Genomic DNA, 144179 nt, shown 5'->3' with positions numbered 1-144179 from the left:
TTGTAGCGCTGAGTATAGACCTTGTCAGTGGAATTGCGTTGCTAGGGAACAGCTTGGGTCCACGTTTATTTCCTGTCAGTTACTGATATTCACAAACACAGCAACGGGAAATAAACTTGAATCCATTTAGAATGTTTATGTTGTCAAGTGTGAAAAGTTCTTCCTGGAGAAAACCGGATCATGGATCATTTCACGGTCAAGAGAAAGTCAGGCTCTTAACTGCTCAATATTGTACAGGTCGGTCCTGTGTGATCCACGATTATTAAATTCCCTGAATCTCAACTCAACCTTGTTATTTGGGCACCTCGAGTAAACAAAGGTGTTGTCAGTCAGTTACTCTGAGCACTTGCTTGCATCTACCGGAATGTATTGATTGGCAAGGTTTGCATTTTTCCAACAGTCTGATTGGTTCCATCTTGCCAGACAAGAGCAATCACTCCCAGAGCTGAAACTGAAGCCATTTCAAACAGTAATTTGACCCATGTGTGGAGCAGACATAGGAACCCACTTGCACTCAAAAGCTCCCACCTTCGTTGTGCCTCACTTCCAACGGTGCTTTTTTCAGTAGTCTGTCTTTCTTTATGTTTGTTTGTAAGGTGCTGTATATAACTTGAATATATTATGCACATATCCTACCCAATGGGTAGAAAACCACAAAAAATGTTGTGAATAATGTAATATAATGTATAGACAATATAAGAATTTTAAGAAGGCAGCATCAACTTTGTAAATGCCTACAGTACATATGTGCTTTGTCTTTCTTTTCTTTTTCTTTTTTTTAATGATAAAACATGGTTTGCAAAGTATGCTTAGAAATATGGTTGCAAAACAAATACAAATTACTACGTATAATATTTTCCTATAAAGAACAGTCTGTCTTGATAAGGATGAAATAACCTCTGGATTAAGGAAGTGGTTATTATATTGATGACTTGTTTATTTTGTTTCTCATCTAAGAACAACTGCACAGTGCTTGTCATCACTTGGGTCATTGATCAGTTGCACCGACTATAATTTACCACAATCAACTTAGAGTTTCATCAAATGATGTTTCATACACATCATTTACAAAGGTCTTGACACAAGTTTAGATGGGGGGGGGTATTTTTCAAAAAGCTTCTCAGTTTAAACTCTTAACTTGATTTCTAAATCAGTGAACAAATGGTAATCAGAATAGTACTGGAAGAACCATTTATATGACTATTGCCAGTTCCTATTTTGGAAAGCTGAATCGATATTTGTGAGTCTTATATTTTATTTTCAACAATACTTATTTTGTATATCTGCCAAAATATATTGCTCATATTTCATCAATGGTAAAGTAATTGATTTGCAGTAAAATATTGGGCTTTGTTCATCATCGCTATAGATCTGGCTAGAGTTTTTGCAGTTTGATTGTGTCAGTCAACATTTCAACAATAGTGACAGAGGAACTTTTGATCATATGAGCGAATGTGAGTCACAGGCAATGTATTTCCAAGAGGTTGCTAAATAGGAAGTCTGAAGTATCAAAAGAAAGCGGTCATTCCTTTTTTCTGTCTTTTTTTCCCTCTTAAGATTGGGAAAAGTGCACCATCATCAAAAAAGCTAAGTGAGTGGAGCTGAATGATGAATAATGTTTAACAAACTTGTCATTTTAACTTTTCTCCTTTTAAAAAAATATTTTTTTTTGTTTTGTTTTATACATTACAATGTTATTTGTGGCACAGTATATTGGAACAAAGTCATGTTTAATCTGCAGTCATTTATTTACAGTATGTACTGAAAAATAACTCCACTGTACAATAACCGCAGAGCATGTTCATTCTTATCTATAGACTATGTACATAGCAACGCGCCATTTTTTTCAAAGCACCAAATAAGTGGCAGTTGTGTAGTTTTTATTTGGAGAGATCTCTATTGTAAACTGGCTGGAGCGCCACTGGCTCTTCTTGATATGCTTAATTTATTTTCTGTCGTGCGACGGACGGTCATGCGTCAAAAATAGCAGATCTGTGGGGTTCACAATGCCTCGCATCGCGAGGCATTGTGGACTTGTACATCTGCTATTTTTTGGAGCCTCTGTCGTATGGCGAAGTATAAATCAGGCTTTATTCTTTTTAGACATTCTTATGTTTCCTGCACTAGCTTGAAGAACTAACTTGGGCTCAGACTGAATACTTTTGTTTGTTTTGGTTTTTTCTTCAGCGTGCTCCTTCTTTCCACTTATCAGAAGTCTGTACTGAACTGCTGACAACAAAGTAGCCGTTTTTATTGTTCCAGATTTTAATAATAATAATAACAATGATAATGTCTCAACAATTTGGTATTCTCTGTCTTGACAGTTACCACAGGACTGCTTCCATTATGGATTTTTTTTTTTTTGTAACATTGGTTTGCTTTATTTACAAAAAAGAATCCTTCTGGTCCCGCTCACCCCACCCGCCCTGCGCCCCCTCTGTGTTGAGCTATATACTGTATGACTGTATATATATATACATATACAGAACATATATTGAAAATATATATGACTGTATACAAACAATACATATACAGTATATATATGGAAACACACAGAGGTAAAATTGTTCTGTATTTTTGCCTCTTTGTTTATTTAAGCAATTGTGATGTAATAGGTTTTAGGCCTAAGGTCTGTTATTGCAATACTTTTACAGAAAAGAAGAAAAAAAAATCAAAAAATGTTGCTCTAAGTGCTGTTGTAGTCAAAGATTTGATGCTTGTACTTATGCTGTAGTCAAACTGCAGCGTAATGAATAAAACTTTAAAAGTGATTACTTTGGTGTTTTGTTTTTATTGTGTTTTTAGTATTAGTTTGTGTCAATGTGATTTTGGTAATTATGAATATGTGGTGGATCACACTACTAGACCGTTATCAATGCAGCTAGAACCATGCATGTCATAGTTGGATGCAGATTATTGGTGAAATCAGCACTCTTAAGTGGTGGGACCAGAGGTCCGTACCCGGTCAAATGTGTCCGTGGCAAGACTTCGCCTTGTCCATGGCACATTTGTTTTTACACTCCATTATAATGTTATTATTTTGATCATAAGTCCCAATTACTGAATGTCAGTCTCCAGATTTGCTTCAGAATGTATGACGCTGATTTACTTTGACAGTCCACTACTCAGAGGCTCAGACATTTTATTTCCTTTATGGACCCCCATAACTCTGAGAATATACAACTGGTTTCATTTGTACACTCTCAGAGTTACAGACCTGTAATGGTCATTTGGGGCTATAGGTCTTTCTGTTTGGGTACTCATTTTGTATGCCCGTGGAAAAAATGACCACCAGAATGGTGATGACCCCTGGTAGGACATTAGAGCAGCAACATGCAAAAACACGTACATTTGTCTGTCGTGTCTGTAAATTTGCTATCAAGAGTTATAAACACACCACTGTTTTTACACATGGACAGAATAACTTTCAATTAAATTTTGTTTTTGTCAAAATGTTATCGAGTCCCTGGACCTTACAGAAGAAGACAAGACTCAACCAGCCCTAAAACGTCTTTTAAAGTTACTGTACATTTCAGCAGTAAAACTAGCTTGTTTATAGAAAGACCCATCTGGCAACCAATCATAATATTTGCAGTGGAATGAAACAAAGCTAATGTTCAAAGCACTTAGCCTCACTTACAAACATACAGGGAGGGGAAAACCTTGGCATATTCTGTGTCCTTTCTATGAACCCACTTATGAGGAAAGAAAAAAAAAACATTGGAAGAGAGGATCTGTGAGTTGGAACCCTTCCAATAATGTTTGCATTTTTCCTTCTCCCCCGCACTTCCTTCGACAAGAAGAGTAGTGAGAGTGCTGGAAAGGGTATCATGCATATGCCAGTCCTATTAAGCTAAGAGATGACAGAGAAGGAAAGAAAGAAGGAAGGAAGTGATGAGGTAGTTGTTTTAGAAAGAACTTAAAAGCCCAGTTTATGCTGCACCTAAGAGTTGACAGTGTCAGGCGCCAGAATGAACTGATCTGTTGCGAGCTTGTAGCGCACATAGAGAAGATGCACCCATTAGGCAAAGTAGGTAATGGCCGGTGTCCCAAAAGTCAGGGCCAGGGGCTCCTGTGAGAGTTTACAGCTTTTCATTCCAGTATAGAACCCTCAAAAATCGAATGCCCCAAGAGCGCTTATTTTATATTAACCAATAACCATCAATGACCCCCTCCCAGTCCAAACTACCATGGTTTATTCCATCTACCACATCAGACATGTGGACCTCTACAGGGGCTTGCAACAGCCAACAGGTCACAGACAAGGTCAGAGAGAGAAGGATGAGGTTGGCTGGGCACTGCGTCAGGCACCCAGAACTGGAAACTGACACTGCGAGCGAACCCAAGGCACAGCTAAGAGGGGAGGTGCTCAGGCGCACCAGCTACATAGACACACTGAGGCATGACAGTGGAGCTAACAACACTGTAATATATCTGGGAATTAATATTTTGTTTTCGGGCCGGGTAGGGCGTAAAATGTATGCTAATTAGTAAGGCCAGACAGGGCCTCGGGCCGGTCTCTGGCCGGTCCAGTTAGGGCCCAGTTAGGGCCAGGTCAGGCCTTCATTTTCGAGCCTGTTGAGAACGCTGAGCTCATTGTGATGTCAGAACAGGTCAGCTATATCCTGCTGAGCTGGTCAAGTCATCATTGTGATGTCAGAACAGGTCAGTGCAAATGAATTCTGTGTTGGCCATTCATTTTCAACATCATTGTGATGTCAGAAGAGCACAAGGTGGGACAGACAGCAGACATGAGCTGGAGGTTTTCATACTAAATAGCGACCTACAGTCACAAAAAAAGGACATTTCCGTGAGTGTTCGCAATTCCTCTGGCCAACAGCAGTAGTAGCCTGTATGAAAAAATAAAAATAAAATAAAAACAAACACATTTTTTTTAAAGTCATTACACTAGGTCTCATAGTCTCAAACATATCAAATGGCATTCAAGCATGTTAATGATGAATTCATTTATGATTATGAACCCCTAGGGCTCTGAATACCTGGCTCCTGCAGTGGGATTGTGGAATCAGTTGTTCACAAGGTTGGACAGCAGAGGTCACTGTAACTCATATTTTCCATTGGAGGACTACAAACCCATGAACAGCAATGCGACACAATGGAAAGTGTCATAACACAAAAGTGTATTGCACAGCATGAGTGTGACAACACAATTTACATATTTGTTTTTGCATTTCTGATGTGGATTCTACCCAGGGGAGCGTGATATGGAGAATGACATGCAACTAATGTATCCGACTGAAGAGCCATGAGATATTGGGAATGCTCAGCCATAAAGGGACCGGGGCACCCCATGATAAAGTAAATTCAATAGAAATATTCCAAGTATCCAGCACACCTAGAAATGGGACAGGACATCATTGTCCAATATTGACCAATGTTTTTTAAAAGGTATTTGTCTTTTGAATGAATGTACACAGTGGAAAGACTCATAGCTAAACAGGTCAGTGCCTCAATGTTTAATGGTGCAAACTGGAACTTATTTTATTGAATAAAAGGTTATTTTAATCAATCTGTATGTAGAATAGCCCATGTTCATTCATTATAACTGAAACTGATACATCTGCAGTAGGCCTAGGCCCTAGTTGGAGATGGTCTCCCTACTCTTCCATTGGGAAATCTGCTGGAATACTGCTTGAAGCTCATACTTTCCTCTTAGAAGAGCCATCTCCCACAAGGGATACCTGGGTTAAATTCTCAGGTAAAACGCTACATTTATGAATTGCAGCTTTAAAGAGTTTTTTTTAATCCAGCCATTAAATTGCCATAATTTTCACAAAGTTGAAATAACTCATTTACCCTACTTAAAAAGCAGAAACAGATGGTTCAACCGCTCCACCAGTTTTGCTTTCAAGAAAAATGTCTCTTTAGATTTATAACAGCTGTACTGCCCATTTTCGAAATACCAATATAGTTTAACCTGTGTACATACTTTCAACACCACTTGAATTTGTTGATGACCGTTTATTAGGGCATAATATATTATAATGTATAATATATATACAGTATATGTGCCCTATAAACGGTCATCAACAAATTCATAAGGTTGGACAGCAGGTCATTGCAACTCATATTTTCCATTAAAGGACTACAAACCCATTAACATCATAATTTATAATGATCATACATGCAAATCATAACTCCATGTAAAGTTGACATTTTGACAATTTTCACACCAGGTAGCTTTCACACAATCAACTGACGCTTTAGCACATCCCATTTTAATCCCAATTTTCAGTCAATGATCAGGAAGTACAGACAAAATAATGCAATATATTATATTTTGCTATCAGATTAAACACATTAGAAAACGTAATTTCTCATATAACAAGAACAGGGTGATAACAGCCTTCAGAAAGGCTTGGATGGACTACAACGTAGAGGGAACCATGATCTTCACCTTTTATTTTCCTTAACCATCTGAAGCATTAGCATTTGTCCAAGTCTCCAGGACTGCATTTTTACAAAGGCAATTCTTTTTAAGAGATTTTCATTTCAACACAGCAACTCAGACCATTCATTCCATCAATGTCAGCATAAGCAAATGATCTGAGAAATGTTTTCTCACTACTTTAAAGTGGCCATCGAGATGTTACCACATAAGAATTACAAACCACATCTTTTGTGCTTGTTAAGTCTTGGATAAATAGAAGCCTAAGGGCCCTATTATGATCCAGTTCTTATGCCTTATGCCTTAACTTCTTTACCTTTTTCTCACTATTTTCAAAAACATTTTTAAATACTTCAAATGCTGATCTACATCTGCACGTTGTGAACTTGCAGATCAGCTATTTGAAATATTTAAAAAACAAAAACAAAATAGTAAAAAAAGGCAAAGAAGTTAAGGCATAAGGCATAAGACCTGGATCATAATAGGGCCCTAAGTGTCTTATAGTCATGTACCTAGTAACCTGCTAATCAGTCTAGTCCACGGTGGATCATGGTAGGATATGGGCATCTGGGGATGTTATCCAAGGACATAACAGGCAATATGTAATAAGATGTGTATGGTGAAATTTTAGGACAATGATAGTGCAAATCCCCATTTTTTTTTAATTCTCAAGTGCCCACGCTTGCCCCCAACTGACTCCAAACATTGAGATATTGAGGTTGATTTACTATATTGAGAGCCAGTTGTGCCTGTAAACTAATCAGTTTTCTTATTTTTTCTTATTTCTAAATAATGATTTTCCATCAGAGACCTTTTCTTTGGTTTCCTGCAGTTTCTCTGACAACTTCTCTTTCGTTTCCTCCATTTTTTCAGACAATCGTTCTTTTGTTTCCTCTAAGAGTTCCTTGGTTTCGTCGATTTTTTCCGAAAACCTCTCTTTCGTCTCCTCCATTTTTTCGCTCAGTTTCTCCTTGTTCTCCTCCATCCGGACCTGGAAGTACTCTTTGACGGAAGGCGGTGTGACCATGTAGCCATGCCTCCTGAGATACTGCACTGCAAGTGATGTTCCACCCAGGGTAACTGTGTATCTGATTGGGGTGGTAATCTAAAGGAAAACAAAAGTCAAGTTAAAAAAAGACTGCTTATACCTTTGGTTGGACTTCCTGGATCCAACTCCTTAAATCAGTGGTTCTCAAAGTGGGTTCCAGGGGTTCCCAAGCAAAATGAGTTTAATGACTTTAACTCTATATACATTGGCTATAGTGAGCTTGTAGATCAGCTTTTTTTAAATAAATCATTTGAAACATTTGGAATATTCATCACTGTTGGGCAGAACCTCTAACTACATATTTTAACATTGTGTGTTCTTTCTTCAGTGAATGCCGTATCAAAAATAGCAGGTCTACAAGGTCGAAACATGGCGCGAAGTGGCGCATTATGAGCTTGTCGTTCTGCTAGTGTTGAATCCTGAAAAGTAACAGTTTTGGACATATGAGGTTTCCACCCGACAGAGATGGTATACGTTTTCTTTCCTGCCATTCAAGTAAATGAGCATCAATTATTGTGGAACACCAAAACCTTTGCATTCAGATATACAGATCAATCTAAAAACAATTGAATATTGTGTAAAAAAGCATTGCAGATGCCATAGCAGCGGCAGCCCAACTCATAACTGACTGAGGAAACTTCCCACTGGTCTTCAAGCAACTCTGACTTCAGAAGGTCTACTTTTCTATTATAAATCCTTGTTTTGAGTGGTCTCGTGTATTATTGTAATATTTTGAAATATGGACTTTTGATATTCATGTCAAGGAATGCCACCTATGTGTGGAATTCCTTAACTACCTCCCTTAATACATGTAGCTTGCTGGCATCCTTCAAAACTGCCCTGAAAACTCATCTTCCAGGAGGCCAGAGGAGGAGGTAGGTGAGCACTCCCTCCCTACCTTAGCCCCACCCCCTTGTTTTCTTTGCTTGCTATTTGTTATGTACATGAATTAAATACCCAGGACTTCCAACGTAAAAAAGACTGTAAAAGGTCTTACTTGGGATGTTCTTTTTAGGCAGGTTGTTTAACTGTACTTGTACTGTACTACATTTATATTGTATTGACTATACTTGTACTGTTCTCCATTTTTGTCTACCTGTAATAAAATAATCAATCAATCAATCAATGAGCTGTATGCCATAAGAATTCAACATTTTAACAAAAATGGTTTGGAATAATTCGATGAATGTGCAATGTATCTAGAATATATGAAAGTTTCAAGTAAATATACTTTTTACACAATATTACATTTTCTTTAAGATTGATCTGTATTTGTGAAATGCTGTAATAAAGACTATAAATGCTGTAATAAAGACTTATAATGTACCTTATACAAGGCGTAGGCAGTTATGAGATAGGTACTAGAAGAATTTCTCATAAGGTCAACTATTGAGTCCGGTAAACCTATCATCTCCAAGAATGGCACAACATTCACACCTCTGTGAAAAAAATAAACAGGCAAGAGTTTTAGACTATCATAAACAACAAAGTAGCCAAGTGACTTCAACGAGCAGTACAAAACATAATGAAAATATAATAATTATATAGTAAAAACAAACTGACAGCTGTTTAGAAGGTGACAGCTGTGAAGCCCTTGAAAACTGAAACCATTGTCTACTCTAAATTAATTCAATTACAAGGAACACAGGAATTGAATTATTTGACCAGTTGAGCCATTAACCTCAGACATGAAGAGAAAACTCACTTCATAGCAGCATAGTAGTACGTTCCCAGGAAGGCAGAGGATGTCACTAGATGTACAGGTATCATCACCTTTCCATATTGTTTAAACATTCTCTTAAATCTCTGGTAAAGACCAACGGACTTGTCCTGCAGGGGGTCCAACTCCAAAGAGTCTTCAGTTGTGGAGGAGGTAGCAGTCGTGGGGGAGACCTCTGTCCCAGATTGCTCCCCAGGCTTACTGCCTGCCTGGGCCTGAGGAGTGGAGCTGGGACGAGGCTCATCTGGTGGTTCCTGATGCTGTTTTGGGTGTTGGGCTGCCTTGCTGGTGGCAGAGGTTGATAACCAGCGATGAGCTGTGGAGGGGGACAGGCGTTTTATACAGCTACACACTGCCAAGGGAGGATCGGACACGCCAACCAGCAACAAGCGTGCCGCGGCCGCCTGCCGCAAAATCTTCTGGGATAGGACACGCTGCATCATTATCCTCGTAGTCGCCTCCAGCAGTCGCCTCTGTGGTGCTCACTGCTGTGACGTACACTCACAGGGTCCTAGGTTTGAGATGAATAGAAAACACACATTGTAAAACACAGATAAAGCCGGCTTTAGGGTACGGTCACACATCTGCGTTAGACACGTGCCAAACACATCCATTTCCCATGATGTCTAGCGGGTTGCGGGCAGTGACGGTTTACTGGTGTGTAGTTCATTTGACTTACATCGGGAGAGGTTGGCACACAAAAAAAAAAAAAATACGAGCAAAATCACTGCCAAGTGCCAACAATGGTGCTTCTTTCCTATGACACCCTGTCAAAGTTCACGAATGTTGAACTCAATGCTTCAGACTTGCTGAAAGTGCCATGATTGTTACACAGTATGACTTTAAGCCAACTGGCTGTGCATTGGAACTGAATACAGTATGCCTCATCTAGCCACAACTTGCAACTCTAGATTTGTTTTAAATATTTTGCACCAACCCTTGACAGCCCATGCATCCAAACAGAAAAGTACTATCTGATTGTATTCAACAACGTTAAACTCACCAACATTGCAGCTGTATGGAAAGCTTAAATTATCCTCTATCGGCAAAGTATTTGTTTAATAAAAATTCACCGTAGACCAGTGGTGTTCTACCGTGATACACAATATACAACATAGTGTGATTTTTTTTGCAGCCAAGTGTAGCCATTCAAAAACCGTCTGAGAAACCGTATCTGATACACATCTGATACACAAGAGAGGGGCTGGGGTAGTAATAATGTGGACTTCAGCCTAGTCTGAGGTGAAGATGTGTGGCTATTGTCTTTATTGTGATGGCAGCTGGTGAAGGAAATCATACTTAAATAGACTTGCCACACTTCATAGTATTCAAACCATTCAAATTCATTTGGTGACCACTGACCACGCGTGTGTGGAAGGGAGGGAATAATTAAATGCCATCCAAAAAAATTATAATCTAGAACACACCACTGCCGTAGACATACCGTTATGAGGGTTACACCCCGCCATTCCGAAACACCGCTATTCCGAACGTTGACTTCTAACCCTAACCCTACCCCTAACCCTACCCCTAACCCTAACCCTTACCCTAACCCTAACTAACCCTAACCCTACCCCTAACCCTACCCCTAACCCTAACCCTAACCCTAAACCTGCTTCGGAATAGCGGTGTTTCGGAATGGCGGACTGTTGCCCGTTATGAGCTACTTTCTGTCATTAGATTTCATGCAGGTGATTGTTGGGATTTGGAAAGGCTTGTTGGCAATCCCTCAACGGTCCTGCGTACCACCTGTTTCGAAACTGCACATAATGCAGGAGGCAGTGGGCGTTGCATTATTGAAAACTCAGAACATTTGCATGGAATTATGACCAAAAGTAGCTCATAACATGTCTAACATGTCTTTTTTTGTCAAATAAGTTTTATTGCCAACAGATTATCAACAATTGAATGGACATGATATCAGATTAACAATTTTCTGTTTCAGCATAATTAAAGGAAGAAAAAAGAAAGAGAGAGAGAAAAGAGCAGAAAACAAACAAGAAATTAAATACAAAACAAAATAACATATGACATAAAAACAACCCCTTCATACCCTCCCACCCGTACTGCTCAGTGACGTAACACATACTAGAGAATCAAAATGAATTGTTCCATGGACATACTAGAACCATGTATATGCATTAGAATAGAGAGTCAGTTTAAAATAACATCATCCTTCTACTCAGGTAACGGACAAGGGGCAGCCAGATCTTATCAAATTGTGCCTCTCTGTCTTTAAGTGAATATCGTATTCTCTCAAGATGAAGTGTACTAGTCATTTCATTAAGCCAGTGTTAAAATGCAGGTGCTTCCTCTTTTTTACAAGGAGTTAAAATCAGCTTCTTTGCTGTAATCAGACCATATGAAAGGAGATGTCGTTGTAAACTTGTGAAGTTGGAGATGGGGTCTGATGTGCCTAAGATAAATATTAATTAGTATTGGGTCAGGGTCAATTTGGGTGTCCAAAATATCAGAGAGCGCTTCCGGTGCATTGCATTTGTCAGTCTAAGGTGGATTTTAATGAAACAAACACTTTAGCAGATAGAAAGAGAATAATTCAAGGTCTCCGATAGCTGAAATGTTGGTGAGTTAGTAATTACATCTGATTAGGACTTTTCTGTTTTGATGTATGGCTGTCAATGGTTGGTGTTGAATGTTGCAAGTTGTGGCTATGCCTCATCCACTCAATGGCGCATTTTGAGATAATTTAGTTATTTCCTAGTTGATCTAATAATATTTACAACTTGACCCAGTATTTATCTTTATGACACCAGCCACTGTGTTAAGAGTTTAGTTGCCCTGGACAGATGTGTGGGTGCACTCTGGAATCCTGACGTCATAATAACTCACTTCCTCATTCTGCACATGATATCAGTACCCACGTACCTTTGATTATGGTTCAAGAAACATGGATACTCATACCGCACCTAAAAAAAGACAGAGGGGAAAAAAAGACTAAGTACAATATAAAGATGATTTAGGCTTAGGGAGTAAAATATCGTATTTACACCTAAACACAAAGTGGAACTGACGGTTAAGTAAAGGCTCACTGTGTTATCACAATGCTGCAACAACACAGTAAACAAGGGTGGCTTATGCAAAGGTTACAGTCAGATACAGAGTTTTCACGCCACGCTTGGCATCCTAGTTGACATTGGGCTGTACTGCCTAGAGGACAAGAAGCTAACAGCTAGTTTTTCTTCCAGTTTGGAAAGCGTCTCCATGGCTCAGCCAGTGACTGTGTTGTTCCACAGTAGCTGTCTGACAGGCGGACAAAGGCCTGGTTATGATCATGCCAACTTTGGCTTGCTGAACAACTCCTTGACGTTTAACATTAGCTGCTAACGAGCTAGCTAGCCTAGCTCCTAGAACAGACAGGGACACTGAGTTAGCAAAAAAAAAAAACATTTTAATATACTCTAAATCGGAGGATCCGAAACAAAAAATACATACGTTTCAAATTATGGACAAAACGGTGTCCTGAGAGCCATATAAGCATGCCCGCCGGAGTTGTCATTCAAGACGCAGCTCATTTGGTACTGTCTGGTCTGCTGCATCCAGTGAGCGGAACGCATGCATGGGGCTCGACATGTACGCCGACCGCGCAGTGCTCGACGGGACTTGTAGTAAAGGGGGAGTCATTGGGTCAAGTCGTGACCCTATGGTCGTGACGTACTCGATGGAGCCAAAACAACATTTCACAGTTTAGTGTTTTTTCACCCTTTTCTTTTTGAAGAGGTATACAGTTATATTCTGATTGTAGGGGAGTCTGGGGAGAACGTGGTATGAGCCAGTGGGTAAGTTGAACCCGAACCACCCCCTTTATCTTGAAAACTGTGTTGTCATGCATGTGACCTTAGAACACCTGGCGTTGAAACTGTGAAGTAGGCTTGAAAGTAGAAAACATTCATTTTTTACACAAAACATTTTTTTCTTTCTTTTTGGCCAGTCATTGCGGTCAAAGTAAGATTTCTACACGTCTACACTGTTAAAACCGAATAATTATATTCATCAAACAGCTCTCAGTATTACATACCATTATTGGTCTCCAAGGCCGACACAGAGGTACCGAGCTAGGTAACTTTAAAAATTACCTGGGGCAATTTAGAAACTTTCATTGTGGGCTCGCCTGAAAGGCGAGAACACTATGTTATCCTCATTATTTATCTTCTTTTTTTACAATATATAACTTATCCTGCTGTTCTTAATTCAATATTATTGAAAAGTGTAATATTATTACACTTTTCTGTTTCTGTAATCTCTGCATCATTGAAAATGAGAACTCTGCCCTCAATATATTTCTTAGAAAATAAATATTGAATGAATGAATGAATGAATGAATGTAACCCTGGGTAGGCCACCCAGTCTGGTGAAGACCTGTGCTCAGAGGAGCGCCGTTTTTCTAGTTTACTAAACCTCTATTCTTGGACTTGAAAGTTGAGGGTATGTCCCTATGTCTGTTTGCAGCGTGTGTGGGTATGTCCCTATATGTCTGTAGCGTCACAAGGGCATTTTACATGGCCCGCAGCTTCCTTCTTAAATGCATTATTTACTACCATACATGAAAGCTAGAAAGTCTGGTGAGGCGAGGTTACATGAAAGCTAAATAGCAGTTTTAGGTTTATATAAAGTTTTTTTTACTGATTAGGTGCTTGGTCTACCTACGTTGTATTTTTTTCTTTTCTAGATTGATATTTCTATGCATTTGATGTATTGATGTATTACATTGTAAAGTGTTATGACATGGCCAGTATAGTCATGTGAAATTCATACTGTCATATTGACATTTCTGAGTGTGTGTGAATTAGAAAGGCTTTTTTTGGGTAGAAGTTTTCACACCTGGTTATATTTGGCTACACTGACACTTGAATGAAATTCAATTTATTAGGCTGTATATTATACATATAATAGCAATGCAGTGAATGTATGTGATGAAAAGGCTGAATTGTTTTTGTTTTATTCACAACACAGATGAGTGACTTACAAGTTACAACTATTGATATTGCAATGCACCTGTGATTTTGATGGTCCAAAGGTACAGTATGACAGGAGATGCCAGAGATGCTGGCTGACATCACAGGCTGGGCCAAAGGCTGAATGATTGCAGCCTGCTATGATGGCTTATGATGAGGGTAGAGGTTTCAGGTTAGATAAGGATGGAGGTACAGGGTTGGGGATGGGGTTAGTACTTATAGTACTGTTCAAGAGATCTTTCAAAAAAGCTTTTGGTCATTTTATCGTCTAATCAGGCTTTTATGATAGTATTTAGATATTTGATGTAAATGTTATAAGGCCCTCCGGGCCCAGGGCCTCTCTCCATACACACCCATTGTAACTTCAAACTCCATTTTAACCATGATAGATTCATTAAAAACACCAACCATTATTATTTCTGGTGACTCATAATACCCTCCTAATAAGTGAGCAGGCCGCGTTTTTTCGTTTATTTTTAATAATTCATTTTTGTATTACATTTTTTCCATTTTCCCAAAGAATTATTAAAAATAAATGAAAAAATCAAACCTCGGTTCGAAGTGAAGCGGTGAATCTTAATATAGAATTGTCTGGAGAGCCGGTATGACAGCCGGTATAATAGGTTTTAAAAAAATATATAAAAAGTCCTGCTTGCTGGTCTCTTAGTTGTTTGTCAACTGCATCCCTCTATAATTATTTCAGTTTCTGTTATCTTTGTGTGGCCTACTACATTTTTCAACTTCTGCTAGATTTTCAATGTATTTACTCTTGTCTGCCTTAATGCTCCTTTTTGAAGCGGTGAAAACCGCTTCCTATGAGTGGCTTTGTGTGTATCACGCCCATATATGGTCATTTTAGTCCAGAATGAACAGGCTTTTTCAAAAACAGAATGTCCGTTTAATTACCATATATGGTGATCTCAGTCCAGAATGAACAGGGTTTTTCAAAAACACAATGTATGTCACCTCATGTCCATATATGGTCACTCCAGGCCAGAATGAACAGGTTTTTCCTGTCCCGTACGTGCAAAATATCAGTCCAGAATGAATAGGCTTTTTCAAAAAGCAAAATGTGTGTCCCATGTCCATATATGGTCATTTCAGTTCAGAATGAATAGGCTTTATCTGTCCTGTACGTCCAGAATATGTGTGCGGTGTCCCTCCCGGTCAGATGAATGGATACTTTGAGGATTGGTCAAGCTTCACATGATAATTTGGCCTTCAGGTTTTATCTGTCTTGTACATGCAATAGGTCTCACCTATTGCAGCAATGACAAATAGCCGCATAAGAGCAAAAGCAAAGGCACAATAAGAATATACAGATGCTAACAGAATGGTAAAAAGGAGCATTAAGGCAGACAAGAGTAAATACATTGAAAATCTAGCAGAAGTTGAAAAATGTAGTAGGCCACAAAGATAACAGAAACTGAAATAATTATAGAGGGATGCAGTTGACAAACAACTAAGAGACCAGCAAGCAGGACTTTTTATATCTTTTTTTAAAACCTATTATACCGGCTGTCATACCGGCTCTCCAGACAATTCTATACTAAGATTCACCGCTTCACTTCGAACCGAGGTTTGATTTTTACCATTCTGTTAGCATCTGTATATTCTTATTGTGCCTTTGCTTTTGCTCTTATGCGGCTATTTAGCATTGCTGCAATAGGTGAGTGAGACCTAATTGCATGTACAAGACAGATAAAACCTGAAGGCCAAATTATCATGTGAAGCTTGACCAATCCTCAAAGTATCCATTCATCTGACCGGGAGGGACACCGCACACATATTCTGGACGTACAGGACAGATAAAGCCTATTCATTCTGAACTGAAATTTTGCACGTACGGGACAGGAAAAACCTGTTCATTCTGGCCTGGAGTGACCATATATGGACATGAGGTGACATACATTGTGTTTTTGAAAAACCCTGTTCATTCTGGACTGAGATCACCATATATGGTAATTAAACGGACATTCTGTTTTTGAAAAAGCCTGTTCATTCTGGACTAAAATGACCATATATGGGTGTGATACACACAAAGCCACTCATAGGAAGCGGTTTTCACCGCTTCAAAAATGTATCAAAAACTAGACCAGGTCAACCTGGTTGTGCCAGACCCCCTGTCTGTCATCATCATTTATGACATCATGCCTTTTGTAGGCATGTCATCATCATGTCATCATCATATATACCCTTTATATAGAAAACCCGGACCGACATTTGCTTATGTAGGCCTACCCATTTCATGGGTCTGGCAAACACAGCCTGCTCACATAATATTATTGTTTTCTGGTGACTCATAATACTCTCCTAATATTATTAGGGGAGTATTATGAGTCACCAGAAAACAATAATGGGTGTTAAAATAGAGTTTGAAGTTACAATTGGTGTCTATGGGGAGCGGCCCTGGAGAAGGAGGGCCTGATAAGATTTACATTTCTAAATATTGAATCAAGCAACTTAAAAACTGTTCAGGGTGTTCATAAAAGCCTGATTAGACGATAAAATGACCAAAAGTTTTTTTGTAAGTATCCCTTTAACTTCTCAACCCATGTAGGGGTACTTCCATTCTGTGAGTGGGACGTGGGTCTGCTTGACTATCTGTGGCGATGTCCACCTCAAAATGTAGTGGGGACCTCCCGGTTTGTCATTGGTCCCTGAAGCTCTGGCACCACCAAATGGCTGCTGAGCGACAACAGAGCCAGTGGATTTGTCATTCACATAGTAGTTCCCTGCAGCATTTCTTAAGGCCTTGGCTGCCTCATCAATAACAGACTGGTCCTGAGAAAACACAGCCCCTGTCAAAGCATATGGGGAGGTGTTGTCTATCAGATGAAGCACTTCCTTGTAGTTTTTCTCAGGGTAAACGTAGACCGACAGAACAGGCCCAAAGATTTCCTCGCACATGATGGCGTCCTGTGGGTCTTTGGTCTCGATGATGGTGGGCTCCACAAAGTAGCCTTTTTTATCATCACAGTTTCCCCCAGCAATGACGGTCAAGTTAGGGGAGGACTTTGCCTGATCAAGCCATTTCTTTATACGTGCAAAAGACTTATCATCAATCACAGCTGAGAAGAAACTGCTGAAGTCTTCCACAGGATCTCCCACTTTGATCTGTTTGTGGATGGCCAGGAGCTGGTCTTTGATTTGGGGCCACTTGCTGTCAGGTACATACATCCTGGAGCAGGCCGAGCACTTCTGGCCGCCGTATTCAAATGCTGAGCGTATAGTTCCAGTCGCCACGCTCTGAATGTCCGCGGATGAGTGAACAAAGTGGAAGTTCTTCCCACCGCACTCTCCTGCTACACGAGGGAAGTTCTTATAGATGTCCAGGTTCTGAGCTACCTGTTTCCATAGACGTTTGAATGTTGAGACGCTGCCAGTGAAGTTGATGCCTGCCAAGTCCTCTGAGGAGGTGACCGTGTCTCCAAACACAGGTCCATCAGCAGGGACAAACTGGATGATGTTGGGGGGAAGGCCACACTCCCGCAGGACCTTGTAGACCGCATAGCTAGCTGACATAGCTGTGTCACTGGGCTTCCACAGTACTACATTACCCATGAGAGCGGGGGTGCCAGCCAGATTCCCGCCAATAGCTGTGAAGTTAAAAGGAGCAATGGCAGCTACAAAACCCTCCTGTCCACGATACAGAGCAGTGTTTGTGACCCCTGGAGTTGCTAATGGCTGCTGGCCTTCCAGCTCGATGGCGTGTTTGGCGTTGAACCTGAAGAAGTCAATCAGCTCTGCAGCAGCATCAATCTCTGCCTGTACCACTGTTTTACCCTGTCCAATCATGGTCTTGGCTATGATCTCAGCTCTCTTGGGTCCACTGATGACATCCGCAGCCTTGAAGAAAATCTGGGCTCTGTCCTGGACTGGCGTAAGGTCCCACTCTCTCCGTGCTGCCACCGAGGCCAAGATGGCTTTGTTGAGCAACTCCTTGTCAGCATAGCAGAACTTGGCAACCTTATGTGAGTGATTGAAAGGACATAGCTGGTATCTGATGTCTTTGGTCCACACATGTTCATCTCCAACCACACAGGGAATCTCCTCTGTTGTCCCTTTCAGGTCATCCAAGGCCTTCAGGAGCGCCGTTCTTTCTGGACTGCCCTCCTTGAATCCCAGGATTGGTTCATTCTTTACTTCAACAGTTGCATATGGAAAAGTCTTCAATCCTCTTCTCCAAGACTGGCACAGGAGCGGCCTCATTCGCAGCATGATTACACTGGAGAGACGTTCAGGTCAACGGGATGAGTAGAAGGGAAGTTCAGGTCAACGGGATGAGTAGAAGGGAAGACATAAGACATAGTTATGTCTTACGACATACAGTATACTCCATGGTGTCTATATTTGGACATTCTGGTGTAGGCATGACGTCACCTGTGAACATCAATATTTAGGCAATTGGGTGATCAATATGATGCAGATTTCCATATTTGGACACAGCGTTGAGGAAAGCAGGGGAAACATGATTTGGTCTTTTTTTCTTTTTACAACCAACAAGAATGCAGTGTGTTGTGTATGCACACATCTGTCTGTAATTCAATGTTATATGAGTTAAAAAAAAAAAAGGATCTCAATTGAAACAAGCCATAGGCTTTTTTGGGTGTATCCTTTAAGTTGACCTTGTAGTGAACTGTACTGTCATGAAACTGTAACCTTTCCTATGTAAACCCATAGTCTACAATCAATCAATCAATCAATCAATGAGCATAAACATACTGTAACTGTACACACAAAATACAGTCTTCACTGATCTGCGGCTACCTGCAGAGGGCAGACTAATTTCATTCATTGCAGTTCTGTTTTTGTACCACTACTACATTTACTTGTTCAAGTCAAAACCAATAAATGTATAGGCTACTTAGAAAGCAATAATGAGATGACACTTTTGTTTTCATTCATGGTAGGACTCCTAGGATTGAGGTCCTCTGTGAAATGTACATGGAAATGAAAAGGTGCGTGCGTGCGTGCGTGCGTGCGTGCGTGCGTGCACACACAAAGAGTACTTTGGTTAACCTACAATGTGACATAAATAACTGTGGAATAATTCCAAGTATAGCACCTCATGCTACAGCAACAGGATGAAGGGCATAATGAACCTGGGGCTCCGCTTTCAGAGCTCACCGGTGGAATCCGTGTATTTTTCTTTCCTTTTTGTTCTTTGTCTTTCTTCATGGAATGTTTGTTCTTTTTCTCTTCATTCTATTCCCATCCAGCCATTCCTCCTCTTCAATGACGACTCTATGTTCTATGCATTATTTTCCAATAACAAAAGTGTTCTCTAATGCAGTGTGTTTCCCAAACATTTGGTCGGCACCCATATTCGGGTCATGGCCCGTGGTTGCTGGAAAATATTTCAAGAAGATACCGGTATCTATAAAAAGTATTTCAGACATTTCACAAAAAACGAAACAAAAACATCCATACATTCTTTTTTAAAAGAAAAAAAATATCATAATTAGTGTAAATAGCAGATCTACTATAAAGCATGCATGGGATATATATATATATATATATATATATATATATATATATATATATATATATATATTTTTTTTTTAAATGGGTTTAAGGGTATTATTTCATAATAATAAGGACGTTTGGGAACCCCTGCTCTAATAATTTTTTGGGCAGACACAATGTTTTCGCCCTTGTCCATCAGCGTGTTCGCCCGCCCTTCTGTCTGTGAGCAGCTAATCTCCGTGCACAAAACACTTGTTTTGTTACAACTCTACATATTTTGTCCAAACCTCATGATAATCCGTATACATTTTGTAGTCATGTGATAAAGATTGCCAAACAGCACGGACTAATACAATGGCAAGCAGAGGAAAAAATAATATTCTGTATATCTACTGGATCAGGACAGGAGAACAGTATACTAATCATTGCTCATGCAGCCTTGTGACCAGCAGGATACAGTTTAGAAAAAACTTGGGCAAACTTTCTTGAGCAGTGTTAGTGATGGAAAAACACATTCTCTTCCTTCAATAATAACTGACAAGAGGCCCTGGTGGCTGGTGGCACTTAACCCCAATTGTTCCAGTGGAGTTTCATGCTTCATGAAAACAGAAGACTACAGTACTGTTGTGCCTCTCTAGTGACAACATATGTAATAATATGCACAATCCAATATGCCATGATGGCTGGACTTGGCAGTGGGCCAACAATAAAATGAGGGTAAAGGCTAAGTCTCAAAATGGATTAAAAAAACAAACAAAGAAATTATTGAATAATGTAACAATTCACCACAAAACATGTTTATCATACAATTACATATCCGCCTCTCCTCCCTTTTTGACTGTTGACAAACTCCACGAAAGGTTAGATGTATGTATAGATGTGCTATTCTCTTTACATAATAATAATAAAGTGAAGTAGGTACCGTAGCATTTACATCGACCTATCCATGGCAGGTTGACAGGTTCATCCTCAGCTGCCTTCCGACATAATCATCAAGGAACACAAATAGCCTCTGAAGAAAATGGGTTTATGAGATGAAATTACAACATGTATGATTTAAATTAACCTCATTTAATGAAATAATTACTAACTACCGGTAGTTCATCATTATTATGCTTAGAAGTCTCTCACACATACACCAAGGCAAAGTTTTCAAAATTACTTATTAACTAGAAGCAGTGCTCTTCCGAGCACAGGTCTCCACCAGGTCAGGTAGGTCCTGGTGCCGCAAAATGTGAAAAGGGTGCCATGCTGGTGGCGCAATGTGAAAAGAGTGGCATTTGTTCCTTGACCTAGTGGGAATGTGCGTGCAGAATTTCTCTGTAATCACAAGCTGCGTTCATAATTTAAGTGATTTTGTTCAAAATGGACCAATCCTGCAAACTTTGTCTGGAAGCCAATGTTAGCCAATTATGATGGAATATGAAATATCGGACAGATCTGTCTTGATCACATGACTATAGAGATACTGTGTAGTGATTTGCATGATTTTTTGATAAACTCTCAAGGAATAATAGGAAAAAAAATGTTTTTCATAAGTCGGCCTCCTGGTGGCGCTATAAAAGGCAGATATGAAAAAAGCAGGGCAAAGGTTTTTCCTTGGCCTCTAGGGAGTGCACATACAAAGTTGTACACTGATTAGTGGAGATATAATTAAAAACACGAATCGGCCTGTTATCACGCCACCATGAGGCTGATTTGAAAATATTAAGTGGCATTTAATCCTCTGCCTATTGGGATGGAATATGGAAAATCGGACAGATCCATGTCGATCACATGACTATTTTTTTTTCACGATTTGCGTGATTTTTGGACAAAATCTGTAGGAGTACTGGCAATAGTTAGTTTTGCAAAAAACGGCCTCCTGGTGGCGCTAGAACAGGCCCATGTGAAAAATGTGGGGCAGAGGTTCTGAATTGGTATCCAGGGAGTGTGTGTGCACAGTTTGGCAGTGACCGGGCCAACGGTGCCGGAGATTAGTTAGTAACGGACGGACGGACGGACGTACGCACGCACGGACGGACGGACGGACGGACGGACGGACGGACGGACGGACGGACGGAGGGGAAAACATACTCTCCCCCATGCCTTCGGCTGGTGGAGACAATAAGATAACCAATTGTATTAGCTAAATAAATATGCAAGGGATTGACCCTTGCATATCCGCTACTTGTCAGGGCCAAATCACCCTGTCAGGGTTTATTACATGGCTACATAATAAAGATATTATCCAATATTTCCGATATTTCCTGGGTGTACACACCGGTACATGTAGATATGAGCCAATGGCAGCAGTAACCTTGTGAGGTTCGGTGGAAGGTGTGCACCGCCAGGTTGTCTATGAATGATAATAGGCTAACAAAGAAAGTATAATTGGGAGAGACAGCAGAATGGACCCTGGATAGAGGACATGTGTGTTATGTTCTGTAAATATGGAGTGGAAGACGTGTTCCTCAGATTAGAACAATTTACAAGTTGATGTTGTGACTCTAAGACGCTTTGTGTGTGTGTGTGTGTGTGTGTGTGTGTGTGTGTGTGTGTGTGTGTGTGTGTGTGTGAGCCATACTCGCTCACCCAGTGTGTGAGCCATACTTGCTCACCCAGGCTGCCACTGGTATTGCAGTTGATGCTCAGGCTACATACAGACTCGGGCTACATACAGACAGACACGTACGCATACACACACAGCCACGTATAGGAGACGGTGTGACCACCACTCAAAAGGAAGAAAGGAATGTACTTTGTATATTGTAATCTTGTTTGAAAAGGTGTCATAGGGATGGGCATGAGGGATGGGCCACAAGGTGGCATGACACTTAAATAAAATAATTCATTCATTCATCAAGAAATAAAAAAATTAAAAGGATCCCTGGCTACAACAACAAATATGCCTTAATACATTATAATTGTCCTCTATAACTACAATGTAAATTTAAAAACACCTATATTTTATTTCTTCTAGAAATAGCTAATCTTTCACTCAATAGGGGAAATGCCTGTCACAAGTCATGTGTCATTTTTATGGCATGCATGTGCAAAAAAACAAAACACAAACACATTTGAAATATTGATTTGATGCTCATATTAACCATAGGAAGTATTACGTTTGTTTTTATTTGCACATGCATGCCATAAATTCCATAGGGATACATCTGATAAATAAGAAATTCACTCTAAATATAAATAAAAGAAATATAGAACCTTAACTAAAATATAAAAGAATATAAGATCCGAGAAGTTGATGAGGTAGAAGTTTCCAGCATAGAAGTCAGGGTACAGGAGAAGGTCCTCCAGCACTAAACCACCACCTCACGGCAGTGTCAGGCTAATACTGAGTCCTAACTTCAATTTACAATGACCTTAAATAGGCCTACAGTATTTCCAATGAGCAAATCACATGGCCTACAGACAGAGCTGTTCAAACAGGAGGCAAGACGTTGATCAAAGGACACAGGGAGACAACAATAGATAGAGAAGAGAAGTTTAGGCAAAGTCCTGATAGATCAAATATACCGTAGGTGTGGTCTCCTCAGGTCACAGCAGATTGCAATCAACAGCTCTGGCGTAGCGATACAAGTTAAGACAGCTGATGATTCACAGGAAACTTTGGTGCGTCGACGTGATAACTTTGAGTGTAGCCTTGAGCAGGATTTAACAGTGTGCTCTGAAGAGGCACAACAGAAACAGAGCCTGTGTACTCTGCGACGTTCACACTCCTCTGCATTCAAACGGCCCTGTACTTGACGTGGGATGGGAGCAGCGATGTCTCTTGAAAAAGCAGGCCGGTCACAATCAATGACGGCTGGGGTCCGAGTTCGTCCCGTTAATTGGCCTCTCAAAATGTTCTGAGAGGCGGACAGGCGGTTGCCTTATCCAGTTCTTGTCCTAACTGGAATATTTCTGCTTCAAGTAAAGCAATCCTTTGAAGCAGGCCTTGATAGGGCTGTCACGATATGACATTTTACATGACGATTGTCTCTCAAATAATTGGCGATTAACAATTTAATTGTGTTTTTGTCGTTGATAATTACATTTCTGTTTGGCTTTTAGGCTTTGAAGTTTTACATGGTAGATATGACACATAACCTAAATATACAAAGAAATTACTGACATATTTGACAACTTACTACTTAAAAAATAACTTTGATAGTGGAAATAGCCGATCTACAAGCTCACAACGCGTCGCGATGCGACGCGTTGTGAGCTTGTAGATCTGCTATTTCCACTATTTTGGACATTTTTCAACATTCACGATTATGACGATTATGACAAAATAATTGTGATAATGTCAAATAATCACGATTAGACGATTATGTAATAATTGTGACAGCCCTAGGCCTTGATTCTTTCCGGTTAAAATAACAAGAGCCATCCTGGCAGTTATTGTCATCCTCCAAAACTATAGCTGAAAAAACAACTACACTACATCACCTCATTGTCCATTCTCCTCTCTCTCTCAGCTGGTTCGTTGAAACGTCAATCGGCACACTACTCTGACAGCTTTATCCGATATATTGTATCCGGCTTGAAGGACCATTGATAAAAAAGAAATTCACTCTAAATATAAATAAAAGAAATATAGAACCTTAACTAAAATATAAAAGAATATAGGATCCGAGAAGTTGATGAGGTAGAAGTTTCCGGCATCACAGAACAAGTCCAGGATAGCATAAAATCAAGTATAGAGGATACAGGAGAAGGTCCTCCAGCACTGAACCACCACCTCACGGCAGTGTCAGGCTAATACCGAGTCCTAACTTCAATGTACAATGACCTTAAATAGGCCTACAGTATTTCCAATGAACAAATCACATGGCCTACAGACAGAGCTGTTCAAACAGGAGGCAAGACGTTGATCAATGGACACAGGGAGCAACAATAGATCAAGAGAAGTTTAGGCAAAGTCCTGATAGATCAAATATACTGTAGGTGTGGTCTCCTCAGGTCACAGCAGATTGCAATCAACATCCCTCAGACGGACATTGACACCTCAATTGGACATAGTGACAGCTGTTAGAGCTGTTAGGACAGTTCAGATTTTAGCAAACTATAGTTTTACAGTTGAGACATACTGTATAGCCTACTAATATAAAAAGAAAATACATACATGTTAAAACAAAAATATCCTATTTATCAACATCATCAACTTGCGACAGGCATTTCCCCTATTGAGTGAAAGATTAGCTATTTCTAGAGGAAATAAAATAATTAAGGTGTTTTTAATTTTACATTGTATTTATAGAGGACAATTATAATGTATTAAGGCATATTTGTCGTATTAGCCTGCAGGGATCCCTTTAACAACAAAACAAAGTATTCCCTTGCTTATGCTAATGAAGGTATTCCATTAATATGCATATTGTGTCCCAGCACGCCTCAGAAAACATCAGGAAGTGTTGATCAAATAGAATACATTTTCGGTTTCTCCTTTTTCTCGCTCAAATGTTTTCAAAAACATTCTTGAGAGCAATGTTTAGCTGCAAATAATTATATTGTGTGTTTGTTTACATGGATGCCATCGTGCTATGTTGGATACAGCATACAATCAAGCGGCACAGCAGGTGCTCTGCATCTTTGATTAGGCAGTTCCAGAAATAACATACCTCAGTGACCAATCAGAATCAAGCCGGATGTGAAATAAACATGAGTAATGTGTCTTATATAAGCCTGTGCAGTGTGCATGAAACCATTTAGTGTGCTAATCCATTGTGTTGTATATTGAATATAGTGCATGCATTAGGTATTAGTATAGGTAGCCTATATTCAGTTTGATGTTTTTACACTAGCTGCAGTGCAGGTTAAAGAAAGGCCTTCAGGCCCCCAGGAAGATTAGCGACCGCGGCAGTAGAAGCTAATGGGGATCCGAATAAAGAATAAAGGCAGCACATGTGTCGGTAACCACACACATGGCCATGATAACAACAATGAGGTTCTGCACTATGGGTGCAGGTTGATGCATGAAGCTGTACCAAACAATGCCATACAGATCCATTCGGACAACAAACGAGTGGCAGTGAAAGACAAACAAAGCAGACAGACAAAGGAAATGCATTAGCTGGAGTAGAAATGAGGAGCACAGACAATTAAGCTGGCAAACTGGTCATCATTGGAGAGTGCATGAAGCAGATATACAGATTAATGTGAATGTGTCTTTTCTATAATACCAGTAAGTCACCCTAAAGGGCGCACAGGACGGAATTCATTTATTTGCAAGTGTGATTCGAGTTACGGTTTGGTTGTTTAAGTTGAATAAAATATGGAAAAAATATAGCTATAGCCTTAATATTGATGACATCAGGGATCTCCATATATGGGCAGGTCAGCTATAGACATTGAGGCATTTTGTAGATTAATTCTGTCTTGGCCATATATGATGCGTCCATATTTGGGCATTGCCAAATATGGGTCAACAATGTGATGTCACAACAGGTAAACTATAGACATTGAAGTGTTAAGCTCCTTGTTCAGTGAGTCAACAATGTGATGATGTCACAACAGGTCAGCTAAAGACATTGAGGCGTCAAAGTTCTCCCGGGTTTTATGGTAAATTCTCCCTACAGTCGCAATAAAATGCTGGATAGCAATTACATAACAAACTAGAACTGCACTCTGTCGAGGTGCCAACTTGCGCCTCACCTAAAGGCAGGCCACACATTGCTTATTTGTGAACAAGCAGAGCGCGCCACGAGGTGTGCGCTGCTGGCCTCATTGGATGTTAATGAAGACATTACCAAGAACACTCTTACAGTATATACCAAACTATGCTGACGTCACCAGTGGCATCACCAGGAATGCTGGTCCCTCATTGGTTAATGATGAGACACTGACACTGACTTGCGTGCTCTGCTTTCACAAGTAATAATAGTCTGTGTTTAAAGGCTATTCTTTATGCTATGACCCTGTTGAGCTTTGGGAGGAGCAGCAGGCCCTGGAGTCAGCCAGACCAAACCAATATGCCCTGAATCAGTAGGCCTGACAACTAAAGCCTGTTTTCTCTGCCACGTGTCTCCTCATGCTTGTTGGATGAGTGTAAAAGTGAGTTATTGTATGATATTATATCAGCTTGCTAATGCCATTCATGTTTAGTCCAATGTATGGCTATTTTCAGATGTATTCTTTGTGTTGAACGTTATTCTAATTGTTCACGGGTGGTTAAAGGAGTAGTTCACTTCCAAAATGACTTTTTTTCTATTGATTACTCATGCAATGGAGACCTGAGTTCAATAATATATTTTTTGTATTTTTCGCATTCCTAAGACAAAAAAATTGATTATAGTAAATTTACCCCCATTGATTCCGGATGGGGACCAAAATGCATTTGGGTCCCCATCCAGAATCAATGGAGGAAGATTTATTGTAATGAAATTATTGTCTTAGGAATGCGAATAAAGCTAAAAAATATTATTGAACTCAAGTCTCCATTGCATGAGTACTCAATAGAAAAAAAGGCATTTTGGGGGTAAACTACTCCTTTAAGATGAGTGACTCTCTTATGCCATAAATCTTCTTACTATCCATCTGTTTGGTCACCAATATTCACCAACTGGTAGTGATGAACAAAACATTTTCTGGTGAGAGACAGAGAGAGAGAGAGTGTGAGAGAATGCTTGCCTCTCTGAATACATCCTCAGTACATTTCCTCTCCATTGGTTCTATGCACCGACAATTTTTCCCCCTCTCCTGTATCTCTGGGAATTAGGAGATGTAGATGCGGTGGAAATCGCTGGCTCCGAAGGCGCAGTTGCACATGGGGCACTTTCTCTGCCGAGTGTCGTAACGTGTCTTCAGACACTCGTAGCAAAACACATGGAAACACTTGGTGAGAACCGTGTCCTTGTCTCGCGTGTTGCAGCACGGACATTGCAGCTTAGCCTTGTACTGGTTGATCTCTTCCTGCAGGATCTCATCAGCGTCTTGGTAAAACTCCACCTTCTTCTGTTTCTCCAGCTTCCTTCTCAGCCTGGACAAAACCTCCTGTGCTCGCTTGAGGTTTCCACTCTCCCTTTCTCGGGCAGAGCGTTTCTCAGCTACAGAAACGTGGATCTCCTTGAGCTTGGTCTGGGTGTGTTCCAGTTGCACCTTTAGTTCCTCCACCAGCTGGGCAGCTTCCACCGCCTTTCTCTTGCTGGATTCCACTGCTTGAGTCCGGACCCCCAGCTCGTTTTCCAGAGCAGCCAGTGAGTTCTGGAGGATGACCTTTTTCTCCTCTAGCTTCTGTACAACCAGCTGCTGTGTGTCCATCTGGGTCTTGAAGGTTAAGACCTGCTTGCCTAGCTCCTCCTTCTGCTCTCTCAGCTGCTTGTAGAACTGGTTGGACTTATTAAGCTCGCTCATCAGCTGGAAGTTGGTGTTGTCTTTTTCCTTGAGCTGCAACATTAGACGCTTGTTCTGCTCGTGCATGTATTCAAATGCCTGGCCTGTCACATCCAGCTCGCTCATCAAGGCCTCCTGCTCCTTCTTGGTGGCAGTCAGTTTCTTTTGGAGGTGGACGATAGTCTCTTCTGCCACCCTGATCTTCCCCGGGGTGTCTTCATTGGCTAGCTTCTTGCTCTCCTTCCTCTCTCGCTCCTCCGCCTCTCGCACACTCATCCTCAGTTCATCCAGCTCATCTTTGGACTTACGTTCGGCTGCCATCAGGTGGACTTTGTCCCTCTTGCCTTTGGGGCCAGACTCGTACATGTCCAACAATAGCTTAATTTCCTTCTGGGATTCCTGGGCTTTCTTGAGTTCAGCTCTCATCATCTTCAACGTGTTGGAGTCCTTCCACTTCAGCTCCTCGCTGCGCTGCCTCTCTCTCTCACACTCACGCTCGTGCTCCCTCTTGGCATCCCGCTCTCTCTCATGGGCATGCTGCCTCTCCAGCTCCTTCCTCCTTTTCTCCTCATGTTCCAGCTCCTTGTTCACTTTCTTCTCATTAGTGCTATCACTGGTCATCTCCCCCAGGATAAGGACGGCGGCTGTGTCTCCACTCAGGCACCGCAGTTTGTTAATCTCCAACTGTGTCTCCAGCAGCTTCCTCTTGTAGTGATGCACATCACCCGTTAGGTGCAGGTTGTAGTTTTGAAGACTGCTGATGAGGTGTCTCTCCTCTCTGCTGGTGGGCCCTGCTTGTTCGTTAGCAGCTAGGTGCAGTTCAAACTCCATGTGCAGCATCACATACTCTTTGCACACCTGGGCCAGCATGTCCTCCAGCTGGACGACCTTAGTCCTTAGCTTCTTTTGAAAGGATAGCTCGTCACTCTTCATACGTTTGATCTGTTGGAGGTGGGAATTCTTGGCTGAGAGCAGCAGGGCCTGGGCCTTGTCCAGCTGTGTCTTCACCCCCACAGACTCGCTGAACAGCAGGGAGAACTGGAACTGGAGACACTTGAACTCTGTGGTCTCCTTCACCACCTCCTCAGGAATGTTTCGCAGGTCCATCTCCAGTTTCTCCCTCTCCCTCACAGCCTCTTGGAGCTCTAGGTGTAGCTTCTCTATCTCCGCCATGCGGCTGTTAGCCAACTTCTGGTTGTGCTCCAACTCAAAATTCAGACTCTGAAACGTCTGAATAGTGAGAGTGATCTTCTGGCCACCAGGTAGGCCTCCTGAGCTGCCAATACTGTTGGATGCAGTGTTCACCTGATCTAGGGCCTCAGTCAGATGTTGTTTGAGCTTTTGCTCCCTTTCGCTCAGCTTCTCTATGTCCCACTGTAGGTGCCCTACTGTCGCCTCCATCTCAGACACCCTGGTTTCTGAGCTGGTAACCTTATCCACCAGCTTGTTGTACTCCATAGACATTTTGTGGTGTCGCCCCTGCAGGAAGAAGGCGAGGTCCTGCAGCCGGCCATTTTCCTCCATCAGTGTGCGGTTCAGACAGACGATGTCAGATTGGCTGTCATCCTCACACACTGCAGCCTGAACATGGTGGCAGAGCTCATAAATGCAGCTGTGCAGCCTGTCGAAGGCACACACCAGGCAGGCGATGGCCTCTTTGCTGAACTGCATGAGGTCCTGCAGCTGCAGACTGAGCTCCTCCTCACTGCTGTGGTCCAGTGTGGCCAGGTAGGCCCTGACATTCTCACTTAGGGGAGGAAGTACCAAAGCATCGGTTGCGTGTTCCCACACCAGCTCTGTGGGTGCAGGCGTCTCCACCATGCCGCCAGGAGGACCAGGGGGCTGACACCCCTGAGGTTCCGGCTTGAGGCGCTGGCTCAGTACATGAACGCTCTCTTCCAACTGGGACCAGTAGCGGTTGACAATCAGCAGTATGGTGTCATCAGTGGTTTGTCTTTTCTCCAGCTTCTCAATCTTCCCTCGCAGCTCGTCCTCCATCACCTGACGCTGCCCCAAGTGCTCACACAGCTTCTTGTTCTTGAACGCAATCACCTTCATGTCCATTTCCTCTTTCCCTTTGCGAAAGGGTTCAATGAGGGTGGTTGTTGTCTTTTCCTTTTTGCCCTTCTTCTTCTCAGGTGGGCCAAAGGTACTGTCTCCTCCTGTGGGTCGCTTCCTCCTTCCAGCACCTGACATGTTTACTTCTTCACCAGTAGCAGCAAAGACCCTAAGTGCAGCATCTAGTTGCTACGGAGAAATTACTGTGACCTGGATTGTCTTTTATACTGAATAACTTTGACTGAGAACAGGCTTTATCCCAAAGCGCTTTTATATAAAATAAAATATAATAATATAATAATGATTAAACAGACTTAATGCCAGACTGCTTTTATGCAATAAATAATTATTAAATAAATCTACGTCTGATCTATTTGTCTCTTCATTGGAGTTAACTCGCTGTCAATCTATCGTTCATCACCATCATCTATTCTAAACACAACTCAGAGACTGCTGGCTGATATCACTATTAGCAAAGAGGTATATTGTCAATAGAGTGATTCACCTCTGTTACATAATTATGGTTAACCCATATTGCCAATCACAGTACTCGGAGGCCAGTCTGATGTCATGGACCTCCATATTTGGTCACGATTGACATGGAACTCCATATTTGGGCAGTTGCAAAATCAGGACATAGCTCACATCATAGTGATGACACAAGCGTTCTGGTAGCTTGTGCACTCATAGCCAAATATGGCCTACTTGTGTGCGCCAGCAGAGCACGCAAGTAGTGTGATGAGCTGTATGTGGGTATGTGACGACACTTGTTGGTTGGTGTGCGACGTCACAGACAACGCTGCTCCCTCATTGGCTAAAGGCCCTGCCTTTGTACTGTCAGCCACATACCCACTCACACAGGGGCGTCACAAGGGGGGGAAGTGGAACTGAGTTACTATAGGGCCCAAGGTGGAGGGGCCTTTATTATTTATACTTTAGCTAAATTTGTAACTAAAATTTTGCTTCTGGGGGGTCCCTGGAACTAAATATTTTGAGATGGGGGTCCGCGGCCAAATACATATCATTTTGGGGGTCCTTCACATGAAAAGGTTTGAGCACCACTGACATAGAAACAAAAAAACGTCATATTCAAAGACACAAATGTTCACAATTTTTCAAAAATATCAGATCTACAAGCTCGTAGCGCGGCACTCGGTGCGCTTGTAGATTATTTTTCAATAGTTATATTTTTCAATAGTTAAAGCATAAAATAATGCATAATAATGCGTTCCCAGTCTAAATGGGTTAAACCCCCTCCCCCTATGAAGAACATTAATGGGGGTCCCACAGTGAGTCCTTGTACCCAGGGCCCAGAATTTGGTGCGACGCCCCTCCACCCACATACCCACATACAGAAAGCACTCATCACCCTACTTGCACACTCTGCTGAAGAGATTCAGAGTGAGTGGTCCTATAAGAGGAAACCTGTAAACACAGATATTTGTGGATCATGACAACCAAATACTGAGGAATGGACAGATCCCCTCTATCAGCAAATCACCATCTATATCTATAACCAGACAGAAAGAAGAGACACAGATGAACCTAGATTGTACACTAATCAGAGGTTTACCAAGACTTTAACTCAATCAGGAGATGCATGTGCTGATTTACTCAGGAAGGAAAACAAACATCTCTAAACAGTGTCACAAGAGTTTCTGTCGTTTAAGTACTCTAAACAGATGCCAGTGTGTCTGTCCACACTGGAGAAGAACCTTCTACTGGACTGTGCCCAAATGAAATAAAATATGCACACCTCTAGATGTCCTTGTTGGTTATGACTTTTTTTTTTGTGATAATTTGCTCAGTCAGTGTACTGAACAGTAGCAACCACCTTTTAAGTTTTGCAAGTGATGCAAAACAACATGAATACTAGAAATGTTATATGTTATATATTTCCAACTGGGAATCTCATAATGATGACTTTATGAATGATTACAATCTTGTCTAAATATGGAGGGACGGTGGTGGAATCTGTGGAGATCTGTCACACTTCTGAAAATGTGAGGAATATTTATTCACAAATATGCAAACAAAATATTCTGTGATCACAAGTTCAGCCATATTTGTCCACCAGACAAAAAGCTGTTCGGATTTGAGCAATATTCAGCGATTGACTTTCTTGGCCTGCTGGCAGTGTCCACAATAGATTTGGCACTGATCGGTCTATGGTTTGCGAGATTAGATGTGGACAGACACAAACACAGAGAGAGGCAAAAATATAATCTTCCCCTTGCCTTTAGGCTTCGGCCGGAGCTTATACAGTATCTCTGCTACGTGGCCTATACGCCTGCTACAGTAAGCCTATACCCAGGGCTGTGCTGAGGAAGCTGTGGGAGGAAATTACATTTCATTTACATACAGTGCAACCTTTAGCATTTGCTCTATAGCGGCCCCTCAATATGTGATGTTGCGTAATGATATTGATGAAGCATTCTCATTTTGGTCTTACGCAATAACACTATATAAAGGTGGTGGCATTGACTATTTTTTTAGGCCCCATCACACTGGGCCCTTCACCACCCGGTCAGCCTTTTAATCAAAAACCTTTTCCTGGTATACAAAACAGCTCAATCAGGTATTTAAGTGAAAGGCCATGTCATACATTGATACATTAAAGGGAAAGCCAAGGGTGAGCGAGAAAATTGCTGCCAGAAGAATGAGACTAGCAGGACACTGCCAAAGACACCAGGAGCTTCCTGCCAGCAAACTGGTGCTGTGGGAACCAGCGCATGGGCACCAGTCACGAGGATGTCCCACAATAACATACGTGGATGTACTCAAGAAAGACGTAGGAGCACAAAGCACCAACGAGCTGGCCAGATGTATGGAGAACCGGGATGACTGGAAGGTTCGTCTGAGGACGACTAGTATAGTATACTAGGACCACTGTTGTTCTTAATATATACGTAAACGACATGTCATCTGCTTGTGACTGCAATCTGTTTCTGTTCGCGGATGACTCTGCTCTCCTAGTCTCAGGCAGAGACATATCGCAGGTTGAAAAGGCCCTTAACTGTGAACTTAACAAGATCTGCACCTGGCTCACAACAGACTCTCAATTCACCTAGGCAAAACTGAATGTATCCTCTTTGGATCTAGTCAGAAACTTAGCCTAGTTGAGAACTTCACAATTAAAGTAGGTGACACTGTGATAGAAAGAAAAAACTACATCTGCTACCTGGGTTGCATCCTGGAGGCTAACCTATCCAGTGAAAAAATGACCACCAAGGTAATCAATAAAGTCAACCAACGAATTCGCTTCTTGCAAAGGGTTGCCCCGCTGATCAATATTAAATCCCGAAAGACACTAGGAGGTGCTCTTATTGGGCCCCTCATTGATTACGGAGTCCTTGTCTGGTATCGCGACGCCCCAGCTGCCTTAAAGTTAAAGCTCCAAACAGCCCAAAACAAACTAATTAGGGTTGTGCTTGGTCTCCCTCCTCTGACCCACCTTACCGATCATCACCACGAAAGCGTGGGATGGCTCAAAGTAGCTGACAGAGTACAGCATCTTGCAATGGGCCTGGTGTACAAGATACACTACACCTCCAAGATTCCCATGTACCTGACAAACTACTTCTTAAAGGTCAAGGATGTTCACGATCACAACACCAGAGGCAGCTCCACTAATCATCATCAACGTAGATTTAACACTAAACAAGGCTCTAACTCGTTCTCCTGCTACACCATCAACATGTGGAACGCCCTTCCTCAAGCCCTAAAGGAGAGCAAATCCCTAGCCTCCTTCAAAATTGGTATGAAAAGTCACCTTCAGACAGCTGCTACCCGTGACTTGTAAATAGATTAAGCCCCCATGCTCCCCCCCTCCCCCTTTTTTTTCTTTTTTCTGCCTTTGTATTTGATGTTATGCTTTTGAAACTGATATTATCCTAGATAAAGTACTATGTTCTATCCGTCTGTCTTTCAATGTTATATGAGATACTTAAAGTGTGGTTCCTGTGGAAATAAGCCTCGGCTTTCTAGGATCTCCTTTTAGTTGACCTTGTACCAGTGATTTGTACTGTCATGAAACTGTACTTTTTTCTATTGCAAACTTCTAATAAATTCTTCAATCAATCAATCAAACGACCTAGAGAGAGAGAAAGGCCATGTTGTTGAAAAAAGTAAATCCTCTTCAAAGACAGCGTTATCATTTTTACTTCCCTGTATACAGTCCAACACAGACAACAGAAACCAGTGTTAAGATGAGACAATTATTGCTAATTTAAACGTAATTAACACTATTTTGAGTGTACAGTACAGTTCAAGAGTTAAAGGCCAAAAGGTGAGGCAAACATGTACAGGTTTACAATCTAGGTTCTTCCTTGGCCTACATAGCGTGCATACAAAGTTTAGGGCTGATCTGTCCGGTGGTCCGGTGAGCTGGACACACACACACACACACACACACACACACACACACACACACACACACACACACACACACACACACACACACACACACACACACACACACACACACACACACACACACACACTCTGTGTTTGTCTGTGTGTCCGGAACTAATCTCACAAGCCATTCCAGCAAGTTTCCACACGTTCCTCTGCACTTAATGCCAGAGTCTTGGCAGACTGAGAAATGCTTCTGCCGGAGATGTCACTGATGAGCTTCCAACCCTGGCCATGCCTCTGGTTATGGTTAATATGCCTCTTCAACCTGCCCAAGCCGCAGGCACCACACCAAACAAGTGAAACCACACAGCTATATTGAGATAAACTTGTGACACGAGTGTGACATTTTAGTATTTCATGCCTCGAGCCTCATGAGAACATTTTCTTCAACTGTCCATATTAATATTATGAACGCACCAGTACAGCCTACTTTGTGAATCTCCTTACATCTCAATGAATCTGCTTATGTCTCAATGCTTTTTTGTGCCCTGCAATTACATACTTCTGCTTGACTCTGGCACACTTCTAGGATGTGCACTACAGAACTGTAACAGATATGCCTCGATGCCTCTTAAAGGGTCATGAAACCCAAAATCACTTTTCTATAAAAATATATTAAATCAGCGATAAAGAACAATGGCTTGTTTTGATCAACGCTCCCCTCCTCCTACACATTGTAACTTCAAAGGCTTGTGGATTCAGAGCTTTACTATTCGTGCTAAGGGCCACAAACATGGACAATAGCCAATTTACATGCTAACAACTTGTTATTAACAACTTGTGAGCTTGTAGATGGGCTATTTTCTGTGCATGTGAACGTTGTGAACGCGTGTGCACGAACTGTCACCAACTACCCCCTCCAACTGTATATATGTTCCCCATTTTCAACTGTTTTTATATTTTGAGACTTGCTTTGGAAATGTAAACGTATGTTTTCTCATGCCAATAAAGCTCCTTTTAATTGAATTGAATTGTCACACACACACACACACGAAGTTGCGGAATCTTTATAATTTTTACACCTGCAACTGCTGGTTTTAATTTTTGATATCAGAATTAGCATTTTCACTGCGGTCAGCTTTTTGTGGCATAGTTTCAGAATATAATGATATGCACGCTCAACTCCACCCCTCCCCCCTCAACAACGGATAATCACGCCTACATTTTAGATTACTTTTCATATCTGAATTATGATAAAATAAATAAAGAGGCAGGGTGTCCTGACACTTTAAGTTGGAAGGATAACTGTTGTACGATTTACTTGTTGTTACTTGTTATATCGACAGACATTTATCTGTTTGAACCAGTAAATGATATGTGTTGATTCACTCTCATCTGTGTAAACACATACTGATACACTTGACACCATGGCCATTAACTGATTTTTCAGACACCTACACACACAACGTTACATAATGCATCTGTTGTTTTTTTACTCATTCTGTTCTGTTCCATTATCTGAAAGCATGTCCATACTCTCTCTACGACCACCGAACCTTTCGTCGGAAACTTCCGGTTCAACTACAAAATTACGTCACTCACAACTTCTGAAAAGCATTACCCCGAATTAGAGTTCCGAAAGCTGCACGTCGAAAAGTCGGAACTCTCAGATGAAATGTTGGGTGGTTGGAGACAGTATGGACAGCCCTTTATGGTCACGTCATGTGTCCAGTACTATTCCATTTCCATGGGATCTAGGTGCCATTAGGTTTTCCCTACAGATTTTAATGGAAAAGATAGCATTTACTCTAAGGTTAGGCTTTTGAACCTATAGCCTGATCCCTATATAATTTCCTTTAAACTAGAATAATGCATTCCTCTGAGTATAGGTCTGTGTCAGCTATGCTAGGTTGCCTACCCAGGATCCACAAACTTTTGAAGTTATAGCGAAATGGAATTGAATATGGAAATCACTTGACTCCAGAGATAATGGGGCTGTTAAGTCTGACATCATTTTGTAGGCAGAGGAGAACTTTTGGGGCCAAAAGGCCCCAGCGCCTGTGAATCTTTTTACTATTTTTACTATTTAGTAATTTTTCTTCTCTTTGTTGTTGAAAGGAAAGTGGTAGAATTATACTTTAGTCGTTATTTTTGTCTCGGATCTGTTGCAATAGCGAGGGACAGATATTGATAATAAATCCGCTTGGAGGTCTGAATACAAAATGATGTCACGGCTTAAAAGCCCCATGGGTACCGATTAGGGTGAGTTTTGGTATTTTGTAAGGGTAGTGGTGAAAACTGTGTTTAGAAGAATACTTGGTAGGAAAATGTAGTCTGGGACAAATGGATGAGGCCTATTTGGGATTTGCGTCACAATTCAAGTAGCCTACAGTAGCCTGCCCTAAACCTCTCCAAACACAGGCTGATTTGGTTTAGAGGGGCGGATTCGGTCTGCAGCTGGGGGCTGCTCGATTCTGGCTGAAAACAGACGGTGGATCCTATTCACTGATCGGTTCACCTATCTGTGTACCCGCCCCATGGCCCGTCCCCGCTTCCGATAGCACACATCTTAGAGTCCTGAAAAAAAGAAATTGTTAGTTATACGCCCAACCATGAGGCAGGCTGCTATATGAGGGCCGGCTGATATGAAACAATGGGATGTGTGTGCGACTGTGCGTGTAGTTAGAATCAGATGCTTGCGTTCATGATTTTTGCCATTTTGTGCAAAATTATCTCCTCCCGCAAATTATGAAAGCCATTGGAATCTGATAAATCATCTTGATCACGTGACCATAGAGATGATTATAATGATTTTTGGACATCAAGAGGGAGACTCTTTGGACCATATCGGACATAACTACCCTCTAAAGACTACTCTGTGAGAATTGTAACACGCCTGCGCTGTAATGAGTTCCCCGGCCCTTACGCCCCCCCAATTGTCATTGTATAATTTACACTCTGCTTAATATATTTATTGTTGATAGACTGTTTTCTTATTATACTTGTTATACTCATACTGTAGCATCCAAGACTGTAGGCCTGTATGGGTATAGGCTTTTTAGACTCTCTTTATAAAGACAGATGACCAGGAACTTCTCTCTTTGGAAAGCCAGCAGAGCTATTCCATTTATTTATTTATTTCCACACATGCGGCCAACTTGCCGGCAGAACAACAATATCGTCGCCACCTCACCAGTCTTCAGCTAACAGTCATCACTAATCAATCATTGAGCCTACATACGTCCCCCCTTACAAAAAGAAATGTTCCGATTTCCATGTATTCAATAATGTGTTAGGGGCGCCCGGTGGCCTACTGGTCTAAGCGCATACCATATAGGCATTGATGCCTGGCGGCGTCGCTGGTTCGATTCCCGATCCGGACGACCTTTGCCGCATATCTCTCCCCATCTCTCCCCCCATTTCCTCAGTCTACTGTACTATCCAATAAAGGCATAAAAGCCCCAAAACAAATCTTTAAAAAATAATAATAATAATAATGTGTTAAACCCAGCATTCTTTCATTTCACTTTTTTAAATAGTTTTCTCTTCTCCCTCAACACAAATACATCCTCCAGCAAGGGAACACAATACAACAGATGACGGTCATGACCAAAGGAAATAAAATAAAGAAAATACAAATATGCATGAAACCAAACCATATGGAACCAAGCGGTACTGTAAAATCCCACAACCCAACTCTGATGTAACCTGAATACACATACATTCAAAATTTCACATGGCACAAGCGAGAACTTTCATAAAGGTGCAAACATGGCACATCCCTGAGAACAGATTAATCAAAAACTAAACAAAAACTACAGAAAAACAGAAAATACAGTGGCATGTATTCATCACATCAGGCCATCCATCACATAATCCCCAAAACGTACAGGGGCTCACACAGGCCTCCCAACTCGAGAGAGCCTATAGGCGGGGCAGGCGTGTGCACAGGGGAAACGAGGGCACCGCCCCCCACTCTGGAATCACTCTGAGTCCACTCTTCAGCTCATTAATCAATCCCTGAGTCTACAATACTGTATATTCACTGTTGATAGACTGTACCATGGATAATTTGATAAAAGATGTATATTCATTCAGGCATTTATTCACTGGTGATATATCAGTCAGTCCCAATGCAGATAACTAGTATTATATATTTTATCTTGACCAGCAGTGATTGATAACAACCTCCCGATGACTGCCTGGAGCTCTGCAGCGACATACTGTATACATAATACATAATACATTTTACAACTCTCCCTGTAGTACAGTAGGCATCCATTTGCTCCTGGAGTGCATCATTACCTAGGGGTATTCAACAGACCATAATTATGTTTTACCAAACAGGATGTGGTTGTCATGGAAAGCACTCTGAACAGGTTTAGGAACAACCCTTAATACTCACTACTACTCACAGTAACGTTTTATATTCCAAACTAATTGCCAGATGAGGGAGAGTTCCCCCCCCCCCCCCCCCCACAGCCACCGCATGAATACACACACTCCTAATAGGATTAAAAGAAGAGGAAAACAAAGCCATGCACAATTAGCAATTGTACAGTATGTGTGCTTCATTCTCATAACCACTTAAAACCCAGCATCTGTATTGTGGGTAGAGATGCAGATCGGTAGATCGGATATCGGCTCGATATCAGCCACACAAAAAAACGTAGATCGGATCGCAGCTAAAATGACAGATCATAAATTTGTGCTTTTATTTTATTTTTATTTGATTGCACTTATTATTTATAAATCATATTTATAAGTATATCAAATATGTGCTATATCGGATCGGTAACTGTATCGGATCGGTATTGGTATGGAATCAATTTCGATGCTGCCATATCGGATCAAAAGTGAAAAATCAAGATTGCAGCGTCACTAATTGTGGGGAAAGCTTTCGCTGAAAATATCATATAGACAAGCTCACAATGCGACGCAACGTGTCGCATTTGTGTCGCATTGTGAGGACAGCAAAGGAAATAGATCCCTGAGAGACTCCTCTTAACCATATGGAGTTTAAATGGTTAAAAAATAAGTTCTGTCAAGTTGAACCATCCTGTTTTAATCAGTGAGGGAAAAGCAGTGTGTGCTCTTATGTTTTTCACTCACCAGCTGGATTTTCAGCTCAAAGTGAAATGTGTGCTCTTACTTTCTCGAAGAGAGGGCATAACAATCAGAGACTTTTACTTTGAACTTGAAGAGAGTTTTTCACTATAGAGATGGGAAAAAAAGAGCCGTTCAAAAGACTCATTTTGGTTACCAGTTACTTTGTAGATTTTGATTATTATAATTACAAATCACTTCAACCCTATATACTATACATTTCGGCCATTTGAAAATAGCCGATCTACAAGCTCACAATGCGTCGCGTTGTGACGTATTGTGAGCTTGTAGATCTGCTATTTTCAACAGATTTTTCTACATTTTATTCATTGGAAAACTTGTGAAATGGGACATTATGAGCATAATGAGTACTTTCTACTATTGGTACTTTAAGTACATTTTGATACCAATACTTTTGTACTTTTACCCAAGTACATTTTAATTCCGAACTTCTACGTGTGGCAGAGTATTTCCTTCCACATTACAGTATTGATACTTTTACTTAAGTAAAGCATTCCCCCCCCCCCCCCCCCCCCCCCTCAGAAAAAAAAGGAACGTCTCCCTATACTGCGAACCGGATCCCCAAAGACTCGATTCATTCGTGAACGTCCCGCCTCTATTTTTCACTCACCAGCTGGATTTTCAGCTCAAATGGAAATTTGAGCTGAACAGCTGAAAGCTCGGACGTTTACCACTGAGATGGAGGCACTGGAATTAGGTGTAAACAACCAGGTGTCACCTTTGATACCCACATCACCCACATCAGCATCGCCAGCTGATTCTTTTCACCTGGAAGGGGTATTTGACAGGCCTAGACAGTTTGCATTTTCCCCATGTTTGTGCCGAATATAAGGAGAACAAGGTCAGAGGAGCTTCTTCTGGTGTTGTGCCCATCAGCATCTCTCACTCTGACTCTAGAGAAGTATTTTCTAACAGTGCAGTGCCCATACCCATGTACCTGTCAAGCTATAGGTTACAAATGTAACCCCGGTTTTGTAATAATTTGAGCGAGATGTCTCGTTACAAGACTAGGCCCACTAGTTTCATAGGTACATGGGCACTGTTTCTGTTCCTCTGAGTATTTTAAAGACCTTTGTAAGTTGTTGTAGAGTACACTGTCTAACACCTTGAGCCACCCCAAGCCTAGCAAAGGGATCTGGGGTTAGAAAAACGAAGGCACTCGAGCAAACTCTGACAATTAAAACCTTTAATTACAGGGTGCAAGTTTCATCTGTAATTAAAAAGGCTTTAATTGTCAGAGTTTGCTCCAGTGCCTTCCTTCCTGAATTTAGCTCGAGGTGCCATGGAGGGGTCCGCTCATTGGTTCGAAAGTCCGTTGGTCCGACCAACCAGGTTATCATTCACCAGGTTAGCATTGACCAGCATCTGCAGGTTAGCATTTCACCAGGTTAGCATTCACCAGCGTCGGCAGGTTAGCATTTCACCAGGTTAGCGTTCACCAGCGTTAGTTTTACTGAGGTTAGGGTCGATTCATACTCCACTTTTAGAGCCTACGGCTAGGTTTAGGTGGTCGGCATACCAGCCCGTCGGCATATTGACGTGGACCCCTGATCCTGATAGATCAAAGATACTGTAGGTGTGGTCTCCTCAGGTCACAGCAGATTGCAATCAACATCCCTCAGACGACATTGACACCAATGGGACATAGTGACAGCTGTTACAGCTGTTGTGAAGACAGTTCAGATTGTAGCAAACTATAGTTTTACAGTTGAGACATACTGTATAGCCTACTAATATAAGAAATACAAACATGTTTAAACAAAAACATCCTATTTATCAAGCATGCTACCTTTTTTTACCTGGGGGGAGGTGGGGGGTAATACAGCTTAAATTCGTTCCCTATTGAAGACACATGGTTTTGAAGAGGCTGCCTGCCTCTTCAAAACCATGTGACTTCCAGGGAATTACTGTAATTGAAGCTGCTTTACCCAGGTAAAACAAAGGTAGCATGCTTTTTATGTGAGTCCAGCTAATGAGGGCTCCGGCTAGAGTCCTCCTTAGTGCATGCCTCAGTGCACTCCTGTTGATAAACGATCAGATCCTACAACAGATTCTTCCCCAAAGCCCCAAAGCCCTTTACAATGTACATTCACCAATCGATGTTGGAGTCAGCCACACAGGGCTTGTCAGGAGCAGTTAGGGGTTCAGCGTCTTGCTGAAGGACAGTGGACATAAAACAAGTAGGAGCCAGGGATCGAACCTTCCAGTTCTAAGTTGGCAGCTCTACCTCCTGAGACTGAGCCACTGCTGCCCTTTAGTCACATTTAGCTTTTATTAGAACATAGTAGAGGCAGATAATGAAGAATGACGCAGAAAGAAAACTAAATTGAACAAAGCTTGCATCCTTATGTTATCAAAAGATTAAATCCCTACAATGGCAGTTTGAAGTCAAGCCAAAAACAAACTGTGGCACTCTGTGGGGCCTTTGGCTAGGCATTGCACTGTAATGCCATCTCTGATTGCTTCCTCACATTAAAGTGCAGGAAGACAGGAACATAAGAACGTGCATGCACGCACAAACAAGATATTGACAGACAGTACTCTTGTTGTTTAAGAATAACAAAAGTCTAGCCTATGTCCCGGTCCCAACATGCTATTGTGATTGTAACTTTCTTTAGAAGTGTGAGCCAGCTGGCATGTGTTGAGGTTGAATACATTCAACCTCGAAACATCCTAGTGTAGTGTCTAGGATAGGATACATGTCTAGGATACAAGACTGGTGCCATGGCATTGGTCCGAAACCTCTTTTTTCCGACAGCCCATTAGTCTGAATCTGTTAAGAATACTATGCCTAACCCTAACCCTAACCCTAACCGTAACCGTAACCGTAACCGTAACCCTAACCCTAACCTCAGTAACCCTAACTAAATTCGGACTCATGAGATGTAGACTAATGAACCTTCGAACTTATGGGCTGTCCCCTACAAGACCAAGCACTCCTGTCCTCTGCAAGATCAAAAGATGATAAATTATTTTAGGAAGATACTTCACCCGTGCTTCGCACAAATGGTCTAAACTAATTACATTTTTCTCAAAGGATTTTTGTTCTTACATTGTGGATAATCTAGTGTTTTCAGTAACAATCCTAGTTTACAGAAGTTCTCAACACGATTTTAAGTAGAAAAACAAAACATAAAATAACCTCTCTATTATATATTTTAGAAAAACAAAGTGAGACATTTTATTTTGGTCATTTTACACTCACTTAATATTCAATAAACCAGTTGGCATAGGAGAGTGAGGAGGGAAGGAGAAGGTTGCTGACTCCATCACCCTGAGGCAAGTCGCGAGTAGCCCAGTAAACTGATAGTGGCGAGCCTCAAGGGAGTTGGCATCCTACCTCATTACTGAGCAGTGACTGACATGTTTTAGCTCACTCACTGGCTATGGATGAAAGAGGAGAGGAGTCAGTAAGCTGTTAAATCAGGTGTCTCAAAAGAAGCCTAACACATCAGGTAACAGATGTCAATGTCTCCAATCATGAATGATTGCCTGGCAGCGTTCCCATAACGTCTTATTATACAGTATGACAAGGGAGTAGCCTCAAACTGAAATATACGAATGTGACTTAAACCTGAAATCTTGGTACTTATTTCAATGAATAAAACATGTTTACGAATCCGGTAGATGGTAGGTTAATATAATTAGCATATATCCAGTAGTTATATAAAGGTGGCCTCCCTGCTATTACACTGAGAAACGAAGACACTGGTTTAGGGTAGGACGGCTATTGTTTGACAAGATGTGTAATAAACTGGACCTGGTTTGTCTCTGTTGGACACCTTTTTCTGTCTACAGTACACCGAAATTTCTTTGCAATGAAATTGCCAATCTACAAGCGCTGTGACACGTTGTGAGCTTGTCGATTGCTGTTTTTGGCTCCGAAATATGTATAAATCTTTTGCCCCTGAATATGCATACTGCATGCGGTGGTTAGTGGTTAAGCTCATATAAGCCCAATATCTCCCCTGGCCAAGCGGGGATTCCTTCTTGACTGAGTGGCAGGCCTAGATGTGGTCTTCAAAGCAAATACTCAAATCCTAGGTATTGCAATTACCTCTCCTTTGGGAGAGCACATAAAACATACGCGTTTGCAGGTTTAAAGGTCTTGGCACAATCTATTCTATTGTGTGTGTCACTCAAAACATGTTTGCACTGGGCAACTGCCCAGTGTAATTGTGTATTGTGTTCCAAGTTTACATCAACAAGGTGGACAGGAAGATTTAAAAAAAGTGTGCTGAAGGTGCTTCTTCTTAGAAGGTAGGGAACTGAATGATCAAAAAGAAAATGGAAACCAAGGCACTCTTCTTAAAAGTTAAAAAGCCTTTAATTCATTTTGGCTAAATTATATTTGATTTTTTTTATGGGATAACCAGACAACAAGGTGGAGACTGTTCTCTTGTGAAAGCAGACCAAGAATCATAGTAGTCTTGGACATAATGTATTCTATTGGATATTGGTTGAAAAGCCCCAATTGACATAAAAGAATGCAGGGAATGTATGTAACAACATGCTGAGCATTTGTGCAAACGACATAGGCTGCTTTCATCCAGCTGTGATGATGATGGCAGAACAGGTGCACTCGCTCGCTCGCTCTCTCTCTCTCTCTCTCTCTCTCTCTCTCTCTCTCTCTCTCTCTCTCTCTCTCTCTCTCTCTCTCACACACTCTACTTGTTGATGAGAGGTGTGGTTCTTACAGCCTAAATGCAGTCCATATACATACTGTAATAGTAAATCTTCCCTGGCTCCTACGCATTGCTCCTTCGAATTGCTCTCATTTCAAAGGAGCTTTAGCTCTCATTCACCACCCACTCACACGCACGCACGCACGCACGCACGCACGCGCACACACACACACACACACACACACACACACACACACACACACACACACACACACACACACACACACACACACACACACACACACACACACGCTCTCTCATTTCAATTAAAAAAACCCTAGCTCTCTCTTTCTCCCATTCTCCCTCCCTCCCTCTCTCTCTCTCTCTCTCTTTTTTTCTTTCTCTTCTCTTCTCTCTCTCCCTCTCTCCCTCTCTCTCTCTCTCTTTTTCCCTTTCTCCCTCTCTCTCTCTCTTTCTTCCTTTCTCCATTCTCCCTCCCCCCTTTCTCTCTCTCTCTCTCTCTCTCTCTCTCTCTCTCTCTCTCTCTGTGGAGGAGACGTCATATCTGCGTTTAGACTGACAGCAGCCAATAGGCTACTTGGCGGAAGGTCCTCCTGATTAAATCGACAAACAAAAACAGGCACACATTGCAAAAGACCAACGACCCACGTGAAAGGAAGGATCCCTGCTTGAGCCTTGACATGACAGGTAAGACATAACTGCTCATTTTAACATTATCTCATACGCTGTTCCCGTCGTTTTTTCTTCAAACTCAATACCGACTGTGTGCACTATTAGATAAGGCTATTGAAGATTAGACTACCGGTAACCGCCTAATAGACTAATATGCGACTTTGTGTGCATTTATGATTTTGTCATGTTTGTTTCAGTCACCCTCTGGCTCACTGCAATATGGCCAACGTGTTTATTATTCTTTTTTTAATGATATTAAAAATAAAGCCACCCATGTGAAAAAAATAAAAAAAATAATGGCTATATAGGCACAATATAATATAAGTATGATGATGATGATTAGGATGATTATTGTTATTATTTATTATTATTTAGTCACTAAATCTTGTGCCATTCACATTTATTGTTGCAACATGGTCCATGCAGCTGATTCAAACTCTGATCTGCCAACGCGCACCATGCACTGTCCATGGATCATAGACAGACCTGTACAGTAGCCTACAGTAGCAGGCTACAGTCACCAGGTTATGCTCTCTGCCTTATAGCATCGATAGGCTACTATACATCATGAAGTGCGTGTGAAAAATAGACCATGAATAGACTATCCGTTAACCGTGTACAGTGTAGGCAATTCTCAGCGTCCGTGCCTCACTCAGTAGCGTAGCCTATTTCACTGGTTCAGTGGTGGAAAAAGTAGGCTGGCAAGAAGTCCAGAATTCAAAATTTAGGCTACTTTAGTTAAAGTAGGAAAGTATTGGTATCAAAATATACCGTACTTAAAGTAGGTTACCAAAAGTAGGCATATCATATAGGCTATATATTTGAAAATAGAAGATCTACAAACAAGCTCCCAACACAACCCTGCATACCGTAAATTCTCTTATAGGAACCCGGGCTATTATTTGTCTCAAGAGTAGCGGGCACCAGGCTCTTGTTGGAAGCAGGACAGTATAAGAGACAAGGCTTTTATTCCTATTTCTCAAAAATATCAGAATGATTCAGATCAGATTTTTTTTATTAGATACCGTATTTTTGGAAAAAAAATATAAATATTATATATTATATATTAGGTTATTTATAAAGAAAAGCGTTTTTATTGGAAAATCATCATAGAAAGGCTCATACAGAGATAACATTCTGCTGTATTGTATTGCATTAACCAATTCATACTGAAAATCAGCTCCTCATAATGTGTATCAGAATAGAATACAGTCCACACAGCATACTGCTGGGGAATAAAAAACACTACATTTCCCATCAAGCTCAGCGGCTCGTTTCGTCATTCAGATGCGACTCTCCCTGGTAAACAGGAACCACAGGATACTAGCATGGATACTAGTATAGCCGCATTAGCTTCATTGAGCTTCATTTACTGTTTGGATTAAACTTCCACGCTAAAGATCTCATGTGCGGCCGATGTTCGCGAGGACTACGCACACGCACGCGCCCCGGTAAGTTGCCAAAGTCATCCGTCTTTGCCAAACGGAACGTGAAATGAGCGGCGTCCAAATATCGCTGCGCAGTTTGTAGACAGTGTACGGTAAATCACCGTAACAGCTGGCTTGGGATGTGAGTGACAGTCAGACAGAGTGGAGAAAGGTACTCCTGAATGATACGTAACGTAAAAAAAAGAGGAAAAAGGAGGCTCTTATTGGAGCGTCGGCTCTTAATTACTTAATTCAATTGCGCACCCGGAAATTAAAGCAGGTCCGGTTCTTTATTAAATATAGGATATTATTAGAGCATTTACGGTATGTGAGCTGGCAAATTGGCTATTTTCAAATACCATAGGTATAAAATAGGGCCAAAGTAATTAATTTATGTTTTATAATATTATAATTTATATCTGCAAAATAACGAGTAACTAACGTTTTCAAAAAATTGTAGTGGAGTAGCAGTAGCCTACAACATTTTGCCTCTAAGTTGTGGAGTAGCCTAGAAGTAAAAGTATTGAAAATTGGAAATAATCCAGTAAAGTAAAATTATCTCAAAACTGTACTTAAAGTAGTTCACCCCAAAATGATTTTTTTCCCTATTGATTACTCACGCCATGGAGACTAGAGTTCAATAATATTTTTAGTTTTTTGTTGCATTCCTAAGACAATAATTTGATTACAAGGCTAAATGTAGGCTACCCCCATTGATTCCGCTATAATCACATTTTCGTCTTGGCAAATTCGCCTAAAACGTATTCACCTAAACACATTTGGTCCTTTCGCCTGGCGCTTTCGCCGTGGAGGCGTGTTTTTCACCGCCGCTGACGAACCATTTCGTCATATAGGGGTGATAGTGCATGCACAAAATCCACTCAGCCCAGGTGCTGGACAAACGGTAATACAAGAGAAGAATAGAGTCCGCAACACCGGTATACTCAGCTCTGTTTTATTGCTTCAAAAAGCAATAAAACAGCAATAAAACAGAGCTGAGTATACCAGTGTTGCGGACTCTATTCTCGTTTCTGACCTATGTGAAGTTGCTGTCACAGTCAGACTGTCCATGTTTGCATATTATCCCTTTGTCATTTAAATATTATAGTGACAGTGACAGACAGTGGTGTTACCTGTCAAACGATGACCATTACACACAGCTATCACATCAATACAGATTAGAGCTATAAGCTATTGGAATCAGGTGCGTCCATATAATAATTAATTAGCCTAATTGATACGTGCACTGCGCAAATACACATACGCTGCAGACAGACACACGCACACGCAAGTGCACGCACACACACACTCACCTCAACAGGCATGAATCACAGTCACACGCACACTTACACACACACTCACACAAGAGTGGGGGAGAGGGAGTGAAAGAGATAAGGGTCAAAGCGACATTCACGCACTCACTCACATACAGTATTGGAACGGCACGCACACGTTGACGAAGAGAGAGGGGGGGTTGAGCTCACACACTCCACCTCAAACCCACGCACGCACATGCATGCACGCACATACAGTACAGTAAACTCATTTTCACAGAATAGTCATCAGAAAAATAAATGACAATTACAGTATCAAACACAGTCAGAAGCCTCTGACAGGTATACAATCTTAACATTAGGTAAATATCTTAACATTACAATAGTTAAAATTAATTTAGACATCACAATTTGAGTTTGTTGTTCTTAATTTTAAAATCTTAACTTTAATTTCTCAGAGATATTTTTAAACTTCTTAAAAGTATTTAATATTACAGAAAACAGAACTGGTCCATAAAAACGGTTTTAAAGATAAACATTGTTCCTGACTCCCCCACCTGCATCGCGACTGCAGCAAGGGAGTGAGGGACAGATAGAGTAAACAGGAATTATTATCGATACAGTGAACATAACAGTAATAAACTGACAAATAATGACCATTCATTGAGTCCAGACAAACAATAAAAAGCTATAACCACAACTGACTAGAAGTACTCGTTAAATTCAGGCTGACTAGAAGTACTCGCCCTAGGTTATAAGCCAACAAATAATGACCATTCAACAAGATGAGTTGCAAATTCACTTGTGGGTCCAGACAAAAGACGACGACTGTACCGAAAAAGTTAAAAGTCTGAAAATATTTGTCTCTGCTTCCTCATGGCAATGAGAGGGAGAGAAAACCAAACAGAGAGATAGTTAAAAATAGATTTAAGGTGTACGCGTTCCACCCTGAAAATACAAAGATGAAACAAAGAGTTTTACGACCATTCTGTATCTATAGCAGATAAGGGTTAATTTGCGACGCGTGTCAAACCAAAACATTATTAGGAGCTTTCCGACTCCTCCAGACGGGGAGAGAACATAATTCACAAATCATATAAATTATCATTACATTAACATCGTTAATTCAAAATTCAAAGACACGACACGTTACGCGGACTAAGTAAAATATGTACTTATCTTAATCAACTTAGGAATTTGAAGGAGTGTGGAGATCCAAGCGTAGCCAGGCGGTGAGCATCGGTGGAATATCCAACCTTTATTCACGGTCCGGTGCTGCTCCTGGATGTCCACGCGGGTCCACATTAATCCAAAATAAGATAACACTGTTGTCCAAATAAAAACCTTTGTCTGAAAATACAGCAATTATAGAGATGTCCAAATGTCTGGTTCATTTGAAGCGTTTCGGAGCGTTTCGGCCAGCCCTGGTGAGAGAAGGACCGTACAGTACCGGTCCTCAAGTCCCCCCCTGGCTGGTCAAACGCACTGCAGCTTTTCCAGTCGAGAAGGACCATTATTGTTAAAATAAATTATGAATAAAGTTAAATAAGTATGGAATATGGATGAAATCCATAACCAAAATAAGACGGAGACGAGCCAAAGGACTATATCTTAGATTGCTGTATTTGAAGAGAGTCAGACAAGGAATACAGACAGCGCGCGTACCATCCTAGTGGTAGCTTTGCTAATTAATTCTCTCTCTTCCAAGAAGTTAACATGCAGTATATAAAGAGTACAGTTATAACAGTATAAGTCGTGGGACTCATACATTCGTTCCCAGATCATAACAAGGAAGACAGTGACACGTAGTGTTGGTAACTTTCCACTAGTGACATACAGTATATCATGATTTCGTAGTCAGGGCAACCAAAGTTACTATGACCTGTAATCTATTAGCCTGAGCTTACAGTATCCGACCAAAATGTGGTCTCCTATACTGTAAGTTCAGTTCATAATATATCCTTATATGGTCATATGAGCCTCATACACAAATCATAGAATTATGTATCATAATTCTACCCTATCAGTCATGTCCCGATATACTTCATAGCATTTTGATTTGGAAGACTATCATGCTGCTGCTATGCTTTATGGTGAAGAAGGTTTGGAAAATATATAGGCAGCTAAATTGTTCTGGAGGGAGGCGCGCAGATCCTCCTGCAAGCATAAATCTTCCGTGTCTGGTTCTGGTGCGCTCTCCTCTGCTCCGTGCCAAATTCTGTCTGTCTGTCTACCTGTCTTTCTGTCTGCCCACAGCGTGGCAGCCCGGCCAGTGCGCCGCACCGCGTGTCATTGTTGCCTAGTTAAAGACAACCGACTTAACATTTTAAGGACAATTTAGGCAAAACGAATAAAAAAAAGACGGACCCTAGAACATTTAGGCGAAATGGCTCTTCAACAGTGGGGGAAAAGACTCTCCTCCACGGCGAAAGTGCCAGGCGAAAGGACCAAATGTGTTTAGGCGAATATGTTTTAGGCAAAAGTGCTGGTGAACGCCTACAGTACTTAAAGGAGGACTTCACCACTTTTCAGCCTATCTTCATATAATAGATCCTCACTAATGTTCATAATAAAATAGCGCAATCTTTTTCTACTCGGTCCAAGTCTCCTAGGAGAGCTGTGGGAAGTTCAGAATCCATCGTCTTGTGACATCATCATTTCCCCCCCCAAAAAAAATTATCAATATTTTTTAAAAGAATATTTAGATTTTTATTATCGCAAGAACAATGGCTTCCACTTTAACATTGCAACTTCTCAGGAATAGAAAGCCTGCAGTTTCTATTAGCTTGGATTCCCAATCGATGATGTCACAAGACAATGGGTTTCTGACCTGCTCACAGCCCTCCTCTGAGGAAAAAAAGGCTATTTTTTAGTGAGGACCAATTATATGAAGATAGGTTGAAAAGTGGTGAAGTCCTCCTTTAAGTAAATGTACTTTTACTTTACACCACTGCACAGATTTACTGTAATTGTTCTACTATCTTTCCGGTGAATTTCCTCATACATATACATTAGACCAAAACAATTAGCCTACCCGTTTAAATCATGCTGTTAAATTTGCTTTTTGTTGTCGTGTGTGTGTGACTCGCATATTTATTGAGCTCTTGCGGGTTGAGCTTAATTAGGTGTATTGGCTGCTGGTTCGTTGGTGGCACTAATTTATTCACGCCTGCATAGGTTAATTGGATCGCATGTTAATGTTCTGTTTGCTTTTCAATCGAAGACTCAGCGCAGCTAGTTTAGGATTATGTCTTGTCCAGTTATCCATTGAGCCATAGATAATATGTCAACATGACTGAGTGGCAGCTTTATAGCAAGAGAGGTTTCATAAGACTATAATGTGGAACTTCTTAAAGAGGTGGTGCCATGATTCCCCCCCCTCTAAAACATGATTATCAGGTATTATGATTATACTAGGAGGAAGATTTTTTCCAAAAAAGTATACAGAAAGAGTTAAAATTGGGTTTTTATGTGGCCACACCCCCAGTTCATTAAGTATGCATGGATGGCATGGTGGGTGGTGACCCAGCTGATATAGCCACACCCCACAGTGTTGGGTGAATGGCAATTGGGGAGGAGTTGATACTGTGACACACTTAGTATCTGTGTTTTTTAACTGACTCTTTTGACCACAAGGGGCAGCCTCCAAGAGAAAACAAACAAATACTAAGAGAATAAATCATTTCTAAAAAAAAAACACATCAGGGGGTCTAATGAAGTACTTTCAACCTCCTAGACACATGAAAAACAGAAAAAGTACAAAACTATGGCACCACCTCTTTAAATTGATGTAATTGAAAAGGACTTAACCAACATTGTTTTGGCCGTCTTCACGATGCAGCCTAATTAGGTCTTTGGTACAATGGGTGATTCATGCTGTTCTGAACTCTGCATGAATAATGTGTGATCAGTCTGGGTGTAAACGGTCCCTTGGGGAATGATTATTTACAATTCTTCTCTGTTCCCATCATTGAGGGCTAATTGAATAATTATATTTTTGCAGGGGTTAAAGTTCACAGTAGCTACATTTACTCACTGTCAAACTACCCATACTTCTCTCCCCTGAAATATCTTTGAACACACAAACAATTTAGGTAAAAATGCTTGTAGTACCATACTCATCAAACCCAATTTCAATTCAATTCAAAGGAGCTTTATTGGCATGAGAAAACTTCCGTTTACTTGCCAAAGCAAGTGTAAAAATGAATAAAACAGTTGAAAGGGTTAACATAATACAGAGCATTTAAAAGTAAAAAGGGAAAAAAATCAGAAACTATCCTTCAAACAGATGAACACATCATTTGATTCAGGCAAACATGACCTCCAAACCATTAGACCAAATAGTCTCGGGAGCTGGCAGCCAAACCTGCTTTGCTCACAAGCACAGTGGTTCTCTGTTGCAATGGTGATCATTTAAGCACTGTCCAAATCATGCTGTCCCATTCACACGCGTGATTCAAAACAGCGGCGCAGTTCGGCCAGTGGAGACGCCCCTATACTCTATAGAGACGCCCCTCTTAACAACACACACGCATATATATACAAAAAAAACTGTTAAAGCCTGCACTTGACACTTTTGTGCTGTGCTCAAAATAAACTTGACACTGTCTGTGAAAGGCCTCTCATTTTATTTATCTTCTGTGCTTTCTTGTTTTGTTCACTACTAGAAAATGCAGACATAACTTAGAAAATGCAGACATAACTGTTTATTTACAACAGCCAAAAATGTAATACATTTGTAAAACATGGGCTGTAGGAAACAATTAAGGAAACCATAAAATGTGAATTAACGTTCATACTCAGCATTTCCTTAAAGCTTATTCGAATTCGCCTTTACTTTAACATTAAACCCGAACTACTTTCATACTCAAGATAACTTATAACGTGTCGGGTTATTGTTAAAGTAAATCGCTACGCGCCTGACAGAGATGACAGCGTCCACACCCGGGTGCCGCCACGGGCTTAGGCCAATCAGAGGCAAGCGGAACGAGAGGGGCGTCTCCACTGGCCGAACTGCGCCGCTGTTTTGATACACGCCATTCACACACACTGTGTGATGGGACAAAGTAAAAACTCTTAATTCCAAAATGAGAAAGATAGAAACATAATTCATTTTTACTTGTTGCAGTACTGTAGGCTACTATACTATACTCATATTTATTACGCCTAGCTATATTAATATTGACCTTATGTAATTGACCTCATCTCATGCATTGGATCAACGTCCTGTTAGATGTTTGCACCGACCACCTACGCGATGTCACACCAAAGAAGGCATGCGATTTTGATAACAGGGCTCAGCAAAAAAGTTATTTGGACTCATTAGACAAGAAAATAAACCCTGTAGTTTCTACTTAGCTGTACTATCCCATTAGAACAACAAATGTAAGTCCCAGTCACCCTTAATCCCCTGTGCTGTGCTGAACTCTGCATGCATAATGTGTGATAAGTCTCGGTGGCCCCTTGGGGCATGAGCGTATTTAAAATTCTCTGTTCTGGGCCTAATTCCCATCATAGTGTGGATACTGGGATAATTATTGTTGAAATAGATATGACTGACATTGACTGTAACTGGAAGATCACCAGCCTCGACTCCCTCTCTCTCAAAAAAATACAAAAATGCAGATTAATGAGTTGAAGCGTGAATGAAGGCTACAGTAGCCAATTCTTTCAGGAAGGATCAAGTTCAAAGTCCAAACACTGGATGTCTAAATAATGTCTTTTAGATAAACTTTACAGAGATATCTGGTGCAATAAAGTTGCGTTGGAGCCCTCAGTGTGAGAGCGTTTATTTAATTTATTCTTCCATTTTTCGTCGCTCAGCAGCACCTGCCCAAGCTTGGGTTGGGGATGTGCATGTCTGTTCTCTCTTTTCTTTGATAAGCTGAAACAGGCCCCCGGGTGGGTACAGGTACAGGTCATTTCTTTCTCAGTGGGCATTTGCCTCTCTCCACCTGCACCTAGTTTGTTGTCTATCAGCTTAACCGGCGTTATTGCTCAATGCGCTGTCGTTCAGTGTGTTCAGGTTTCGGTAGCGGTTATTGGCATTGAATGCATGGCTGCATGCATGGGTCTCTCTCTCCCTCACTTACTTCTTCCCTGATGGGATCAATAAAGGTCTTTCTAATCAGTCTATTTAAGTCCGTCTCCCCTCTCCCATCATCTCCTCTCACTCTCCCTCCCTCTCCATCGCTGTCTTCTCCCTCTTCCCTCTTCCTCTCCCCCTCATTCCGCTGTCCCTCTCTTTCCCTCCCTCCCTCGCGACTGCGGTTTTCCCAATGACCCTGAGCGCAACGGTGGGGGCGCGGGGGGCTGCCAGGGTGATGACGACTGAGGCGCGCCGTCTCAGGCAACCATGAGCCATGTGAGACACCGCCGAGCGAGCGGTAGCGAGCGAGTCGCCGTATCGAGCGTTGCGACGGCTCATACCGAGTTATGAGCCGTTATGGACAGAATAGTAACAGTTGCACTGTTCATTGGGGAAACCATGGTCGCCTCTCCCTCTCTCTCTCTCTCTCTCTCCCTCTCTCTCTCTCTCTCTCTCTCTCTCTCTCTCTCTCTCTCTCTCTCTCTCAAGAATATGCCACTCGAATGACTCTGTCTGTGCTAGTGTGCTTCGGTTATGTTTCCAATGGGACTTCAGTTCCGTGCAGCAGTGACTACTTCCGTTACATTCTATCAGCTCTATATAGCATTCGGAGATAGTGGAATAGTTTTCTGGCTACGCGAGACTAACCGTTACCTAACAACACAGATTAAAATAGCTTGACATTTCCCAACACAGATATGATCTTATGGGAGGACCTTACCCCTCACCATTACCTTATGACCTATGACGCCCACTGTAGGCTGGCGTCCACTCCCTCCAGTGGCTCCTCAGAGCGTGCAGAATAAATCTCACACTTCCATGTTTCACTGAATCATGTCCTCCTGCCTTCTTACACCATCTGCCGAACCCCATTAAATTGGAAATGCCATCGCACTAATCAACCAGACAGGAATCTCATATTCGGCTGTGTGGCCCTTCCTCCGGATCTAATATAATTAGATCTGGAGAAAAGGATTTTACTGTAACATTAGTGTAAATAATATAAACAAAGATGAAGCAGAGCTTGGCCCAGCCTATTCATTTTAGTGGAAAACGATTGAACTGTCATCAGTGGGGTCCAGAAACGTCAACATTCTCACAGTTTCGCAGACTAATAATTCTTATAGAGTGGAAGGCTTCTACCGCTACACGCCTCTCCAAAAATGGCTTAGGGAGATAATTCTCACAGATTCAACCTTGAGAGGCTTCAAAGCAACACTGCAGGGGAATTTCAGTCGCCCAGAGGCATTAGCAGCCTAGGTGCTGTGGTGGAATTCAGATCAATCAATAATCATGAGAAAATGAGGAGACAAGACAATTTATATTAGGTGGTGGTGTGGTCAAGTTTATATAACATGATATCATGGACAGAAGTACAATTAACACTAGGGATGGGTATCGTTCACCTTTTAATCGATACAATACCTTTTTCGATACCTGGGAATCGATACGATACCTTTTTCGATACCACTCGATAGTATCGATGTCAGTGAATCGATACCACTAAAAGTATCGCCGACGATACCCAACCCTAATTAACACTCTGGGCAGTGGTAAAAGAGTTCTGCCAAGAAGAATGGTCCGACACTAGAATTATACTGTGTGGCTTCAAGGCCTCTGGAACGATCTGTACCATAACAAGATTACCAAAACAATAGTACTGAGGCCTACTAAAGACCTCTCGACTCCTAACTATCAAGTATTAGTATCATCATACAGACCTAGATATTAATATAATCAATGAATACATGATCTACTCTATAACGTCACACATAATCAATCATGATAACTCTAATCTACTGCAGTGCCCAGACGGTTACGCCAATTGTCCTGGCCAGTTCTGTTGTAACATACTGTAAGTTAGTTTCACCAAGACTAAAGAGGTGCTAAATGCTCGCATAGTTAAACTATGCATGCATAATCTAATGTTGTTTTCTTTTACATCATATGCATATAATTTTAGTTTGCCCTGCTTTATTTGGAATGTGAATTCTACAGTATATACAGATCCATCTAAAATAATTTGAATATTGTGTAAAAGTTAATTTTCTTCTGTAATATAATTCAAAAAATGAAACTTTCATATATTCTAGATACATTGCGCATGCAGTGAAATATTCAAAACCTTTTTGTTTAAAATGTTATGGCATACAACTCATGAATATCAAAAATCCATATCTCAAAATATTACAATATTACACGAGACCACTCAAAACAAGGATTTATAATACCGAGATTTCCACAGTCAGTGGTGATTTGGGTCTGCTATGGCATCTGGATGGATATGTATATACATGTATGTATATACACTACCCGATTTGGGTCTGCTATGGCATCTGGATGAATCTGTATATACAGTATATATACATGTATGTATATACACAACCCGTTCTCACTCTCCCTGCTTCTCACCCCTGACGCGCTTTGGACTCGCTTTGGACGCCATCCCAGAAACGTGCTGGGATGCTTTCGGCGTCTATTTGACTTGAACATTTATCTACCCTCAGCGGGAAGTGAACCCGGGCCTTGGTGATCGTAGCCATGCTACTACTGACTGAGCTATCAAACGGCTGACCAAACTCCCTTTTTTTGTGTTACAACATGTGACATGGATACTAACGCAGTACAGTCCCTTTGAGCCGCATTCAGACACAGAAGCAGTCCCCTGGTCAATATTTACTATTCTGTCCTTAACGGCACATACGTTGGTACCGGTGCTGAGTTCGACCTATGGGGCAGTCCCCTTGTGTGGCATGAGCAGGAGCGCCAGGTAAACCCAAAGTAGTGGTTTCGAATCACACAAGGGGAATGATTTTTATTTTATTTTATTTATTGGACCACTGGGCATACCCGAAGTGTCCCCTACTTGAAGCAGTAGGGGACTTGACAGGTAGTCAGGTATCTGACGCCTTGAGGGTGAGAATGTGTTGATATACAGTACACACACACACACACACACACACACACACACACACACACACACACACACACACACACACACACACACACACACACACACACACACAATGTACCGTAGACCAGTGTTTCTCAATCTTTTTTGGCTTGAGTACCCCCTTTCGCTGATTTTTGAATCCAAGTACCCCCTTTACCCGACAACAATATTTTTCCAATTAAAAAAATGTTTTGCAATTAAAACCATAACTAGCGGTATATTATAACCCCCCCTTTTCAAGAATATAACATCACAAAAATAAATAAGGGAGTGAGAGTTTCAACACTGTGGCCATAACATTTCAGTCCAGTTTTCATGTCAATAACTTACATTCAAACAACATTCAAACTCATACCAGTTGCCTGGTACCATGTCATTTGGTTTGGCAACTATCAGGCTCACAACAAGTTTATCCAAGTGTCATCATTAAACATGACTCAATTGTAATTCAATTGTAGTTAATTGTTTAACTATTAATAATAGTATCATGATTTATACTTCTATTTTCTTTTTTTTGGGGGCATCATCTTGAGTACCCCCTGCAGTACCTCCGCGTACCCCTAGGGGTACACATACCCCCATTTGAGAAACACTGCCGTAGACTATATACTGTATTGGCAACCCTGTGTTGTTTTTTATTTAACTTTGGGGGAAAGCTTATTGATGTTCACAAATGTAGACAGAACTGTTTAAGAGGATAGGAACAACATAAGTCACATTTGTGTAAGGGTGGATTACTCCTTTGAGTCTTTGATGCATTTAGATTTAATAAGGTTACATTGTTATTTCTGCTTGATCCCTCCGGGACATAGCTCACATGCTCTACACAAGGTTTTTCATTTGTTTGATAGTGTGTGACTATTGCAGCCCAGTTATCAATCAATTCCAGCTGCGAATTCGTCAAGAGAGAGAGAGAGAGAAATGGAAACGGATTTAGTGCATGAGAGAGAGAGAATCAGAGGATCAGACCTGCAATCTCCAGGGATGTGTGATTACAGCTGGCCTGGAGGAGTGAGTGCATGAACAAAAACACTTCACTTAACACACAGCCACTGGCAGAACATTCTGAATCCCTATAGAGAACACGGTTACGTACCTGATGAACACAGGTGATTAGACTGCTGCCACACTGAGATAAGTGATAATCACTTGTGGCCTGCATTACGATAATCTGAGTTAGAAGAAAATCTTCGCCAGCTCTCGCATACAAACGGGAGGGCGAGAATTAGATTTTTGATGGGAAACTCGCCACAAGGAATGTGAGAAATTGCCACAGTACCAAATCCCACCCCATCATAGATCTAAAATGGTCTCATTGTGAAACATATACATCATGCAAATATTGTGAGGAGCAAGTGGCTACATGTATTTTCTTGTCCGTTAGAAGCAAAGCACTGCTCTCATTAAAGAACCATGTTTGCCTGATTCATTGATTATTTCCTAGTTAAAGCAATGGTGCTTGCTTATAGCGCCCCTGTTAAAGAATTGTATAAGAAAACCTAAACTACACTAGTGTACACTAGCTAGAAATAACTCCACAAAGAAAAAGAAAAAATGTAATTTGCTTTTGATTTCATTTTCATGACATGACATTTTGGTCATGTGGACCTTCATCGGGACAATGAAGTGTTCTGAAGTGTTCTAATTATTGTGAGCCTATGCAGATATTTCTTTCGAACCAGATAGTCATGTCTTACTTATTCTTTAAAGCAGGGGTCTTCAATGTTTTCAGGCCAAGGACCCCTTAGTTGAGAGAGATGAAGCAGGGACCCCCACAACCTGTTCATAGATTCCATATAGTTTCATTGTTTGACAGCACAATCATCAGTGTATTTTGGATTCATGTCAATTTGTGTTTTCAGATATTTAACCACTTAAACTGTCAATACTTAATACTAAATAATAAACTTGACCTTTCACTCTGTACTTGTCTGCTCTTTTTCCCCTCTACACCAAAGCTCTTTGCCAAAAAATAGCCGATCTACAAGCTCACACCGCCTCGAGCTGCGAGGCGTTGTGAGCTTGTAGATCGGCTTGGCTAAAGTCTCAGAATATGGACGCTAGGGTTCAAGTAGCCTCGGAAACCCAGGCTTTTATTTTGGTAGGGTTCAGGTGGTTAATATAAAAAAGGAGAAGAAAAGGTTTCTATCACTCAAAGATTTGGAGGACCCCTTTAGTAACTCTGAGGACCCCCTAGGGGTCCCGGACCCCCTGTTGAAGACCCTTGCTTTAAAGAGCTGTAGCAGTGGTGTAGCTGGCACGTTGTTTAGCCTCCCACGTGGTATAGATTACTTCTGACCATTTTCCATAGTTTTGTTCGATTTTTGTGGAAGCCATTGGATTCCATACATGCAGTAAGGTATGAAAATCTACCGCAGAGACTCGAAACCTGTTTGAGATATGTAATGCAACACAGAGAACATTATTTTTGGTTAAAAATAACCTTGGGCACTAGGATGCTAGCTGCAGCATTCTGTTTTGAGCTGTAATTCTTATCCACAAGACTCCTAGGGAGCTTATTTTGAAAAGTGAATGGAAGTGTGAATTATGGGCATCACTTCATCATCACTTCGTCATTCAATTAATTTATAATAAGAATAATAATAATAATAATAATAGCTTAGATGTATGTATGTACCCACTGTAGCTTTACAATGTGGGAACACCACCTGACAGAAATCAGAAAGGGTCACATTATAGTGGGAGAAATATGTGAAAAAGGTGTTCACTTCCGGCAGAAAGCGTGAAAATGTGAAAACACATTAGCCTATTTTTGTTACATATTTCTCCCACTATTAGTCTGCTTATGCAAGATCTCCCTCCACACACAGCTGATTCAAATTGATGATCAGTGCTAATTAAGAAGCACTGAAGTCATTTAACATGCACCATTTACTCAAAGCAGCAACAGCAGCCAGTATGAATGAAACACAGGACAGGAGTGCTAAGAGCAAGTGCCAAGAGCCATGGCATTGATCATTAATTTGAATCAGCTGTGTGGAGGCAGATCTAGGGCGAGTATAGGCAGACTAATGTGACCCTTATTGATTTCAGTCAGGGGTTCCCACATTATTATTGATTGACAGGGATTACTCAAATTAATTGAATGACTGACAACAGGAAGTGATGCCCATAATTCACGCAAGGCCTCATGGGACACTGGAAACTCGTGGATAGACAAACACTGCAGTGACAACGGAACTACGAGAGGTGTCATCAAAAACAAATACAATTTGTGTTACACAGCAAGACTTTAAGCCCCTGGCTTTAAGAATGCATTTTAAATCATTGATGGATTTGAATAATTAATATTGCCAGAAGTAATCCCTGGAGAAAGAAAAAGAAAGAAAGAAAAAGTGCAATGTTAGTCAACATTGACTCAGTTGAGTTTGGTAAGCTTTTAATTACTATGGGGATACATGAGCATGACAATCCATTTGAGAATTAGTCATCCCTAATCTCCCTTTATAAATTAACCTCTGGTACTGAGAAACCCATCAGTCCCACAGCTGTATACTGTAGATATAGTTCTGCAGAATTGTATCTACAACTGTATTGTTGTATAGATACACCTTGTAAATTGAAATCGAATTGAATCTAAAACCACTCTCACATCTCATCAAACTACTGTATATATGAGGCTGATTAAGTTGTGCTTGACATGATGTAAAAAGCTTGGTTGATGTTGGATATTTTCAGCGCATCCGGCTGCACTGATCCAGAAAGGTCTGGCAGTGTCAGAGGATCCAGGACTTACACTTAATCTTTTGCACTGAAGGCATTTTTTATTATTCCTCTTTTCATCTTGTTGCCAGATTGAATTAATACTTTAAAATGGCTTTAATCCGGCGTATGAACCTATAAAACTTAAACCAATTAGATAATGTGCTTACAAGGGTCTAATAGTAAAAGTGCACAAATGTAATGTTTTACACAAATGTAATGCTTTATATTGTGTTGTTACACCTTTGTTAGTGCAGTATGTAATGGGGAGATCAGCAGTATTAATAATATATCCTTAAGGGCCATCCACACCAAGAATGATATCTATAACGATAATTATGTGAGCATTATGATGTCATTATAGTTGTGGTGAGGACGAAAAACATAATAAATACACCCCAAATTCAAACAGAAATGTGCAAGACTGCACTGGCGCGAGTCGCGGGTTGCAGTCGGCAGGATACAAGGAATCCACTGGTTGGAAAAAAGTACCGTTCCTGATGAATTCCATCTTACCATTTATATTGCATTTTGTGATGTCACATGAAGCGTCCTCTCGCTCCATATATTAACTTGTCGCACAAAAGTAAAGTAGCAGATCTACAAGCTCACAACAGCTCGCATTTTAAATCGTTTTTAAAATAATAATAAAAAAGTTATGATTTTGGACTTAGACAAGGTGAAAACAGGCGAGCATTAAATAGTAGATCTACAAGCTCACAGTGCATCGCAGTGCGCCGCGTTGTGAGCTTGTCAATCGGATCTTTTCCCGCAAAGCGATTTGGTTTAGGTATAGATCCCTGGGCCTGGGGACACCGGTTAACTGAGTTACAGTATAGATAGGGTTTAAATCAGCGGTCTTCAACAGGGGGTCCGGGACCCCTAGGGGGTCCTGGGTTAGCCTGGGTTAGCCAAATCTTTGTGTGATAGGATAATTCTTTTATCCCTATTGTGAGGAGAACTATAGCCAAAAATAGCAGATCTACAAGCTTTCAACGCCTCGAGGCGTTGATAGCTTGTAGATCGGCTATTTTTGGCAAATAGGTTTGGTGTAGAAGTTAAAAAAAGAAGTCAAGTTTTGACAATTTAAGTTGTTAAATGCCTGACAAAAAAGAAAAGAAAAAAACACACATTAACACGAATCCAACATAGACTAATGACAGCACTGTCAAACAAGTCCTATGAATCTATGCAATCGATTAAAATCTTCAGCACAATTTGATACAATTTGTAGTGGGGGGTCCCTTCTTTATCTCCCTCTCAGCTAAGGGGTCCTTGTGTGAGCCGTAGAGATCACGTTGGTATCTGTCATAAGTTCTAAACAGCGTTTCTCCCCTCTAGTATGTGATCATATTTGGCCTCAGGAAAATGTTCTCAAGTAGGAGGACATAAATAGACATATTTTTCCTCATACACAGACCCTCATTATCTGTTCTTCAATGTATATGTTATATATGATTTGGTAATAAATATTAAGACAACAAATGTAAACACAATGAACTTTAGGCTACAAATGACGTGCATTTAAACAAAGAACATACTGAAAAGTGAAAACTAAGGGTGTTATAAAATATCTGTAAATGTTTACTCCACTGTCATGCAGGGATCATAAGGTTGTTGTTTTTTAATGCCACTTTTACATCATGAATTAAATTAAACTATACTCACAACAGCACAGATATTATTCAACGTTATCACAGTTTTATAATGGAGCCAATCCGTAATTTTTATGGTTAAAATATGATGGACGTCGCTGCGTCCTTATTTTGGGCACGTCATTACAGGTGAAAATCTTCTCAAATGTTTCTATGAGCTCACACTCTTTAAGTTATTTTCACAAATGTTTTGAAAGATTTGGAAAATGTTTTAATAATTATCAAATGCAGGGCTTAGGTAGTTAAGCAGTTATTGAATTGTATTCCAAAAGTGTATCGTGTAATGAAATGCAATAAAAAAAAGAAAGAAAAAAAAGAAAGGTTTAATGGAAAACACAAGGTTTCAGATAACCTGATGAAGGTCTCCGGAGTCTGGACGGAAGCGTTGTGTTTCCCATTAACACTTTATTCGTGTATGTGTTGACAGTGTGTGGGAGGTTTTCCCTCTGCGTCCGATCGGCCCTTGGTCTTCTCTTACGCACCTGCTGTTTTATAGGTGGGCAAAAGCCTTGCTCATGTTGTGTAATGACAAATCGGTAAAGTGCTTATTCAAAAAAGCAGCCCAAGTTTGTCAGTCAGGCCTGCAGTAGACTTTAATTTATAATGACTCTCTGTAATGGAGTTTGGATAATGACATTTTGTTAATTGGATATGCGATACATTTCATTTGTCAATTTCCTTTGCTTGAAGGTGATTGCATCTTGTCACTACAATCTCTGTATGTTTCCTCTTTCTCAATCATTTCTTTGTACCTCCAGCCATGGCTTTCAACCAGGGCACACCCTAGGGTAAATACATCTAAAATGATATCTTATATATACAGAATGCAAAGGTATTTATTTCTGTTAACCATCATATTCTGATATATGTATTAAGTATGTATGAGGGGAGCCATTTACCACTTGAAACCTAGAGTCCCTATATTTCTGAAGTGAACGTTATACAAAAACAGCCCATCTACAGTACAAGCTCACAAAGCATTCATTATGTTGCGATGCATTGTGAGAGATCAGTGGAAAAAAGGAGGGTGTCTTGTAAAGACCCCTGGGGGACTCCAGTCAACCAAATATACAGATATAGGCTTTAAGTGGTAATAGCTTACATGATTTGATTTAGACTCACATGTTTGATCATTTGGTATCATCATCACGTATATCATCACGGCTTTCTTTGTTTTTATGATCACAAGCTGAAAGGTTAAAAACCAGCAGTGTTCAAAGTCAGTCTCCAGTCAGATGTTGTCTCAATGCCTCTCCAAGACCTATTTTAACCTCCACCCAAAACAAGCTTAATGTCAGACATCATTCTGACCAGTCAGCTGATATGGAAATAATCCAGAGGCAGTGGATATTCAGCCATTGCATTTCATTGGCAGCGGAATGGCTATTAAGATGCCCTTTTTCAGATTCTTACCCTAAGCTTAACCACACCAGAAGCAGGCCAAACCTAAGTAAATTTAATTCATTATCCTGTACCACATCCATGAAACCACACTAACTGTACCTAACCTTAACTTAAATGAATTAAAGCAGCACTAAATAACTTTCTAGTTCCATCCGTCAAAACTTTTTGGGGATCCCATGCACTATAGCCCCTGTTTATAACATAATACCTGTGGACTCACTCACCTCATTATTGCATGAACCTTCTAACCTCAGAGCTGCCCAGGTGTAACAGAACTAGCCTTATCTAATAATAACAACCCTAATTTATTTTTATCACGGTGAGTCCTCCATGGATATCCTCAAGAGTGACATGACAAAGCTGTTTAGCTCACTATACGGTCCTATTGATTTAGTTATGTCCACCAAGCAGGCAGAGAGAATTAGGGGGCCAAGCATGAAGTATGAAGGCAGCCTATAGATTTGTTCTTCTTGAGTTCTCTCCTCCTCCTCCTCCTTCTTCTTCCAACGCTTTTTGCAGTTCTGGCATAGCCATGCAGTATTTTTTTACGAAACTTGACAATGGTAGAGGGTCACGTCAGATGGTCAACAAATAAATCTTATTTCCTTTGGCAAAATGGGGGCCGTTTTGAACAGGCATAACCCATGCCTCATTTGACCAACAGCCATGAAACTTCATTACACATACAGTATTTGTCTCTTCATGAGGAACAAATTTGCCACTGTAAAATCCCTACTCCTCCTCATAATATCTTTGGAGCAATCTGCATGAAACTTTCTATACACAATCTCTGGACCAAAAGGTTATCTAAAATCCCTCTGCACTCTGTTCAACTCTTTCTAATGCTCACTAGTTAATTGCATCCATTTAGTTGCTATTGCTTATTGTGCATTATTTCTTATTACATATTGCTATATTTTATTTTGATTTGGCCTTTAACACATCCTCCATTTATGTAGAGTGACTTTATATATTACGATGACCTTATTTGAAATTGATTGTTTAGGATTTTTGCAGTCATGCTGCTGTCCTTGGTGTACATCTGTCTGTGTGTTCTGAAAACAAACCAAGTTATACATTTACTGTGCTTTTTACAACACAACTAATTGAACCACATGAATACTTGGATATAAGGTTGATAGGCAGATTACTTTGATTATTCTCATTGTGATTACCCACTCGGTGTTGCCGAAGAATCTGTCCTCTTTTCACTAAAAAGGATGTTCACAAGATAAACTAGTCTATGTGCTGTGATGCAATAATGCAAAATAATTAAAAGAAAACTTCATAACAAAATATGGTAAAATGTTTCCACATATTTTTGTGTTATTTTAATAATTTAGCATTGAATTGGAATTATTTATTGTCCCAGGCATTATGCTAGTTAACATTCTTCAGGGAGGTTGGGTAAATAATTGAGTTGCACCTCACGTTCACTGGTGACTCACTGTTTGAAGTGCAGATTACTGTGCCGTTCATAGTCCCCTCTCTTCAACAGATGCTCAATGTAATATTCTCTCATGTCTTTTCTGTTGAAACTAATACTAATGTTGAAAGTATCAACTTGAAACGGACTTGTTGGAATCATATATCATCCATTATATCTTCCATTATAGATCAAAATGGCAAAAACAGTCGTAGAGAATGTCTGTTCCATTATAGATCAAAATGACAAACACAATCATAAACTGCATTTAGACAAACATAGGATGAGACTATCTGATTTCTAAACCCTTGAGGCGCAGATCCAATGCTTTCCAGATCGTCTGATTAGTACAGAATAATCGAATTGCCTGTTTTTAGACAACCATGAAGATCTTTCCCCCCATTTTTCTTTATTGATTTTCATTGTGTGACAATAGACACACACATACGGTTGTCATAGTACCGTACACACTATTTGCTGTACTATTGACAACCCTATGTATTTTCTGTCTATTGTCTACAGTGGTTCTCAACCTGTGGGTAGGGACCCCAAGGGGGGACCCCAGTGGCACATGATTTTGGGGGGGTCTCCAGATATAGGGGGTCACTCCAGCATAAAGTGACAATTTAAAGACTTGTAAGACCTTTTTAATACCTCAACAAAAGACAAAATACCATTATTGCATCAAAAGTAATCAACAAACTACTATAAAAACTGGTCAAACATCAAACAATATAAGAGGCAAAAATTGTGAAAATCTACAAGCTTGTAGATCTGCTATTTTCACAATATTTATCTGTTCACCCATTCACTTATTCAGTCAAATCTTATACATAAATTGTATGAAATAGATTTATTCTGATCTACAAAAAAATAAGATTCAGACGTTTAGTCATACCACCACCATTATGTATCAACAACCCTGTGTCATTCTCTTTTTAAACCTTCTTGCCTAACATAATACAGTGTTTGATAACCATCCTCCGACCTTTCAGGCAGCCTGCGGTAAAATGCAACCCACAGTAGACCTGCAGTGATCCCTGCCTCCGACGCTTTTGAACCAGCAGAGATGAACACGTCAGACGAATCCTCCTACCAGCAGGAGTCACTGTTTAGTAACTCCACCCTGGGTTACGACTATCACCAGAACTACACTCTTCCCCCCTCATTGTTGCCGGGCAAGTCCAGCACATCCAAGCCTACAGCATGTGAGCAGGTCCACATCGCCACAGAGGTCTGTACTTTATGTGCAGTGTGTGTGCGTGCGTGTGTGTGTGTGTGTGTGTGTGTGTGTGTGTGTGTGTGTGTGTGTGTGTGTGTGTGTGTGTGTGTGTGTGTGTGTGTGTGTGTGTGTGTGTGTGTGTGTGTGTGTGTGTGTGTGTGTGTGTGTCCGTCCCCACAAGTACAGTATAGTCGATTCTGAGACAACGATAATAAGGCCATTTTAAAACCCATTTAGGCCTAGAATTAGAATTATTGAATGCTTTAACCAGTGAAAAATAGCAGATATACAAGCTCACAGCGCGGCACCGCGCTGCGAGCTTGTAGATCTGCTATTTTTGAAAAGTCGTGAAAATGTGTGAAAATCTTTGAATATATGTATTTTTTAAGTGAACGTTTGTAACTCAAATTTTTCTTCTGGGTGGTCCCTGGAACGAAATATTTTGAGATGCGGGTCTGTGGCCAAATAAATATCATTTTGGGGGTCCTTGACATGAAAAGGTGAGAAATACTGACATAGCAGTCTCTCAAGAACAGCAGCTCCATTTACGTGAAAAGGACCTTTTCTTTGACGATGGCTGATGGCTAGCCAGATTGCTGACATAGAAATTAGAAACATAGGTTTTTCAAAAAACCTTAGAAGGATTCAAAAGACACAGAATCGGGTCAAAATTCTAATTTTCACGATTTTTCAAAAATAGCAGATCTACAAGCTCGCAGCGCGGCACTCGGTGCTGCGCTGTGAGCTTGTATATCTGCTATTTTTCATAAGTTAAAGCATAACATAATGATACACAATATGTGTACCCGTTCTGAATGGGTTAATTAACTTATCAGAACTGAAGCTCTCTACTGTGCGCTCGCAGAGCCCTGCAGCACAAGTAATGAGGGCGTACGCGTACGCATATTCATAGTTCTCTATTTAGTTAGTGTGGTTTCCGTTTCAGTTTTAGTTTATTTTTATTTATAGTGCAACATCACCCCAAGGGGTCTCTGTGCACTTCACAACAAGGCAAACAGCAAACACAATAGCAAGGGAAAAAACATTAAAAAGTGCCAGCACACATGATCAAACAATTTCCATGTAGCAGTACATACACAGCTGAAGATGCATAGGTCAGCAAAGAAATGGAAGGAAAAACAAAATAGGATAGAATAAAACAACACAATATATAAAAACACTGAGCAGGGTTTGGTCATAAAACTATAGTCTGGTTTCCCCTGCAGGGTAACCAGACTATAGTACTCGTCCGACTTCATTCCATCTTTCCATCTTTCTTGCCCCTCCTAGATAAACATGTTTTTGCCGCACTACTCCTCCCACAGTTTTGGTGGCACGCACTTGGGCCATATGTCAAATCGACCGGCTTCATCTTGCATTTTGCTAAGAGATACGTTATATAGTTTAATTTATATAAATGTATTTGTGACTGAATGTTCTCCATTGACCTCTCTCTCCCTCTCTCTCCTGCTCTCTCTCTCTCTCTCCCTCTCTCTCCCTCTCTCTCTCTCTCCCTCTCTCTCCTGCTCTCTCTCTCTCTCTCTCTCTCTCTCTCTCTCTCTCTCTCTCTCTCCTCTCTCTCCCTCTCTCCCTCTCTCTCCCTCTCTCTCCCTCTCTCTCCCTCTCTCTCTCTCTCTCTCCCTCTCTCTCCCTCTCTCTCCCTCTCTCTCCCTCTCCCTCTCTCTCTCTCTCTCCCTCTCCCTCTCCCTCTCTCTCCCTCTCTCTCTCTCTCTCTCTCTCTCTCTCTCTCTCCCTCTCTCTCCCTCTCTCTCCCTCTCCCTCTCCCTCTCCCTCTCTCTCCTGCTCGGTGCCGCGCTGTGAGCTTGTATATCTGCTATTTTTCAATAGTTAATAACATTCATGGGGGGCCCACAGTGAATCCTTGTACCCAGGGCCCAGAATGTGGTGTGACGCCCCTGTATGTGGCTCAACAGTGCTGGAGACCTGAAACCTATATAGGCTGGCTAAGGACTCTCCTACAGCTTGTGTTTGCTCATTTGTGGTGTCTTTCTTTCTTTCTTTTTTTTTTTTATAAACTTTTCCCAAATATGGGAGACCACATGAGACTGACACAGTATGTCCATATATGGGCATTCCAAAATATGGGCTTAATATTGATGACATCAGGGATCTCCATATACAGGTATGGGCATAAAAGGGACAAGGACTTTTTTTCTGGGTATTTAAGTAGGATCTGATGGGTCTAACTAGGGGTTTGTCATGATGCTGAATCCACTGCAAGCATTTGTTTTGCACAAAAAACATTCCTTGGGCTACCAATGGCCTCAGAAAACGATGCATGTATGGGTGAGCATTCATGTTAGTCGGAGGCCTTAGGGTTTATTTTCTCGTGCTAATCAGTCTAAAAGCGCCAAATTTTGCACAGATGTAGCCCAGGGCATGCTCTAATGATTTAGCTAGGGCGCCCGAGTCGACGACCTTCGGGGTCGCCACAGCTCCAGAAAACACCCACAAAACTCTGAAAAGTGATGACTCATCACTTTTCATCACTAAACCATCATTTTCTGGGGCCATTTTTTTCATCACTAAACCATCATTTTCTGGGGCCATTTGTAGCCCAAGGAATGTTTTTTGTGCAAAACAAATGCTTGCAATGGATTCAGCATCATGACAAACCCCTAGTTAGACCTCTCACATCCTACTTAAATACCCAGAAAAAAAGTGTATTTCTGGGTATTTTCCTCCTGTATTGAAAGTCGATGGGAGCCCAACTTGATTTGGCCGCTGTGGCGACCCCGAATGTCGCAGACTCGGGCGCCCTAGCTAAATCATTAGAGCATGCCCTGGGCTACATCTGTGCAAAATTTGGCGCTTTTAGACTGATTAGCACAAAATTACCATGTCATCTCCCTAACGCCCCCGACTCTGTGCAAAATGTGTCGCTTTTAGACTGATTAGCACGAAATTACCATGTCATCTCCCTAACGCCCCCGACTATAAACAATGAACACAATATGTAACATTATGGTGTTTTAGTAGTATTGTTTCCGTTGTTCTACATACTGTACTGCCAACCAGGTGAAGAAGTCATAGACTGAGGCTTTATGCTTTGCTTTTATACAAAAGTATGAAATATCCGAGAGATTTCATGGGAAGATTCTTCTGTTCATATTGCTAGTTTGACCGCTTCAAATGCTTAGAATAATAACCAACAGGCGCACTGAGAGCTTGTAGATAGGCTGTTTTCGCTGTGCAACATGCCTTCCATAGAACAGTGGTTCTCAACCTTTTCAGGCCGTGACCCCCAAAATAATCATATTTTATCTGGGGATCCCCCAACCCTGACGAGCACTAAGAGTTGAGGCATGTACATTTTCTAACACTGTTCTATGTTGCGAGGCGTTGTGAGCATGTAGATCGGCTATTTTCACAATTTCTGCCTCTAATATTTGACAATTTGCCCAATTTTTTATTTGTCATTTCAAAGGTATTAAAATGTCCTTAATTTGTCACTTTAGAAATGTGCAGACACCCTCTATACACTTTAACTGTATGTTGGTTTGTTTACTATTGAGTGAGAAAGCAATGTTGCACTTTAAGTTAATCATCTGGGGACCCCTCAAAATAATTTGGGGACCCCCCTGGGGGTCCTGAACCACTGCCATAGAAGGCATGCTGGCTTCTATGGAATCTACAGTAAGTGAGTGAAATCAGTGGTGTTTACTCCACTCTGCTATACTCTCTTGTTTTAGGTCTTCCTTATTCTTGGCATCATCTCTCTTCTGGAGAACATCCTGGTCATCACAGCCATTGTGAAAAACAAGAATCTCCACTCGCCCATGTACTTCTTTGTGTGCAGGTACTGTACATGTTCGGACATTCTCTTGTGATGAAAGGAAAACATAAAATGTTTTGAGCCTGGTATCCATGTACTGTATGCACTGGGGGCACGCTAATCGAAACAATAATAATCGGCCTACCAGCACCCACCCCCTGCACCTAGAGTTTGGGATTTTGACTTCAGGTATCCATTTCATATACCCATTAGACAAAATCAACAAATATAAATACTCTTTCATAGCCTCAGCCATTTTATTATTATACTACACAGGAAAAGGTAATATCAGCTCGACCACCCAACCAAATCTGGTTAAAAATAAAATAAAATAGAAACTTAAATTTTTACTTGTATTTGTGTTTTTATGGGACTTTTTGTGTGTGTGAAACTGCTACACAACCATTTACCCCCTGGAGACAAATAGTAAAGGTCTCTCTAAGAATAATAATCAACAGACACTACCAAGGAAGGACTACAGGCAAACCTTTAAATGCAATGCATGCAAAATGACCTACAATATCTACATGTATACTATGTACAAATGTGTCTTTAAGGCTATTATGATAACCGTGCGACTTAATGTAAATTGTCTTGGTCTTGCAGTCTGGCAGTGGCTGACATGCTGGTTAGTGTGTCCAACGCCTGGGAGACCATTATCATTTACCTCCTCAACAACAGACAGCTTGTGGTAGAAGACCACTTCATCAGGCAGATGGACAATATGTTTGACTCCATGATCTGCATCTCTGTGGTTGCTTCCATGTGTAGCTTGCTGGCCATTGCCGTTGACAGGTACTGATGGTGGAGTGATGGACGGATGGAAGAATGCATGAATTACTGTAAACTAGCCCTTACCCGTTCAAAGATATGAGCTCCAAAATGATGTGCAGTGTGTGGGTTATGGGATGTGCACTGTGCATACAGTATATGAGGGATGGAAAGTAACTTTAACTGGTGCTTGCATGATAATATGTAGGAGCATCAATGTAAGAAATACCCGTTTCGTTTAATGGCTACCCCCCCCCCCCCCCCCCCAGCCCGCCCGCCCACCCGCCTGCGCACACACCCGCCTGCCTGCACACACACACACACACACACACACACACACACACACACACACACACACACACACACACACACACACACACAGAGAGAGCTGGTTAAACATGTTGCCTCATGCTAGATGCAGAATAGATGTGCCTCATGCTAGATGCAGAATAGATAGTAGATACACCATAAAAATGCTAATATACAGCATACGATTTGTGAAAGTGACAAACGGGCTTCACAGTTATGTTAGATGTGTTCATATGCTAATTGTGATGCGATTTCAGATCAATTGCTCCAGCCACTGAGGAGAAACGCTGTTTCAGACAGACAGACACTCACTCACTCAGACAGACATTCGCAAAATTATAGTATAGATGGTCTTTGTCATTCTGGTCACAGAGAATATGCATACACAGACAGATAAACGTCAATAGAAAAGTCACTACAGTATGTCACTACTCGATTACTACACCATAATAGTAGTTATGCGTTGCGATGTTGTTGATATGCAAAATAATCTGATGTATTCTTAATATTGACAATAGGGGAAGTGTTTATCAAAGTATATTGCAAAGTATGCGGCCCTTTGCTGCATGTCCTTCCCAATCTTTTTCTCCTACCATTTTCCGCCAATTTCCATTGTCGCTGTCGACTGTCACTATTAAATAAAGGCTTGAAAATGAGTCACCACAAAAACTGACTGTGAATAATTATATTACATACAGTAATAATTTTTTTTTTTTTTGTCTAGGTACGTCACTATCTTCTATGCGCTGAGGTACCACAACATAATGACGGTGAAGAGAGCCGGGTGCATCATCGGCGGGATTTGGCTCTTCTGCACGGGCTGCGGGATAGTCTTCATCATCTACTCAGAATCAAAGCTCGTCATCATCTGCCTGGTCTCCATGTTCTTCGCCATGCTGCTGCTCATGGCGTCCCTGTACAGCCACATGTTCATGTTGGCGCGGTCGCACGTGAAGCGCATCGCCGCCCTGCCCGGGTGCAACTCCATTCACCAGCGGGCCAGCATGAAGGGCGCCATCACGCTGACCATCCTGCTGGGCATCTTCATCGTCTGCTGGGCGCCGTTCTTCCTCCACCTGATCCTGATGATCTCCTGTCCCGGCAACCTCTACTGCCTGTGCTTCATGTCCCACTTCAACATGTACCTCATCCTCATCATGTGCAACTCTGTGATCGACCCGCTGATCTACGCCTTCCGGAGTCAGGAGATGAGGAAGACGTTTAAGGAGATCATTTGTTGTTACAGTTTGAGGAACGCCTGTGCCAATGTCTGCGCTCTGTCAGGGAAGTACTGAAAAAAGTAGTAGTTTGTGCAAGCAAAAAAAGGACTGTATGTTATTTGGTAAGTATCACTTTCATTTCCACCACCATACATTTATGTTGACAATGTGTGTGTGTGTGTGTGTGTGTGTGTGTGTGTGTGTGTGTGTGTGTGTGTGTGTGTGTGTGTGTGTGTGTGTGTGTGTGTGTGTGTGTGTGGCGTGCGTGCGTGCGTGCGTGCGTGCGTGCGTGCGTGCGTGCGTGCGTGCGTGCGTGCGTGCGTGCGTGCGTTTGTACTTGCATGTGCACGTGTGTCTTTTTGTCTGTTCGTGCGTCTGTCTACAAGCAGTATTAAAATTGTTTTGTTTAGTTGAATTACCTCAGAATCTATCATTGTTGGTGGGGAGTGTGCTTTCAAGTGTAATATTTAAAAATATGTAAAAAGGTGCATACTACAAATATAACATTACCACCACATACTCCACGTGGAACTGCTGGTTTGGTTGGTTTAAAAAACAAAATGACTCTTTGGGATTAGTTAAATGGGAAGCAACATCAACTATTATAGAAACAGCCATTAGTTAGCTTGCCTAAAAGAAATATTCACAAGATTTGTATAAATTATTACCAGATCTCATTGTTTTCTTGGTTGCTGTAAATATTTGATTGGATGTTGACAACGGTTTTCACTTGTTTCCTAGCATTTATACAAGTTATGTATTTATACAAGTTAAGGTATATTAGAGACATGAATAATTGCAGACACTGAATAATGCGTATTATAGATGTTAAAACATTTAGTCGTTCAATATTTTAAGACAAACAGAGAATACACAATTAGACATAAACTAAATCTAAATAACTGAAACTCAATTATATGTACAATGACAGAATATGTATGTAACCTGTGCAATACGTGTAGTGAATTATGCGTGACAGCATGTATAATAATTGTAAAACATTCTGTGAGCATCAGCTGGAAAGACTTGTGTCAAAGAATTATGTAAATAAAAAGCAAAATGTGGTGGCCTGATAAATGGTGAAATTTCATTCATTTTTGGTTTATATCAACTGATCTCCAACCTTGTTGAGACAGAGTGATGTTGAGGTAGAAAATGAACACAGTGATATCTAAAATCTACTGTATCTACAATGATAGCCATAATATATACATTTTATACATGATCATTTACAGTATAAAATGATATACTTCATTACCATCATTGCTATACACATATGTTTAGATCCCATATGCAAATTAACTAAGACCTCTTGATTATCGTTAATGCTACCTCACAATCATAACATTTCAACAATGGTGCCTCCTTAGCTAGTCAAGTAAAACAGACTGCTGTCTGCTTAGCTCTGCCTAGCTCTGGAGAAAAAATAAAATAAAATTCAATTGTAACTAATGAAAATTACACATTTATATATAATTCAGGAGATATAATTCAAACTAGTTAAATGTTGACATTATCATTCACACAAAATCAGTTAATTTCTTTATCAGACATTTTGCTATAACAAATGTATATAAAAATAACAATTCCAATGTCAAGAATTAACACTAAACTATTTGTATTATTGGCAATTCTATCATCTGGGAAGGGGAAGCATCTTTGTGTATTTAATATATTTTTGAGAAATATTGAATCAGAAATTGAACTATTATTCACTTAATGATCAAAATAATAATACAAAATATCAAGTTGAAATAGTAACCTTTTCTTGACAATGCTGTGGAGGCAATGTGTTGGGGGACACGTCTATGGTATAATATGAATATGATATTGTGCCCTGTGACCCCATGAATTATTAAAAAATTATATTTATCTTATCTAAGGTGTAAATGGCATATCTTGATATTTGCATTTTGTTGATGGACATCATGCAATCCTTCTCATTTCATAAAGCCTTCTCATTTCAGAAGGATTTGACAGGATAATGACATGAGGGGCAAGGGAATTATGTGAATTTAAATTGAATTTAGGTGGGAACCGTGGGAGAAAGGATGGTTCGATTTGGTTGGTTTGGTCTTGTTTAAAAGCCAGAAAGAAGAGCTCTCTCTCTCTATCTATCTCTCTCTCTCTCTCTCTCTCTCTCTCTCTCTCTCTCTCTCTCTCTCTATCTCTCTCTCTCTCTCTCTCTGAGAGCACCAAGTGTCCAAACACGGCAACACATAAATGATTCATGAAGCCTAATTTATTCTCTGTTGCGCGACACCATGTCGCACACTGAGGACAGTTCAGAATAGCAGACCTACAAGCTCACAACCTGTCGCATCCGAGATGCGTTGTGAGCTTGTAGGTCGGCTAATTCCTGCGACACCGTCTGCGTGCCAGGAAGTATGAACCGGTTTTTACTCGTCCCCTGCCATTGTATAAAGAATCACACCCAGTGTGAAGTGAGCGGTGCCTTTTATGAGTAATTTCATTAACGTCTCGCGAAGCTTGGCCAATGCAGGATGGACATACACACAGAGCCAGAAGTACAGTAAGAGCGGTTAGCACCGCTCAAAAAAACACTCCTGGTGTGATGTGAGCGTGGCCTTTTATGAGTTAATTTTAAGAACGTGAATGTCCTGCGAAGCTTGGCCAATGCCAAGCTTTGCAGGACATACGGACAGTCGGATATACACACAAAGCCAGATGTAGGAGCAGTTAGCAACGCTCAAAAACGATATTAGATGCTAACAGCTCCGCCTCCAGTCATAACAGAAGAGCAGCTTCCTGAAGGTGTGTCTTAGTTCGGTGCTGCGGAAGGCGTAGATGGCTGGGTCAATGAGGGCGTGGCTCATCAGGAGCACCACGTGCAGCTGGAACAGAGAGCGGTAACACTCGCAGTACGGGTTGGTAGGGCACGCCATCTTAATGATGAGGTGGACGAAGAACGGGGACCAGCATATCACAAACACTCCAAACAAAATGGTGAGGGTCATGGCCCCTCTCATGCTGCTACCCCACAGCTGACGTCGCCGATGTGCACCGCTGCCTCCGAGCCGGGCGATCTTCCGTGCATGGAGGCGCGCCAACATGAACATGTAGGTGTAGAAGAAGCCAATGAGCACCAAGGAGATGAAGAAGAGGACGACAAAGAAGATCATAATGGCATGGCTGTCAAAGAACGTTATCATCATGATGGCCAATACCCCACACGTTGTCCATATGATGCCCAAGATGGCTGCAGCACGCCGCATGGTCATAATGTTGTGGTAGCGCAGTGCATGGAAGATGGTGATGTACCTGGAATAAGCATATTTGAACTTTTAAAGAAAATGTGATTGATCACATTTATCACTATATGCCATATGTAGGATAGCAATCTGTTGGGCATCTTGGTGGCACTGGAAATGCTTGATTTACACTTATATTAGTTGCAGGTGTCACACACCAAAAATGGCAGAACTAATATAAGTATGTTTTTGGTTTTCAGACAGAGGCTCCGAGCCACTCTGCTAAATGTTCCATGTCCATTAGTGTCTGCAAGACTCTGCAAAAATCAAATATGGATACATTTCCAAATGTGGGGATAAAGAAATTATCTAATTCTGCTTAAAAGACAATAGCTTAAAGGCTTGTAAAGGGTTGTTACATACCGGTCAATGGCGATAGTCAGGAAGCTGCAAATGGATCCTACGAATGACATTACAAGCAGCGAGTCCATCACATCGTCCATTTGCCGCTCTGATTGTCCTTCTTTTGTCAAGAGTTCCACGTCGACTAGCACCAGCATGAGATTTTCCCAGGTTTTGGCGAGGCTGGCAATAGTGTTGAAGGCTGCCAGGCTGCAGATGAAGCAGTACATGGGGGAGTGGAGGTTCCTGTTGCAAATCACCGCCACCACAACAAGAAGGTTCTCCACTAGACTTGCCACTCCGAGAGCGAAAAAGAGAGAGAAGGGAACCTGCACCTCCAGACAGTCTGACTGGTTCGCAGTCACAGGAGTTGTTGACAGTGTGTTCATTGTTGGACAAGGAGGGGTTCCACACATGTTTCCCCCCTATTTATTATTATAATGAACTGGTCATAGGTCCCCAAATTGTTGATGATTGCACAGTGCCTCTTCGAAAATCTGTTAGGCCTACATGACTTTCAACCACATACTCTGTATTGCATTAGTAAACATTGACCCAATCTGTTAAGATTTATTCATAAGCATAAGCTGAACTTCTAGTATTTGCTAGTCTGTAGATAGATACAATACATAATTCAAAGGCTTTGCTCGCAATTATGGATTATTAACTTGCAATCTGCATTCCAGTCTTGCCAAAACAAATGTTTTCTTTTCCATCGTGCTCTGCTTTGAGACGGTAGCTAATGGCCATTTCAGTGGGCTCTGCTTCTCATTCCAAAAACAGAACTTTAATCCTTAAACCAATAGGTTTGAAGTTGAAGCCATGTTTTATTATTTCTTCACTTTTGGTGTTTCACAGGAGAAATGGACCTTTAGAATAGATCATTTTTCAGCAGGGCAGGTGTTGTCCAGAAGCTGTTTCTGGTCACAGGTGGAACTGCAAACTTTCTGTCCCTTGTTCCTCCTCTGTTTCTGCACAGATTGCTCTGAATGGATTTACCTGTGAATGACAACAGACAGTGTTATTCAACTACACAGACACTATTTCCCCATGTCTTTTATGTCTGGCTATTCATCCTCCTGAACAGGTTGCCATGTTTTTTCTGTTTATATTTGTATTTATGAGAAATGGCCGCGCAAAATGACATGAAACCTATGGTAGCTGGTTTAAGGGGAAGGGTTACAATTAATGTCAAAATCATTGTTGTCATAACTTCACCAAAGATAGTCGATAATAACTTAAAACTAAGAATAAATGGAAGTTCTTTCTATTTGAGAGTTAGTCAAAATTACATAATTTACACTTGTAAATCAAAAGCAGTTCAAGATGGACATGGCAAAAGGGAATGTAGCCTTTCATTTGGCTAGATGTCCTTTGACCTTGAGCAACCTTGAAATGTCTAAGTCAAGGGGTCCTATTGCACATGGCACAAAGTGGTGCAAAAGCGCAGGGCAAATTATATTTCTAGTTTTCTAGAAATGCAAGGGAATAGCCAGCAGCCATGTTGAACTTGTATATACTTGTGCTCATCTGTATTCCCATTGTCTTAAAATGATGTGTGGTCGGCGCATTGTTGATGTGTTGGTATCTTTTCAAACAGTGAACAGTGAAACTTGGTCCAATCCTGTTTTTATTATACATACTGCCCGTAGGAACTATCATTAACTTTAAAGGAGTCATCCAGACCAAAACACATATAGGGTTAAATCTGTCTTTTATCATACCCCTTTATACCTGCTTTATTCCATTTTTCTCATAGCTGCCCCTGTTGCTAGATTTCAGCTGCCCCTGTTGCTAGATTTCGCAGGCCCTATCATAACTAACAGAGTGTATAGCCTTTATACTAGTGCGGTTATTTCTTCAGCTTCAAAGTTAGTATTTTTTTATTGGATTGTGTTTACACAACGTCCTGAGACCAACCAAACCGCTGTTTTGACCTCACAGGCACCCTTACTTGTCAAACCGACCCCTCCCTCCCCTTCCTTTCTAGCCTCTCCTCTCCCTGCTCTGGTGCAGAGCAGAAGCCGTTTGACAAGTAAGGGTGGTATAAGGGGGTATGATAAAAGACAGATTTAACCCTATATGTGTTTTGGTCTGGATGACTCCTTTAAGAAACACAACATCTCTTTGCACTGTTATGTCGGGGACCTACCTACCCCTACAAGCAAATAGCGGGCCCACAAATTAATTTCAGCCAGTGCTGAACTCTCTCTCCGATATTAAAATCTGGATGAATGTTACTATTCTGACTCTCAATGAAAATAAGACGGAGCATATCATCTTTGGCCAAAACTCACTCCCTCACGCCCCCTCAGTAGCCTACCAACATACACTCGACAGTTAAAAACCTTCAACAGCAACTTGAAATTTGATTAACAGATCAGTTCTGTGTTAAAAGCCGGCTTCTTCCAACTCCGGCTTCGGGCAAGGATAAAGGCTTATATTTCCCTACCTAACCGAGAGAGGGTGATCGATGCCTTTATAACCTCAAGGCTCGATTACTGCAACTCCCTTTATGTTGGTATAGACCAGTCGGCTTAGCCTCCCTCCACTGACTCCCTGTGTGTTTTAGAATAGCTTTTAAGATTTTACTGTTTGCTTTTAATGCCCAAAATCGACTGGCGCCCTTGTATTTATCAGAGCTCATAAAGCCTGATAAATAAAGTGACTGAGCTCACGACCAGTCAGAAAGGGCCTTTGTAGCGCCTGGCCCTAGACTATAATAACCTAATAACCTAATAACCTAATAATAGCCCCTTCATATTCGTTCTGCTCCTTCATTAGAGGCCTCGCCACTTGTGTAAATAGTATAACCTTGTAACCTTGCCTCTTTTTAGTTTGTTGTCTTGTTTTCCTGTCTTGTTTCTTTGTTTTTAAACGAGGTCAACCAAAGGTCAACCAAAGTGCTGTACAGGAGCACTTTGGTTGAAATTTGGTCATTGTAATATGTGCTCTATAAATAATGTTTGAGTTGAGGGTAGGTATGCTGAACACAAGTGCTCTTTTTCAGTAACACCCTGCTTCACATTCACACAGATACAGTATGTGCAAAACAATAAAGTCTGAAAGCTTTATACCAGCTTGCCGCCTAGCTGGTCTAAAGTCTTTGTAAGTTGTTTTTTTATTTCACTGGCAGCTTCGCATTGTAGCCAATTAATTAACCACCATTTAACACTACTGATATTGTTATTGACTATTAGAAATATATAATTTTGTTATAAATATATATATATGCATACTAGACATAGCTAATGTTCTGGACACTTTATTGCGACCATAGGTCGCAGTTTAGTATGTGAACGGTATCCGTATCTCTGACTCTCTAATACCTGACACTGTGGTTCTATGGGTTTGTCGCTCTGACATCATGCTCTGACATCACTGTGATGTCAGGAGAACCACTCTTAACAGAATGGGTTTGATGCTCTACATCACACTCTGGCTTTACTGGGATGTCACACTAACAGAATCCATTTTATGCCAATATATGGAGTTCCCTGATGTCATCAATATTAAGCCCATATCTAACAGGACTTCATATGGGAATGCCCATATATGGAGGCTACATCGGCCACATACCACACTAACGGCTGGTTCATGTATGGGCATAAAAGGGTATGATGTCAAATGTCATAGAGATCATAGGACTTTCACATAACGAACTAGAAGCTGTGCTCTTCTGAGCACAGGTCTCCACCAGGTCAGGTAGGTCCTGGTGGCGCTAAATGTGAAACGGGTGCCATGTCTTCTTTGCCCTTTAACGGCAATGTGACGGTCCATGCATGATTTGAGGCATTTTGTTCCAAAAGTTTGTTTGGCAAAAGTCGACCTGCTGGCCATTGTGAAAAGAGTGGCATTTGTTCCTTGTCATAGTGGGAATGTGCATGCAGAATTTCTCTGCAATCACAAGCTGCAGGATTTAAGTCATTTTGTCCAAAATGGACCAATCCTGCAAACTTTGGAAGTCAATGTTAGCCAATATGGATGGAATATGAAATATCGGACAGATCCGTCTTGATCACATGACTATAGAGATACTGTGTACTGATTTGCATGATTTTTGGATAAAATCTCAAGGAATAATAGGAAAAAAAATTGTTTTACATAAGTCGGCCTCCTGGTGGCGCTATAAAAGACAGATATGAAAACTGCAGGGCAAAGGTTTTTCCTTGGCCTCTAGGGAGTGCACATACAAAGTTGTACACTGATCAGTGGAGTTATAAGTATAAACACAAATCGGCCTGTTATAGCGCCACCATGAAACTGATTTGAAATTCTTTAAGTGGCATTTATTCCTCTGCCTATTGGGAATGTGCATGCACAATTTCACCAAAATCGCACACAGCGTTCATGATTTCAGGCATTTTATTCAAAACGGACCAATCCTGCAAACTTTGGAAGCCAGTTTTAGCCAATCAGGATGGAATATGGAAAATCGGACAGATCCATGTCGATCACATGACTGTAGATCGAGATACTGTCTACCGATTTGCGCGATTTTGGGACAAATTCTGTAGGAGTACTGGCAAAAGTTAGTTTAGCAAAAATCGGCCTCTTGGTGGCGCTAGAACAGGCCCATGTGAAGAATTTGGGGCAGAGGTTCTTAATTGGTATCCAGGGAGTGTGTGTGCACAGTTTGGCTGCGACCAGGCCAACAGCGCCGGAGATAAGCTGGTAACAGACGGACGGACGCACGGACGGACAGACGGGCGAAAACATACTCTCCCCTATGCCTTCGGCTGGTGGAGACAATAACTGAGTAAGCATGTTTGGGCTCTCACAGCATATCTCCATATATGGGTAACTGGTCTGATATACATCACTGGCCAGATGGCCAAGAATTTAAGAACATGTCGCCCTGAGGCGTCTTACTAGTTTAATATTGTGAATACGTTCATAGACAATTTGCTGTGCTCAATTGTTTGTGCTCAGAAATGGCAGATAAAATGTTTTTTAGCTCTTATGCTAAATCATTGCTAAATGTACAATTTAGTCATTTAGCAGAGGCTTTTATCCAGTGCCACTTATAAGTGTTATTGAACAAGGTAATAAATAGAGTGCAGAAAGAACCGTGTAAGGCCTCAAAGAGGATACCAGGTAAACTATGAACTTAACCTCTGTCTAAACCAGTGTAACAAGAAGTGACTTTTCCATGTCAAGGACCCCCAAATTGACACTTATTAGCCAGCGGACCAACATTTGAAAAGATATGCCCCCCATTATATCGGTTATTTTGGGTCAACACTTCTATAAGGACCTTTTGCTTAGTTAGTCTGATCAAATTTGATGTAGATATACCGGTATTTTGAGAAAAGTTGACAGGAGTCTGGAAATATCAACTCTGGTTTCCCCTGTTTTAGCTATACACCAAGCTTAGTGCTGCTCCCCTATATTTCATCCAGATCTCTCACATTGTGTCTTCTTCCCCCATGCATTTTCATTTAACTTCTTCTATTTCTCTTCTTTATTAATTGGCAGACGATGAAACAGGACATGTGTCGTATAGCATCGCATTGTGTCTTCTTCCCCCATGCATTTTCATTTAACTTCTTCTATTTCTCTTCTTTATTAATTGGCAGACGATGAAACAGGACATGTGTCGTATAGCATCGAAAGGATTACTATATGCAACAGGGGGGATGATCAGATAGAATCTGTATTCCCCAAGGATGTGCATAATATATTGCTCAACGTTGCTCGCTATCTAAAGCCTCAGCGGGATGTTTCTTACATGTTGAATCAGCTTTACTTTGTTTGACTCAGACTAATTGGATCCTTACAAGTGATTCGTTGCAAGACATGGCAATACAATGGCTATATGCGGCTGTGTTTACTGCATGGCACCCAACATAGTGGTTCTTCCCATTTCTACATTTACATCTTGTTTACTGCTGACTCTGTTAAGATCCCTCATGCATGATGCAAGAGTAGTGATGATGACAAAAGATTGATCTCCCCTCAAACAAACACCGCCCCTATAAGTGGAGGGTGACAAGGAGACAATCAAAGCCATCTGAATTAATCGTCCTGTGAAGTATCTCTAAAAATAGAGTTACTGTATATGGAGGGCAATCTGGGAACCCATTCGGTAAAAAAAGGGGCAATTCTTTATTTTTTTCAGTAGTGCTGATTTGTCTTGAGCGATTATATGGTGTTGTTAATGGATGGTTTCCAGCTTTTAAATCATATAAATACTATTGACATCTGTTCTGGGTACGTTCAGTTTAACCCTGGATCCTCAACTTTTTTAATACTTCTCCTAGAAGAAAAATGACGCTGTTGCTTTGATTGGCCCTCGCTTCTCTGAGAGTTGCAGCATACTGGATGTTGCTTCTTTATGCCTGATGAAGGGCAGAGTGATGTTGTATCCATATTAATATACTTTTCTAAGCAAAGACAGTCTGCGGGCAGGGGTGTCACTCCAAATTCTGACCCCTGGAGCACTGCAGGCTCCCCATGAATGTTCTTCATAGGGGAAGGGGGTTTAACCCATTTAGACTGGGAGCGCAGATTACGCATTATATTGTGCTTTAACTATTGAACAATAGCAGATATACAAGCTTGTAGATCTGCTAACTTGTAGATCTGCTATTTTTGAAGAATCTTGAAAATCTTGAAAGTCTTTGAATATTTCAAATCCTTCTAAAGTTTTTTGAAAAACCTATGTTTCTGTCAGTGGTGCTCAAACCTTTTCATGTGAAGGACCCCCAAAATGATATGTATTTGGCCACGGACCCCCATCTCAAAATATTTAGTTGCAGGGACCCCCCCCCCCCCCCCCCAGAAGCAACATTTTAAATACGAATGTTTGCTTAAAAAATAAATAAGCTCGCAGCACGGCACTCAGTTATCTGGTCTGACCGTCTGAGTCCTTCATGAGATACAGCAAAAGAGAGCATGAATAAATACCTCACCTCTATTTCTTTAGATGAATTGATCGTCTTGTTCAAGCCTTTCAAAAGATGTTCCAGTACATTGGTCTTCCTTGTGGAACAATATGTGTTCTACAGAGCTATGGGGACAGGACTGTATTCAAGCCTATTACTAGAGAGGGTGCACTGTTATCCTACCCTTGAGTGGTACCAAGGTTTGTTGTTCTGTCCACTTGTATTTTTCCTTCATTTTTCCATGATGTCAGCAGAAGGCCTTTCAGGGATATCTTTCTATCTATATCTGAGCAGGGCTAGGGCTGAGGTTTTCTACATGCATGGTGGTGCAGACCTCTGTCACCCACTGTGATCAAAATGTATTTATTTCAAACCTTTATTCATCTGGGGAAAGATGCAGCAGCAGCCTACAGTACCTTTTAACACATTCATACCAAGCCTCTGAAGTGCTCAGGAAGGCACCTGACTGAAAAAAGGCAGTCTCTCACCTTGGATCTGAGCATGGCAAGAAACTGCAAAACACTCTCAACGTTCTCTATCTTTTTGGCACAACTGTCATCTGCTATTTCACAGGCAAATAAAACCCCACTGGCTCAAGAACATTGTACTTCTCTGCTTGTCTGGATTGAATCAATGAGACATTGATTCAATCCATACCTGCACATGCCTGTAGCCGTAGGATGATGCTGTCTTTGACATTTTCAAATACTTTTTGTTTCTTGTGGGGAAAACTCAGGTGATGGAATCTGGCAGCTGAGTCCATCTCTCGATCCACACCTGCTGCGATTGAGACACTGATGCACTAATGACTATGAGACATTTCACTGTTCCTGCAGGTCACAGATTTAGCTGAGATTACAGCTAAGAGAGAGAGCTAAGAGAGAGAGTGGAAAAGAAATGAGAAATCACGAGAAAGGAGCGATCGAATTAAGAGAGGAAGAGAGAGACATTGTCAACCAGAACTCTGGATTCCAAATTAGACACAGCTCTATGACTAAATCAAATAATACATTTCCACCATGAATCCCTCTCTATGACTTCAAAACACATAGATAAGGCAGTAAGTAATCCTGTTAGCCAGATATAGTGATGCAGAACATGTTTCAAAGGGTATATTAGGCCTACACATGAATGACTTCAGGACACTTTTAAAGAGAGAAAATAAACACTGTTTGAATGTACCATGTACATTACAAGTTTGCTGCAGTATGAGTTGTGGTGGACCTTGTATAACTATTCATAATGTTGTGTGGGACCTGCCAGGAGTGCTTTGCAGAGTTGGAAGTCAGTCAGATCTGTGCTATCAAAAAGTTCACAAATCTCTGTATCTGTCTGTCTCTGTCACTCACTTTCACGCCCATATGGAGATCCCAGATGTTATCAATATGACATTGTAGTACTAACCTCATTGACTGGCCTCCATATAAAAGACTATGATAATGGGTAGGCCTACCCAAGTACTCTGACAACGGTACAATGGGTACGCTCACAACTGGTACAACAGGTATTGCATAATCAGAGGGGCATGCGTTCCATATGGGCATCGCTCAATTAATACTAATACTAATATAATACTAATGCTACTATTACAGTACTACTACTACTAATACTAGAAATACAAGTGTGAAAGAAAACAAAAAAACTAGATAAAGGAAGAGATTAACATTAAATGAAAGGGCAACATAATAGCCTAGTATCATTGCCAAGCCAGCTAGGGCAAATTGTGGTTTGTAACCTCAGGACCTGAGGAAGCTGCAGGCGGAAATAGCATTCACCAATGTCAGACTAATGGGATGTCGGACCAATGCCATGGCACTGAGACGGAGGACCCTCAACATGCAATTCCAATTTGGGGTTGAGTGGATGTTGCATTCATATGGTGTTTTGAAACTTTTGTTAAGAAAAAGGCCCTTCCCACAAATTATGGAAGTCAAATATACCAGCAAACCGTCTGAGGCTCATCGTCACATGACTCCTGACCTGAGATAATTTAAGTTTAAGTTGTTTAAAGAAATCATGTTTTTGCAACAGTAACATTAAAAGTAGCATTTGTGTCACCCCCTAAAAGTTAAATCAAATTTAGTTCTGTGTTGTTTAAATACCCCACATTGAGTAATTAAAATTTAAAATAAAGCAGGAAAAGGTGTAAAGATATCTAAAAACAACATAAAAAACTATCTCGACATTCCAGTCTGGTGGACATAATGACAACAGTAATATTGTTCCTTGGTAAATGCAAGTACAAGGTAGGTCTTGAGTTCTCTTCAACAATTTAAAAAATGCAAGTGTGCTCGGATCTGTTCCAGTGTCAGTGGGTGTATATGAGATCTACCAGGAGCATAGCCTATTTTGGAGGTAGTTCAGAAAACAAGATTTTATTATCTAATAAAAGCACAAAAATCCATTCTAAACCTGACCGACAGCCAGTGCAGTAAAATTGGAATGAATATAGCCCACTCTTTCTGAATCTGCAGCTTTTTTATATAATTGCAGCTGACCAATAGCCTTATTTGAAAGGCCAGACTAGTGCATTACTTCCAATCCAGGTGTATGTACTGTAGTGTCTTCCAGTATCATCTTGGAAAGATGATACATTTTTTTTACATACTGCTAGAGAGTAGCCTACATGATTTTTCATGACTATAAATCAAGGCTAACATGATTTGGTGTAATATTGTTAGTGTTATAGGCCTATTCTCTCTTCTAAGAAAATAAACAGTAACCGTAACATCAACAATCACACTCACTCGTGTCATGATCTCATACAACTTGTTAAAAATCTTTGGACGACTTATTTGTTTAGCTTTTAACTCAGAAGCACTTCATTACCAGTATGTAAGACAAAGAAGATTCTCAAAGAGAACACCAGCACTCACGTCACGTCTGGTGAGTCTGGTGATGAACGCTACAATTAAATGAGTTATGAAATGACTACATGAACGCTCAAGTATCCAGGCATTTATGCCTAACTCAAGTTGGAAAAGAATGGAAGAATGAAGATCCGAAGATTAGACTTTTTATAGCCTATTCAAGAGACGTATTAATTTTTTTCAATGATAATTAATATCTTTTTTTACTTATTTCTTATTTTATTTAATTTTTGCCTTATATGCAGTTGTAACTTGAATTGTGCTTTCTATAGATATTGTGACAAGGTTTTTAAACAGTAATCTTGGTTGGGCTATTTTTGGCCCTTTGTCTTTAACTTAGCTTTAATGACAACCTTTTGAGAGAGGGGTGGAGTCGGTGGACATAAATAGACTATTAAGAAGAGGGTATCTTTTAAGACATGCTTTTGAACAGTTAAACACTCAAAAAGCCTAACTTTATGTTTACTAGTTGAGGCATGTGTCTTTTCCTGTCTTCACATCATAGATAGAATGAACCTGTTGAGCTTTCCTTACACTTTAATTCTGTATACACTGAAACCGTCGTTGTAATATTCATAGCCTGTGGAACGAAATGTAGACAATGTAGATCTATTAGGCTACTAGTTTACTACAGTTTAGAACCGGATAAGGGATAGACTTGTGCGAGACTAGCGCATTTATACATGTTTTTTTATCTAAGTATTTGTTATTCTGCCCGACTCAGTTTGTAATGTATGGATCCTTATTGCCTCTCTCTGTCGAGATCCCAACCTATTTGTCATTAATGAATTAATGAATGAATGAATTAGTTTATGAAGGATTCAACCATGAATGATATTATTATTTTGCACTTGATTGTTGGTTGGGAGTTGTTAGTTATATATTATGGACAGAGGAAGTTGTCTCCTCGACGGACACTACTTGCCAGCCCATAGAGCCCCATTGTGAACCCGGACATGTTGAGTACACCAATGTTTTATGATATAAATGTTGAGTATGGGTCCCCAGCATTTAGAAACTGCCGGATGCTAACTTGCATATGTTGAGCAATTTTCATAATTTGCATAATTAGCTGTAATTAGCATAATCACATATATGGATAATATTTCAAAAACTGATTGGTCGATTTGAACAATATTGGAGTGGTTTTGGGGGTTATTGAGGATGCTGAATCAATTTCTGACATTTTCTAAATTCAAAACGGCCGTTGTAAATCGGAAATGGCCATATACCAACTTAAATTGGGATGATTTTGATACTTTTTTGTTGATTTTGATTATGAATTCAATTATAAATGTGGTTATTTATATGCTTATACATTATATGCATTTCAAAAGCTAAATATAGACAATCCACACTAATTATTAGAACAATGACTTCCACAATAGCCTATCAAAAATAGTCACTTCATCATTTGGAAAATCAACAAAAAAAGTATCAAAATCATCCCAATTTAGGTATATGGTCATTTCCGGTTTAAAACGGCCGTTTTGAATTTAGAAAATGTCAGAAATGGATTCAGCATCCTCATTAACCCCCAAAACCACTCCAATATTGTTCAAATCGGCCAATCAGCTTTTGACATATTTTCCATTATTATAGGTGATTATGCTAATTAAAGCTAATTATGCAAATTATGAAAATTGCTCAACAAGTTAGCATCCGGCAGTTTCTACATGATGGGGACCCTTACTCAACATTTCTAACATAAAACCTTGGTGTACTCAATATGCCAGGGTTCACATTCTGGCAAGTGGACTACTATGCCGACCTTATAAAAAAAGTGCCTTTAAAGGACTGTTCCGTGAGTGCTGGTGTTTGTTCTCTTTGAGAATCTTCTTTGTAAAGTTACGTTTCCCGACCGTGCACCCGGTAAGAAGTTGAGAATTGTTGAAACTAGTTGGAGTCGTGCGCGCACTTCTACTTTAAACAGTAGCCTATGTAAGACACACAGGAATTATTGTTTCTGACTATGGTGCCAGATGAACAGGACAATAACATTGATGTTATTGTCCTGTTCATCTGGCACCTAGAACATTGATGGCAATTTATGATACAATTTATGATACAACCTAATTCGAATTTCGACTCATCCTAGGGTTGGGGCTAGCTCCTTTCGGAACCCCTCACTCCACTGCTACGCAGCTCGGAGCTGCGTAGCAGTGGAGTGAGGGGTTCCGAAAGGAGCTAGGTTGGGGCCCATGACCCGCACCTTTATGCAGCACATTATGATGGCTCAGGGTAGAAGCTAGAGTCAATCAATTGAAATTGGGGCTTCATTCAAAACTGGCTTAAAAATTCACCTGTTAGCAGGTCACATGAGAGGGTGGAGTGAGGGGTTCCGAAAGGAGCTAGGTTGGGGCCCATGACCCGCACCTTTATGCAGCACATTATGATGGCTCAGGGTAGAAGCTAGAGTCAATCAATTGAAATTGGGGCTTCATTCAAAACTGGCTTAAAAATTCACCTGTTAGCAGGTCACATGAGAGGTAAGAGGTTATTAAAGGTTACTTTGGATGCTCAACAGCTCTGTGCAGAGACAATGAACCTCTGTATAACAGTGCGCCCTAGTGGTGAACAAGGATATCCAATCATTAGAGCAACATGAATTTTCTCCTGGGGGAAAAAAATGCGTGATTCCTAAACCCACCAGGATTGAGTTAAGACCCGCCTCCTCTCGATACTCTAAAATATGAAAGTGCCCATGAACGTGCTGCTCGCTCAAGTGCAAAGTAGGACCTACTACCCACTGAGCCATTACAATAATACACGCAGCATAATAGGCCCAAAGCCATATCCAAACCATAACAATTTAACTGATAACCAGTAAGAGTTTTTATTTTGAGCACAGTAGTGACAAATTAATAGCTTTCTCAGTACGTTTTTCTCTTTAGCAAAGTTACAAAGTTTTCCCTTTATTAAGCACAGTACAATTAAGTCAGTTTCAAGTTTTACAGTTTATTTTGAGCACTGTAGTGCGAAATTAATAGTTGTGCATTGTGCAAATGCAGGCTTTTCTCAAGTACAAGTCTTCCGCGAGGCGGGTCTTAACTCAAGCCTGGTGGGTTTAGGAATCACGCGAAAAAAATCTAACCAAGTTTGAAGTGAGTGGTGGTGCGTGTGTGTGCGTGGCCGTGTGTGCGCGTGCGTGCGTATGTACATGCGTGCGTGAGAGACGCAACAATGCCACTTGGTCACCAGCGGTATTACAGCTCTGTGTGTGTGCGATGAAGCAGAGCCAGAAAGGGCTAAAAATTAAAGGGAGCCTCTCTTCCCTTTGTTTGTTTCTTTAAATCCATGCTTTTATTTGGGAATTAACATTACAGACATCTATTATTTCTGTGCTTTTCAATTCAATACACATTTCTCTGGATTGACCTAGCGGTCCGGGCACTTATAGACTCCAACATAGCCTGAAAGAGCATTGTGGGTTCGAGTCCCATTCCAGAATATCTTACAGCATGTCTCTCCCCATTTTGCTCTCCCTGTTTCCTGTCCATCTCCACTATATAAATAAAGACAGAAATGACCCAAAAATATCTTAAAAAAGAAAAGGAAAATCCATTGTGGAAGAGAGGTGAAGACTGAAGAAGAGCATGCAGATAGTGTGGAGTGAAGATTAGGGATGGGTATATCGTCTGCGATACTTTTAATGGTATCGATTGCATGACGTCGATACTATCGGGTATCGGTTCACGTAAAAACGAACGATACCTCGTTTCGATACTCTGGAAGGCACCCCTGGCCGGTCGCATCTGTAACTGGGCTACTGAGAGTTTAATGACTGCTTTAGTAGTAGGGATGGGTATCGTTCACCTTTTAATCGATACGATACCTTTTTGGTTACCTGGGAATCGATACGATACCTTTTTCGATACCATTTTCGATACTTTTTATTCATTATTATTATTATAATTATTATTTGCCTTTTTCTATGGGCTATTTTATAGACGTTGGATCATTATCATAATAATAAACATTATAGGCTATTCTCGGCTATTTTCACAGTAACGAGTGTAGCCTATTAAAGCAGTCATTAAACTTTCAGTAGCCCAACTGTTACAGATGCGACCGGCAAGGGGTGCATTCAAAAGTATCAAAACAAGGTATCGTTCGTTTTTACGTGAACCGATACTCTATAGTATCGGTTCAGTGAATCGATACCATTAAAAGTATCGCCGACGATACCCAACCCTATTTAGTAGCCTACACTCGTTACTGTTGAAAATAGCCGACAATAGCCTATAATGTTTATTATTATGATGCTTATCCAACGTCTATACTCTCCGCTCCGCCACACTGTGTGATCATCATCATCACCTCTGCTCTACAAACTTAAATAAAAAGTATCGAAAATGGTATCGAAAAGGGTATCGCATCAATTCCCAGGTATCGAAAAAGGTATCGTATCGATTCAAAGGTGAACAATACCCATCCCTAGTGAAGATGATGATGAACTTTTATTTCAGACACAAAGGTCCAAAAAAACAAACAAACATTACAGAGGTATACAGTTCCAGACTGTTTTGAAGAGTGAGTATAAGACGTATAGTGAGACCAGCTATGCTGTACGGCTTGGCAGTGGTGGGAAAAAGTACTAGATTTCTTTACTCAAGTAAAAGTATCAATACTGCAATGTAGAAATACTCAGTTGAGTAGTACAAACATATTGGCATCAAAATAAAAGTACTCATCATTATGCAGAATGTCCCATTTCCAAAATCAGCTCACAATTCCTTTGAAGTTCAAAGGGATCAATCATGGCCTGAGGTAGGCTGAGTGGTGGACATTGCTCTTGTTATGTTAGTGTGTGTATAAGGGTATGCTATGTATCTGCTGGGTTGTAAGACACATTTCAGTGTGAGCTGATTGCGACCGTAGGTCGCATTTACTATGAAAACCTGCAGCTACTGCGTGCGTGCATGAGTCACGCCTCACGTCACACAAGACAGAATTCATTTGCACTGACCTGTTCTGCTCAGCTCAGCTCAGCAGAAGGATATAGCCAGTGGTGTGTTTTTTTGAGGGCATACTATAATCTATGATCCGCGGCTATTCGTGTGGCCAGCGCATACGCCAGTGCATAATGCCTATCAGATACGCTACTTTGAAAGGTTCACGAGGGCAGACGCTTTTTAAAATAATGTCTTCACAAGCATATGCCGTATACCCGCGTTACAGGTAGAACACAGCACTGGATAAGCACTGGCCCAAAAATTAAGGCCTGGCCCTAAATTGGCCCTAACTGGACCTGCCCGAGGCCTCGTCTGGCCTTACATTAGCATTAATTTTACGCCCTACCCGGCCTGAAAACATCAATATTATGTCCATATATGGGTATTCCCAGATGATGCCCTGTTAGGGCAACCACACTAATACGATCCCTTTTATGCCCATATATGGAGATCCTGGATGTCATCAATATTAAGCCCATATCTGGCAATGCCCATATTTTTTGGTCAAAGTTTATCCCATGCCAAAGGCCAGTGCTGGCCCAGCAGTCTGCTGCCATCAGTACCACCCAGACGGTTGCGTGCACGCGCCCATGTTCTCGCACTTAGGCCGTACTGGTAATAAAGTTGTATTGTATCGTATTCTTGTATTCGTTCATAAGGTTAGGAATATCTTTAGGTTAGGTATAATTTTACTGAGGTTACGTTTAGGAATACCATTTGACCGAGTCCGGCTAGGTTGCTGTACCGACTGGCCGCTAGCTTCTGTTGATTGTCGAGGTGCAACCCCCCTAGTCTCCCAAGACGTAAAACGTGGATGAGTAGGTTCTGGTGGGTCTGACCGTTCCAGGTGGGAAGGCCTACTACCAGGTCGCCAGATTTGTGGGTCTGACCGTTCCGAGGCTGCCGAATTTGACCTGGGGCGAGCGTGTTTTGGGGCGACTGTTCTTTCCAACCCACTAGACTAGTGCAGATGAGAGGTAGCCCCATCTGTGACCTCACCTCACACATCTCTGTAGTGCTTAGTTGTGGTGGAAACAGCTTGTAGGTTTGGACAATGTTTCTCAAAGTGGATTCCAGGGACTTTGTGGGTTCCTTTATGGCCCATGGGTGTCTTATGTGACCCATACATGTCTGGAACTCTAACAGGTCCATTTGGTTCCATTTGTATACTGTCAGAGTTAAGGGGAGACCTTGAAATGTAAAAGTTTGAGAAACTGGGTTAGGAGGAGAGGTGTAGTTTGGGGTGGGGTGTGTCCTTGCGGGATGGTGTTTTTTACTGGTGTTTCAGTCCGAGTGTGGGGAAAGGGTGCGTTCGGAAATGCGCACCGGACTGCGCGGGCGTTTATCGTGGGCTTGCCCAGGCCTTACGGCCTGGGCATAAATATAACGATTGCATTCACCACGGCTTCGTAACTCGCGCGGCGCTCCGCCGGCCGCGCGGCCCTGGCCCGCTCTTCGCGGCCACTCGCGCCTGCGGCGCTCGGGGGCGAAGAGCAGGACCAAGGTCCGCTGGCCTTCGCGCCGCTTGCAATGTCGTGGACAATAAAACGAGCGCACCCTTTCATACACTCTGACTGAATCACCAGTAAAAAACACGCTCTCGTGTCCTTGCTTCCCTCCCCCATTCATTTCCTCATACGTCATGTTGTTGTTAGGTAGGGGGCGGGGGTCTGCTAGGGTTACCACCACCACCACCATTAAACACGGGAACAAGGGCGCTTCTGTTCCAACAGGAACGAATCACAATAATAACAATGCATTAATAATATAATCAGGCTGTTATCAAGGCGGTCGAGCACTGCCGGGGCGACTCGCTCTGCGTTTTGAACGCACCTAGACTCACCCGAACGTGGACACAGGTGAGGTTGCTCAACGCACATTGGCAGGCGTGCTAAGCTAAAAAGCTAGCAGTGCTGTGGTTGGTTTCGGCCAGATCATATATATTTTTTGTATAATGGCCTGTGTTATGTAGCAGCCAATCTAATTTGTAAATAAAGCTAATCGGCGTCGCTAATTCGCCTTAACCTACCTAACGGTTTGGTGATTTAACACCAGATACTTGGGTTGACGTGGCTGGTAGTAGCGCGCATCCATCCGTGCACTGAGTCACACTGCAGAGGCAGCACCAACATTCATTTATATACCTACTCCATCACACGACGGTGTCGCTTACTGAGAAAAGAACAGATCCACAAGCTAACGATAACTTCCAAGGGACACCGTCATAGTACGGCGTATACATTAGGCGTAATGTAATGTTGCATCTGCAAGGCTGCGTTTGACCTCTGACTGACTGCCCTGAATGTGGACCAGTCTGACAGCCTGTGGTATTCTATTCTGTGCCGTGAGATGCAGAGTAGACATTGCTGGAATTCTTACACACATTAGCCCCAGAGTATTTGTGTGTAGCCTACTGTACTTGTTTAATCACTGTCTGACAGGATCTTCTCTTTGCCTAGACTATTTAACAGACTTAAATATGGTTATAAGCTGAGCACATAATGCCTTGTAACATGTTTAAGGATACTCTTTCTTTGAATGCTGACTTTTGCAAAGATGTTTGAGGTCTTCCACACTATGTTTCCCTAAATATGTCAGCACAATGAGCACAACCTACAGGAGGTTTTGATTGATTGAATAGCAGTTTAACAGTACAGAGTCAGAGGTACAACTGTGCAATAACGCTAAAAGGATAACACCAAAAGCCCCGACGGCTTGTTTCCATTGTGGATTGATTGATTGATTGATTGATTGATTGAAGACTTTATTAGAAGTTTGCATAGGAAAAGGTACAGTTTCATGACGGTACAGTTCACTGGTACAAGGTCTACTAAAAGGAGATCCTAGAAAAGACTAAGCTTATTTCCACTCCACAGGAAACCATTTAAGTATCTCATATAACATTGAATGATAGACGAATAGAACACAGTACTATGCAGTAGATATGTAAATAAAATAAAATAAAAGAACAAAAAAAAAAGAAAACAGTAAGTCTAAACAAACAGTAAGTATATACAAAGAAGGGGCAGGGGAGTTCTTTTTACCAGTTGCGAACGGCTGCTGCCTGTAAGTGGTTTTTCAGGGCAATTTTAAAGGATGCTAGGGATCCACACTCCTTTATGGCCTTCGGTAAGGCTTTCCACATTTTGGTGGTATAGCAGAAGAACGAGTTTGACCCTTTGTTGGTTTTGACTCTGGGTTGAAAGTGATCTGTGGCACTGCCTCTGGTGTTGTAATTATGGACATCCTTAAATGTTTATAAAGTATTTTGACAGGTACTTGGGTATCATAGTGGTGTAGTGTATCTTGTACACCTGGGGCCAGTTGCACCACCAGAACGTAAGTTCTTCCCTAAGTTAGGGAGTAAAGTCCTTACTAGAGGCTTAGTAACTACTAGTTAGTTTGTAACTAAGTGAGTTACTAACAGGTGTTGCACCACGACGCGTGATTATGGATCCAACTGGGAAAGATGGATGGAAACGGCATAGAGCGCTCGTTTTCACAGTTATTGTCCACGACACTGCAAGTGGCGCGAAGGCCAGCGGACCTTGGTCCTGCTCTTCGCCCCCGAGCGCCGCAGGCGCGAGTGGCCGCGAAGAGCGGGCCAGCGCGAGTTACGAAGCCGTGGTGAATGCAATCGTTACATTTATGCCCAGGCCGTAAGGCCTGGGCAAGCGCACGATAAACGCCATGATAATTGGGTACCGTGCACCTCGCGCGGTCCAAGTGACTACAACGGAGCGCTCCCTACGTCCGGTTCTAGCCTTACATTAAGTCGCTCCTGTAGAAGTTTCTGCATTGATGACGTTTATGGCTACAGGAGCGTCTTAACGCTTTGACAGACAGGTCGGGAGTATGGTCTGCAAAACGGCTACTGCGGCTCTACACATGCACACATGCGAGACATATCTTCCGTACAAGTTCGTCAAGGTTTTTGCGACTTGTCCGGTAGCCTTGTTTAATGTATTAGTCCGTATTGTTAAATAAAATGAGTTTTTACCAAGTGTACAACTTTTCCTCGTTTGCTACAACGTTAGCTGCAACAGCGCCCGTTGGTGGCTGGAAGCATTATTGTGCATTCTTCCGTATACACTTACGTCATGTCCTTGTATGAGCGAATGGGGGAATGGATGAACGTCACGTGATAAGTGCAGCCATCTTTAACCAAACCAGAGATGCTAGATTTGGAAAAGACACACACTTGGTAAAAACTCATTTTATTTAACAATACGGACTAATACATTAAACAAGGCTACCGGACAAGTCGCAAAAACCTTGACGAACTTGTACGGAAGATATGTCTCGCATGTAGAGCCGCAGTAGCCGTTTTGCAGACCATACTCCCGACCTGTCTGTCAAAGCGTTAAGACGCTCCTGTAGCCATAAACGTCATCAATGCAGAAACTTCTACAGGAGCGACTTAATGTAAGGCTAGTCCGGTTCAGCCAATCACAAGCTTCAAAAATGAGTCCGGGGCGTGGTTATCCATCTTTCCCAGTTGGATCTATAATCACGCCACCACGACTGCTTAAGGCATAACGTAACTAGTAATGCATAGACTGTTCCTAAAGTAATGTATAGTCGCATACAATGACGTCATAGCTCCCGAATCCAATGAAAACGAACCGTTTCTAGTAAGGAAATAAAGCTTGTATTCGTCTTTTGTCAACAGAGGCCTCCGTCTCTCCACTGGCATGTACACAAGTCACTGATATGCATACAAAGGACGAGCGCATCCCTGCGCAGCGCACTGCCATGCAAACGGATTGTATCACAAATTAGATTGGCCTCATACATTTTTCCCCGTTGTGAAGTAATGCAGAGCAACGCATATTTGGAGACACAGGGGAAGAGAGCGCACCGTTCAATTCGCTGTTGTGCTGTATATGCGGTGGAAAAGTACTCAAATGAATTGAAAAAGTATCAATCCTGCAATATAGAAATACTCTATTAATAGCAGACACGTCGTGAGCTTGTAGATCGGCTATTTTCAAATGGCCGAAATGTATATAGGGCTTAATGTATGTTTTAAACCGATGGGTCGTTTCATTGTTGAATTAATTAAATTGCCGATATAATGCTGTCTGCCACGTTAGTAGTGAAGTTGCTCTACTCTCATAGAGATAGGTTACTTAGTAAAGACTTAGTGCTGCCCAAGGGGTGGTGTAAATATTTAGTTGTTACTTAGAGATACGTAAGAACTAATTTGTGTGGTGCAACACCTGACATTTTAGTAATGCGTAAGTCTTGACTTAGAAGCCATTTACGTTACAACTAGGCTACGTTATAACTTACTAACAGCTGGTGCAACCCCGCCCAGGCCCATTGCAAGTTGCTGTACTCTGTCATCTACTCTGAGCCACCCCACTCACTGGTGAGTAGCGGTGAGGTGATTCTGATAGGGAAGGTTAAGCAGGACCCTAATTAGTTTATTTTGGGCAGTTTGGAGTTTAGTTTTTAGGGCTTGTGGGGCGTCACAATACCATACGTGGACTCCGTAGTCAAAGAGGGGCTGGATTATTGCACCAGCTATGGTCTTCAATGTGTTGAAATTGACCATTGGGGCGATCCTCTGTAAGAAATGAGTTCATTGGTTGATTTTATTTATTACTTTAGAAGTCATCTTTTACCTGTGTATTCATTTCATCAAGACATACTAATAATATACAAGAGATCATCAATACTTCTTCCCTTTCCTTTTTCCTATGGAAATAGTGATTATAATGGGAACTATGCAGGAAAACGAATTTCACCCACTTTTATTTTTACTTCTGTGATGTCATGTGACAATGAAGCTGACCCTGATTTGTATATTTACAGAAGTGGGGGGTTATTTCCTTTGGCAAGCTATACGGTCAATTGTAATTTAGGTATATTCCTGTAGTAACCTGTAGAAGAGTAAAGGTTTTTTGACCCATGACACACTTACTTCATTTTAATTACACTTGAAATTGAACAAAGTGACTTTAGTCAGGATAGTACAACATACAACAAACCTCAGGTTATGCCTCATTAAACCACTTAGCTCACCTTAGCCCTATATATACTTTATCATAGCTGTAGTGCTGAACTACTATTAGTGAAAGAATTGCCTGTAATGCACAGATTAGGGACGCCAGGTGTAGTTATAAGACCTTAATATTCACCGCCTGACATCTCAAAAACAGACGCACATTTCCTCCTCTTGTTTCTCAGCAATGCGGTGACTGTAGGCTGAAGGCACAGCTGGTTCAGTGGCAGCGGCATTACCCGGTGCGGATGAAGTATGAAGAGCCCGGTGCACAGGTGCAGGGACGTGGAGCATGGCCGCGGGCACACTGGTAGGACTGTCGGGATCATTTACATTTTACTTGATCATTAACTGTCATACAAATAATTGCAATGAACATTTGAACAAATAAATACAAAATATATATTTGCCCTTTAGGCTTTGTAATTTCAATATACCGGTACAAAGAAGTGACTGACAATGACCGGTAGCAATAATACAAATAAATAATGCACATGGGCAAAGTACTATATTTACTATATTTAATGATTTAACAAAAAACAAAGTGAAAATAGCAGATGTATTAGCCATGAGCTTGTAGATCTCCTTTTCATTGTTTTCTTTATTTTTATTATAAATGTATGTAAATCTTTCAGGTGATGAATTTATACAGATGATGGAAACAATTGTGTTTTCTGTCGAATTATGCTAAAATATCTCAAATTATTGCAATCAGGCCATAATAATCTAATACTTGTGACAGGCCTACACACGGGGGCCAACAGCGGCTTTCTACAGTCTGAGCAGCGTATCCCCATCTCCAAAGAAATCATCACGGCCTCGTCGGCATCGGCCATGTGGTTCATCAGGGACGCCTGTGGCATCGTGTGCGCCGTCATCACCTGGATGCTGGTGTTCTACGCCGAGTTTGTGGTGCTGTTTGTAATGCTGCTCCCCTCCAAGAACCTGACGTACAGCATCGTGAATGGAACGCTGTTCAACAGCCTGGCCTTCCTGGCCCTCGCCTCGCACTTCAGGGCCATGTGCACTGACCCAGTGAGTAGCACTTTGTGTTTACTGGCATGAGCGATGCACGCATGACGAGTGAAGCGCAAGCACACAGCAAGTGGAACTTTGGTGATGTTAGTTTGTGCAGAATCGGAGAATCTAGCTGACGGTCAAGTTCAGTGCCGTGGCTTGTTCATAGCGTTGGTTAACCCATTTAGGCTTAGAATTATTGAATGCTTTAACCAGTGAAAAATAGCAGATATACAAGCTCACAGCACTGCGAGCTTGTAGTCAGATATATGTATTTTCAGAGCGAACGTTTGTAACTCAAATTTAGCTTCTGGGTGGTCCCTGGAACTAAATATTTTGAGATGGGGGTCCGTGGCCAAATAAATATTATTTTGGGGGTCCTTGACATGAAAAGGTTTGAGAACCACTGACATAGTAGTCTCTCAAGAACAGGCTAACTGAGCTCCATTTGAGTGAAAAGGACCTTTTCTTTGACGATGGCGAGCCAGATTGCTGACATAGAAACATAGGTTTTTCATAAAGTCTTAGAAGGATTCAAAAGACACTTATAGAATCGGGTCAAAATTGTAATTTTCAAGATCTTTCAAAAATAGCAGATCTACAAGCTTGCAGCGCGGCACTCGGTGCCGCGCTGTGAGCTTGTATATCTGCTATTTTTATGGGTACACAATAATGTGTACCCTTTCTAAATGGGTTTTAATATTGTTCCAAAACCTCATCTTTTAACAGTGCAACACCGCAATTACGATTTCCTTACAAGTGCAACTACCTCTGCTGACCATGTTATTTATTTGTAATGATTAATGGGCTACTACAGTGTAACTTGGAGTCACCTGCCATATTTTCATCTGTCCTGTGCTAGGGGGCCGTGCCGAAAGGGAACGCTACTAAAGAGTACATAGAGAGCCTTCAGCTAAAACCGGGACAGGTGGTCTACAAGTGTCCCAAATGCTGCAGCATCAAACCTGACCGAGCTCACCACTGCAGGTGAGGTGAAGGGGTGCATAGTGGAACATTTATAGTTTTTACTTCCTTGCCTAGAGCTAGTGTTTTGTCTTTTTAGGTATTTAGGTACACTTCTAGTCAAAATGGTGTGTGAACTAGAAATGGATGTCCCAGCAGTATGCCACACTGTAGTGTATGAATCTGTTTGGCCTGCAGTTGCTTGGTGTCCTTAGTGTTCTTTTAGTCTTTGTCCTTGTGCCACCATGAAGATTAAGTTATACTTTGTAATACGACGGTGTCGCTGGCTAACAACACGTCGCATCACAACACTCACTCTCTCTGCTTCCTAACAGTGTTTGTAAACGCTGCATACGAAAGATGGACCACCACTGTCCATGGGTTAACAACTGTGTTGGGGAGAACAACCAGAAGTACTTTGTGCTTTTCACAGTAAGTATATTACCTTGAGGCTGAACACACGCACACACACGTGCACACACGTACACACACGCACGCGCACACACACACACACACACACACACACACACACACACACACACACACACACACACACACACACACACACACACACACACACACACACACACATTCTATGACTGTTGTTGTGAGTAATGTACTCAACTATTTAATTACTTTATCTTGCAAGACTAGCCAAAGTATTGCAATGGAGACATTTGTTTCGGCCACATTCAATGGAGGAGGTGTCCTCACGTAGCCGCTATGGACTGCGTTCTCTTTTCTTCTGCAATGCTGCTTCACCTCTGCAAATAACTTAACAGTACTTCAAATAGTCATAGAGGATCAGAGAGAGATGTAGAAGGCTCATTTCTCTTCGTACTTTATTCCAGATGTACATTGCACTCATCTCCCTCCACTCTTTGGTAATGGTGGTCTTCCATTTCCTCTACTGCTTTGAAGATGATTGGACAAGTAAGTTGTTGTTTCATGGCTTCTTTAAGTCCTCAACACAGAGTTGTCATTGATCAACAGTGTCAGTCTACTCTTGGTTTCTAAAAGGCAACAGCCATCTCAGTGAAACACGTTTCAACGTCCTCTGCCTCAAGTCAATTTGTAATAATAATTAAAAAAAAAACATTCTTATTAGTTTTACACTATAGCTGCCCGAAGGTCTGTCGTACCCAGCAGCTGAGTAAGACTAGAAGAGCAGAGCTTTGTTGTGAAGTGAGACAGACAGTCAAGCTTTAATTGTGCTTTGATGGTGGCATTACATAATATACCATCCCTGTGCTGTATGTCTGTGTCTGTCTCTTTCTCTCTCTGTCTCTCCCCCTCTCATTTATCTCCCTTTCTCGGCTTAATGCTTGAATGTCCTGTTGACTTTGTTTTATATTTTGTTTTAACAGTTTCCTGTGTATGACATGTTGTACGAACCAGGTTTGTGATATGGAAACGTGTTTACTCAGTTATAGGATAAATGATTTATAGACAGTAGTATAATTGTAGCCTCCCTTAGTTTGCTTGAGTGAACAGTTTGACTTCCTTATTGACATATTACATGTGTCATGTTTTGGGGCTAAAATCCAGTTTGCTGTCTTCCATTCCAGTCAGTGTTCGATATCATTATCAATTTAGCATAGACACTACGTTGCTAAGCATAAATATGACAAATGCTAGAAATGAAAGGGAAGGGGGAATGGTTCTTATGGTACAAGGGAAGATGTACTGCAAACTGTACAAGTTAAATGGGTTTTGATTCGAGACCTATCATCATAGTAAAGCCGGAACTCTACGTACATGCACAACATTGTGCACAATGAATGAAGAACTGTATATTTACAATTTAGGCATTTAGCAGATGCTTTTAATCAAGAGCGATTTCCAGTAAGCAAGGAAACCACAAACTAATTACATCAAATGCATAGAAAAAGTCATCTAGGATCATAGGTAAACCTAGAACCATATCAAGCCCTTAAGACTGTTGTCTTTACTGTGTGTTTAAAGTGTTTTCATTAGTTTCTATCTTTTTAGAACCACTACCACTGTACCTCTGTCCATTTATAATGGAGATATCGGTGCTTCTGCTTTGCCCCATAGACCCTGCTTTTGCATTTCTCTTTTAAAGGTGACACTACCCAATATCTCTAATCATCCTTGATCTCCCAAATGGCTGCTATGAAATGTTGACTGAACAAAACAAGTGTCATTCTGAAATACAAGATCTAGATCCAAGCTCATTTCATTGAAATCCCAGGCAGCCATGCTCAATGTATCAGACCCGATAACCTTGTAAGAAAGCCTTGTTTCAATTGGAATGTCTGTGTAATTCTGTAGTCACGAGCTTATCAGACCTGCTTGAATCGTCAGCATAAAGCTGTCTGGACTGGAACCTGTAATCAAAGTATCCTCTCCCTATCCTAAACGCAGTATAACTAACCCTTTGAGGCAACAGTAATGAGTAATAATAACTGCTTAGGATGTAGGCCACTTGCAAATGTGGTTTAGATCAGATCAGGAACAAGACTACAATTGGAAAATTACAGCTGGTCATTGGTCATACATGTTGACGTAGTTGCCTCAAATCGTTTGTTGCCTACATACCATAGTGACGGTAATTGAGCATATTCACACAGCGGCCAGTTTGCTCTTACTTCATTGAAGTAAGAGCAATCTGGCCGCCATGTGGAATTTGGTCAATGGGAGTTACTTTGAGTGCTGTGTGGCACACCTCCTCATATGCTCCTCTGCTTTGCCTCTTCACCTCCCTCCCTCCCTCCCTCCCATCTCCCAGAGTGCAGTTCCTTCTCTCCTCCAGCAACAGTCATCCTCCTCATCCTCCTGTGCTTTGAGGCCCTCCTCTTCCTCATCTTCACCTCTGTGATGTTCGGCACCCAGGTCCATTCCATCTGTACCGATGAGACCGTAAGTTGACCCCAGTGTACACAGTGCTCGGCCAGGTTCCTCCTGCTTTTCTCCCCCTTTTTGCTCCTCTTCTCGGAGCCTCTTTTATGGCTCAGCCCTCCAGAACTGCTCCCCACTGCTGCCGCTTTTGCTTCCTTAATGGTGCATCTACAACCTGTCGCCTGTTAACTACTTGAACCTCAGCACCCTTATTCTGGGTCGAATAATTGCAGATTTACAAGCTCATAATGTGTCACTTTGTGGGCTTATAAATCAGCTAGTTTAGGAAAAAAGATTTGGTTTAGATCGTAAAAAGAGCACACCATGTACAGTGCGACTCAGGTTAAAGTGTAGAGGATCTGAGTGGTTAACAGCACAGTAATACTTTGTGTGCTACCTGAGTTACTTTTCGTAACTCAAATCATTCAACTAACTTAAGTAACGGTAACTTCCAAAATGCAGAGATGCAAGATTACAGTGCACCATGTGCTACCACCGATCTTTTGTACTAATAATCCCTTGATTTCTGGAGTCATAGAAGCTGGTAGAGGGACGTTTAACACTCTTCTTCAAAGAGTAATGAAATCACTGACTGTTTGCAGATCTATGGCACTGCCCAGGCATATCCTACAAGCCTTAATCTTTTATTTATTTATGTAGTTATTATTTAGTCACAAGCTCATTAACTCATTTACTTCCCCAACCCGAGAATCCTGAGAAAAAGCTGCAGTGCGCCTGAGAAACCAGAGAATTACATTTGATTTCATTTATATAAAACAATCAAAAATCGGATCGCCGATCGGCCTTTTCTAAGTACTCCAAAGACAGTGCTTCCGGTTGGGACCGGAGACGGATATGCGTTTTGGAGGGTGGGGCAACACGTTTCTCTGTGCTGTCTCTCCCCCTGCATTCACTTCCTTGTTTACGCAGCACTGCTGCTAGTGCAGAAACGGTCGCATGGATTAACATGAGGTCTGTTGTTTTCACGAGCTGACCACGGCATGCGTGCAGATTGTGCGCGATCCGTGAACAGTCGTGCACGATGGACACGACACGTTCGCGCCCACATTAAAAGGTAAGGAAATCGCAGCAGGCAACCCCGATAAACGCAGTTTTTTAATGGCAGTAAATTAGGTAATCATTTTTATTGTTAATATGTATAACCCCACAGCCTGCTTAACTACTTATCCTTTTTAGCAGAAATAGCTGATCTACAATAAGTAGGGATGGGTATCGTTTGGATTTTTATGATTCCGGTTCTGCTTATCGGTTCCGGTTCCTAACGGTGCCTATTTCGGTTCCAAAATGGTTAAAAATATATGTTTTAGCCGAAATTGAATATTTATATATTCTTAATTATATATACACATTATTTTTAAACATTCTTTATTTATTTATTGGGTACTAAAAGGTAATATAATGTCTTCAGTTGCATAATTGCACATTTATGGCCTAATTGTATTATTAATAATAGGCCTGCCAATGTTTGGGGAGAATTCACTTTCAGTTTCATTTTAGCAACACACACGCACGCACGCACGCACGCACGCACGCACACACACACACACACACACACACACACAGCTGGCGTAATTATCTTGCTATAGGATACAGGCTCTCAGCTGCAGTAGTGCTAATGTTAGACCCTCTGTTGAACAGTGGATTCTAGTTTGGTTAATTCCAGCAGAAAAGCCTGGTTGGCTATTTCTTCCCAATTCCTACTTGTCTTGAGACGGGGGAGCAGGGGGACAGGGAGGAGGGGAGGAATGCAGCATGGAGCGCCGCGCCGGGCTGTGTCTGTACTTCTCCATTCAACACAGAGAATGCGCTCGGTGCGCTGCCGCTCCAGCATGTGCCTGTGTAGACTTATGCTTCGACGCATCGCGGTGTATGCCCGATTCTTGGATTGTGCAATTTGTGCCGTTTGTGCTGTCTTTTTTTTAGCGCATCACATCTAGGAACCGATAGGCAGTACCGAAATTACATATATTTTTTGGGTACCCAGGAACCGTCATGTCCTTATCGGTTCTGTCCCGGTACCGAATTTCGGTACCCATCCCTAACAATAAGTATGTCGGGAGAGGCTTATTGTCGGTATCAGCCGATAACACGGGAGTCTGTCCCCCATTACAATGCGCTAGACCCCTGGGAGATGGATTGCTGAGGTGGAGCACTACAACGACCATCAGCTCCCAGTGCTTACCGCACGACTTGCTGCACCCAAGCCATGCTACTCATATGCTGAGTGGGCGGTGCTCGGGATCTAACCCATGACCTTGTGGTCCAAAAGCGAGAGCTCTACCGACTGAGCTACCCTGACTCAACAAGCTCACAACTTATCGTGATGTGACACATAGTGAGATTTTAAATTGGCTATTCTCACTGTTTTTGTGCAACAAATGTATGATGAATTGAGAAAGTTGAAATGGGGAGAAAGGTTTCTGCATGACAGTAACAACATTAATTCCAAACAATAGTTGAGAAAAAGTGAGAAAAAGACAAGGAAATACAGTATAGTTTGTTCGACATTCGGTGCAATGAGTGAAAGGACTTTTGGAGTCTCCAATTTGGGGATGATTGGATGTTGCGTTGAAGAGATATGCTGAAAACCTTTTTTGACAAGCTTGGCATTTGTGCCTGATTTGGTGGGAAAAAATATGTTTCTGCAACAAACAGTAACTTGTGGCATTTGTCGTGCCCTGGGTGAATGTGAAATTGCTGGCTTGTATGGAGAGTTGAGACATGAGCCTAGGAATCCAGGGAACACCTTTTTGACTGTACAACCTACAGTTCAAAATTGGCCAAAACCTGAAGCACGCTCTTATAGTGCCACCTTGAGGCCGATTTGAAAAACGTGGGGTGGAGGTTCTTGGCTTACTGGGAGTGGGTGTGCAAAGTTTTTGCACTGATTGGTCCAATGGTTCTGGAACTCCTGCAGTTGCATCCTTCCTGAATGAGCTGTAGCTGTCTGATGATGTTCCTGAGGAGACTGAGATAAGACCATTACAGTAGTCTAACCTGTTATAGAGATAAAAACATGGGTACATTTTTCTCATTCTTATTTTGACATTAATCCCATAATTCCTGCTATATTTTCAAGATTATAATCGGCTGACTTTGTTACTGACTTGATGTGGGTAATACAATTTTGATCTGTGAATTACACCAAAATAACCAAGACAATTATGTCAGTTTTCTCTTTGTTAAATTGAAGTAATCCAGTCAATGCATTTTATTTAGAGAGCTACAGTATATACATTTGAGTGTCATCTCCATAATTATGGCAAGTGATTTTCTTTGCCTTGAAAGGTTGAATAGAAGGGGTATTGAACTTTGTGATCGTGTTTCACTCCGATGTGTAGTTTCCAATGGAGCCAAAATTGTCCCTCAGTTGGAGATCAAAACAATTAAGGACTGCCAGAAAGTACAACCCTGTCTTCCAGTCTGTTAAGCAATATTCAGGGATCCCACGGTCATGAAATTCCTGGAAATATTTTGAAATTTGAAAAATATTTTTCCAGTACTGGAAAAGTTTTGGAATTGATCAAGGGTCCTGGAAGGTCCTGGAAAAAATAACTATGCATTGTCTTTGGTTATTGATTTTGTTAATACCTCTGAAATGACAAATTAAACGTTGACCAAATTGTCAAATATTAGAGGTAGAAATTGTGAAAATAGCAGATCGGCTATTTTTACAGTAAAATTCTTAGTGCTCATCAGGGTTCCGGGTCCCCAGTTCAAATATGATTATTCCGGGGATCACAGCCTGAAAAGGTTGAGAACCACTGGCATACACTACTTGTCTTTGGGCATTGCGCATAGGAGTAAGCGATTAGTTATTGAGCTGAATTATTGTTATATAGTCCTGGAAATCGGGTTAAATATTCTGGAAAGGTTTTGGAAATTAATTGGTAAAGATGTGTGGGAACCCTGAGTATTGTATACTCTACATTGTCGAACACAGCAGCAGTGTCAAAGGCAGGTCCCGCCAACAAAGCTTTTGCGCAATGCATGATGACTGCCTTTAGTTTCTAGGTGTCACTGAGGGAAAGAAAGGACCTTGTGCACGATGCCAGAGAGAAATTGATGACAAATTGCATCCAGTCATGTGCATGCATGCATCTTGCTAAAAGTCTTGAGAATGCTTTTTTTGTTTTCATTGGGTACTGACAACGTTTCTCCTCTGCTGCCTGCCCATGCCTCTTTCTCTGCAGAGCCAGTGGATTTGTCCCATTATCAACAGATTCAGGGTATTGAGAAACCTCTTCAGTTCACAGAAGGGTTGAGAGATGCCAGTATACAGTATACACAATGCACTCTTATGTTTTCTTTTACTTTGGCAGCTACCTTTTGCATCCTGTTAGATTATGCATTTGTAATCTGACATACTGCAGAGACTGTGACATACCAGGGGCTAAGTACTTCCTTCAGTGAGCCAACATGTCCTCTTCCGTCTCTTTAAACAGGACAGCCAAGCCATGGTATTCACATCTATCCTTTAGGCGTATGCCTACTGACTGACACTTGCTAATGCTTCAATGCAGTGATCAATGAATCAATTTCAGATTCCATGCTTTGCTCACCCTTGTGCTGCATATGTATCTTACAAACCAAAAGATATAGTGTTGTACAAGGAGATGTGTCCATGTATCAGTCCGAGAAGGAATCAGTATTTTCTCTGTTTGATGACATCCTGAAATCATATACAGTAGAGATACTAGTGTGACTTTGTGTAGTATTTCCTCCAGTATCTGTGAAAGCCTCTCTATTCTTAAAGCTAAGCTCACTAATCTACAATGAACTAACTCGCTTTTCTTCCTGCTTCTAATTTCTTTTTGTCTGCAACTCTAGGTGATTTCTGTCAAGTTGCTCATCAACTTAAAACGGGGAGTGTGACATAGAATACAGAGCAATATAATGCTCTAATTGTATTATTAATCATTATGGAGAAATTAATTAATTGACTGAATGATGTGGGTTTGTGGCCTCCTAGTTGCTGTCATTGGTTTTGTTATTACCTAAAATAAATGCATTGGTGAGGATAGGCAACTGAACAGTTGTTAACGCCAATACCAGAAAACGAAAGCAGCTATGTAACTCATGTGGCCTGTGATCGCTGATCTGCTCACGAACGCACACCCACTGAAGTTTGGTTGTCTCTCGTTTTCAGGGCATAGAGCAGTTGAAAAAGGAAGAGAGAAGATGGGCTAAAAAAACTAAGTGGATGAACATGAGAGCGGTATTTGGACATCCCTTCTCCATATTATGGTTTAGTCCCTTCTCCACCCCTGACCATGGGAAGGCTGAGACATACCAGTATGTGGTGTGAGAACTCAGCACAGGGAACCAACCAGCTGCTTCAAACCCAAACTGAGAAGGGGGAGAGCAGAGCTTTCTCCACATACTTCCATGCCCCACTACCCTCCTGTCCTGCTCAGCTCAACATACAGTATGAAAAACCTGGCAGTACCTTATTCCCAGTGCTGAACATGATTGTACTGTAAGTCCCACAATTACCATGGACAGCTTCTCACCTGCTTTTTGTGTTGCAAAGCAAGTGTGCTCTATTTTTTTTCTTCCCTTTTTTATGCCTTTGAATGACCTGAGTTGCAGAGAAAAAGAAACACTTTAAACTTGTGAATCCTGCTTGTAAACTCTGGCAAATATGCTGCGGGATTCTTTCCAAGCTACATTTTTTATTTTCTGTTTGTAATAACTAAAGCCTTTTCTTTCCTCCTCTGATTTATGCTCTTTTTTTCCTGAAGTCTTCCATGTGCCAGTCAGACACTACCTTTTCTATTGAATGTTAAAGACAGGAACAACAGACACATTGTAAATGGTTTCAAATATTTAAAAAAATAATGATTAGTTCATGAAGTTGGATGCAGGGTTGCATTTTAAACAACACAAGCGCCTGTCACAGACAGTTGTTTCACTGACTGTTTCAAAGCAGACGACCTCAGGCATGTGGTCTTGAGGAACTTATTTCAAACATTATTTTAAATATTTCCAGCAGATATTTCCAGGGTATTTTATGATGGTAACGAGGAAGAAATGTTACATAATGTAAGTGTTTAGTTGAACAAGAGAACACAATACAAGCACCCTCTAGAGGATACAAATGACAAATTACACTTTTAAATATTTGAAACAAAGTCTTTTGCTCAAGTCTGGAACATTGTTGAACACTCTGATTCCTTTTATGATACATGCTAGACACAATCTGGCTTGTTGATATTTTAAAGTACAAACCAGAGTGTGGTTATTTTGTTCATGTCACGAAGCAGAATCAATCCAATCAATTGTCATCAATTGATATTTCAAAGGTTTCTATCAAGTGCAATTGAAAGGTGATTATCAAGCTCTTTTCTTCTTAAATCAAGAACCGTGAAATGCAGTTGTCAGAAATGTATTGTGCTTCGTGACTCTATTGACAAGGAAGTTAAAACATTTGTTTTCCTTGGTAGGTAAGAAAGTTGCCTCCTACAGTAACACTATCGCTGTGTCTGCATGAACACTTGTCACCAAAACAGACAGATGATGTAGACTAAGGCCTGATTTACACTGCAGCCAAATCCAGCCTGAATCAGATCAGTATTACATCCAGATTGGAATCTGATTGGTTTCATATGACCATGTGACCATTTAAACCAATCAGATTCCCATCTGGATGTGACATAGATCTGATTCAGGCTGGATTTGGCTGCAGTGTAAATCAGGCCCAATGAGCAGTCCAATTACATTTTGTTGCTTTGATATTGTCCACGTGTGCCAAATGTATTTAGTCCTTAAATCATGAATTTGCTTGGAAAAGCTGACGAGTTCCTCAGATAACACTGTTCTATAAAATATTAATTTGGTGGAGGATGTTGGATCAAAAGGAAATATATAGTATTTACACAGTGCATATATAAAATATAATTTCTGGGATCACAGAATAGCTGGACTGTGTCTGCTCTAACAAAACACTAAATACGTTTAACTTTTAACAGTCCATTTTCACCATTCACTCCATATTTACAAAATGGCTATCTTGCACTTTTTTTTATCTATTGTTTTATGACTTTATCCTGTGTGAGCTGCTTTCTCTTCAAGGGATTGCATTTTATTATTCTGTTCTCTGTTTACTATTTGTATTATTTGAATGCATGGTATAGCTGGAGGAAAGCTTTCACCTGGATTCCACTGGGTGGTTGTCGGATCTTATCCTGACCACTCTAGATTATGCTTGTTATTCCACCAGACACGCTTCCGATGCATCACAGAGATCTGGTCTGCTAAAAATATGCACCTACTTTCATCCTAGACTTGCCTTCTCCCATTTATTCAATAAGAGAACTTCAGGAGTAATCTGATGCTGCATGTCAGAAACGGTCTGTATGGAGAGTGTCATGTGAAGTAATAAACATGACTTAAATCTAATAATTGTATTCAGTGCTGTCAATTAATGGTCAATTTAATTAAGTATGAAATAAATTGGCTCATGTGACAGCAGCTGACATGGCACACTTAAGGTTCAAAATCCATTTTTATATAATGTTTCATTGTGCCGGCAATAATGTAAATGACTGTAGGTGCAGTATATGAGATCCCAGTAGTAATTTAACTACTTGAACCCTAGCCTACATATTTTGGGGGCGAACATAATGCGAAAATATTAGATCGGCTATCTTTGTCGAATAGATTTCATGTAGAGGGTAAAAGGAGTGGACCTGTTATAGAGCCCTGGGGGACTTTGGTTTTAAGAAATCTATTTCCAAAGTAATGACATCAAATTAACCATTTTGATAATTAATGGTCATTACTAAAGAGAAAACACGATGTCGAAAAAGACGTGCTGTTGAAGCTCGGTTTCTGAAAGGCTTCCGGCAGGGTTTCAGAAGGGTTCCGGCAGGGTTTCAAGCTGTGCGGTGAATGGTCAAAGATCTGTGCCTGGTGGAATCCTGGAGCTAGTGATGTAGGTGAAAGGTTGCTGGTATGCTAATGTTAAGTACTGTATTGCTGGTGAGAACGATGTTAAAGATATTGTTTTTTTAACTGAGATTTTAAGTCTTTCTACATATTTTGAAAGTATTTCAGCACATGCGCAGAGAATAAATATTTCTCAGTTGCAATGCAACCTTTTTCTCGGTGTGTTTGTGTACATACGGTATATTGGTCGTATTGGGGGGGGGGGGGTCATTTGTAGGCGAGCATTGTGAAATGTAATGTCATAATTCTGCCTAATTCTGTTATGACTATTTGTTCAACTCATTATTGCAGTTTATTATAACATGGCTGGTGATGCTTTTTTGTGAAGATACTGTATATGGGTATTTTAGCATTCATCTGTCTGTCTTCCACATCTTCTATCCATCCATCCATTCATTTATTGGTCATTATATGATCTGAGGTCTGATTGTCTTTCTTTTATATATATGATGGCTTGTCTGCACTCATGCATTTGCTTTGGTTGGTCACTCAATGGGGCAATAGCCTCTGAAGCAGACAACTCTTGAGTCAGACAGTCTTGAGTCAGACGTGTTGCCCTGGTAAAAAGGACAGAGGTAAGCTTGCAGCAGAGGTCACTGGCTGTTCCATCAAGCTTAAAGTAACACATTTCAAAAGCACGCACCCTTCATTTCGTAGGTCAAGCAACTCAAGCTTTTCATTTTCCAGTTCCAGATTCAACCAAACATTAAATCAATGAGTGTGAATGTGAATAATGGCATGATGCATGTGCACAGTATTTCTCACCTTGTTGTCTTTGCTATCCAAATAGGCTACTGTTCTTCACTTTGTGCTGCATGTGAACTATATTATTGAATCTTTGGACACTTTCTTTGAACCAAAAAAATTATAATCGTGGTTAAAAAATGAATTATCCTTGAAAGTAAACGTAACGTCCTTGGACGTCTAAACTATTTGTATCAGAGAAACTGGCCCATTACAAATCAATATCAAGTAATGCTTACTTTTTACACGTTATTGTTTCCATTGTCATTACTGTTACTGCACGTGGATCACAAATGTCCATTTCAGTTCTTGGCTCCTCTTTTCAGCTTAAATCTTCTCATTCTGTCTTCAACAGGGAATAGAGCGTCTGAAAGGAGAGACTGGGAAATGGGGTAAGGTTCCATGTTGGGAGGCCATGGAGGCGGCATTTGGTGGGCCATTATCGTTATCCTGGTGCAGCCCTTTCTCTGGGCTCAGTTGTAAGAAGAACCCCCCTGATCATGACCTTGTGGTCCCCCAAGGTGAGATCATTGAGGAAGATGTCATAGAGATACCACTCAACTAGTGCCACAAACAGGAAGACATTTCTTCAAGGCAGCTGTTTTTCGACTGTCGGCTGGTGATACACACTGATCTGGCTTTAAAGAAATATAACTCACTTTGACTCGTAGCCATGATCGGAGATTGCCCCTGTCTTTAACCAATGTTATGTACATACATTCAGTGTATGCAGTGTATATTTTAGTACACCTTCATCTACATTTTAAACATCATTCACTGCCATTCATGTTGAAACGGTGTGGAACAACACTACAAGACTTTAAAGTTGCTAGGTATTGGTAATTCACCCTTATGAAAGTCACATGATGGTAATTGTCTCCGCCAGGGCGAAGGCGTGGGGAGACTATGTTTTGCAGCCTGTCCGTCCGTCTGACCGTCCACGTGTCTGTCTGTCTATTACCAGCTAGTCTCCGGCGTCAGAATATTTTTCACATGGCCTTGTTCTAGCGCAACTAGATTTTAGCAAAACACATTTTTGGACATTACTGTACAGATTTTGTCCAAAAATGACAGTAGACAGTATCTTTACAGTCATGTGATGTGATCGACCCGGATCTGTCTTGATTTACCATATCCCATCCTGATTGGCTTCCAAAGATTGCAGGATTGCTCCGTTTTGAATAAAATGCCTCAAATCATGAACATAGGGTGACCAGTCTGTTCGCCCTCCAGGCCGTTCGCCCTAAAGTTCTCCGCCGACATCACACTCACCACACTGACCGCTCAGTGGGGCGTTTTTTGTATGCTTGTAGGCTATTTGTTTTCCTGAGCATAAGATGAGAAATACGTTTAGGTTTAGACAGTTTAGTTACCAGCCAGCCACTGCAGAATAGGACCTAAACTCTGTATAAAATGGCTAATATGACATGAAGAGTGGTGTAAAGTAACTAAGTGCATTTACTGAAGTACTGTACTTAAGTACAATTTTGGGGTATTTTTAAAAATTCTTCTACTCCACTAAATCTCAGATCCACATATTGTACTTTTACTTCACTACAATTATTTGAAAACTTAGGTTTTAACTGTTTTATTTAGGTTACGTTTAGGACCGTGTACCATTACGCCGGATAGACACCCGAGGCGAACGGCCGGGAGGGCGAACAGACTGGTATCCGAACATAGCGGGCAATTTGGATGAAATTGAGCATGCACATTCCCACTAGGCAGGGGAAGAAATGTCACTTCAACATTTTCAAATCAGCCTCATGGTGGCGCTATAACAGGCCGATTCGTGTTTTTACCTACACCAAAAAAAACTGTGTATGCACGCTCCCTAGAGGCCAAGGAAAAACTTTTCACATTTGCCTTTCATAGTGCCACCTTTGATATTACTCCTTCAGATTTTATATTAACTCATTTAGTGCCCATGAAATTAACGGATTATAAAGTCCACGATGCCAGTCTCAGGTTGGCATCACCCCCGTTATCTTATTTTGAAGGCCAGAAGTCCACAGCGCAAACACTTCCGGTCTGACGTCATCGCGTCCTGCGCCGGAACCGATCGTTGTCCACGTGGAGTTGTGTAATGGCGGACCGGGAGCTTTTATACATGTGTAACATAAGCGAGCATCTGCCTCCATCCTAGCTTCTAAAGTGTAGTTTTGAGATAATGGACATTAAAGATGAGATCCCCCGTCCACCTCAATGTTATGGATGGGACTATTTTGTGCTTGTGGAGCCGTGATGATGCGAAATCAGCGACGGATTTCGTCTCCGGACCTCCGGCCATTGTTCTCTGTAATGTATCCGCCGTTACAGTAATATATTACTTTTCACGAGTATACTCGGGATTGGCACCATGTGATACTCGAGTATTTTTCACGAGTCTTCTCGGGATTGGCACTATATGAGTTAAAAAAATCAGTGCACAGTATTTCTATAGTAATGTAATCAAGACAGATTTGTCAGATATTTCATATTCTATCCCGATTGGCTAACATTGGCTACCAAAGTTTGCAGGACAAAATGCCTCAAATCATGAATGCAGCCTGCGATTAGCGCGAAACTTTGCATGCACATTCCCACTAGGTCAAGGAACAAATGCCACCCTTTTCACATTGACCTGTTAGCACCACCAGCAGGTCAACATTTGCAAAACACATTTTTGGAACAAAATGCCTCCAATCATGCATGCCCAAGAACAAATGGCACCCTTTTCACATTGGCCTATTATAGCGCCACCAGGAGGCCACAATAACCTACATGACCTGGCAGAGACCTGTACTGTAAGAACATACTAAAATTACAATATTACTCTAATGCAAGCCATTCAAACTCTCTACATTCTGTAGCCTTTATTGAATAAGGCCGAAATGCAAACTATGGGTAGTCCTTAATACTTAATACTAGTCCTTTTGCACAGTTTGGACTTCGTCCAAATAAAGGGAAACTACATGATTAATGATACCCATAGGAAATCTGTCTATTAGTTTTCACAAGGAGTTTGCCACATGACGTTTTCATCTTCCTTTGGAGACTAAAACAAGACAATAAACTTCATTGAGTTTCTGGCACTGGGAAATTATCTCTCTACTTTAAGCTGTAGTAATTCACAATGCCAAACATTTCCTGCAATTTTTGTATTAACAAAATGTACAATCTGGGTGAGGGACTTACTTTAGGGCCTTTTCTCTGCATAACTGTTAACCAAAGTCTTTAAGGGTTCCATGTGATGAGGATAATGTTTTGGTTTTTGACCGCCATCATGAGCTGTCGTCTCAGGTGAATACCACTAACAGAATTATTAACGCAGCAATAATGGATGAAAAATCTATTTTCAGCCAATACCATGTCTGCACCTTGTAAATGTTAGTTTGACTCACAGTGTGCCTTAACTATTAAAGGAGCAAATTGTAACCACAGCATACTGGTAAAATAATCCATCCATTTAATAATGATGTTTATTCTGTCATTGAGGGATTAATTATCATGGTATTGTCTTCATTCTTTTTAAACTGCTCCCCATACAAGCTGATTAATCTTACCATTGTTATTTGTCTTCATTTGAAAATACTATACTACATGTACATTTAATGCTGATATGATGGAGACTGGAGAGTGTTGTGTCATGGAGTAAGATGGAAAACTGCTCCTGCAAAAAGGGCTTTTAACTGCTAAGTGGATGCTGGATGTATTGGGACCACTCATACCTTTTGTCATTTCCATGTTAACAATTAAATACATTTTATTAATTGTGGTTTTCATTTTAATGTTGTAAAATGAATGTAAAACGTTCTTATGGCTGGAACCACACATTTCTTTTATAAACAGTGTAAACATTTATTTAACACAATTTTATATTTTACAGTTCATTATTTACATTAAAATGTGCATCTTAACAGTTGGATGTTTTGTCAAGTTTCTCTGAATTGTGAATATTACACAGCTTTGGCCAATGATCGCTCATTTGTACAAATTGGTTATCACAAATAGTGCATTAATAGATTAAGATTGAACATAAATAAAGTTATCGTGAAGTTATCAGTTATGTCCCCCAGCATGTGGTAAACAGTGAGCTGGTACAAAGTGTATGTATATGTCACGGTTTTAAAGAGAACCAGGGCATTCGAGACGCGGAGCACTCGTGGTGCGGCACGGGGCGGAGCAAGCGGTCGCCAATACAACGTACTCCAGGCGGTGCGCCGCTCTATTGTCCACGACACTGCGAGCGGCTACCGAAGCCCCCCTGTATCCACGAAGCCCAAACGAGTTACGAGGCCCCCCTGGGTCCACGAAGCCCCAAGCGGCGCGAAGGCCAGCGGACCTTGGTCCTGCTCTTCGCCCCCGAGCGCCGCAGGCGCGAGTGGCCGCGAAGAGCGGGCCAGGGCCGCGCGGCCGGCGGAGCGCCGCGCGAGTTACGAAGCCGTGGTGAATGCAATCGTTATATTTATGCCCAGGCCGTAAGGCCTGGGCAAGCGCACGTTAAACGCCCTGTCCAAGTGACTACAATGGAGCTAATGGCTAGGCTAGGCTAGGCTAGGCTAGGCTAGGCTAGGCTAGTAAATAAAGAGTAAACACTTCCGGTCTGCGGCGAGTTCAAAGCGTGACGTAACTCTCTTATCCAGTGGCTGACGTCGCCATCTGGTGGTGATTAGTGTGTGGTGAACTACAAAACGAGCGCTCTTACCGAGGTCTCCCTGAGTTACCCATTTACCCTGTAACATATACACAAATACATTACTGATCCATTTGCTATCGCCACATTCAGTTTCATGTGGGCCACTAGTGTCTGGAACAGATCATGTTGCGCATGTATGACGACGGACGTACAGTCAGAGATGGGCACAAAATATAAAAAGGTATTTGAAATACAAATTAAAAATACTTACCAGGATACTGTCACCAGGATATCTAGGTGACAGTATCGTGGTCAGTAATAAGACCAGGTACTGACCAAGTATTTTGTGTTTATTTTTTCAAAATACTTATTTTTTATGTTGTGCCCATCTCTGCGTACAGTGAATTCCTGATAACATAGACCAGATTGATTTATGCCAATTTCCAAGAGATATTGCATCAAAAGGAGCAGACGGGCTGTTATTGAGTCTGCATCACTTCTCCTTCTTGTCTTCCTCCGGTGGGAAGGTCTGGTGTGTAGCTCCATGGAGCACCAACAAGCCAGTGAGAGTGAGGGAAATCCCTACCCACCATAGAACTGCATGGGTCTCTCCAAAGATCACCTTACCCAGTATCGCCTGAATACAGAAATAGAGAAACACAGTAAACGGGTGCGGTAAAAACAAAAAGTGATAAGTATTTCTAATTTTGCTCTGTTTTCTGACTGCCTGTGAAATCTACCCAGCTTATCAAACCAATACAATATGAAACCCCTGAATTACAGTGAATGTCTGCCAGATGTCTTGCTGCCTGTGCCATCTTGCCTTGCATTCCAACCCAGACTGATATCAGTACACAATGTCACCTAAAAATATTGGTCTTTGACAGATTCTCCATCAGCACATTGCCTGCACAGATTCTCTATCAGCACATTGCTTGCCTATAATAGTACACGGAAAGACCAGAGATGGTGCAGCTAAGACAAGATGTCTCTGTGGAGATAAGAGAACTTACAGAGGAGATGAAGTTGGCAGCTGTGGTGGTTACTGTGGCTCTGGCTGAAGATGAGGAGTAGCGAAGTGCCTTGGAGAAGAACGTCCACATCACTGCATTACATGTGAATAACAGGCCTCCGCACATCAACCTGAGAGGTATATGGAGCTTGCAAAACAAAACAAAAAGTTAAAAACCAGTCGGGTATGTCAGGTCTCACATAGTTTAGGCCAGTGCATAAAAGGGTTGATTATTTTTAGGAGACATTGACACAATCCATGAGTAAATCTATCATAAATAATATCAGTGAATAAGGTATGTTTATCAGCATTGCCTCCCCTTTCTCTTGTTATTCGCTTCTCTGTGATCCTACATAGATAATAGAAAGTTATACACTTATTCATGCATGCATGACACGAATAGTACAGCTCAAACCAGTAGATCAGATAAGTGGTTCCCAAACCTTTTAGCTGGAGACCCAAAGGAGATTAGATGTTTGCCTGGGACTCAAACTAGTGAAGATCTAGTGAGATCTACACTACTTTTTTTTTGTTTCTGAAAATGTTTGAAATAATTAAAAAACAAAATGTAGGAAACCCAAAAAATCAAGGGACCCATAAAATATTGTCTGTTTGGGAAACAATGCATTAGATCAGTGGTCAGCAACCTTTTTGAAATGAAGTGCCATGATTTTATTTTCTACATATTCAGTGTGCCATATAACATACATTTTAATGACACGCCATAAAACAATCTGACATAATTTGATTGGCAAGACATTGATCATTACTCACTCAAGCAATAATCCACCTATCTCCCCGACTCCCTCCCCAGTCAGAGTTCAGACTCAAGAGTTTTAATGAATGTAGAATTATGTGCAGGATGTTATTTGCTGTAAATTAGGTTACTAGTTTATAAAGAATATATATTCTCTTCTGCCAGTGTGCCAGTGATCACCCTCCCCTAAGGATGCCTACCCCTGCATTAGATCATGGAGGCAACTGTGTCTCACCCAGTCACATGGAGTGGCTTCATCATATTGACCCCATCTCCTCATCCCTGTGACACACATGTCTTTTAGGTACTCAGCCCCAAGAGACAGCTTTGCTGAGGAAGAGGCAACAGCGCCGAGAAAACCGGCCACTAACGCACACAAAGTCCCAGAAATCATATTGGAGGCTGACGAAAGAAACGAATATTCACATTAAGCAATCCATGTAAATAATGACACTACTTTGCTATCCCAGCTGCTGCACTTCCCTTCCTGCTTCACCAACATTACATCGTGACACAAATGACTTGCGACGGGGCAGCGCAGCAGTGGTGGAAAGTAATATTACATATACTCAAGTACTAGTCTGTAGGCCTACTTAAATACAGTTTTGAGATACTTTGACTTTACTGGAGTATTTAAAATTTGCACTACTTTTACTTCTACTCCACTACATCTCAGAGACAAATAGGTCTACTGTACGTTTACTCCACTACAATTATTTGAAAAACTTTAGTTACTTAGTAGATTTATTTTGATTATAATTACAAAACATACATTAACCACTTCAGCCCTATCTACATTTCGGCCATTTGAAAATAGCCGATCTACAAGCTCACAATGCGTCGCGATGCTTGTAGATCTGCTATTTTAAAGACCTTTTCAACCACCTTTTTGTGCATTTGAAAACTTTGGACATTCATTAATTTCTGCCAAATGAAATGAGTAGACTACTTTTTCCTTTTGTACTTTGTACTACGAAATGTACTTTAAGTACATTTCGATACCAATATTTTTGTACTTGTACTCAAGTACATTTTGAAATCCGGACTTTTACTCGTAGAGTATTTCTATACTTGAGTAAAAAAATATGAGTACTTTTCCCACCATTGCTTGCGGCGGCGCAGACTGATGACGCAAGGCTGTTGTATGGGAGGTTTGGTTTGAGCTTTGGAGCAACATTTAATTTAACGTTTATTTAACGTTTGTCTTATCCGCTCTACAATGAACAAGAACAATAAGAAAACTGACGTGTCATGGATAAAACCATCGGAACCCTCCTTCTTAAAGAAGTTCAAAAACGACGTCGGTTACAAAGAAGGGCCAACAGTTGACACCAAGGTATTTGCTAAGGCTGCTAGCACCATCCATTCCATTCCATTCATTTAACTAGTTTTCAACCTTCAAGCATTTGAACCACGGACCACCACTTGATGACATGTAGCCTCTCAGACCCAAAATATTGAATATTTTGTTATCGTTGGATAGGATTTTGTCCACAATTCACTGCTCAAAATAACAATTCTTCTACATTCTTTAATTGTATAGACTTCTTTTAAATTAAGCAGTGCAGATGTAAGATCTATAATAAGGGTCCATTTGGTTAGCTTGGGACCACCTGGAACCTCCTTAAGGACCACTGGCACTGGTTGAAAACACTAAACACACACACACACACACACACACACACACACACACACACACACACACACACACACACACACACACACACACACTGTACTGGAGTGAGAGAGTGTTTTTTACTGGTGATTCAGTCAGAGTGTATGAAAGGGTGCGCTCGTTTTATTGTCCACGACATTGCAAGCGGCGCGAAGGCCAGCGGTCCTTGGTCCTGCTCTTCGCCCCCGAGCGCCGCAGGCGCGAGTGGCCGCGAAGAGCGGGCCAGGGCCGCGCGGCCGGCGGAGCGCCGCGCGAGTTACGAAGCCGTGGTGAATGCAATCGTTATATTTATGCCCAGGCCTTAAGGCCTGGGCAAGCCCACGATAAACGCCCGCGCAGTCCGGTGCGCATTTCCGAACGCACCCTTTCCCCACACTCGGACTGAAACACCAGTAAAAAACACCATCCCGTGTACTGGAGTAGCCTATTTATTAAACTGAAAGATTTGGACTGACAAGCAGTGTGTGGGAGTGATCTTTGCATCCTGTAACATGTGTCATACACATACAACTGACGCTCTGGACCAGAGCTACTCCAACCCCAGAATACCTACCAAAATGTTGTTCTGCATACTTCATTTGACATCAATGTGGTGCCAGAAAACTGGCACAATTACAGCAAATGTATGTTTTCAATTCATTTTTCCCTCCGTTTCATGTGTCCTGATTGTAGCGTCAGGTGATGCCAACATTAGATGATGATGACAGTGGGAGTGACCGTGAGGATGAGTTACCACAAGTTGTTGTTCTGAAGAAGGGAGATCTGAGTGCTGATGAAGTGAAAAAGATGAAAGATGACACACGTGGTGATGGTAAAGAGAAAGGTAAGACTCATTCATTCAGGTTGAACCTTCAGGTTGAACCTTCATTTTACATGTATCAATGCCATAATGATGTTGACTTATACTTGGGTCCCAAGTCTATATAGGACCTATAGATGACACAGCATCTAACATGCAGAACATTTGTCAAGATCCTGAAGTTCATACATTAGTAGCATCTTAAATTACATACATGTGCATTGTGCACACCTCCATTACAAATTATTAGACATTTGAAATTACATTAAAAAGAAATCAGAGGAATGATGATATCGTTTGTCTGTCCTCAGATGATGAAGCTCCTGCCGATGGTAAGATCCTGTTTAAGAAGCCAGCGAAGCGATCCTCCGCTGACAAGTTCCAGGGCATCAGTGCTAGTTCCAGCAAAAAGAAGAAGAGCGAGGAACAGAGTGAGGAGGAGGATGAGGAGAAGAAAGAGGAGAAGTCTGGAAAGAAAGTGAAAAACAGGAGCCTTCTGTCCTTCGGAGATGACGAGGAAGAGGACTGAGTGTTACTGGTAGGATATGGAGTTCAGAAAAACTCTACAGACGGTGGAACTGATGGGCTTTTTTTGTTCTTGGCTTGCACTCTGGGGAAGAGGACACACTTTTTAAATGCATTAAGAATAAGATTACAAATCATTACAGCTCGTACAGTTCTGAAGTTGGGGATGTAGCACAATGAGAAAGTGTGTGTGTGTGTGTGTGTGTTGTCCCTTAAGGAACATTATTTCTCGTACATGTTAAGGTCCTGTTCCTGGCGTCTGGATCAGTATATTAGTCCATCTAAGGTGCCAGTGGAACTGTCATCATGTTTGCAACTGTAGCCTATAATATTCATGAGTTTTTATACATTCATTGATACATTCAACAATTCGTTGAATGTATGAATTATGTATTAGCTTCGACAATGGAGCTTTAAAAATGTTTAAGTTAAAGCAATGCATTCTTGTCACTGCAAATGTATTTCAATTGTATATTGATTTTGTAGTGTTTATAGTGTTTTTTGTTGTATGCATTTTAGATGACATTTTTGATGTTACTATTTGAAATATAAATCATTAAGCCTATTTGACAAGAGGGAAACATCATTTGTGATTTTTAGTGAATGTATAGAATGTATTGTAAATATACCTGAGGTTCAGTATTGCAATTTGCCATTTAAATCATGCTCCCACACTGAATTGGACATATACTGTAACTGTATCATAGCTTTATTAAGAGGAAAACTGGTTCAAGTATTTCATACAGTACATAAACAAAATCACTTTCCCAAAACACACACCCAGAGACATCCATTTCAACAGAAATAATTGTTTAAAGACATGAATATATAACCCTTCTCTCCAAGTACACAAAACAAGGACCAGTTGACTGCTAAAGATGAAAGGGGACTGCCCCATAGGTCGAACTCCCCCGTTGGGTCGAACCGCGTCGGCAGGTTAGATAATCACCCGCGTCACGGTAAGGGTTAGGTTTAGGCATAGTTCTACTGAGGTTAAGGTTAGGTTTTGGTGGTCGGACCAAAGGGTGTTTGACCTAAGGACATGTTACCATTACCAAGATGAAATTATACTTTGTCGTACAACAATGTCGCCTGCTGAAAAGGATTCTCAATTTCTCAGTAAGCAACATGGTTTTATATTAAACGATACTTAGAAGAAAATGAAAAGGCAAAATTGGAATCAAGTGACATTCCGTAAATTGTCTACAACCTTTAATTGTATAATTAAGTGACAGTACATCCTCACTTACTCAATCAGCTATACTGAGGGTGGAGTGCGACGCATTAAATACAAAACATTTCTAAGCATATTGAGGGTGGAGTGCGACGCATTAAATACAAAACATTTCTAAGCAAACTGGAATATGCCAATATGGTAGGTTAGTTTATACACTTAATAGTGAAAGTAGCAAAAAACAAGTTGGAATTGAACATAAAGTATGAAGATTTTTGCTGTACTGTTGTCTACCAACTCTTCAAGATCACTGTTCTGTGATTCTGTGTTCTGTGATTGACCCAAATAAATGTACTTTTATATTTAAAAAGTGGAGTCATGTCACCCATTTACAGTATATTTCTTTTGCTTGGCATTGGCAACACACGGATCTGACAAACAGTGATTTTAATACCATACTATGATATACTGGATGTTAGAAAGGCATTATCAACAATGACATGTAAATACAGATTGTATTAACTCTACAAAAAAAACATGACCATTGAGGAAAAAACATCTCCATGGAGTTAATCAATGTGTACAATTTGACAGACTTATCAAACTATTTGTAATGGATGAACATTTAGAGCATTTATTGGATGTGGGAAAGAAACTGTATGATTACCTGAGTGAACATGAACAAATGTACACAATTAACCACTTAAATCCTATTTTCTCATGATGCAATGCATTGTGAGCTTGCAGATCCGCTACTTTCACTATTTTTTAAGTTCTTGAATTGTTCGCATATTCCCCAAAATAGAGACAACAGGTTAAAAATGGTTAAATTAAATCGGAATTGTATATTGTACACAAAAGAACATTACAAAAGTACATCACAGCGATGCTGGTGTCCACCGATGGGGGTCATGTTTGAGTCCTGCTGGCTGGTACAAGGCAAGTAAACACTGTAAATGGACTGTAAGGAACTGAATAATGACTGACTAGACAGACACAATTTTCTATTAACATTTTCGTCAGCAAAACCACATTTTGATTGTGACAGTAAAACTTATATACGGTAGGCTATTTCCCCAGATTTTCATGGACAGAAATTCTATATTTCAGTAGAAAAAACAAAACAAAATGGAGAATGGGAGACATCCACAGGATAAAAAGGCTTCAGACTGTAGTCTGTCAAAGCAACTTTAAAATGCCTTATCAAAGTAAAGTGCCATTTGGGAAATGTCATAATCAGATCTTCACTCAGTGGGGCTACTCAGAGGGTGGTGCTACAGGAAGGAGTAAACTGTTTTAAAATAATGGCGGTAGATGTTGTGATATACTGCACAGACATAAAACTATCTTTTAGGGATTAATTTATAGTGCTACACAAGGTGGCAATCTTCTACTAGATGAAATGGAGGAATATCAAAGTCTCCTTCAGCATTGTCTTTGATTTACAATGATCTCATCAACAACATCTCAGAGCTGTCATGATACACTTGGTATTATTAGTATTGTAAACATTTAAGTATAAGTGTGTCACACAAGATGTGCCCCAGATTAGAGCTGGGGCAGCTCCTGTAATAAACAGACGCGTAGAGGATCGCTGAGCAGGTATATTGGTCCCAATAGTTAAAACATAACAATAATCAGATGGAAAGAAACACAGCAAGATTTCCAGTTTCCCCCAAATATCTTATCAGTAAAGCCACTTTTACCAGTGTTGTTAAAACACAAATTTAGATGGAAGCTGTATTGTTGTGTTAATCTATCTGCAGATAGGTAGATTTGGAAGATCAGTTGCCACAAGTTTAGTGTATATGTTGTTTTTACACATGGCTTGCCTTGGTGCTCTAGTACAGAACTGTATAACTGAGAAGCATGTTTAGTGGTATATTAAATAATTTAACAGAATAAAGTAGGATTATATGACATCCTGGTTATTATTTGAGTATAAGAGACAAACGTGAAAGATGACATTCGCTCATCAAGGTTAACGAGCCTGTGTAGACTGTGTCCAGAATGCTTAGCCTAATAGAGACTGGGGAGTGAGTGGGGACAATCCACCAGCTTTGGTTGCTAAATCTGCATGTGAAAAAACTGCATTGCAGAAATAATCAAAAATTCATATTAGGGCCGTGACAGGATTGGTGTCCGCTGTTTTCGCCGCTGTAGCAACTACTCAAAGTTCTCCAATTATCTGGCAACACGAACTTAAAGAGCCTGTAACATTTCTGTTCATGGCTGAGTAGCACAATGATGCATTAAAAGAGGGTCACACTCATACTTTGCTAATACTTCAACAACAAAACATTTTACACTGATGAAGGCCGGATGGCCAAAAATGTTTTGTTATTGAATTCAAAGCAATCGATTAAAGGTGATACACCATGAAATTTCACTTTTCCTATTTTAAAACCTTTTTTTGGGGTCCCACTAGCACCTTCTATCCTCACAAAGTCCCATATCTGACCGTTGTGTCTTTCTCTGGTTTTGAGAAGGCGAAGGTTAAAAGTATCCCACGGGTTCTCAAAACAGGCTGTCCAGATTTGCTGCCGATTGTGACGTCATCTGCCGATTGTGACGTCATCACAAAAAAAAAAAAAAAAAAAAAAAAAGCTGAAATGCTCTGAGAGCCATTCAAAAATGAGAGAGGCTCTCTATTCAGGAGTGTTAATTTAGCCTCAAACCTTTTGAAAAACGTTTTTGGGACAAACAATATGACATAAATACTTTTTAAATGCATGGTGTATGTATCACCTTTAAATGCACTGATGTAACTTTCTCAGGATAACAACAGATAGTCAGAGCGCTGTGGCACCCTTGCAAATAGAAGGTGTAGCACAATAAATCATATCTGTTAAGTTACACTTCTGTGCACTGCAAGTGCTTTATCTGTTAAGTTACACTTCTGTGCACTGCAAGTGCTTTGGATTATTTCTCAATGTTAGGAGTCTGTCAGGACATCCAAACAGATATTAATTCCTCATTCATCTCATGTGTACGATTATTTTTACCAGCTTGCAAAGCTGGTCTACAAAAAGCTGGTCTACAGGTAGACAGCCGATGACGTCATCCAGTATGCCAAAAACCTTTTTACTTTTTTTTACCATATGGCTAAAAAGGAGGAGAATAAGTGTGAATGTATATATTAATAGATATTATTATATCTTACCATTTATATTATAATAATATAAATGGTAAGAGGGAATTCAGTTCCCAGTGGATTCCACAAGGCCACTAAACTGCTCCACAAGGCTAGTCCACAAGGCGAAGGCTGGTATAAAAGGACTAGTAAAGTAATCTCTGCCAAATTCCATTATTTCAATGTTCACATGATTTTAGATTATCCTTTTTTTATTTATTTTTTTTACTTTACCTTCTACGTGCTACGTTTTCGGTCAAAAAAATAAGGCGGCAGTTCTAAAAAGCTGTTTTTTAGATATGAGGCTTTGACAGTAAAAGCTACAGTAAAACAAAACAAGTGTTACTGCTGAGATATTTTAGGGGAAACAACCCTGTATGAATCTCTATGGCAGCCTCCGTCTGGACCTCCAGAAACCTGCTCACATGTGCTCTGGGTGGCTCTGCAGGCAGGAAATCATCTCTTGGACAGGTTTCCCCTCAAAACAAATCTGATACACCGCTGTGAAAAGAGGGAACCTATAAAGAAATGGAAGATGGTGTCAGAGGTGCAATTTGAGGGGGAAACAAAATGAGTATTAGCAAGTTAAGGAAAGAGTGTAAAAGTAAGGCTGAAACTGAGTGGAACAGTCAGCCACCCCATTATAACCACCATTTCTTAAACACACGATGGTGGTTTCCTACAAGGACACTGTGAATTACAAAGTTAATGAATGTGTTTTTCTTTAGTTTTTGTTTTTATAAGAGAGAGAGAGAGCGACTCATTAATACTGACTTGTCGACAAGGCCCTTCTGTTTGAGGATGTGGTGGACTTCATTGGAGGTAGCAGGACCCTGGAGCTTCTGACCGTTCAACATCTCCTTCTCCAGCTCCTCTATGCTCTGACAAACAGAGGGCCAGGGTGATAACACACAACCATGAAAAACACTGAAAACCCAAAAGAAAATACATCAATAGACAAACCCATGAATCCTAGGAGCATCCCTATTCTGGGATGCAAGAGATTTGATGTAGAGGGTAAAATGAGGGGAACTAGTTTAGACCCCTGGGGGACACCGGTCAACAAAGTAGAGGTGTCTCCTATGTAGTGGTTATGTCCATTCCACATACAGAGCAAATATAATCAAAGACATATCTTAGGGTCATTACATCCTCACGGCTATACCAGACAACCAATTACCTAAACAGCAATGTATAAAGCTCAATATTAATTACACAGGTAGCAGCATTTTCTCCAGATGTGTCAGCAAACAATAATAGCCAACATCTCGGCTAAGGATAATAACCAACAAAGCAATACTTTTCTAACTGTTATTTCTTCCATTTGTGCAACCCTACAGTGTGTCCGACTCCTAATACAATACAGATTCAGTAATACAATAACATACACAAGGTCTTGGCAGAACGGTAGTGTGTTCCACTTCTACTACTTCCACTTGACCTGCTAACCATGTTTACATTTCTTATTAATATTCTAGCTCTTTTGTGGACACTAGAACGATTAGCAGACATTGTTGTACAGACTTATTAAATGTCCTACTGAATAATACATTCATACTGTATCAACAGCCCAGAGTTCTTGATGAATGAAGTGACCCTATATGTTTTCACGGCTACTGTGTTCACACACCAAATTATCCAGTCATTCATGGCATCCAACATCTCCTACCTTTCCAGTCTTGGCGAAGGCCTCAGCAACCCGTCGGTTGCGTCCGCCGTAGCAAGTCGTGATGAGGTCGGCCACGCCGCAGCTCTCCAGGAAGGTTGCAGAGGAAACTACGCCATCCTTAGAGAAGAGCTTGGCGAAGGCGATCATCTCCATCAACCCCAGACGAATCACGGCTGCCTTGGTGTTGTCTCCACACCGCAACCCATCACAGAAGCCAGCACCCACCGCCACAATGTTCTGATGAGGAGGAGGACCAAATAAGACCGTAAGGAGATGGACAGATTCATGTGGTACAGTGGTTCTCACGTTTCAAATACCACCTAGCTCTGAGAGTGTAGCGGTTCTATTTGTACACATAAACCTGTACCGTGGTACACTTAACCTCAGCTGTGCTGCTTTTATTTACTATGCTTTTGACATGGCTGGTGTGTTGGGTCCATATTCACATACCTGTATATAACATTAATAGCATCTAATATTAGCAGCAGTAGTCCTGGATTCTATACTACCTCCCCCTAGCCAGCCAGGTGCTCCCCAATTCCCCTGGCGCGGCAGGGGGAGAGTGGAAACCAGGACTACAGGTTAGGTAGCTGGCACTGGGTGAGAAAATGGGTTGCAAAAAACGTGGGATAAAAATATTGAAAAAATAGCATCTAATATTGTTAAAGATTTATACATGTGTTAAGTCCCAGAAACAATGCTGCCATTTGTGTGAACAAAAGGTACAATTCATTTTGTATTCTGGTGGCAAACATTCTGCAAAAGTAGCTGATCTACAAGCTCTTCTAAATTCTAAAAAGATACAATGTTTTAAAAGGTACAATGAGACACTCCTTACCTTGAGTGCTCCACACAGCTCTACTGTGTCAGCATCATCCACTACTGTAATTCTGAAGTTGGGAGTCTGCAGCAGCTCCTTAAACAACAGCCCATTCTCCAAAACCTTGCTTCCTAAAAGCAGCACATTTCAGATTCAGGAACATTAGCCTCTCTCCGGGTGTGTACCACTACCAAACACATCTAGATTTGGGCATGCTTGACACAGAGCGCCATATATGGGCATAGAAGAGACACACACAGACTGAGGGGTACAAACAGGTACTCGGACAACAGTATTGAATAACTGTGTGGGACATGCATTTTCAACATGCATCGTTCCGTCTAGTTTAATTAGATCACTGGTCAGTGACAAATCCAGATAGGAAAATAATGTCCACATCTTGTACCCGCACGCCTCACTTCAGACATAAATACATACAGTATATCCAGTCACCCATCCACACATTTACCTACATACATATTCCATACAATCATATATCATACATGTACGGTACATATGAATAAATGAATGAACATTAGTATACATATACAGTACATCCATGCAGTATCTCACCAATGGTAGTCTCACAGAACTTTTCCGCAGCCACTTCGTTGGCAATGTTGGCCCCCATGAGGACACTGACGTCAATGGCCATTTTCTCTCTGATGATGTCAGAGATGAGCTTCAGTCCTTCCGGGCCCTCGTCTATACCCTGAGAAGAAGAAGTGTGAGTCAGAGAGCGGAGCAGGCAAACAGGGAATGAGAAAATGAGTCAGATAATGACAGGAGGAAGAAGAGGTGCAGTCATTTACTGTACATCAGTTGTTCTCAAAGTGGGGTCTGGGGACCCCCAGAGGTCCTGTTGAGGGGGTTTCATGGGGTCCAAAGCTAAATTGTTACGATAACATAACATTTTAAAGGAGTAGTTCACCCCCAAAATGACTTTTTCCCATTGATTTCTCACGCCATGGAGTTCAACTTGACTTGAGTTCAATAATATTCTTTTTTTTGTTTTGTTGTTTTATGCAATAATTTGAATACAATAAATGTACCCCCATTGATTCCGGATGGGAATTACTTTCGATTAATTAGTGTGGTTATTTATTTTTGATTTATTTGTATTATTTTATTATTCAAGAGTAATTTAATTTAATTAATTAGTTATGTGTCCCATTTGTCTTTTTGATGTGTAGTTTTGCGATTCATCTAATCATTGCACTTTCTCCAAAGTAAATACTCTTATAATAATAAATAATAATAATAATAATAATAAAACTTTATTTGTATAGCACCTTTCATGACATGAAATGCAGCTCAAAGTGCTTTACAGAGCAGAAAATGAAGCACAAGTGCTTAACAGAAAAAATAAATAAAAACAAAACAATTGAAGAACAATTTCAGACCAGCGCGAACGTCAATAGCAGCACAGGGATTTAAACATTCAGCTAAAAGCAAGAGTACAATTGAAGAACAATTTCAGACCAGCGCGAACGTCAGTAGCAGCACAGGGATTTAAAAATTCAGCTAAAGGCAAGAGTACAATTGAAGAACAATTTCAGACCAGTGCGAACGTCAGTAGCAGCACAGGGATTTAAAAATTCAGCTAAAAGCAAGAGTAAAGAAATAGGTCTTGATCTGTGCTTTAAAGCTATCCACAGAGGCTGCCTGTCTTAGGTGTAGTGGGAGTTTATTCCTAGCTGTCGGTCCGTAGAAGCAGAAAGCTGCTTCACCATATTTCTTATGTCATTGTAGGCACATCGAGTAGGTCTGCACTAGAAGACCTGAGTGGGCGGTTTGGAACGCATATCTATGCAGGCAGTTGTAGAGATACGAAGGTGCCAGACCATTTAGAGCTTTATAAACAAGTAAAATAATTTTAAAATCAATCTTAAAAACAACCGGGAGCCAGTGTAGCGACGCTAAAACTGGAGTAATGTGTTCTCTTATCTTAGTTTTAGTTAAAACTCTGGCTGCCGCATTTTGAACAAGTTGTAGACTGTCAGTTGTTTTCTTTGGCAGACCAGAGAGAAGTGCGTTGCAGTAATCAAGCCGAGAGAAAACAAAAGAGTGGATCAGTGTTTTTGCATCGTCCAACGTCAGATAGGCTCTAACTTGTGTCCTTTGCCCATGCTGCCATACTTATACACTGTGAAAATAAAAACTGCCTCTCATTCACTCTTTATAAAAGTCATCACAAAGTCGAACATTTTGTCACATAAAATCACATAATCACATAAACATCCCAGAGGGAATGCCTTACACAATATTACAGCCCATATGGTAACCAGCTGTGCCGACACACCTTAGGGAATAGGAAACGGCAGTGTTCTGAAGTGAACAAACTCAACATCCATCTCTATTTATAGATCTTATCGGTTCAGCAAAGAATATACCAGTTTCTACTGGCAGAAATAAGAACAGTCTGTGAAAATGCATTAGGACAGTGTGACACTAAACTACTGACTCTGGAATCTCGAATGTTTAGAATTCTATAAATGAGATTCTCCCTTCTAGAATCTAGAACGAGGTGGCAGATGCTGAGGGCAAGGTGACCAAGCCTGCGTATTTAACCATAATGTGTCCATATTGTGGCTATATCATTATGGGCAGAAATATGTTTAAAAGGTTTTGTTTGTTTTGTTTAAAACATTTCTTAAATACTATAGCAGATCTACAAGCTCACAACGAATCATGACATCTTGTAAGCTTGTAGAATGGCCTTAATGGGCAGCTAACGACAATAATGTGAAGTATCACAACGACACAGAAATTCAAATGTCATAATGTAAGAATAGGATATTATTAACCAGTCATTTCATCTAAGGCAGGGGAATATGCACAGCTAGTGCCAAGGGGTACTTTTCTTCAATCCAGATGGTACTCCATAACTAGGAGCTAGCAATAATTAAATGATCGGTATAGGGTGTGCCAAATGTAGTTCTAAGAGCGGCCATTTCTTGGGTCAACACAGCCTTACACAGGTGTTCTGATTAGACTATAGCATTAGTTCTATGCAATCAAACAATTGAAACACCTGTGTTTTGACCCAAGAAATGGCCGCTAAGGAGTGGACTACAATGACGTAGCCGCTGGCACACACTATAGTAACAACGGTAATAGTTTTACAGAAACCTAGCCTGTTTAGGGAGTTTCTCAGGAATTACACTGATGGAATTAGGTGCAGAATCATGTCACTGTTACTCACACAGTACAGAGTGGTGCCCTTGTGTATTCACATAGTTAGCCTCCACACCATCTGTCTTTTTCATTATGGCATGAGGGGTTTGCTGAAATTCAATTAATGCAGTAATTAAAGCAATGTAGAGTGGCACAGTTAGTGTGATTCTGCCGTTCTTTGAGTCAGAAACAACGTTTCTTAAACTAAAGGGATAGTTCACCCCCAAAATGACTTTTTTTCAATCGATTACTACCCCATGCAGACTTGAATTTAAGGATATTTTTATTTTTTGGGTGGCCTTATTTGTGCTTTGTCCAGCAGCAGCCTCCGGAAACGCATGTCTGTGTCACCACTTTAACCATTATTTTATGCTCTAACTATTGAAAAATAGCAGATCTACAAGCTCACAGCGCGCTGCGAGCTTGTAGATCTGCTATTTTTGAAAAATCGTGAAAATGTGTGCAAATCTGTTAGGGATTTAGAAGACTTTTTCGGGTATTCTTTGGGTCTAAATGCATTAATATGGAGCTGTGCTCTCCAGAGACACCAATCCAATTGTTCCATTCTATTCCAGACAGCAGGGTGCGCTATAGGGGATGGAATAGCTTTCTTATGTTGCAAATGTAAAGACCGCTTCATATGGACAGCTGGGTCTGTGGCAGCAGGTAGAGAGCCAAGCCTTCCCTAAATGTATTGCTGTCTATTGTGCTGTATAAAGTAGTAGACTTAGACAGACGGTTCCCAAGCCATGTGACCCAGGGTCAGGAGCCAATCTCCTGTTTCTGGAGCATGAGGCAGCTTGATGTACAACATGTACGTACAACACTCTGGACATGATGCTAGTACTGTATGTTGTGGGGACTTGCCTCCTAACTACTCCAACCCTTGAATGCTGAATGCCAAGCAAGGAGGCATTGGGTACCATTTTTCTAGTCTTCTTCTTTGGTATGACTTGGCCGGAGATTGAACCCCGACCTCCCAGTCTCTGGGCAGATTAACTACAAGGCCACTGTGCTGTGCACATAGATATAGATAATAATGTATGCCTGGTTTATGATGTTATTGTGTCACCACTTGGTGACAATCAGGTGAAAGATGTGTACTGTATGACATTCAGGACCATGGACAGCCCCACGCTGTCCATGGTCCTGAATTCTTTACAGCAGTGGTTCTCAAAGTGGTATCCAGGGACCCCCAGAGGTCCTTTGACGGGGTTCCAATGGGTCCCCGGCTAAATTGTTTAATATAGCATTACTATCAGTTTAACAACTTTATTTTATACTTAGGAGTAGTTCACCCCATTTCTATTGATTACTCACACCATGGAAACTTGAGTTCAATAACATTTATTGGTTTTTGTCGCATTCCTAAGACAAAAAATGCATTATAGTAAATTTACCCCCATTGATTCCGGAATCAATGGGGGGTACATTTATTGTAATCAAATTATTGTCTTAGGAATGCGACAAAAAACTAAAAATATTATTGAACTCAAGTCTATGGCGTGAGTAATAAATAGGAAAAAAAATCATTTTGGGGGTGAACTTTAAGCTATTCGAAACCTTTGTGAAAAAAAAAAAGAAATGATGCAAAACTTTTCTTCTGGGAGTCCCTGGCACGAAATGCAGATCCAGATGGGGGTCCTTGACATGAAAATGAGAACCACTGCCATACAGGAGTGGTGTGTGCGCCTCACGCCATATGTTACAGAAAAGTACAGTAGGCAGACGCCAGCCCCAATTCCATTCTTCTCCCACAGTAGCAACCAACGGACAGAAGAGCAACAATGGAAAAGAGAGAGAGCTGCAAGTTTCTACGCATATCCCCTGGCTGGATATTGACAGAGAATAATTCATGAATTCTGATTAATATATGTATTCTTGTGTGTAGCCTGTTGTTATATGGCTAATGCATGGTTAACTTAATTATTTGTGTTTCACAAAGATCAGTTACTTAATCCTGGTGAGATTAAAGCTCAATTTCAACCTGCCAGGCAATTTTCTGATATGACTCATCATCATCCGCGATCACTCGAAACATTATTGTTATTGTTTTGCGGTCAGTGAATAGAATGGCTTTTATGAACATAATAACGTTGTCCTCCATGGTTGGTTAATTCCAGCATAATAGTTGGTCAAATATTAGCCTTTCCAATCCTCTGCCTCACCCACTACCTAATGGCCTATATGCTACCAAGTGTCAGGCCATCCATAAGGAGACTAAGTACGGATCAAGCTTGAATCACTCTTAAAGTAGTAGTTCAACCATAAGTCATTTTTGGCTCAGGCTGTTATAATGATATTGGATTCCAGACATGGACACAGTCAAATGTGGGCCCTTAGGCAGAATTAATTTAAGAGCCAAATTGGACAACTAAATAGCTTTTTCTCTGGGACTCAACCAACTATCACAGATCTCATACTGTTTTGTAGGTTTTATGCAACAATAATAAAAACAGAAAATCTTTAAAGTCACAGTCCACGTCTCGGTTTAAATCCTCAGAAAAATCGATCTCTGATCAATAAATGTTCGAATCATTTATTATTATCCAAAAACGTCCATATGAGTTTTTGCGACCGAAGGTCGCAGTTTACCATGAGAAATGTCACAGCTTGTCTGCGTCGGTGTAGACGTGTGTGTACACATTTTTAATTTACGGTCTATGGTTCTATGGGTTTGTCTGTGGTTCTATGGATTTGTCGCTCTGACATCATGCTCTGATGTCACTGTGATGTCCGGGAACCAAAACAGAATGGGTTTGCCACTCTGACATCACGCTCTGGCTTGATATCCCTTTTATGCCCATATATTTTATGCCCTTATACAGTATAGTCGACAATGTGATGTCAGAATATACCCATATATGGGCATTTCCAGATCACACTTGCAAATTAATTACGTCTTTGTCCGTTTTATGCCCATATATGGAGATCCCTGTCCCGATGTCATCAATATTAAGGGCATATCTGGGAATGCCCATATTTGGTAATGCCCAAATCACTGTCACTGGCCAGTGGCCAAGAATTGGCGCGACCTCGTCGTGTCTATACAGCAGACAAGGCGCAACAAGGAAAGGGAGCTTCTGGCGTAGGACAGACGGCTTCGACAGCGGCAGCTTGATCTATCGAGCGCTGATCATTGCCGGTTACCGTTGCCATCTGCCATAGCTTGCTTAAAGTCACTAATGTCTCCAGAGGAGACCCACTAGTTTACATTGATTAGAATAACATCTTCAACTGTGGGTTTTATTTGTTCACTTAGAGCCCATTTGTTTAATATATCTGGAATTACCAAGTTATTATACATAAGGTCAGACGGTTCAACTCCACCACGACCTCACATGCGCCGATGTGCGATCAAGCACCCCATAAAGGTTTTGTGTTGTGTTGTCCAATCTGAAGACATGCATGTGCATGCATGCGTGTTTATGCATTTCTTTGAGGAGGATTTGATTGGAGTGACATTGCCCGAGTTGCATGCACTACGTCACACCAGTTTTAAGTGAGTGGCGAACTGAAATTATGCTTCTAATTTACCACACACAAAAAAAAAACATGTGAGCTTGTGGGTCTGCTGTTTTCTGCAAAGAGATGTGGTGTAGAGGTGGGAAAAAAAGAAAGGGACCAAGTATAGACCCCTGGGTGACCCCGGGATGAGGTGGTGTGCTACCTTTATGAGTGTGATTCCGCGGGCTTTGGAGGAAACACAGCCCACTATCTCGTCACACAGTTTCCTGATGAACTGGTGCGGGACCACAAACACCAGCAGATCGGCCTCTGCTGCAGCGTCACACAGCTTGGGGACGGCGACCTGGAGAAGGGAGGGGGGGGAGGAGACAACGGAGGGGACAATGGTGACTTCCTCTAACTCAGTGGTTCTCAACCTTCTCAGACCGCGACCCCCAAAATAATCATATTTTAACTGGGGACACCCCCACCCTGACGAGCATAAATTAGAAAACTAGAGGTTTGCGCCCGCCTCGCCCGTTTAATAGCAAGTGAAACCTGACCAATCATGGAAATTGGCCCACTTATAGTCTGGTCAAAGTATCATGTGAAGCCCATCAATCCACCAAGCGTCAAGCTTATATACCCGTATGCCCGTTTAAGCCCATCTATGCCCATCTGGCATAGGCAATGCTACGTGCATAGACGGCCCCTCTCATGGCCCTTATATAGACTACTGTATGCCTCAATATTATGACATTACCCTTTACGTTTATATCAGGTCACACTTATTGATGGTGACGTCACCAAGAATGCTGGTCCCTCATTGGCATTTATGGCAACGTCATCACCCGATTGATGACGTCACTCTGTGTTTTTTCAATGGTTTTCCCATTGGATGACGTCACTCTGTGTTTTTTTCAATGGTTTTCCCATTGGATGATGTCACTGTGTGTTTTCCTATTGGATGACGGCAGCACAGACACACAGACAGACGGACGGACGGACGGACGGACGGACGGACGGACGGACGGACGGACGGACGGACGGAGATTTCCCTAATTTATAGATAGATAGATGATCAACAATTATTGATTATTGTTAATAGAATAATGACTATGATAGAGGGCAGAGACACTTACCACATTCTCTGGTAGTTTGTATCCCGGCAGGTACTTGACATTCTCATGGTCAGTGTTGATGATATCAGAGAGCTTCCTGCCATTGATGTCCTCCTCAAACACCCACATCTTCACTGTGGTTGCAAAGCGCTGCATGGAACGGGCGTTGTTGCCAATAATCCTTGCAATGGCTGAGCCCCTGCAACAAAATTACACACACGCACACACCCACGCACACCCACGCACACACACACACACACACACACACACACACACACACACACACATTTATTGTGGCCTCCCTGCCATGGTCTGCATGCATGCTAGTTTGGGTCCACAAATTCACCCTTTGTCCGCCTTCTGGTTGTCCCTGACTGAACAACCAGCAGGCTCTATCTACCTTGTCCCGCCCTGGCTGGTTCCGCCTTTTTTACGTTGAATTAACTAAAACATATTTTTTGGAGAAATAAAAACATTAAAAACATGCCGAGTCACTATTCTGCCACTGAGCAGCTCCATTTAACTGAAACCAAGTTTGAAATGAGAATTGACTACACAGAATAACAATACGAAGCAACTGAATTACAATGGTAGTGGATGGAGTGTCCCACCGAATGTCCCACCAAGACACAGCAACCAATGGGTGTGAAGAGGGACAGGACAACGGGCGGGACTTGACAAAGCCAAAGGTACAAATATCCACACTGTAGGTGCTGTGAATGCATTTTACACGTACCAGATTGACAGAACTAAACTGTTCGAATTATAATTATAATAGCTATAAAAAAGATCAAAGAGTCAGGTAAGATGTCATTCATCTAGCCATTCATCCACATATTGAGATTATCCTCCATTTCATAATTTTGGTGCCTTTATTACAGTTTAATTAAATTAGTCCAGACATACATACGTCCAGACTCCATAGATAGTTCTGTAGTAACCTGATTAGCTGAACAGAATTACATCTCATCAAATGGTGGTCCGTGGCTCAAGAAATGCCGAATAAATAATGGAGAGACCCTGATATGAAAAGGGTTGAAAACCCACAGCCATAGGGTCATGCAGCAGCAGCATGCATATTGAACATCCTCAAAGCATTGTGCATTAAAACACTTGACACAGACAGAGCTCACCAGTTACCAGAGCCCACTATGCACACTTTCAACGGAGAGGCCATGGTCGCACACGTTTCCCGGGGAATCCAGCGGAGGTACGGTCAGAACAACGAGCAGTAAGTCTACTACTGTAATGTAAATGTACAATACAGTATTATAGGAACTGAAAGAGATGGAGTCGGAGAGATAGAGGACAGAACGAAGCAGCTGGGGAAGCGGTGCAACGGCAAGCGGGACCGTCTGCTGCATATTACGTCACACCGAAAAGCGTCGCACAGAAGTGTTGGGAGTTGTAGTCATTTATGTCGATTCATATCGTGGCATGTACCACAGAATTATGTAACCTGTTTGAGCTGCATTATTCGTTGTAGGCAGCTACAGGTATTTGTAGCAATAACTTGTATCTATCTATCTATCTATCTATCTATCTATCTATCTATCTATCTATCTATCTATCTATCTATATCTATCTATCTATCTATCTATCTATCTATCTATCTATCTATCTATCTATCTATCTATCTATCTATCTATCATTATTAGTATTACCCTTATAATAGGCCTAATAATAATAATTATTATTATTATTACTATTATTAATATTACCCTCATTATTATTATTTTTACAAAACAAAGCGCCTGTATCATCAGCTATGTATACTTGGCCTACAGACAAAAAAAATATTTTTTTTTATAAACTTCAGTTCAAAACTGTGGCTAATAATTGGTGGAGCTTAATTGATGATGATGAGCCTGTGAGTGTAGGGAACTGAGGCTTCCCAATGGGAAGTTCCCATGCAGCAGGAAAAGGAAAAGGAGATACAAACAGGACATGAACGTTCCAGACCAGTGGCTCCCAAACCTTTTAGCAGTGACCCGGAGAAATTAGACATTTGCCCGGACCCAAACTAGTGAAAACAGCAGATCTACAAGCTCACAAGTTGTGAGCGTGTAGATTGGCTATTTTCACTACTTCTTAATCATTTTTTTTTTTATTAATGGCATTTCTTGAATTTCTTTGTTTGTCTGTTTTAAAACTTAATATTTGTTTTGAAAAATACCGGTAAATAAATAAACAAAATCTTTTATTGAAAATTGTATAGTGTGTGCCAGCGGCTACGTCATTGTAGTCCTTAGCGGCCATTTCTTGGGTCAAAACACAGGTGTTTCAATTGTTTGATTGCATAGAACTAATGCTATAGTCTAATCAGAACACCTGTGTAAGGCTGTGTTTACCCAAGAAATGGCCGCTCTTAGAACTACATTTGGCACACCCTATAGGCCTATGTATTATTAAATGGTATTTTTACTCAAGTCGTGACCCATAAAAAAAGGTGTTCTAGACTAGAGTACCACGCGATATAATCTATTCTACTGCATTCCTTCTGCCTGCCTGCTGCTATGAGGGGGTGTGTATCCTCACTGAGTGGGGAGGGGAGGGGGGAGTGACCATCCCGGGATTTCCAAAACAAAAACGCAATAACGTCAGAGAGAGAGAGAGAGAGAGAGAGAGAGAGAGAGAGAGAGAGAGACGCAGAAAAGAAGAGTCGGAATATCCCTCGTTCTGTCAACACTCCTCCAGCACCAAGCTCAGCAAGCTGTAGCCTGAAAACCTACAGGCAGGCAGACACAGTCACAGACCAGACGCGTTCTTTTCTTCTTGTCACTGTGGTGGCAAATAAATGCACCACTACTGCTCAAGATCTGCAAGCATCTTGAACACCGATCTTGGGATCGTCGTCTTCCATTAGCTTGCCCTAATATTCTGTTTGCCACTGAAGATCTGTGATAAAAGATAATCGATTGCTATAGGAACTCGTAAACAGCAGCATCAGCCTCCCCTTGTAGCAGTAGCAGGTATGAATCGTTCAAGCCGTCACGGGAACCTGCACGGCGCGCTGTCACAGAGTCCGGCTCCAGACTCCACAGGCGGCCCGGTCCGCAGTAAGCGGCACCTGCAAGGAGTCCTGAGCAAATACACTAACATGCTCCAAGGCTGGCAGACCAGGTAGGTTCCATGGGGTTCATTAAAGTTAGCCCAATAACTTTAACAGCACTGTCTTTTATATAAAGACAGTGATGTTAAGTTAATAGGCTGTGTTTTTTATATAGCCTATATCATTGATCACCTTGAATGTCACTTCCCTTTAAGCTCCATCCTACATTAGGCTAATATGAGTTACAGTGCATGAATAAATTAACACTGGGGATTTAAGTGTATTCATGCATTCATTAATTAATGTTTTTTTTCCTTCTTTTCCATGGGCTACACAGTCTTGTTACAAGAAAACACTGACGCATCAGCATTTGTTAAATTTATGAATGAGTGAGAATAAATCAGGCTTACTATTACTACATGGAATGACATCAATTCAGAGTAATTCAAGGGAATTTGAGCATTTAATTCACCACAGAGAATCTTTTGATCCGATTTGGATTATATCAACGTTACAGTAGCCTACTACAAATGGTTTTCTGAATGTATATACATTAACATACATTCCCCTATCAAGCAGGAAGCAGCAATAACGTCGTCTTGGTTATCCCAGGCTAATTGTCTGTTACTTGTTAAACAAGCTTTATTTGACAAAAAAAAAAGAGAAATCTTGATAATACCCAGGGGAAAGTAACAATATCAATGTAACTTCAAAATTACTTTAAAGTTTTGTGCCATGGTGGTGACCAAGAAAAGTAAATCTACTGTTTTTAGTAGGTTACTGTCTGTCTGTCTGCCTGTCCGTCGGTCCATCTGTCTGTCTGTCTGTCCGTCCATCCATCAATGGTCACCTATTCTGTAGACGGTATATATTGCTGCTTTAGATTACTGGAGATGTGGGGGTGGGGATCCTAGTGTAAGACTCTGAAACCCTGAATGAGTCATCCAGTATATCAGGAAAGCCCTTGCACACACAGTCAAATCCTGAGTGTTACTGTAACTCTGAATGGACCTGAGAGACCTTTTTCAGGTCCTATTTTACACTTTCAGAATGAAAGTAACACTCGGGATTGCACAGTGTGCACTCCCTCCCACAGATCCCACTGCTCCCTTCCTCCGGTACCACCCCCCCCCCCCCCCTCTCTCTCTCTCTCTCTCTCTCTCTCTCTCTCTCTCTCTCTCTCTCTCTCTCTCCTCTCTGACTCTTTCTTCTTCCTCTTCCTCTCTCTCCCAGTGGATCGATAGGTAGAGCAGTCGAACGTGTAATGAGCTCCATGATCACAGGCTGACAGTGTGAGCTATAGTCTTCTTTAACATACTTCCATGATCCACCAAACACGTGTGTGTGTGTGTGTGTGTGTGTGTGTGTGTGTGTGTGTGTGTGTGTGTGTGTGTGTGTGTGTGTGTGTGTGTGTGTGTGTGTGTGTGTGTGTGTGTGTGTGTGTGTGCGCGCGCGCACGCGCGTGCGTCCATGTGCGTGCGTCCGTGTGCATGCGTGCGTGCGTCCGTGTGCGTGCGTGCGTGCGTGCGCGTGTGTGTGTGTGAGAGAATGTGTGTGTGTATGATCAACTACAGAATGAATATTGAAACTATCATCAAAAAAAGGTAACATGTTTTTTTCCCCTCTTTTTTTCGCAAAGCACCCCTCCCTCCCTCTCCCCATGCACCCCTATAGTTATTTTCATTTTCTATTCTGTCAGGGTGAACTGAGGCAGGAGATTGACTGTGCGATGAAGCGACTGTGGCATGTTTGTATCAGCACAGTGATTGCAACTTTATTGTTGTTCGTAGTCTGTCAGAGGGGATTTGGTTCGTATTTGTTGTGATAAACCACTTGACAGCAAAAGCGCTGGAGTTGGAGCTGGACCCTGTATTGCTGTCAAACATGTGTCCCTGATTAATGAAAAGTTGACACTTTTTAGTTAATACATTTTGGCCTCTGTGGAGTGTTACATTAAAGTTAATATACTGGGATTGGAAACATTATCTAGGATATCAAAACCATGACAGGTCGACGGTGATAGCTAAAAATAATTTTGCATTTCAGATGTATCATGGTTCATGCTGAATTGGTTCAAATTGGTCCAGCTGGCATACTCATGTCACCAACATAACTAGCTTCATGCATTAGTTGTGTTACCAATGCTGTAGTTAAGTATAATTCCACTTTAAAGGGAAAATTGGATTCATAATGTCAATGGCACCCTGTAATGACGGTTATTTTATTACTGTGAAAACATAAAAGTCCATGTGTAGAGAACAGCAGTTCCACCCGCATTATCCCAGCTTGATCCTCAACTGTGAAAGTTCATATTCAGACCAGATATTTTGTACCTCTCTATATCCAGTTGTTAAATTGCTGCTCAAATTCATACTGTACCATTCAATTACATACAGTTCGTTTTTTTTGGATGATTGGATGACTTTGAGGAAACCTCTTGTGAAAACATCCACTGTGGCCCTCTAAATTGGAAGTGATTACCCAACCTTTATATTGTATTTTATTTAGAATTAACCAACATTGCAAAAATACCAGATCTTGTAGTGAGATTGTAGATTCACTATTTTGACATTTTAAAATGTCGTTACATTTTTCACCTATAATGACATGCCCAGAATAGGGACACCAGGATTAATGTGGGTAATATACCTAGTGGGAGCTAATTACCAGGTCTTATACACCACAGGTGAGGCCCTTTTCTCTGCTACTTTGCCATATTATAATGAGACAGCTCTGGCACTTGACAAGACATGTTAACTTTAGCTCATCACAAAATGCTGTCTTTCTTAAGAAATGATCCTTAGTCCCTTCTCTCTACCTCTCCTGCAGTCCATAAGCTTAATTACACATTTTGTTCACTCATTCTCATTTCTCTCATTCTCAGTTCTCACCTTTATTTTCTCTTACCGCCTGATTCGCTCTCCCTTGATTTACCTCTCTTTCTTTCTTTCTTTCTTTCTTTCTTTCTTTCTTTCTTTCTTTCTTTCTTTCTTTCTTTCTTTCTTTCTTTCTTTCTCCTCCACACACACACACACACACACACACACACACACACACACACACACACACACACACACACACACACACACACACACACACACACACACACACACACACACACACACACACACACACACACACACATACATGCCCTCCTCTTTCCTTTGCTGTCCAGCCCTATCTAAATGAATATTCCAATCTCAAGTCTCCCTGTTCCAGCAAGAGAGGGCTGCTGTTCTGCACTGCAACCTTGAGTGATAGATTAGGAGCTACTAGTGAGAGCTATAAGGTCTAATGATATCCCAGACACTTCTCTCACAGATGACAGATGAAGACAGTGGTTTATGGCCCAGCAGCACAGTGTTTGTGAGGCTGCAGACTGAGGCTTCAAGTGGAAGGGAAGCGTCTCTGACTCATGATTACAAGCCATAAGAAAACACTGGTGTATGACCAAGGGGGAAGCTGTGAGTGAATGTGAATCTGTGCATGTACTGTACTGCACTGTATGTGCGTGCGTGAGCTTGCATGTGGGTGTGTGATTGTTGTGTTTATGCATGTGCACACACATGCAGGTGATTGTATATTAGTTAGCATGGTGAGAGATTGTTGATTGCTGATTTACGTGTTACAAATATCAATAAACAAGCTAATATAGCAGGGTATTGTTCAAGTTCACTTTGCATAATGGCATATACAGTATACAAACCACAAGTTACATTTATGTGGTGGTTTGACTCAAAAGAGAAAAACATAAAAATACTATTTCTTTTTACCACTTATTAAACCATTATGCATAGTTTTTTTTTAAAACAAGGGTTCATATTTTAGAATTAGATTGTCGTTAGAGAAAATAGAAGAAGAGTGTTAAAAAAATATTTTTTATTTACTTCTTTCTATCGTTTTAGTGATTTTAACGATTTTGATTTGCACGCATGCCCCCGAGCAGTAATTGAACGTTGTTCTATGCATATCATTTAAGGTGCCCTGAGAGCAGCATTGAGAAAATGCTTTGAGCGTTTTGTCAACACTCATCATTTATTTTCTCTAATGACTGTCTAAAATATGAACCCTTGTAAAAAAAAAAAAAAAGTTGTCCTTTAAAGCTCTATACTAGTCTCCTGTTTTAGCTTGACACTAAATAAATATCTTAAAATAGACAATGTATAAGCAACGATCAGCTATTGTTCGCAAATATTAACCCCAGAATAGGGAATCCTTCAGTGAATACATGCACTACACAGCAATTCATGCATGCGTGTGCACACACACGCACACGCACGCACGCGCACACACACACACACACACACACACACACACACACACACACACACACACACACACACACACACACACACACACACACACACACACACACACCATTGTTCTTGTTTTTGTTGATCATCCTCATCTGCTCAACATTGTAATTATCAGTCTATAAATCAAATGGAGACCGTCACACTTTATAAATCATTTTCTGGATTCCATGAAACAAGTATAGTTTTAAAGTGAAATTTGCTCATTTGTTTAGAGAGCAAATGCAATGCCTTAGATCTCAGGCAAGGTTACACCTCATTCTGCAGCAGCTTTACAAAGCTATTATCGACTGAATATATTATTTAGACCACTGCATATAAGGCACAGAATAACAGATTAAAACTACATTATTGAGTTTATTCTTGCACCTGCAGCTAATGGTTATTGACAATGATTATAATACAATTAATTTAACTTGATATTCAGTGGATTCTGGAGGCCAGATAATTCCAAAGTTATTAGAAGTAAATCAGAAACATTACTGAGATGATGGAATATGCACAAGCCTAACAACAAGGCATAACAGATTCTGTACCAGATTATATTTTGAAAGCAGCCCTCTCACCGCTGGCTAACAATGCAATTTGTGACAGAGACGACTGCAGAGTGCCAACTGTCATGTACTATAATATATCTATCAATTGGACAAAGTGACAGAAAGCAGCTGTTTTTTTGCGCACGCACGCACGCACGCACGCACGCACGCACGCACACACGCACACACGCACACACGCACACACACACACACACAGTAAAATCCTCAGGGTTCATTTAAAGGAGCACTTCCATTTCAACCTCCTCATCTTCATATAATTATATCTTGCTCACTATAATATGGCACAATTGTGTACTTGCTCTACATCTCAGAACTGTGGACAGTTCAGAAACCTGCGTACAGCGCTTTCTCATCCTGGAAAGGTAGAATGCTGAAATAGAAGCCTGAAACAAGTGATGTTAGGCGATAATGTCATTTATAACCAAATGGACCCACGTCCATTTGGAAAAATGGATAATGGATAAATGACGCTGAGGATATTACTGTGTACACTCTTTGAAATAAGTCAGAGGCTTCTCATCATAGTCAAACAACACATTCTAATGCCACATGGGAACAGTGACAGACGAGGGACAACAGATGGTTTCATAAAAAGAGATTTGAATTATTCATTGTGGTTTCTAGTCTCTCTGATTATAGTTTTCTTCCTTCTTCCACATGTTGTTTTGTGTACTCTCTCGCTCTCTATCGTTGTCTGCTGTCTCTGTTGCTCCCATTTCTGCTTTCATACCTCTTTGTTCTTTCTTTCTTGCCTTCTCTCTCCCTCCCTCTCTCTCTCTCTCTCTCTCTCTCTCTCTATCTCTCACTCTTTCTGTTTGACATCTATCCCTTTTATCTCTTTCTCCATCTCTCTATACCTCCCTCTGTTCCATGCTTGCTCCCTTTCGTCCATCACTATTCTCCCTCCTTCCTCCACCCCTCTTCTTCTCCTATACCTCCATCAGTGGCTCTCATCAGTGTGGTGCAGATGCTGCTACGTGGCCATATTAAAGACCCCAGGGTAAAATCACTCAGCCCTCAGCTGCTTGCATACGAGCTCCAATGTGGGATGAAATAAGATTTGTTCCCACTTTCATCAGGGGAAGAAGAGAATGCTGACTGAGCTATAATACCATACTAGCTCTGTGTGTGTGTGTGTGTGTGTGTGTGTGTGTGTGTGTGTGTGTGTGTGTGTGTGTGTGTGTGTGTGTGTGTGTGTGTGTGTGTGTGTGTGTGTGTGTGTGTGTGTGTGTGTGTGTGTGTGTGTGTGTGTGTGTGTTTGCGTACGTGTGTGTGTTTGCGTACGTGTGTGCGCATGCACGCGCACAGACGTTTGTGTGTGTTTGCGTGTAGAACAATCGCAGCACAACAATGCTCCTCAGCTCATGATTTCCTACTCCCCTTGTGATATTTCCCAGTCACTTGAACCCCATCAGGGACAATCCTACACCATGTTGTGCGTCCGTGGCCAAAAATTGGCAGAAATAGCAGATCTACAAGTGCACAAACCTGCGACGCAATGCGTCCAGGCTACTTTTGGCGAAGAGATTTTGTGTTGATCGAAAAAGCAGCAGACCTCTTCTAGACCCCTGGGGGACCCCGGTCAAGTATATAATTAAGCAAAATGAACACATTTGATCACCAAAACTGTGTGTCATGAGTTACATTATTTTACTATGTAGGGGTGAGACCATGATGTATTGTGTTAGAACACAAAACAAGATTTCTGTCATTTCTGAAATGTATCTCTGGCCCTGAATTTTGACTTTTGTTTTTCTGCTTCCATCTCCTGCAGATTCTTCGTACTAGATCCAGATGTGAGTCAGCTGCAGTATTATCTAAATGCCCATAGTAGCAGCAGCCAGAGACCTCCGCGGGGGTCCATGTCTCTTCTCGGAGCCTCAGTGGTTTCCAGTGACGAGTTCCCTCACATGTTTACCATCCACTCCGCCAATGGAGACTTCTACAAACTCAGAGGTATGGAAACAATCCTCTGTTGCCTTTTTTAATAAGAGAAATTGATTGATTATAGTGTGTTTGTCTCCTTTTGGGACATCTAGGTGGCTCAGGGCTGAGACGGCATATGCCCGCTGGCAGCTTATTAGCCATTCTGTTTTAAGCCCACAACCCTCCCCCAACACACGCATGCACGCACGCACGCACACACACACACACACACACACACACACACACACACACACACACACACACACACACACACAGTTTTATCAGGTGAGGTACAAGGAGGACACAGAGGTGTTTATGTTGCGTTGCATATTTTGATTTGAAGTAAACGTATTAAACTTGCATCATTTTTGGATTGGACTCAGACTTTGTGACGGCATCTGCCTGGAAGTATTCCCTGAGGGCTGAGGTAATGGGGTAAGATGTGAGGGGAG

The 144179-nt window shown here is 41.1% G+C and overlaps 9 protein-coding genes across 12 annotated transcripts; 3 read left to right on the top strand and 6 right to left on the bottom strand.

Annotated features, from left to right (window-relative positions):
* Nucleotides 1-6234: 6234 nt before the first annotated feature.
* Nucleotides 6235-12754, bottom strand: fam210ab (family with sequence similarity 210 member Ab). Its single transcript, XM_080738711.1, has 5 exons — nt 12631-12754; nt 12064-12104; nt 9163-9688; nt 8785-8896; nt 6235-7514 (listed from the first exon to the last, which is right to left on the bottom strand). The coding sequence occupies exons 3-5, from the start codon at nt 9618-9620 to the stop codon at nt 7179-7181; spliced, it is 906 nt and encodes a 301-aa protein (XP_080594837.1). The 5' UTR covers nt 9621-9688; nt 12064-12104; nt 12631-12754; the 3' UTR covers nt 6235-7178.
* A 3943-nt stretch (nt 12755-16697) lies between these two features.
* On the bottom strand, nt 16698-18371 carry LOC308305166 (delta-1-pyrroline-5-carboxylate dehydrogenase, mitochondrial-like; the record flags this gene model as incomplete). Its single annotated transcript, XM_080749871.1, has 1 exon — nt 16698-18371. One exon carries the CDS (start codon nt 18369-18371, stop codon nt 16698-16700), a length of 1674 nt encoding a protein of 557 aa, XP_080605997.1.
* An 8943-nt stretch (nt 18372-27314) lies between these two features.
* On the bottom strand, nt 27315-30128 carry LOC308298817 (E3 ubiquitin-protein ligase BRE1B-like; the record flags this gene model as incomplete). The annotated part of the gene is made up of 1 exon (XM_080742498.1): nt 27315-30128. The coding sequence occupies one exon, from the start codon at nt 30126-30128 to the stop codon at nt 27315-27317; it is 2814 nt and encodes a 937-aa protein (XP_080598624.1).
* A 14638-nt stretch (nt 30129-44766) lies between these two features.
* LOC308301952 (melanocortin receptor 5-like) lies at nt 44767-72246 on the top strand. Of its 2 annotated transcripts, XM_080746098.1 has the most exons (5): nt 44767-44806; nt 65737-65975; nt 69677-69783; nt 70366-70554; nt 71564-72246. In XM_080746098.1, the coding sequence occupies exons 2-5, from the start codon at nt 65811-65813 to the stop codon at nt 72132-72134; spliced, it is 1032 nt and encodes a 343-aa protein (XP_080602224.1). In that variant the 5' UTR covers nt 44767-44806; nt 65737-65810; the 3' UTR covers nt 72135-72246. The 2 variants fall into 2 exon arrangements, with proteins under 2 accessions (XP_080602224.1, XP_080602225.1); XM_080746099.1 differs by lacking the exon at nt 70366-70554.
* Nucleotides 72247-74788: 2542 nt separating this feature from the next.
* On the bottom strand, nt 74789-76062 carry mc2r (melanocortin 2 receptor; the record flags this gene model as incomplete). The annotated part of the gene is made up of 2 exons (XM_080742486.1): nt 74789-75341; nt 75695-76062. 2 exons carry the CDS (start codon nt 76060-76062, stop codon nt 74789-74791), a joined length of 921 nt encoding a protein of 306 aa, XP_080598612.1.
* A 16012-nt stretch (nt 76063-92074) lies between these two features.
* zdhhc3a (zDHHC palmitoyltransferase 3a) lies at nt 92075-114131 on the top strand. 2 transcript variants are annotated; one of them, XM_080746114.1, is made up of 8 exons: nt 92075-92244; nt 96581-96705; nt 97138-97430; nt 98275-98399; nt 98711-98807; nt 99227-99308; nt 101128-101258; nt 110308-114131. In XM_080746114.1, exons 2-8 carry the CDS (start codon nt 96651-96653, stop codon nt 110515-110517), a joined length of 993 nt encoding a protein of 330 aa, XP_080602240.1. In that variant the 5' UTR covers nt 92075-92244; nt 96581-96650; the 3' UTR covers nt 110518-114131. The 2 variants fall into 2 exon arrangements, with proteins under 2 accessions (XP_080602240.1, XP_080602241.1); XM_080746115.1 differs by lacking the exon at nt 110308-114131 and adding an exon at nt 106408-107784.
* An 11-nt stretch (nt 114132-114142) lies between these two features.
* Nucleotides 114143-116817, bottom strand: tmem42a (transmembrane protein 42a). Its single transcript, XM_080746145.1, has 3 exons — nt 116575-116817; nt 115584-115730; nt 114143-115207 (listed from the first exon to the last, which is right to left on the bottom strand). Exons 1-3 carry the CDS (start codon nt 116731-116733, stop codon nt 115064-115066), a joined length of 450 nt encoding a protein of 149 aa, XP_080602271.1. The 5' UTR covers nt 116734-116817; the 3' UTR covers nt 114143-115063.
* Nucleotides 116818-117475: 658 nt separating this feature from the next.
* kiaa1143 (KIAA1143 ortholog) lies at nt 117476-119903 on the top strand. Its single transcript, XM_080746132.1, has 3 exons — nt 117476-117675; nt 118687-118837; nt 119125-119903. The coding sequence occupies exons 1-3, from the start codon at nt 117559-117561 to the stop codon at nt 119340-119342; spliced, it is 486 nt and encodes a 161-aa protein (XP_080602258.1). The 5' UTR covers nt 117476-117558; the 3' UTR covers nt 119343-119903.
* Nucleotides 119904-123077: 3174 nt separating this feature from the next.
* Nucleotides 123078-135080, bottom strand: gpd1l (glycerol-3-phosphate dehydrogenase 1 like). Of its 2 annotated transcripts, XM_080746071.1 has the most exons (9): nt 135013-135080; nt 133901-134078; nt 132982-133122; nt 129340-129421; nt 126708-126839; nt 126153-126265; nt 125315-125551; nt 124420-124526; nt 123078-124163 (listed from the first exon to the last, which is right to left on the bottom strand). In XM_080746071.1, exons 1-9 carry the CDS (start codon nt 135054-135056, stop codon nt 124067-124069), a joined length of 1131 nt encoding a protein of 376 aa, XP_080602197.1. In that variant the 5' UTR covers nt 135057-135080; the 3' UTR covers nt 123078-124066. The 2 variants fall into 2 exon arrangements, with proteins under 2 accessions (XP_080602197.1, XP_080602198.1); XM_080746072.1 differs by lacking the exon at nt 129340-129421 and having other exon boundaries at nt 126708-126846.
* Between the last annotated feature and the right edge of the window lie 9099 nt (nt 135081-144179).

Source organism: Nannobrachium achirus, assembly GCF_963921795.1.
Source record: "Nannobrachium achirus genome assembly, chromosome: 2".
NCBI lineage: Eukaryota > Metazoa > Chordata > Actinopteri > Myctophiformes > Myctophidae > Nannobrachium > Nannobrachium achirus.
The sequence above is the reverse complement of the archived record's forward strand: the minus strand, read 5'-3'. Positions and strand labels throughout refer to the sequence as shown.

Excerpts from the sequence above, each read along its gene's own strand:
- fam210ab (XM_080738711.1), bottom strand. The coding sequence starts at position 9,620 with ATGATGCAGCGTGTCCTATCCCAGAAGATTTTGCGGCAGGCGGCCGCG. Across the intron at positions 8,897-9,162 it reads TACTACTATGCTGCTATGAA|AGGTGTGAATGTTGTGCCAT; the intron begins GTGAGTTTTCTC and ends TTTTTTTCACAG. Across the intron at positions 7,515-8,784 it reads CTGCCTACGCCTTGTATAAG|ATTACCACCCCAATCAGATA; the intron begins GTACATTATAAG and ends GTTTTCCTTTAG.
- LOC308301952 (XM_080746098.1), top strand. The coding sequence starts at position 65,811 with ATGAACACGTCAGACGAATCCTCCTACCAGCAGGAGTCACTGTTTAGT. Across the intron at positions 65,976-69,676 it reads AGGTCCACATCGCCACAGAG|GTCTTCCTTATTCTTGGCAT; the intron begins GTCTGTACTTTA and ends CTCTTGTTTTAG. Across the intron at positions 69,784-70,365 it reads ATGTACTTCTTTGTGTGCAG|TCTGGCAGTGGCTGACATGC; the intron begins GTACTGTACATG and ends TTGGTCTTGCAG.
- zdhhc3a (XM_080746114.1), top strand. The coding sequence starts at position 96,651 with ATGAAGAGCCCGGTGCACAGGTGCAGGGACGTGGAGCATGGCCGCGGG. Across the intron at positions 97,431-98,274 it reads GGGCCATGTGCACTGACCCA|GGGGCCGTGCCGAAAGGGAA; the intron begins GTGAGTAGCACT and ends GTCCTGTGCTAG. Across the intron at positions 101,259-110,307 it reads CCATCTGTACCGATGAGACC|GGAATAGAGCGTCTGAAAGG; the intron begins GTAAGTTGACCC and ends TGTCTTCAACAG.
- tmem42a (XM_080746145.1), bottom strand. The coding sequence starts at position 116,733 with ATGATTTCTGGGACTTTGTGTGCGTTAGTGGCCGGTTTTCTCGGCGCT. Across the intron at positions 115,731-116,574 it reads AAGCCACTCCATGTGACTGG|CTCCATATACCTCTCAGGTT; the intron begins GTGAGACACAGT and ends TTGTTTTGCAAG. Across the intron at positions 115,208-115,583 it reads CTGCCAACTTCATCTCCTCT|GCGATACTGGGTAAGGTGAT; the intron begins GTAAGTTCTCTT and ends TTCTGTATTCAG.
- kiaa1143 (XM_080746132.1), top strand. The coding sequence starts at position 117,559 with ATGAACAAGAACAATAAGAAAACTGACGTGTCATGGATAAAACCATCG. Across the intron at positions 117,676-118,686 it reads GGCCAACAGTTGACACCAAG|CGTCAGGTGATGCCAACATT; the intron begins GTATTTGCTAAG and ends TCCTGATTGTAG. Across the intron at positions 118,838-119,124 it reads TGGTGATGGTAAAGAGAAAG|ATGATGAAGCTCCTGCCGAT; the intron begins GTAAGACTCATT and ends GTCTGTCCTCAG.
- gpd1l (XM_080746071.1), bottom strand. The coding sequence starts at position 135,056 with ATGGCCTCTCCGTTGAAAGTGTGCATAGTGGGCTCTGGTAACTG. Across the intron at positions 134,079-135,012 it reads ATAGTGGGCTCTGGTAACTG|GGGCTCAGCCATTGCAAGGA; the intron begins GTGAGCTCTGTC and ends ATTTTGTTGCAG. Across the intron at positions 124,527-125,314 it reads CCTTCGCCAAGACTGGAAAG|AGCATAGAGGAGCTGGAGAA; the intron begins GTAGGAGATGTT and ends TCTGTTTGTCAG.